General features: G+C 42.2%; 13 protein-coding genes across 21 annotated transcripts in view; 7 read left to right on the forward strand and 6 right to left on the reverse strand.

Annotated features, from left to right (window-relative positions):
* Window positions 1-1,527: 1,527 nt before the first annotated feature.
* On the forward strand, window positions 1,528-3,382 carry nat14 (N-acetyltransferase 14 (GCN5-related, putative)). Its single transcript, XM_048261199.1, has 3 exons — window positions 1,528-1,628; window positions 2,314-2,414; window positions 2,615-3,382. The coding sequence occupies exons 2-3, from the start codon at window positions 2,334-2,336 to the stop codon at window positions 3,380-3,382; spliced, it is 849 nt and encodes a 282-aa protein (XP_048117156.1). The 5' UTR covers window positions 1,528-1,628; window positions 2,314-2,333.
* A 3,929-nt stretch (window positions 3,383-7,311) lies between these two features.
* Window positions 7,312-9,790, forward strand: aicda (activation-induced cytidine deaminase). Its single transcript, XM_048261737.1, has 5 exons — window positions 7,312-7,331; window positions 8,141-8,306; window positions 8,485-8,764; window positions 8,908-9,023; window positions 9,740-9,790. Exons 1-5 carry the CDS (start codon window positions 7,312-7,314, stop codon window positions 9,788-9,790), a joined length of 633 nt encoding a protein of 210 aa, XP_048117694.1.
* Window positions 9,791-14,230: 4,440 nt separating this feature from the next.
* On the reverse strand, window positions 14,231-17,234 carry mfap5 (microfibril associated protein 5). Of its 2 annotated transcripts, none has more exons than XM_048260874.1 (7): window positions 17,169-17,234; window positions 16,138-16,213; window positions 16,005-16,037; window positions 15,820-15,852; window positions 15,527-15,614; window positions 15,348-15,421; window positions 14,231-15,197 (listed from the first exon to the last, which is right to left on the reverse strand). In XM_048260874.1, the coding sequence occupies exons 2-7, from the start codon at window positions 16,178-16,180 to the stop codon at window positions 15,094-15,096; spliced, it is 375 nt and encodes a 124-aa protein (XP_048116831.1). In that variant the 5' UTR covers window positions 16,181-16,213; window positions 17,169-17,234; the 3' UTR covers window positions 14,231-15,093. The 2 variants fall into 2 exon arrangements, with proteins under 2 accessions (XP_048116831.1, XP_048116832.1); XM_048260875.1 differs by having other exon boundaries at window positions 17,173-17,232.
* A 6,457-nt stretch (window positions 17,235-23,691) lies between these two features.
* sbk3 (SH3 domain binding kinase family, member 3) lies at window positions 23,692-33,491 on the reverse strand. 2 transcript variants are annotated; one of them, XM_048260878.1, is made up of 4 exons: window positions 33,451-33,491; window positions 25,589-25,733; window positions 25,233-25,435; window positions 23,692-24,545 (listed from the first exon to the last, which is right to left on the reverse strand). In XM_048260878.1, the coding sequence occupies exons 2-4, from the start codon at window positions 25,611-25,613 to the stop codon at window positions 23,808-23,810; spliced, it is 966 nt and encodes a 321-aa protein (XP_048116835.1). In that variant the 5' UTR covers window positions 25,614-25,733; window positions 33,451-33,491; the 3' UTR covers window positions 23,692-23,807. The 2 variants fall into 2 exon arrangements, with proteins under 2 accessions (XP_048116835.1, XP_048116834.1); XM_048260877.1 differs by lacking the exon at window positions 33,451-33,491 and adding an exon at window positions 28,058-28,314.
* Window positions 30,220-43,901, forward strand: epn1a (epsin 1a). Its single transcript, XM_048260876.1, is given in 14 exon segments — window positions 30,220-30,619; window positions 31,988-32,169; window positions 32,524-32,625; window positions 32,716-32,745; window positions 32,747-32,875; window positions 33,200-33,328; window positions 35,873-35,993; window positions 36,583-36,734; window positions 37,122-37,193; window positions 37,930-38,013; window positions 39,996-40,266; window positions 41,109-41,276; window positions 42,866-43,114; window positions 43,226-43,901. Coding segments are annotated over 12 exon segments (1,968 nt in total). The 5' UTR covers window positions 30,220-30,619; window positions 31,988-32,169; window positions 32,524-32,556; the 3' UTR covers window positions 43,720-43,901.
* Window positions 43,902-47,004: 3,103 nt separating this feature from the next.
* Window positions 47,005-52,615, reverse strand: foxj2 (forkhead box J2). Its single transcript, XM_048260879.1, has 10 exons — window positions 52,162-52,615; window positions 51,546-51,866; window positions 50,968-51,042; window positions 50,679-50,759; window positions 50,465-50,584; window positions 50,226-50,385; window positions 49,947-50,081; window positions 49,717-49,845; window positions 48,096-48,422; window positions 47,005-47,517 (listed from the first exon to the last, which is right to left on the reverse strand). Exons 2-10 carry the CDS (start codon window positions 51,846-51,848, stop codon window positions 47,423-47,425), a joined length of 1,425 nt encoding a protein of 474 aa, XP_048116836.1. The 5' UTR covers window positions 51,849-51,866; window positions 52,162-52,615; the 3' UTR covers window positions 47,005-47,422.
* A 96-nt stretch (window positions 52,616-52,711) lies between these two features.
* On the reverse strand, window positions 52,712-55,852 carry isoc2 (isochorismatase domain containing 2). The gene is made up of 6 exons (XM_048260882.1): window positions 55,395-55,852; window positions 55,111-55,235; window positions 54,764-54,976; window positions 53,749-53,819; window positions 53,538-53,655; window positions 52,712-53,042 (listed from the first exon to the last, which is right to left on the reverse strand). Coding segments are annotated over exons 1-6 (594 nt in total). The 5' UTR covers window positions 55,396-55,852; the 3' UTR covers window positions 52,712-52,976.
* A 26-nt stretch (window positions 55,853-55,878) lies between these two features.
* Window positions 55,879-59,203, forward strand: atg12 (ATG12 autophagy related 12 homolog (S. cerevisiae)). The gene is made up of 4 exons (XM_048260884.1): window positions 55,879-56,044; window positions 56,661-56,797; window positions 56,948-57,010; window positions 58,993-59,203. Exons 1-4 carry the CDS (start codon window positions 55,900-55,902, stop codon window positions 59,050-59,052), a joined length of 405 nt encoding a protein of 134 aa, XP_048116841.1. The 5' UTR covers window positions 55,879-55,899; the 3' UTR covers window positions 59,053-59,203.
* Window positions 59,204-59,348: 145 nt separating this feature from the next.
* On the forward strand, window positions 59,349-65,896 carry si:ch211-149k23.9 (germ cell-specific gene 1-like protein). The gene is made up of 7 exons (XM_048260881.1): window positions 59,349-59,872; window positions 60,286-61,587; window positions 63,201-63,392; window positions 63,555-63,602; window positions 63,700-63,852; window positions 64,024-64,135; window positions 64,558-65,896. The coding sequence occupies exons 2-7, from the start codon at window positions 61,392-61,394 to the stop codon at window positions 64,940-64,942; spliced, it is 1,086 nt and encodes a 361-aa protein (XP_048116838.1). The 5' UTR covers window positions 59,349-59,872; window positions 60,286-61,391; the 3' UTR covers window positions 64,943-65,896.
* Window positions 65,897-65,989: 93 nt separating this feature from the next.
* Window positions 65,990-71,680, reverse strand: rcvrn2 (recoverin 2). The gene is made up of 3 exons (XM_048260883.1): window positions 71,058-71,680; window positions 67,228-67,339; window positions 65,990-66,813 (listed from the first exon to the last, which is right to left on the reverse strand). Exons 1-3 carry the CDS (start codon window positions 71,436-71,438, stop codon window positions 66,728-66,730), a joined length of 579 nt encoding a protein of 192 aa, XP_048116840.1. The 5' UTR covers window positions 71,439-71,680; the 3' UTR covers window positions 65,990-66,727.
* A 4,805-nt stretch (window positions 71,681-76,485) lies between these two features.
* LOC125306222 (transmembrane protein 100-like) lies at window positions 76,486-78,235 on the forward strand. Its single transcript, XM_048261450.1, has 2 exons — window positions 76,486-76,596; window positions 76,850-78,235. The coding sequence occupies exon 2, from the start codon at window positions 77,203-77,205 to the stop codon at window positions 77,674-77,676; it is 474 nt and encodes a 157-aa protein (XP_048117407.1). The 5' UTR covers window positions 76,486-76,596; window positions 76,850-77,202; the 3' UTR covers window positions 77,677-78,235.
* Window positions 78,236-110,730: 32,495 nt separating this feature from the next.
* Window positions 110,731-124,013, forward strand: rxrbb (retinoid x receptor, beta b). 3 transcript variants are annotated; one of them, XM_048261479.1, is made up of 11 exons: window positions 110,731-111,014; window positions 112,460-112,672; window positions 112,853-113,006; window positions 113,716-113,895; window positions 115,901-116,055; window positions 116,304-116,433; window positions 116,704-116,836; window positions 117,125-117,166; window positions 117,445-117,536; window positions 117,779-117,884; window positions 118,336-118,735. In XM_048261479.1, the coding sequence occupies exons 2-11, from the start codon at window positions 112,526-112,528 to the stop codon at window positions 118,403-118,405; spliced, it is 1,209 nt and encodes a 402-aa protein (XP_048117436.1). In that variant the 5' UTR covers window positions 110,731-111,014; window positions 112,460-112,525; the 3' UTR covers window positions 118,406-118,735. The 3 variants fall into 3 exon arrangements, with proteins under 3 accessions (XP_048117436.1, XP_048117434.1, XP_048117435.1); XM_048261477.1 differs by lacking the exon at window positions 118,336-118,735 and adding an exon at window positions 120,977-124,013 and having other exon boundaries at window positions 110,733-111,014; XM_048261478.1 differs by lacking the exons at window positions 110,731-111,014; window positions 118,336-118,735 and adding exons at window positions 111,047-111,091; window positions 120,977-124,013.
* Window positions 124,014-128,407: 4,394 nt separating this feature from the next.
* fhod3b (formin homology 2 domain containing 3b) overlaps window positions 128,408-141,052 on the reverse strand; it is a 105,871-nt gene continuing 93,226 nt past the window's right edge. For 3 of the 5 annotated variants that reach the window (XM_048261485.1, XM_048261484.1, XM_048261481.1), the window contains 12 exons: window positions 140,092-141,008; window positions 138,385-138,543; window positions 137,132-137,314; window positions 136,650-136,769; window positions 135,455-135,616; window positions 134,929-135,119; window positions 134,602-134,794; window positions 134,308-134,361; window positions 133,564-133,587; window positions 132,126-132,300; window positions 131,789-131,962; window positions 128,408-130,627 (listed from right to left, as the gene is read on the reverse strand). In XM_048261485.1, the coding sequence (XP_048117442.1) occupies window positions 130,545-130,627; window positions 131,789-131,962; window positions 132,126-132,300; window positions 133,564-133,587; window positions 134,308-134,361; window positions 134,602-134,794; window positions 134,929-135,119; window positions 135,455-135,616; window positions 136,650-136,769; window positions 137,132-137,314; window positions 138,385-138,543; window positions 140,092-141,008 (2,435 nt within the window). In that variant the 3' untranslated portion in view covers window positions 128,408-130,544. The remainder of the gene's footprint in view (window positions 130,628-131,788; window positions 131,963-132,125; window positions 132,301-133,563; window positions 133,588-134,307; window positions 134,362-134,601; window positions 134,795-134,928; window positions 135,120-135,454; window positions 135,617-136,649; window positions 136,770-137,131; window positions 137,315-138,384; window positions 138,544-140,091; window positions 141,009-141,052) is intronic. The other 2 variants (XM_048261482.1, XM_048261483.1) reach the window with 2 other exon arrangements.

The following is a 141,052-nucleotide window of genomic DNA, read 5'->3' on the forward strand; positions in this document are numbered from 1 at the left end:
CATCTCAGTCAGAAGCCTGAAGCCATTTTTATCAACTTGAGTATTTTTCTCACCCCTTTTATCAGCGAGTGCTGTTTGCTTTGGTCTGACTCTGTGTAAATTGGTTGGGAATACCAACATGCTGCTGCTACAACTTGCCAGCACCTCGACAGCTGGTGGGCTCTCTTCTCTCCAGCCAAGATATCACATTTTGCTTCCCCTGTGGTAGCTTCCTTATTCAGGGTGGTCAGTAGGTAAACGAGACCAGTCATATAATGACAAGATGTGAAGTTCCGTGTACAGCCTTTTAGGGTGGCACATACAAAGGTCATATATCTCGACACCCCCATGCTTACCCCTACACCAGACAGATTGTAGGTAACCACCTTTATCTTACCATGCAATAAAAGCAACATTTTTAAGCTGTTAAAAATAGGCCTACATGTATTGATGGATGAGGAAAAATTATAAAAGATTCTGAAAATCATTTGGTATCTTTGATGTATGTCCTGTGAAGGTTTTTTGAATGAGATTCATACACTGATACTGAGTATCATACTGGACACAAATTGATTGTAAACCTCCCATGCTAACTTTGGAGTCATTTTCAGTTGCCCATCACTTGTGAATGTCTGCCCTGTTCAGAGTCTGAACAAGTACCTTTTCTTTTTTTGGTCGGTAATAATATACATTATTATTGGCTAGAGAGGGAATATACATTATTATTGGCTATAGAGGGAATAAACACACTCTTAAACAAATTTGTTTATCTGGACACAGAGATAAAAAAAAAAAAAACAGTTAAAAAACAAACACAAGTTCTGTTATTTTCAACACACATTGTGTAACAAATAAGCAATGTGTTGGAAACGACACAAACTGTGTTGTCCCTATCTGGACACAAGTTGTGTTGTTTTCAACACATTTGTTTTAAGACTGCAAGTAGAAAATGTTATGCATGAATCTTCAGTCATAATCAAAGACTGGGATTTCTTGTCATTGCAGTAACTTCTGATTTATTTTCACTTGGATGTTTTTAATTCTCTGACTCACAAACAGTCTGCCATTCTTGATGCTTCTGTCCAAGATCCTGTCTGTCAGAGTAGGATACTTGAGAAGTTAGTCCAAGTAGGCTTGCTAAATGAATTAGGCTCTTCATGCCAATAGTCTATACGTCGTTTGTTTAGGTAGCCCTAAGCTATATAATAAGCATGTTGCTTACCAATATAACATTGGGATTGTATTTAACTGATAATGTAGGTCTAATGAGCAAATGTTATAGGGTAAACAGTTATTCAACATATTTTTATTGTATAGGCCTAGTAGGCAATTGGGCATGTTGCTTTAATTTCTGACATAGCCTACGAGTTCATGGCAGCGAATTCACTCTAAATATGGACTAGAAGTATTCCCGTACATTATTACACATTTTGCGTGGTCTAGAAATTTGACCCACGTTTGCGCAGATTTCCCATTCTCATCTCGATTTACGTACGTTGACGGTGTAGTGTTTCCGTAGCCTATGAAATAGCCTACGTAAAGAACGTAGGTCATTCTATCTATTGCTTATTTCAGCCAGAGCAGCATCGCTGGACGTTTTATTATAGTCCGTGGATATCCCACCGATACACCACACCTCTTCTAAAAAGGTAAGATCATCGTAAAAAACAAACAAACAGCAGACTGTAGCTTATACTATGGTGTATAAAGCTCTTAATCATTGCCTTGTTATTTGGATGAAAGGCTAGCTATCGCCCCCGACCCATCGTTGTATTCGCATTTAATCATCGGCCGCACGGAATTAACATCTGGTCATAATATCGCGTGCAAAGCAGAGATATTTTGAGGATGGACTTATTCATAATTGCGTGACATGCTCGAGCTTTATGACAAAAATAAGTGCGGCGAGCCACATGAAATAGCCGCACGCCATGCGCAACCCCCATAATCCGCTAATTTCTATTGACTCCCCCTGTTTTATTTAGAAACCATCAGTATGATACATTACATACTTGATTTTATAAGCGTCACTTTGTTTTGTCTAGACGATCACGCTACAGACTTTCTCAACCAGTGGCTTCATTGGAAACAATGTAAAGTTTTTCATCAACATGCTTGATGGGGGTTATCCTGATAAGATTACTGTACCCTCTAGAGGTTGATGGAAAATACTGCAGCTGTAGTAAACCGTTACTTTATTGTTGATCAGGGGCCTGTGAGAGAGCTGTTTGCCCCCAATAGTTACTTCATTTGGTCAGTGATTTCATCTTATGTTTATTAACAGGCTCTTGCTGTAATGATGAACTTTATTTCCCTTTATATGCAATTTTACAGGGAGTCTGACAGCTGCAGTCATGGTGAGGCTAGACCTGGGAAGTGTAGTCCTCCGAAGGATGAGGCTAGAAGACATAGAGGCGGTCAAAGGTTTGATAAAGGTTGTACTATTATTTAGATCTATCTCATGCATAGAAGAACTGTCATTTTTATTGATCAAGTTTTTTGTTATGCACACAATTAATTTTGTGTGAGTGTACAAGAGTTTTGGTGGTATTTCTTAGGCAATGAATAGTATGTCCTCTAATTCACAGTTTGATTGTCATGCATACTTTCTGGCCTCTCTTGATTCCCATGTCAGGAGGGCTGCGAGGGCACAGAGAACCGGCTGATCCTGCATCTCCTCACTCGCCCTCTGGCGCTCTTCATGTTGGCCGTCCTCTCGTCCATCCTGCGCTGCGTTCTGCACTCCTTCATCCTGGCCTTGGTCATTCCCGTGTTCATCGTCATCATCTACCTCAAGCTCACGCTGCCCCGCTCCACTGGGATCCTGGGAGCACGCCGGCCGTACTGGGACTACGTGGGCAGCACCTACCTGGCGGAGAGAGACTCCGAACTCGAGAACCCCTACTCACGGATGGCCAGGCCCGTAGGGGTCAGAGGCAAAGCCCAGGAGAAGGCTAAGCGGAAGAAGAAGAAGGAGGAAAAAGGAAAAGAGGCCGAGAACCACGACATGGAAGATCTGCAGGACCGAGCGCGAGTGGCAGGGGAGGTGTGGGTGGTGGACTGCGACGGGGAAGTCATCGGCTGCGTGTCCAGGGAGCCGGTGAACCGCTCGGGGGCGACCCGCATCTGCAGGCTAGTGGTGCAGAGCTGGTACCGGAGGGAAGGCCTGGGCAGCCTGCTGGTGCAGTGTCTCACGAACCGGGAGAAGGAGCGGGGCTCCCGGAGGGTCTACGCCCACGTGCCCTTCCCCTCCCGCGTGGGGGAGCTCTTCTTCAGGAAGCTGGGATACCGGCTACAGGGCGAGGTGGCTGACGGGGAGGAAGTGCTGAATAAGGACTTCGAAGAGCCTCAGAAGGGCTGGCTGGGATTCCCTGTCACTAAAGTATTTGTGAAAGACCTATGAGGAGGGTTGGCCGAGGGGGGGCCTGGCTGAAGTTGGTCTTGTAAAGCGGCGGCTAGCTTGCCCGTAGTGCTGTTTTTACACTGAAGTCTTATGGAGAACAGCCCCTAAAGGCCAGTGCTGAGGCTCTCCCACCTCATGGGAAAAACAGCATAAGAAGAGAGAGACAAATAAGAGGGGATGAGAGAAAGCAATTAGAAGGAGGAAGGAAGGAGCCAAGCGCAGACAAGATAATCAACCCCAAAGGCTGCATTTGGAGGCCCACACACACACACATTTGAGCTTGGTACTTTGACCATATGTCTACTAATGGGCACCATGGACACTTATTCCAGTGGTGTGCATGTGTGGTTCTCCAGCCTTTTGCAATGCAAGAAGTCCCATTGGCTGAAGGCAGCAAGCTTGATTATTCTCACGTTGACAGTTAAACACTCTCAATGGGCTGGGATTATCATTTTTTAATGTATTTATTTGATTATTTATCATTTTCTATGGCTGTTGTTATTAAAGTGTGGTGTGTAGTTATTGTTTGCCTATATAATTGAACTTCATGTGTTACACTGGAAAATACATTATGTTACATTTGTTGTTTTTTTGCTAAATAAATATGTTGAAAAAATCTAATTTTTGAAAATTTGAAATGTAAATGAATGGTCATATTAATGAAGAATATTATAGTGTGTTTGTACATCCTGTGGGGTTTAAACAGGTGTGTTAAAATAGCTGTGGTTTCTGTGAGTCGACAGAACTTTCTCCCTCTCTCACTCTTCACAACTTCTGCCACAGTGCACCTGAGTGCATTTCCTGCTATGAGTCTGCAAAACATGAATGACTTCACCTGTTTCATTTGCAAAGACACTGCCATATACAGTAGGATCATGATGTGTGTATCACTGTGGAATTATGTTTATGCATTTGTGCTGGCTGTGATATGCAGTACAAACACACGGCATGCTGCACTAAAGCAGCTCTGCAGGTTACATGTGGGTGTAGACTGGGTTGTAGCTAAAGACATAATCTCTCAAGCTATGCATGTGTGGTTATGTGAGCTACAGCTAGTCGCTCTGACTACTGCGCTGTGGCTGACATGTGTCTTTGAAGTCATCGTGCCCCCAATACAGCGAGAACTGTAAACTAGTGTTTGTTTGTGGGGAAACACTTCGCAAAGATAGCACGCATTACCTGACATGACCGTTAAGTTATAAATGTTATAGGTTAACTTTTAAAAAAATGGAGATTTTTATATTCTGCTGAACAGTTCTTGCATCTATATCAAATACTTTTTGATTCCATTCCATAAAAGAGGGTTTAAAAGTTACTGACTCGACAAATGATTTTGGATGTCCAAAGTGTACAAAGTGTATTTGCATGTAAACACCCACCTCTCCTATATGTTAGCAGAAGTTGTGTCTGACTTTTTCTGCATGATCACCCTTTCTTGAACATCTGCACAAGGACACCCTATCAGCGATGAAGCTATTATTGCCTTCAGGAAACAGATGCAAGACTGAGGCTCTGGAAGAGTAGACATGATATTTGTGAATGTGTTCATGTGTGTCTGCACATGGTGTGCGTGTGTGTGTGTGTGTGTGTGTGTGTGTGTGTGTGTGTGTGTGTGTGTGTGTGTGTGTGTGTGTGTGTGTGTGTGTGTGTGTGTGTGTGTGTGTGTGTGTGTGTGTGTGTGTGTGTGTGTGCGCGCATATGCCACAGGAGGAGAGAGGGCGTCTGTGTGTGTGTGGGAGGGTGGGTTTCGGAAAACGTGACTCGACATTTCCTGTGCCTGCTCCTCCACTTGTTTCTGAAGAGTTAGTGCTCTTTGGTGGTGGGTCCTCAGCCCATCTAGACCCTATGATTGTGTGTGTCTGTGTCTGTGCCTTTGCAGTGAAAGTGATGTGAGACTCAGGTCATCTGTGGTGAAAACCACAGTCATGAGTAACTCTTCCACAATTCCCACAACACACACACACGGTCGTCCATCGCACGTTCAAGCACAACACACCCAGTGTCGGGCTGAGGATCAAAACAGCCAGGTGGCCAGAGTCCAGTTGGAAGGCCAGCGGAACAAGTGGCCAAACTTGTCCGCACTGACCTCTTTGGTCCCATCTCTTCTCCCCTTCTGTTACAGGCTCTGTGAGTCTCCGATCTAGAGCCGCTCAGACTGTGGGATTGCAGTGAGGGAACTGTGAAGCCTGCTTGCGGTTGGAAGGTAAATCAGAGGAGGAGACAGATCCCTTCCAGATGTGTTAAATCAGATTGAAGAGACGCACAGGCACATCACATGCCGCTGTGGTCTAAAGTGAAAAAGACAAAAAAAAGGCTCTGGGAAACGGTGATTTCCCCAACCACAGGGTGCATGAGAGGGTGAGGGAGAGTCATTGGAAGCAGACAGCTGAGTATGGAGGCTCTGTGCGTAAGGGAGTGTGTGAGTGTTTATGTCTGTGTGTCTCACAGTTTGTCTGTAGTGGTTGTGTGTGTGTGTGTCAGAGAGAGAGAGAGAGTGAGTGTGTATGCCAATGAGAAGGAAAAACATTGCAGTGCTCTGCAATAGAATCTCTTATAGCTGGCTGTGACTCAGTGATGCCGTAACACTGGATGCTGGTGGCGAGCTCATCTCTTAGCCGAAGGGGCCCCTCAAGGTCCTTGGTTGGTACACCTCACTCTGTGTTTTGGGGGAATTCCCTGGTCTCCATAATAGCCTGGGTATGGTAGGTGTCAGATCCTGAAGCTTATTTGGGACCCCCCATGGTTTCTCCCACATTTTAGGCCCCTGGTGGGAACTAAACGAGTGGAAAGGCTGAGGGTGGAGGAAAACAAAAGGAGAGGAATAAAACAGAGAGAGTGTGTATGTGGGAGGCTTTCTTCAGTGGGTGTCTTAATCATCAGGGAAAACCAATGTGGTAGGTTCCTTGACTGGGTGCAGGAGGTCTGGAAAATTGTGTCATTTCCATAGTTACGCTGCTGGCAGTTTGCTGACGTACATTTGTAAATAACAGGAATACCGCTCACGTCAAAACTCCCATGGGACTGATTTCTGGTCACTAAGGCCTATTGTCCAAACATGGAATTGTGCACACATTCACATTGTGCAATACTGTGTCTAAAAGCTTTGTAGTTTTTCTTCATTATTAAGAATATATAACAACTAATATATATTAATACAAAGTGGTTGTTATAAAGTAGCCTTATGGGCTACAGATCTGTTACGTATAGCTCAGTGAACATCAAGTGAGCATATGCCTATTGTTGTGGTCTCAACTCACAAACAACAAACACATGAGGGCATAAGAATGAACACCCCTGTTACAGCCGTTAATCAAGTGTTTGATGCGTCATAATTAGTAATGTTAACTCGGTGTGCCTTGCGGTTTTGTTTTGATCTTTGGTGCGTCTTAGCCCCAAAAAGGTTGAGAACTTCTGGTCTAGCATACACTGCAAAACTACTTTTCTATCCATGTGTGATTCTTATATTAAGCTCAAAATCTAGTTGGTATTGTTTAGTATAAAGAGACTTACCTGGCGCTCTCGTAAGATAATTTTGACTTAATTTAATAGGGGTTTGATACATCTTAACATTTTTATCTTAATATAAGAACATTGATCTAACCATTAATGACACTTGGTTAGATACACAGTTTTTGCAGTGTACAGCTAAATAGTAGTAGTCAAAACTAACCAAAATGGGTGAAACATGAAATGTTTCAGTTGAACAGTTGAACGTTACCTGTCAGTCGTGCGGAGAGATAGTCATTGATATTTTCAGATGCTTGTCTCCCCTCCCCCAATTATTTGAAAAACATTCTCTGCCCAACCAGCATTTCAGTTGCTGCACTACATGTCTGTGTTGCAGATAATCTATATGTTTGCTTTGTTCAGCCCACTGCACGCCATCAGTGACTTCTGCATGCTTGGATGCACGACTTTCATCTTTCAAAATGAAAACCAAGTTAGACAGGTGAGTTTTTTTTTAACGTGATGCAGTTATGAAATGCAATGAGAAGAGGCTTATTGTATTGTAACAAAGTTGCATGTCATTTTATGGCTTACCTTTAAGTAAGCCTTTACCTGTTAAGTTCACAATGCCTATTTAGTGAATAAAGCAATAAGATCTTGACTGCCCTATTTAGTGCTTTTGTGCAAATGTTACACAGATGACATCGGTAATGACTTTCTCTGGTTTCAATCAAGATTTCACAACTGAAACCGAGACTCAGACAGAGTATTTGGGTCTCTCTATGTATGCTTATGGTTACTCATTATAATCTGCCTACATGAGTAATGCTGGGGCAGGCTGAGTGATATGATGAAGTTAGACACTTCCAGCGATCACAGTGATGGAGTTTTAAACGGGTCTTTTGCCTTCAGCTGAATCATTTCTTGCGCTTATTCTTAAGACATTTATGGAACTGCACCTGTGTCGTACATCTCTATTTGATTAAAAACTAAAGTTTCGATTTGCTGATAAATGAATTGCGTGGGGTAGTAACAGGAACTACGATTTTTATGTTTTATGTGTATGTGTATAGTCTAGGTGACTAGGCAGACTAGTTTTCTTATTGTCTTGTGTTCCTCGTAATGCATACTTGTTGTCAACTTCTTGCAGTTGATGAAACCATAAACCTCTTTCACTGTACAAAAATACCAAATACAAAAAAACTATTCGAATACATCCTCTGATGATTTCCGACAAAAGTAAAATTGGGTCTTTGAGTGATCACCCAGCAGTCTAAACCTCTGGACTAATGCACTCATTCAATCCATCAGTGTGCTACTGGCCCAGAAGAAGTTCATCTACCAATACAAAAACATGCGGTGGGCTCGCGGTCGCTGTGAGACTTATCTGTGCTTTGTGGTGAAGAGAAGGATTGGACCCAACTCACTGTCCTTTGATTTCGGGCACATGCGCAATCGCACCGGCTGTCACGTGGAGGTAAGTGATGGAGCGCTCCATGCTGAGGAGACTGAACCAAGAACCAGGAAAATGCAGAAATGTTTTGTATAGCATTTAACTATTTGGCTTTTGTCATATTAGTGTAATAACTATTTGTCATTTACTCTATTTTTCTGAAATGTATCTTGATAAATCAAACAAAACCAACTGTATCCAGGTTCTGTTTCTGCGACACCTGGGTTGGCTGTGCCCAGGCCTATGGGATATTGGTCCGGGTGGAGTGAGGCTATGCTACTCCGTCACCTGGTTCTGTTCCTGGTCACCATGCTCGGACTGCGCCCGCCGCCTGTCCAACCTCCTGTCACAGATGCCAAACTTGCGGCTGCGGATCTTCATCTCACGCCTCTACTTCTGTGATCTGGAAGACAGCAGGGAGAGAGAAGGGCTCAGGGAGTTGAAGAGAGCAGGGGTGAAACTGTCCATTATGACTTTCAAAGGTATGACAACATAACTTAGAAATGAACCCAGAAATGAATGACACAGTCACACAATATGCTCTCTGCTGCAGTAGGTTTTTGACCAGAGTGCAAGTTTGTGTTTGCTGAGTTCATTACGGTTCTCAACTTTTCTCTCTCCTCAGACTATTTCTACTGTTGGCAAACATTTGTGGCTTGCAATGCAAGAGCCTTTAAGGCTTGGGATGGACTCCACCAGAACTCTGTGAGACTGTCCAGGAAACTGTACCGCATCCTCATGGTATTATTTGACACAATTTTGAGAAAGACAAAATATGTATATTTATAGCAAAAGACAAAATATGTATAATTGGTTACACTTTACTTGACAGTATCGACATAAGAGTGACATGACATTGTCATGATCGACAAGTCATAAACGTTTATGACATAACGCTTCTGTCATTAAGTGTCATTTGTTTTTTGTCATAACAAGTTAGGGTTAGGGTTGGGGTTAGGGTTCATGTGTCATGACAGTGTCATGTCACTCTTATGTCGTATATTTATGTACACATTAAAGGAACCGTAGATAAGATTGTGGCCAAAACTGGTACTGCAATCACTTTCAAATTACTGTAGAGCGGTGCATCCCCTCCCCCTCCCCCCTGCCTGGCAGAGCTGGCAATCAGGATGTCGAAACACTACTGACTTCGTGATTAGTAGATTGGTGGAGGGTGGCGCATCAGGCCAACACACAACATGACAACATCAACATCAGTTGAGGGCTGCAACTTCACTTTTTAAATGACAATATCCTGGCCGGACTACTGTTGTACAACTGTACAGTGATATAAGTATTTAAAATGAACATGATTTCTTAATGTCTAGTGACATATCAAGGCCTTTTTATGATTAATTGAAATGCAGTTCTTACATACGGTTCCTTTAAGTTGTATTAACTTGTATTCAACAGCAATGGCAACTCTCTGACCATTAACTTTGGTGTTCCTATTCCAGCCTACTGAGACTGAAGACCTGAGAGATGCGTTTACGCTGCTCGGACTGTGACACCCATCCTCTTCTGTGCTGAATATGAAGATGCATTCTGAAAATTGTTGCTATAGCAAAGTAGCCTACTGGTGCTAATCCTGAGACTTGAATTTTATCACATGCACATATGTATAGCATTTTGCCATTTATAGTTACCCGATAGGTAACTTTTTATATGAAAATCTGTGACTGTTTTTACTGAGAGCAAAATTAAATAAAATACACTGGTATGATGCACAGTGATCACCTATAACAATCAAACAATAACAATCATACAATCAGGGGGTGGGTGTGGGGGGAATTCAATTTAATGTTGTTCGTGATTTTGAGCATAACAATGTATTGTTTTGTTTGATAATAAAAACAGTGAATTAAACAAAAAAACAAAACAATCATGCAATCATTTAGGTGTAGCCTATACTGTGTGTACACAGACAGCCTTAGTAAGTAAACTAAACCCATAAATGTCAATATGACAATTGAGTGAAACTGAGAATGGTGATACAAATTACAAGTCGATATGTGTCAAAGCTGAATCCCAATGTGAGCATCAGGTCTGTTGGCAGAAACAGAGAGGCTGTGATCTGTTTTTAGAGTTTTTATGTTAAGTTTCCCAACCGAAAACGGTATAGTCTTGCCTCTGTGCTACAGGTATCTGTCTATTGTCCCTTGGAGATCAATAAAGCATCTATCTATCTATCTATCTACAGTGATGATACCTGACAGAGCTCTGAAACAACTGCCTGAATTCTCTCTCCTGGAATTTACGAGCAACACTTTCGTGTTGACCAAAAAACACTATTAGCTGCCAATTGAAAAGATTCATCAAATAATTTGTATGCTGTCACAGTATGGGCCTAATTTGAATGATGAACTTGAACTAACTTGAATGAAGTCTTAGGTCTAACCAAAGCTAATTTAACAACTAGGCAAAATCAGTTTGCTATTGTAACACCATGGGCAAGACTTTAGCTGTAAGCATTGCTATTGTAACACCATGGGCAAGACTTTAGCTGTAAACATTGCTAATGTACCATGGTCCATGGGACTTTAGCTGTAAACACTGATGAGTCAGCAATTCTACCACATGCCACACCATAGCTTGGTCATGTCTGATAATTTTGTTTGTTGATAGACTTTGCATTTCCATTTAAATTAGGGCCCCATGTTTAGGTTATACTGTAATGATCATGGGTTAAAGCAGCACTGTGCAAAGTTCAGGATAAAACTGGCAAGCTATAGCTAAAAGGCGTGATAAACCTTACAAACAGCACCCTGAGTCTTGAGGCTCTTACAGAAGCTTGCTAACATGGTGTCTTTAGGTGTCAGCAATGTGAAAGGTTTTCATTCATTTCTGCGATTTGTTCCAACCTGGAACATAGAATTATTTAGTGTATCCTGCTGATGGCTGGTGGGAATGACATGTTTATCTGTCCTTCACATGGCACTTTCAAAATGAATTTGAAGTTGAGCTGCCTAAAATCATACCTAATTGTTGCACAATCTTCATGAAAGATTAAGCTCACCCCTGTCTGACGCATGTTGCATTTTACATTGTGGTAGACGGTGGTGCAATCCTATCTGATGAAAGGACCTTGACGTTTACCCACATCTGCACCATTTATCGATCAACATCATCTTGATTCATGAGCATTTGTTTTTTTGTGTCAGTTTCTAAGAATATATGTCATTTCATTGTCTCAGCTCACGTGGTAGCCTAGCATTACTATTAGCTGTTCAGTGAAGATGGCTAATTGTGCAAAGAGACCTCAATTTGCTTTCTAGTGAGTATTGTTGGCTAGCAGTGCCAGGCTAGATGTGATGATTAATTAACCTAATGCAAAAACTTGCCCCCCAAAATAAACTTTTAATGTAAATTGACCATGATACACGCTCATTTTCTATTTGGTGACTGAGCCACTGGATTTCAACTGGATGTGAGAGGCAAATTAAATTAAAATGACATATAGATGAGTTTGTGAGGCTTGGCCTGAGGGTGTGAAGTTGTACAAATTTTGATTAAACTAACACAAAGTAACAAATTTCTCTTTTAAAGTGTTCATTCATGTTTGGCTTCATCAACAATTTCAATTGGCTGTGTCAGGCGAACAATTTCAGTCAAGAATCTGAGTGATAAGTTTTCTTTTGTTTTAAGTCTATTTTTTTGTTTTGTTTAGATAAGACAGTGAAAATCTACCAGAAGTAAGCGGGAAAGAGAGATGGGGTGGGATCGAGAAATTATCGCAGGTCAGAGTTGAGCCTATCCCTATGGGTAATTGGACCTGGTGGATGCAATGCCCCCCAATTGATAACTTTTCTGAGGGTTAGTCTAAAGATCATCTTAGATCACCAAATTTCATGAAGATAGGATATAGCAGATAGCAGAGGAAATAGAAGAATTTTCAGAAAAAGTACAGTACAGACACATACTAGAGAGCAGCTATTTAAAACTTGATGCTCCTGATCTGGCTGAGCACATGATGATTGCCCATGATGATTGGGTTAGGGGATGTACAATTGCAAGTGAAGTGCAAAATGTTGGCAGGGTAAGTGTAACATTCACAGAAGCAATAGTATATGTTGAGTTTCTGCTATATCTTCATAATGGATTCCCCCCTCAACTCCCTTTTTCTCATCTCTACAGTCCTCTTCATGGACTATTCTGTAATGCCCCCTTTTCACACATCTGTTTATCCACAGATTTTAAAATAGATCCAAATTTAGATTTATTTTATTTATGCAGTTTAATAATAATAAGTATGTGTAATTTAATACAATTACATTTTCATATGTTTTTCATTATCATGTGTGTAAAGTTATGACACAACAGTGTAAGTGTTTCTGGTGTAGCAGTCATTTTCATTTGGATTTTTTGCTCATTCCCAGGAGAGGCTGACTGACATCTTCAATTGGTTCCATGCATGTCTGGGAGGGGTTTCTTGGTTTTGCAAGAATGTCTCACTGAACCATGAACCTCATGGACTACTGAAATGACGTGTTTTGACCAAATAAATAGACAAAGGTTAAGGTATGCCAATTTTGTTTTTCAGTTGTACGCTAAGCATCTCAGACAGTTCCTCACCGCTGTTTAGATCTGGGGGAAACCACGGTTGTGCCTTTGCATCCCATGAGGTGTTGAGCGCCCTCTGTAGGCTACATTTGTTAGTGTTCCAGTCTGTGTTTTTACATATGCAGTCCGTAACTGTTAGAAGAGCTTCTAAAGACTTCAGAGTTTGATTCTGCAAGGCAATGTTGACTTTTACATTGATTACACTGATTACATACATAGAAGCACTGTTAAGTACTGAAGAGGTTAAAGATCTAACTGATCATATTAATTCTGAATGTTATAATAATAACTATAGCCTGAAGTGCTGTGTGTGTGTGTGTGTGTGTGTGTGTGTGTGTGTGTGTGTGTGTGTGTGTGTGTGTGTGTGCGCGCGTGCCTGTGTGCGTGCCTGTGTGTTTGTGTGTGGATGTTTGTGTGTGGATGTGTGTTTGTGTGTGGGCGAGTGTGGGTGGAGGCCAGTAGGTCTAATGTTGTTGTGAGTTTGGTGGTGGGAGAAGTGTGTACAGAGGTGGAGATCTCAAAATAGCGTTATTAGCCGAGGTGAAAGGTTCACAGCGGTTTCCCCAGAGCTTAATCATGGCTGAAGAACAGTGCGACATGATTAGAATTCTCCCCCAAAGCACAATAGCTGGTCTGTGTTCATCTGTTCAACAACACTCTTTACTCACTGTCCCTACCGTAAGTCGTGTTTCTCAGCAAACCCTGGGAGGACCCGTGCAGGGATGAGTGGTCTGGAGTGTCCTTGTTTGTGTATCACTCATATTCACATGAAGGAGCACACTGTATGTATCGTTCTGGTAAACATTTTAGTCGCTTCACTCTGCGTCATGACAGAAGCGTTCATTGTGCTTCGAGATGGGATATTCTCGCTCCTCCACATATTTAGAACACACTAATACACACACTGACCAGAGCAATATATAGTCTTCTCTTTCCATGCACTCTTTGACCTTTTGGTATGTCACACAGGCATGTCTTTATACACTGAACTGTTCCAGTCCTATCATAATACTATGGAATACTATTTGGGATTTTGGGAAACCTTGAACATCAGCCCAAATCCCCTTTTGACACACATGAGAGGATAAATGTTTGCGGTGTGATCGGAGATTATACATTCATTTTCAAAAGTTATAAATGTGCATATTGCTATTACTTGTGCTGAATGTGTTCAGGTTTTATAGTTACAGTAATTTCTTGTGGCTGTGAGCTGCTCTGAAAACCTCAGTCAGCCTCTAATGATCAGTGTTTACATCACCACACATAATATACACTGAGATATACACCTGAGCTCACCTGACATATACACCTGTGTGTGTGTGGGGTAAGACAAAGACATTCAAAGACATTTTGGACAAAGAACAAAGACAGTTGGAGGCATGTTTTTCTATTTTAATTTATTTTACTCACCTGTCTCATCTTAGTGATGCAGATTGGTGTGTGGAGATGCATAGATATAATGTAAAAAAAAAGAGTTTTTGCAAAAAACTCTACATATGTAGGTATATGCAATCAACAGTGAGACACTTCAACATTCAGTATCGTAACAAAGTGCACTGTTGTTGTCAGTGTAAACATGAGAACATCATCTAAATAATAAAGTGATCCCTCGCAAGTGGTTATTATTTAAAAACAGACAAATAAACCAACAAGCAAACAATAAAAGTGAGATAAAGGATTATAAAATTGTTTTGTGGGTCAGTTTAGATTTGTTGGAATGTTCTAAGGAAACAATAGCTGAGCTTTCATCCAACTTTTAGTGAATTTGAGATCATTTGAATAGAAAAACCTGACCGCAAATGCTTGTCGTGTGAGTCAAATAATAAATCAATTCATTAGAGGGATGTGGATAAACTCCCGATTCACATTTGGCACAATGTGCTAATGTTATGAAAATGGGTTTATTTGCTTAAAATTTTTCAGTGGTTGCTGTTAAAGTTGCCCGTACAATCTTACATATTGATGGTACAGCCTCTAGGAAGTCCCCTTTTTTGATTAGGTGAGTGTCCATTTTTACTTTTAACACAGTATATGGAAATACACACAGACTTACATTTTGTCTGGTGGAATTTTCATGAATGTGCTTAAAATATGTAAACCAGTTGGATGGAAACCCAGCTAGTAACAGTAACTAAGCTGGAGCTTTTGAGATTTGTTGTTCAGCCCTTCCTTTTCTTCATCTCTCTCACTCTTCTCTCTCTCTCTCTCTCTCTCTCTCTCTCTCTCTCTCCATGGTGTCACCTCCTCTTGATTAAGCCTTGTTTGCCCAGGTTTTTGGGTTTCCACGACGACAGCGTTTTTTAGTTGACCTCGTGAGTCTCTTGGGCCAGCCAGATTTCTCCCTGCAAAGCTCCGCTGTTAGAGAGAGAGAGAGAGAGAGAGTGAGAGAGAGAGAGACACACACAGAGGGAGTATAGGGAAAGGCAGTGAAATGGACAGGGGGGTTACTGGTTCAGCTCAGTCATCTGTTGCTTTATTATCAGAATATAACAGAGACTCACTCACCCTTGAGCAGTTCATCCTGTTGGCAGACCGTGCGCACACAGATCTCTTTGTTGATCACATAGACTCGAGGGAGGCTGACAGAAATGGATACGGGCACAATGAACTCATGGGACAAATACAGCTGAGGAGTGCAACTGAAAAACAGAATGTTGTCCACCATGTGCTTCTGTTGTAACTACCTGTAAAGGCACAGAGAGTGGATGCATCTCTTGATGGGCCGGTGGACTGAGTACATCCTGGTACAGGGGTACATCTCCTCCCTGCAGTCTAGCAGAGGGAAGCAGACAACAAAGACATTACATGTGCCAATGAACTCATCATGGTCACATGTTTGATTTTTATTGTGTGGTTTCGTTTCCTTGCTGTAGCTTGAGGTTTCCAATAAATATGACCACTAAATGCTATGCATTTCACTTCCTCACTCACACTCTCTGCCTTAGACACACAGCATCCGTGACACACACTCACTCACCAGATGGTAGGTCCGGGACATTTGTAGGGCCCACTGCCACAACACACAAATACAACATGTTGGAAACAACATTACGCCCTGACTCTGCTCAGTTAGACTGAGCGTCTGTATACACCAGACTATCAATCCCATGATTTAAAACTTGTAAACAAAACAGACGTGCTTATGCAGTGACGCAACTTTACCAGTTTGTTGGGCACGGACAACTGCAACTTGCGCTGTGGGAAAAAGACAATTAAAGGTTTATGTGATGAGGAAAGTAAAAACGTTGTCACAATACCGTAATTAACATAATGATTGTTTTAGTCTTTGGGTTACCATGGAGACAGCACAGCAACAAGATGATTGGGTAGCTGCCCATCTCTCAGATATGCAGCCAACCAAACTTTATGATCTGTACAACACAAGAGGTAACCAAGTCACTTTGAGGACTTAAAATATCTGTCCCTCTCACTCACACACACACACACACACACACACACACACACTGAAACAAATTAGGCAAGCATAGCCTAATCATTCTCTCTTTTCCATGACTTATAATTTGGCAGTGCTGAGATTTGACCCTAGCCAACTGTCTTTCTACAGTTGAAACTGGTAATTTGTGCACAAACCTTCTATTTCAGTAACTGTATACTGTACGTGCATGTATTTCCTCCTGCAGTCAAACCTCCTCCCCTACAGTATGCTGTTTCTTACGCCATTCTGTACTTTATTCTCCACTGACATATTCCTGAGCATGTTCTGTTATTCTGGAGTCCAAGACATGAGTTCATGCAAAAGAATGTGTTTTCATGAGAAGTGCGCACTCTGCCCCCCACCCCCCCACCCTTCTCAACTTTTCTCTGCTCCTCTTGTTCTCACAGTCAAACACACAGAAGGTTCTCTGGCTGGTCAATATTACAGTATTGTGTACAGTATTTCACTTCCTGCCCAGTCCAGACATTGAATTAAATTAAGTTACAAGACGTTAAACAGTTGCACACGCCCATGCCTGCACATGCATCTCATTCACTGCAGCACAAAAAAGCTTGGCAGCAATGGATGCAAATGGATACAAAAAAAGCAATGGATGCATGCTTTTCTCCCGCATCACAGTAACCAGTGCTCTTTAAATATGTAATTTTTATCCAATCTGAGTTAGACTCGTTGCTTTTTGTCCTCCAAATGCATCTTGTCTAGTAGGTACCAAGCACTGGCTAACTTTTCTTCCTGCTAGTATGCCTTTGAAAGGGTTCCTTCATTCCTTATTCATCTCCTTTGCATTTCATCATGCTTTTATGCATCAACACATGCACTAGTACAGATCTGACGTAAACAGTAGAATGCCATTAAAACTGTTCACATACTCACAACTGTTCTCTCTCCACTGGCCCTCTCTCCTTTTGTTTTCTGAATCTTTTGTCTTTTCTCTTCCCCCTCTTTCCTTCTCCTCCTTCCTCCTCTCCCTCCCTTCTCCTCTTCTGTTTCTCTTCTACACTCCCTCCCATTAAACTCCCCCTTCCTCCCCCTCTCCCCAGATCAGTCTGCTCCATGATTTAAGAGTAGGGACTCCAGACGTGCTCTAATTCTTCTGGGGAATATGTTTAAGAATGCGGCTCTCGCTCCAATCTGGGGATTCTTAGGAGCTGCGCTGCTGCTGTGGTTTCACTTTTCAAACTAACTGATATATTTCAAGTTTTTAGGGTTTGCCTGTTCATGTGTGGAATGTTCACATTTAAAAAGAAACAGTCATATTTAAAAACAGAATCCATAATCCTTCGCTGCAGTTATGACTACCCCAAACATTTGTTTAACATTTGTACAAATCCTCCATCAATCAGGCATGTTGCTTACATTCTTTCCCACAGCATTAGATTCCAACTCTCTGTCTAAGTGCCATTCAAGTAGTGTACACAAATGATGCCCAGCAGTTGTACAGCAATTGAACTGAAGCTTTTAAGCCCTTGTAAATCTGCAGTGTGGGGAGACGGGTGCAATGCCAAGCAGAGGAGAGACCGAAGGTCATTTCCAAGACCACCAGGGGGAGACTGTGTGTCAATGATGGGAGACTCTGAAGGGTAATTGTCTCACCCCGAGCAGGTGGTTCTGTGCTTAAATCTTCTCATGCGGTAGGTGACGATTGAGGAGAATGCGAGCTATATTACGCTTTCCCAGTTACCTTAAAAGGTGCGCTGAGCGCCTGTGTCATCTCCCTGTGCCAGGGCACACTGACTAAGCATGTCGCCCGCTGTCTCTGGCTCCCTCTCCTGTGGCACTCTCCTTTGTCCGACACGTGCAAAACGGCGAACCTTATTGATATAAATGACAGCGCAGACAGAGCCAACAGGGGAAGTGACTAACTTGATACCACGGAAAAAAAACAAAGCTTTGAATAGAGATCAAGTCCCACACTTCAAACTGAACAGTGAGAACAAAAGAGGGCGATCTTTTCTTAGCTGTCATCTGTGGCATGTGCATGTCACCCCTCTGTCTCTCTTTCATGTGGACCTCTCTTTGATCGAAAGAGGGGAATGGAGCGGAGGAGGGGGAACCCGAGTCCCTGATTCTCATAGTGAATTTGTCAAATATAAATATTGTCAGGCATGCCCATGGAGTCACAGACAAGAAGTGACATTTGGAGGGCAGGGCACTCAGGTGGCAGTTCAAAGGGGCCCTCACTCATCACGGACTTGACATAACGAGGTTAGAAAGCCCTGCTGCAGGGAGAGGAGCGGGTGGCCTAACAAGGTCGACAAGGTAAGCAGTGGGACGGAACTGATGACATCCTGAGTAATGGAGATCCGGAGAGAGAGTTGGCGTGAACTGAGCTCCCCAAAACCAGCGCGGATCACGAGCCAGAGGGTCCAGGCCAGAACATGTTGACCCAAGCCCATTGCTTTCGTCAGCAGAGAGAGGAGGAGAGAGAGTCGTGCAGGAGAGCTGACCTGTGCTGATGAGGATGAGAAACAGACTGGACAGACTCCCACACGTCCCCATTTGGCTGGAGAGTGAGGGATGGGGTGGCTGTTATGGAGAGGGAGAGATAAAGATTAATGTAAGAAGTCTGAGAGCTTGAGTCATGGGGGGGGGGGGATTGGGGGGGTGAATAAATGCCAACTCATAAACACTGGATAACTGCCAGACATGTTTATTAGTCAGGGCATAGTTTCCCTTACTGCCCAGCCCTCTGCTGTCCAGTGCTGGCCAGGAGGTTACCCCAGCATTCCCTAGAAGCTTCCAGAGATGCCTCCAGCTGTACTGCTCCAGTCAACTTACATATGGTACCTGGCTCCTGTACGTCAAAGCGTACGTGCATCAGAGGCTTGTGTTTCACGCCTTTGCTCCCAAACCTCTTTCATACACACACATGCACACACACGCACACACACACACACACACACACACACACACACACACACACACACACACACACACACACACACACACACACACGCGCACGCATCACACACACACACGCACACACACACACACACACACACACACATACACACACACACACACACACACACACACACACACACACACACACACACAGTTTGTACACTCTCATTGTTCATATTCATGTCACTGTGCATGAGTTCGTCTGAATCTAGATCAAACTATCAAGTTACAGATTGCTTGTCAGTCCTCCAGTTGTAAAAGAGTTAATTTGGGACTTTTAAAGATCTCACAGCTGCCTGCCATTCAGACTCTGATATGATTAAACTGTCCAGATCTTAATAAGGAGCAGATATCATGTGCCTGACTCAAGCCATCAGACTGGACCGTCCGGCGACCCATCATCTCAGTACCTTGCCTGCATGTGATTGGGGGTATCAGCTTTCTGCTGCTAGGAATGTTTTATATGCTCCAGCCGTTGTGTAGTGTACATTTATCTCTGCATCCACTGCAATTCTAATCAACCTGCAGAATTTCCCCTGTATGACTGATGTCCACATAATGTCCTCACCAGTCTATTGTGTTCTTGCTGTTTCTTTGAACGTGGCCATGCCACCACACATATGCAGAAGTTCCACCACATATTTGGGCCTGTTTATGTTTGTGTGTTACATGTGTTTTGGGTAATCTGATCACAAGTGGTCAGCCGGGACACATTGCTGTTTAAACATGTAATCAAGGTGTCCAGCCAGAGAAGCTGCTGACCTAGATTCTGCAATTGCCAACATCGCATTTGTGAGAAGCATTTCAAAAACACATGTAAGGATATTTCTCCAACTTCTTTTTTATCAGGAAGATTTATTTAATATGCTATATAATGCATTATATGAAAATGTATTTGCATGGTTTATTCCTCACTCCATCTAGAATGATGATATCTGTGATGTGATGGAAGAAATAAATTGTGGCGGAAAAGACTGTGTGGTGGAAATTACTGATTACTGATTAATTAGTTGGTTTAAATAAACAAATTTAAGATAAAAATGCTTACCTATGATATGTATGTTTTTTCTACTATATTTATAGTAGGGCAAGTAAATTGCTTTCTAGCGTAGGCAATGACAATTACACCACGACCTGTCTTTCTTATCACCATGTAGTCATGGTGGAAATGACTGTGGTGGGAAATAGCATTTTGCCTTTCTCTTCCCTCTAAAATCTCACCCTGCCAAATACACAATGTGAAATTGCATTTGTCCAGCTGCCTTTCCACTCACATGAAATATGACGCCAATAAACACAATTTCATTTGAACTTACCTTTACCTTGATCTTCTATTTTTTATCACCTATGGTCACTCTTTGTCTAGCCATGTAAGCCCATTTGGAGTGGCTATTGCTATGGTCACTAAACCATAAACAAACCTAAAACAATGAGGATTGTATTTTGCCAAAATGAACCCAAGGGACAGAGCTTCTATTTATGAAAAAGAACATGTGAATAAATATTGCAATATAATAATATATAAACATATAATTGAAATAGGCATAATTATATAATTTGTACATGAATTTTACATTATGTGAATATTAACTTTGAAATGAAGCCAGGTTAAAGATCCAATGTCTGGCTTAGGGACAAAGGCAATATTGTAACAACCATGAATAAAAAGCATCATATTATATGATAAAAAAAAAACAATGATTGAGCCATTGCAATTTTTTATAATTTCCCTGTAGTGTGAAGTAAGTGTGACAAAAAAATAAATAATGTTTTTTCTTTTTTCTTCCTGAGACAAGAAGTGATATATTTGGACTGTAAATGGTGTCTTTGTTCCAACCATTCAACAAACCTGAATCTAATTAGCACAACTCGTCAGCCAAGTAGATCAATCTAATTTGTGAAATCAGAACCAACACATTGTAGTCTTCCACCTCTGCACATGAAACCCCATAAAAATCCATAACGAAATCTAAATGTATTGCCTTAAATTGTTTCAATCCAATGAGTTCAGGTAATTTTAGCGTTTATGTGACTACTTTGGCGCACATGCTTTAATTCAGACTTGATAGCAGGTTTCAGTTCCGTTTGCATTGTATAAATGAGTGAAATTTTAATCTGATCTCAGGTTACAGCACAAATGAGTTTTATGACTGGCAGCAGTAGCAAGTGCAAGGCTCTGGACCGTATATTTGGCAAAGGCTGAATCTCATAAAAAAGGGTCCAGAGTCATGCCTTTCAATGCTCGTCGCCTGGCATCAGTGGCTGAATATGAGATACTATAATGTGGATTTGCATCCCAAGTGTAGACATGCCGCTCTGTAATTAAATTCTAGAGCAGTTGTAATGTTAGTAGCTAGTGATTCGGTTGATAGGATTGCTTGCTAAGTTCCCCATGTCCCTGGGCCTCACCCCACTGTCACTGAGTGTGTCTGTCTTTCATGCTGTCCATTCATCTCCGTCTGTGTCAGTTCGTTGTCCTGTCCGTCCCTCTGCCTATCTGCCAGAGCTTGCTCTGGATTTATGTCTGCTTCAGCATCTTAGCTTGGCACTCTCCTGTTTTTCCCCTGCATCTGTTTCCATTTGTCAGATGATTGTGCAGTTGTCCTGACAAGTGGACTAATACTCATGCTCCCTCCTGCAGTGGCCAATTGCACATGCAAACACAAACACATACAAACACACACATAGTTCACACACACACAGAGAGAGAAAGAGAGAGAGAGAGAGAGACCCACGCATACAACTGTGTCCACGCATACAGCGACTCTTGTTTCCTCGTTTCCTAGAAGCAGAGCACCAAACAACAATAACTGGATGGGATCAAAAGGGGGTGGGGTGCCTTGTGCCAGGGGAGGGGGATCAGTGAAAGTGTTACAGGCCATGCAAACATACCACATGCACAAGGCACACTCAGCACATGAACACACAGCTGCTTATATCAAAGGGACTGGAGATTAGAGAGAGAGAGAGAGAGAGAGTAGGGAGTGGAGAGAGAGAGAGAGAGAGAGAGAGAGAGAGAGAGAGATTGGAGGGAGGGAGTGGCAAGACAAAAAGGGGCCAGGGAGTGTGTGTGTGGGGGGGGTAGAGAGTGAGAAAGATGGAGAGACAAAGAGAGAGAATGAAAGGGAAAACAAGGTGGTGGGAGGGCAAAATATTATGACTGGGTTTGATGTTGATCAGATCTACTAATACAGGATTGCTTGGGTATTGCTGCTTAGTGTGGGCCAGAGAGAGAGAGAGAGAGAGAGAGAGAGAGAGAGAGGAGAGGCCATGGAGAGGACAGGAAGGTGTTGATGTGTGGGACAGAGCAAATAGATGAAGGGAGCTATTTATAAACCCACCCAGAGTGCTGGCCTAGCATGGGCCTCATAGTGAGAGGAGTTAGAGGGGAGGACAGTTTATACCAGCTTCAGAAATGACAGACTACTGAATGAGGTGCAGGTAGAGAAGTTGAGAAAAAAAGGTAGACTTATTTGCTTCAAAAAGTGTTGGCTATGCTATGGAGCAATTATTGCTAAAATCTATTCAAACTAAACTTGCACCTCAGAAGTAGCTTTTTGCGCAAGAGAAGTGCCACCCATATATCTATAATATAATGTAATATGATTGTTGTGATTGTAATATGATATAATGTAATATGATTATATGATTGTAATATGATGTACTGATAATTAATGCCAAATGTAAAGGGTGCTTGTGAACAATAAAGGAAAGAGTGGTCATGTCTAGTAAATAAATGAAAATATGTTTATTTCATTAAAGTATTAAAAAACAACAACCACATATACACAAGATTCTCCCATAAGCAAATTACCTATAGCCAAACAACTTCTCTCTGAGGTAGAGATAAAGAGCAGATAACCTGACAGTTTTTTACTATATACTGCATTTAGATCAGTATATAGTTTATAGCAGCACTGGTTGTCCAACCAAGTACTTTTAAAGTGTTTTCTGTTGAAGCACAGATATATTCACTTCTATGACATCAATTTATTTACAGGGTAAAAGAAAAGTACAGCAGTTTAATTTAGTTGTGATTAATTAATCACCATGAACTTATGAAGCGTCTATTTTACAAAGCTTTATACAATAATGCTGACCTATAGATGTACAGCGAAACACCCTAGGCTACATTTCTGAACAGATATTCATGCTAAAAATACATTCATTGTCCATTCCATATATTCATTTGTTTCGTCTATACAGATCCCAATTCAAATTTTAGATCACTCATCTTAGTAGACAGAAGATCACTCATCTCTATAGATAGATATATGTTCTGAGATATGTCACTATATCTCAACATATGAAGGGTTCAGATGCAAAAGCCTCTAAATGCCACCTATGTCAAAAATGAGATAAAGATGGTGAGGGGATGCTCTCCACACATAGTATACGCTAATCAAATAATTTAACTTCTAAACCCACTAAATACCACTCTCTTCCTGGTCTGAAATATCGATTTATAGGCAAAAACCTATAGGAGCCTGAATTTAAATGCTCATTTAAAAGAAAAGTAGTCAGACGGATTTAGAGGGTTTTGCATCTGAACTCTTCATATACAGTGCAAGGGCCAATGAATAACACTATAAGGGGTAAACCATTTATCTTTCTCCTCTTCCCTCCTTCTCTTTCTCCCGTGTGACTCCTCCGTCAGACACTTTCCTGGCCTCCCTCTCGGCCTCTTCTGCCTTCCTCCTCTCCTCCTGCTCAGTCTCTAGGAGCCAGGAGCCCCCCAGGTAGCCCGGGATCTCGTCGGCCCCGGACCTGAGCGAGGGCTCTGGGTTCAGCAGCTGCCTGAAGAGGGACAGAGCTAGCGGGCTGAAGATGGAAAAGTACGGAGCGATTTGGTCATAGCAGTTGGCGTCCTCCTCGCTGTCGGCCATGTGGTCGAACCACTTCTTGTACGCGCGGAAGGACGGGTCATCTGAGGTGCTCTCCTCCCAGGGGAAGCAGCTGGTCAGCAGGCAAAACACCAGAATTCCCAAGGCCCAGCTATCCAAACTGGGCTCTACGGACATCCAAATATCCTCCTCTTCCTCCTCCTCCTCCTCCTCCTCCCCATCCACTTCCTTCTTTGTCCTGCTTTGAAGTTTCTTCCTTTTGGCCACGGCTACCTCAGGCACGCAGAAGGGTGACTCATACCAGACGGCACGGACCTCCGTGCCCTGAGCCCTCACCAGGCCAAAGTCCCCCAGCTTGACCCAGCGGCACGCAGCATCACAGAGGAAGATGTTCTCAGGCTTAATGTCACGGTGCACAAAGCCAAGAGAGTGGAGGTGGGACACAGCCCCACTCAACTGAGATATCACTCTCTGAGAGCACTCCTCACTTATACCATCCTACAGAGAGAGAGAGAGAGAGAGAGAGAGAGAGAGAGAGAGAGAGAGAGAGAGAGAGTGTCACTGAGATGCCACAAGCAGCAGTCCTTTTTACCGTCCTTTTTCTTTTCTTGATTATTTCCTTTGTCTTTATGTCTAATAATTTTAATGTAAAGCTAATTCTTAACATGCTATACCTGTAGCTTTGGCAACAATGACTTTATTCATTCATGCCAATAAAGCACCATTTGATTTAAGAGAGAGAGAGTTCCTGAGATACCACATGCAGCGTCTCCTGCAGCTTAGTCTCCTCAAAGTGAAGTGCATTGCATTGGGTCGATGACAAGACAAATTATCTTGGCATTTTTTCAAGGCACTGGAGACGTAAGGCGATACATGCGAGCCTGCCTGTGTTTGAGTATGAGGATTATGAGCATCTGGAGATGTTATGAGCATCTGGAGATATCCTCACTCAAGCCTCGGAAATGTGACAAGAAAGTAGTGATGGATGGCACAGTATCTAAATAGGATGTGTTGTGAACACGAACATGATGAGACGTCACATTGTGAACATGGTGTGGCGCTTGCAACAGAGGAAATAGCAAAGAAGTGAACCAATGACATCAGTCTCAAAAATATGTTGCAAAATGGGAGTTTAAATGGGATTGGCAGTGAATAATGTTAGCACATACAGAATGAAATGCTGACCTTTGACACAATGACATCATACAGGTCACCATGGAGACCGGCCTGTTGCGCAAAGACGTAGTAGGAGGGAGTGGAGTAGAAGATCCCGAGGGCTCGGTTGAGAGAGGGATGAGTGCAGAAGGACAGCGAAAGGTTGTATTCGCGCAGGAACGCCTGGAGGGACGTGTCCGGGCGAGGGAAGAACTTCAGTGCCATGGGTGTCCCTGGAGGGCCAATCAAAAAGCAAACTGTGTAAACAAGCCATTCTTTACAATGATGTCTATTTTGTTTGGCGTTTAAAAGTGAGGGTAGCGCTGCACACTCTGGTTCCATATCGATATATGGTGTTAAAAGTACCATCTCAAAGTCCCACACACCTATTTTCTTGTGCACAGCCAGCATGACTTTTCCATATGACCCCTGTCCCAGCAGCTTGATAAGCTTAAAGTGCTCTGACGTCTTCAGTGTGGTCAGTGACTGAGCTGTGAGATAGCAGAGCTCGTCCAGTTGCTCTGTCGCAGCCTAGAATAAAAAAAACACATGTCAGCGTTATCAATGAGTTTCCCATGGCTTCAAAAGTTGTAGGTTGATGTACAGTATCAACATCTCCAATTCTGATGCATAATAAAGTACGCCAAAGTACACATTGTCTCTACACCAACTGTGTTTGAGTGTCATCAAGAACATATTTAAAGAAAATGTGAAGTAGTATAAGTTGGACATTTGATAATCATTTGATTAAATAGTAACTGTTTTAAACAACTGAACTGCTACAAAATTGAGACCTCAAGTGCCCTTCAGTCAGAGCTGTCACACTGCTAATGAGTCTGGAATACCCACTGTATACTCTGTGCTTACATTAGTGAAGAACTAAATGCCACCACAGCATACCAGTATTGTGTGCATGTCTTCTCATGTCTTCCAGTTCAAACAGAGACACAGCCAAACAATACATGGAGGTTTTAACACCTCTATCTTCACCAGCCCCCGGACACACCTCAAAATAGACCAAGTCCATAGCATACTCCCTTGTTACACAATCAAAATGACTGTATCAATATCAACTACAATGTGTATTTATATCAAAGACTTTTCCCTTGAGCATATCAATCAGCAAAGTTTCCACCTGTTCAATAAGAAACCCTTCCCATGCAATAGCAGACGGCATGAACCTATAGGACATTTTGTGACCACTGGAGTTCGCCTGGAATTTGCAATGACTCTGTACGCAAGAACAACGTCATGACTAGGATTTGAGCTGTGTGGTATTTGCAATTACAATGGAGTGCAGAGAAGTGTTCCACTGATATGAGTTGGGCCTGTTGTAGACACGTAGCCATTGTACTGTATTTTGAGTTGCTATGGAACACTTAAGTGGAAAAAAATGGGATTGTCCTTGTCCTATCGGCGGGCTATGAAGTGAGTTTGATGCCCTGCCAATATAAGTCGTCCAGGGTACACCACATGTACATCTAGAATAAGATGTTTCAAAATCACACCGTTGACATATACACTGCCATTCAAAAGTTTGGGGTCATGTAGAAATTTCCATTCCACTCTATTATAGACAGAATACCAGCTGTGATCAGTTGCATTGTTTGTTTTTTTAATCAGGGCAGTTTTAGATTACATTATGTGCTTAAATAATTGCAAAAAGGTTCTCAAGTGTTTTCTCAGTTAGCCTTTTGAAATGATATTAGTAAAAAGAATGTGCCATTGGATGAATGGTTGCTGATAATGGGCATCTATACTTATGTAGATATTGCATTAAAGATCAGCCATTTACAGCATCAATGATGAAAACAAGGACATTTCTAAGTGACTCCAAACTTTTGAACAATAAGAACACCTACATCAGGTTGAATGCACAAAATCACTAAATCTGTTTAATTGTGAATACTACAATTGATTAACTGTTTTACTGGACCCCCTCCCCTCCAATTTACAAGGAAAATAAGGGGATACACACCAATTCAAATCAGAAACGCAGTCAGCCACCAACAAAAAACTTCCCCAGGACAACTTTTTATAAATACATCCCTACTCCATACATCCCTACTTACACCTGCTAGAGCTCTAAAGCTTAAGGATGGCTCACCCACAGGGATCTCCCCATGTCATACGTTATGTAACCTATGCATTAATGGACTGTGCCTATGCTGTGCCATAACAAAGTGACATTCAAGTCCTTCTAATCCTGAGTGTTTATTAAGTAATCCTTAACATGTCATAGGACCCCCTTGCAATGTGGTTGGTATGAGAAGAGACAACTGGTCTAATATTTTTTATAACAAGCTGGAACAGGAGCTAACACTATTAACACTTTTCAATGGTTAGCAAAACTGACCAAGAAATACCGATCTAAAAGCTGAGACTCCTTCCAGCAATTTTGCTCTTCTCAAAGACAATATGTCTGCATCAAATGCAATTTTCAATGATTTGTAAAGGATTAATTATTCAATGAAATATACAGTATGAAAACATATTAAATTGTATTTTACGTAAACCCTTGTTACAGAGTTTATATGCAGTCTTACACATTTATAGCACAAAATAGCACATTGATATTTTTTGTGCAAGCCCTGACCGCAGTCCCACCATTACTTTCATGATAGTAAAGTTTTGACTTAGATTCATCAGGACATACCATGCTGCTATTACAGTGCACATAATAGATTATGCATATTTGGCAGGCTTATTTAAATAAAGTGTGATCCAATCATTCCATATTTCTCAATGAATAATATGTAGGGATATATGGGAGCTGATTATCAAGTATAAAAACCTTAATATCTATTTATAAACAGTTATAAATGCATTTTAAATGCTTTTAAGGGTTTACTTACTGTCATGTTGTTGACTCTTCTTCAAAGTGACTAATTTCTCTATTGTTCTCTCTCTATCTTAGATTGTCCTGTCCATATGCAGTCATGAACAAACTTTTCACTTTGGAGTCTTATACCCTCTCGTTGGGTTAGTGCTGGCTTGCTGTGCGCGATCTTTACTTGCTGTGGACAGCTTTTCTAAGTCAACTGCTGTGATTCTGCCCACGCACAAGTTGAACGCACTTGCATGTTGTGTTGTATCAGACCGATAGGACTGTCCTGACTGACTCCGACTCTTTAATACTCTGTCCCCTTTCACCACCCTCTCTATTCCTCCCACCCCTCCCTCTCCATGTCCCTCGCTCCCTCTCCAAATTCTCCCATTTGTTTTCCTTGCAAATATGTATGCACTGCAGCTGCCTGGCATGTCAGACCTCCCTCTCACCCCCATGTGTCCGTCCCTCACTCAGTGTTAATGTTCTAGAGTGTCCAATCTGTCAGTTAGTCCGTCTCCATCAGCCTGCTGAATTCCTCCTGAGACCGCCTTCTGTCCATCTATATCCCCTACCTGCTAATCCCAGCTCCCTCATAGAACCTCCTATCACACCCTTCTCCTATCCCCCAGTGCATCCCCCTCCATCAGTACATTCTTTCCGCAGCGTAGGATTCCACTGGTAATAAGGAGAGGTCCTGGATTTGCAAGGCCAAATTAGCTAACAAGATGTTTCCACAAATAATTACTTCTAATTTACGACCATTTCTCAAGATTGTATGAACTCTGGACATTGGGTTATATTTCATGGCAAAATTAACGTTATTTCAAAACTTTTCCAGTCTTTGCAAATGTCTTCTGCTGCATAATTCCTTTCATAAACTGATTGAGTTAACACACACTGCAGAAGTCATTAATTTTAAGAGCATATAGGCGAGCTTATTTAGCATCATGCCTCATTCCGACCTCATCCAGACTCTCCATTCTTTTCACAAAATCCTTCAGAGGAAATCATTTCTGGGTGACAAAACTCGCAGCTGAAGCTTTCACCTTGCAAAATGGCTTAATACGCTGATAATAGGCCTATGCTGTCTGACTGTTAGCTCTGTATCCTTTTTCACGCCCGTTCTGTCTCTCCTGACCTCCTCCTCTTTCTAACTCCTCATATACATAACCTTATAGATTTCATGCCACAGCCAGTGTTATGTAATGCAAACAGTCACTGTTGTCACTACCACCGACGCCACTCCAGGGCTACAGCTGCCAGCTTAGTCTCGTCTGCATCCATGGTGCCATGACAGTCAACTCTCTTGAGTCGACACTTCTTGCTTCATTCACTCATCACCAGTTGTCTAATGAACACCATGACAGCTGCATTTTCCGATACTCTCCATTCCATCATGTTCTTCTATGAGTCTTAATTCAGATTGAGACTCATTGTTCATGGGTCAATCAATAAGTATAGCCTTTAATAACGGCTCTGACTGGATTTAAGTTTCTCTTGAGTTGAGAAGATGACAGTCCAGATGTGACAAATTTCCATGTTTAGGCCTTTTTTAAGCTATGTGTTCATGAGCCTACATATAAAAAGTGTTTAATTTGGTTGATGGATATTTTAATGTCACTGTCAGTGGGAGGCTATATCTTAATCAACAAAAATGCCTGTGTCCAAGTCTAAATAGGGCTACATTTCACAACAAAAGTCATGAGGCCATATGAGCAGCTGGGTTACAGGTGTATATCGCCGCTGGGTGGTCACTTATGCTATAGCAACCTCTAACGTTACACAGACATAGAAAAAGAAAGAGGGTGTTTATGTGCTATTCATACCGCAGGTGCTTCAGCTGCGATCGTTTCATATAGTTCGCCAGTCGTTCACAGAATGTCAAACTTAATATTGCAGATGCAGCGATGATTTATGGTGATTTATAGCTCACCTGTCAGACATTTTTTCTGATGAAAGCCTAACTTACTCTGTTACACAACAGATGTATCATAGCCAAGACATTTTACCCGCCTTTGTAATTTACTGTAAAAACCACACGTAGTTTAGGCCTACTTTGTGTGGTTTCGCCCCTTCATAAATATTAAAAAATAAGAAAGTGCAAGGGGGTGCGGTCCATCCGGTAGCTAGAGCGGAAGCGGAAGTGCCGCCATCTCCTTGTACTATTTCAGCTACAACAGGGTCAGTATAGACACAAACTAGATACATATTATGGTATATTGCTTTGTAAACATGTATTAACTATTATGAATATTTTTTAAGTAAACTCCATATGACCATTGATTTGTACAACAGACAAGTTGTCACATGACGAGATTCTAAATACACCTGTTTTTGTAGCCACTTCAACCGCTAACTTAGCCTGCGAGAAAGGAAGCTGGCCATTGGCAGCCAGCTCGTTATCATCGGCTGCTGCTATCTACCTTCGCTAGCTAGCTTAATGGCTAGCATTGGTTCCATGTCGTGACAGTTATATAAATTGTTCATTCGTCACCTTTTATTCACACTTTCTTCCCCTTCCCCTTTACCCCCACGCGTTTACTTTCACTGCGTGTTTGTGGCTGACAAGGAGAAGGGAAATTGATTGGTAAGTAGTACCGATAACCTAACGTTACCCAGATGATGGTTGGGACCAGAGAGGTGCTAGCGTGTTAGCCAACAAGCTTTTCTGTTTGTTTAGCTAGCTAGCTAGCAACTTGTTCGAGTTCGTTATTGAATGTACCACCAGTGCTAGTTGGTGGTCCACTGTAAACAACCCAATACTTTCAAATGGGGTTTGCTTGTCTGGTCTTTATCGTTGTTCTCAGTTGTACAAAGTCAACTAGCGTTAACTTAATGCAGCTATCCATTTTGCTAACCAAGTTACCTATGTTAGCTGTCTAGCGAGCTAACTGGGTGGGGGTCTTGCATTGGAGGGTGTGTTCCTTGATAACAGGGCGAAGCAGTTAACGCTCGAGACCGTGCTGTCACTGTCATTGTCGTCATGTTTGGTTGGTGATATATTTAAGCGGTCTTACTGAAGTTTAGCTTATCACTTTACTTTTCACCTTCATAAGTTTGAGTCACAGTTAACTTTACCAAGCAAGCGTGCTGTCAGTACCTTAGATGGGTTTATAAACGTTAACCTTAGATCTCACTTGCACACTGTGGATCAAGGATTTTGGACTTTTTTTTGTTTTGTTTGAAAGTCATGTGGACATTTGCTGCTTCGTTGTGTTCTCGTCATTTATTTTAGCTTGTTTCATACGCTTTGTTAGCTTTGAATTAAAGTATAGTGCAACACATTACTTACATAAGAGGAGGCCTATTTAGGGGGAAAGTAGTTAGGCCAAACTTTCCTCATTGTCACTGAAGGTCTTTTGGTGACTAACTGAAACTTTTGGGACTTTGCTCCAGGAATCTTCAACTCGACTTTTGGAACGGTTATCAGGTTGCGATTATGCAATCAAGTCGCATAGTTGTGAGCACAATGTGCCATCTATTTGTCCCTTATCGTACACTGTATTCATAGAAGATGACGAATCCCCTTTACAACTCAATTTGAGAGGCAGCGACCAGCATAATGTCATTTTAAGTTTGGTTTGTGTTTGTGTGTCGGTGGGAGCTGTCAAACACAGAATAAAATTGAAAGAGAAACGTTGCAGACCTAGTCTATCTGCAGGTTTTAACTGGAACTGTGTAGTCTAGACACCCAGTCATCCAAAAACATTTCTGTTTGGTGAAGGTAATTTCCTACTCTGGTTGTCTTATGTGCTGTAGAATATCACTATTGATATTTCATAAAGTAAAATGCTCTGCAGATTTCCCTGGGCTTTAATTTGACTGACCTTAGGTTTGTCTGTGAAATTGAATTCCTTTTGATATTACTTACTGCTGACCATTATTGCCCTGTAAACCTCTTTTTTCAGACTGTATGTTTTTATACAGCCTCCTCCTTTATTTATCCCCTGTGCAGTTTCCCCCCCCAAATCTCCACTGTCGGGAGCCAATGTCGCCCTGTGGAGGCGCAGGGAAGTGGACAGGCTGAAAGAGTGAGCGTGCCCAAGTCAGCTCTGTGACTCCTAAGGCAAAAAAAAAAGAAAGAAGGCAAAAAGAGAGACAGACACGCCCACGTCCACGTTGGTCACTTTTTAGCAGGTAGGTGATTGCTCGTGCCTGTCCCTTTGTTATTCCTGACCTGTGGACTTGGAAGTCAATGTTTTGACCAGAGCGAGTGCTCTCACCCTGCCACTGGGCTGAAGTGATTTAAACACTTCATGCTGGCGCTGTCACTTCATGGAGCAGATAATTCAAGGCCACAGGAATTTATTGCTCCTCTTAGTCATTGGATTTTGTGTTCTGGTGTGATTTTGTCTTATCTTTGTGCTGGCGTTCTGGAACAATGGGAAGTTTTATTCGTCTTATTTCCAATATTCATTCAGTATTGGGAGGCAGCACCCTGTTGTACTGCAACTATTAATGTTTTATTGACCCTGTTTTACAATCTCTTAGATTTCAGACGAGTCAGATAGCCAAGCTGTTGCCATGTCGACGTCTTCGCTACGACGGCAAGTGAAGAACATTGTGCATAATTATTCTGAGGCAGAGATAAAGGTGAGTGTTGTACCAAATCCCTTGTTTTCTACGGTGCCTTTTATTTCTCACCATGCACCTGTGTAATCTGTCTCTTCTGCCGTCCCACAGGTCAGAGAAGCGACCTCAAATGACCCGTGGGGGGCCCTCCAGTTCCCTCATGTCTGAAATTGCAGACCTAACATACAATGTTGTGGCCTTCTCCGAGATTATGAGCATGGTGTGGAAGCGATTGAATGACCATGGCAAGAACTGGAGACATGTATATAAAGTAAGCATTACAGTGGCATTTGTTGAACCATCATTTCCAAAATACTAAAAGAAATGGGAAATAGGGGATTTCATTATATGAAGATAGGGCTGTGACAGACTTTTTTGATTGACACTTAACATACTTATTTGTGTTTTTGGTGTAGTTGTTACCATGGTGTTTTACCAGTATGTGCATACAGCCCCCCCCCCCCTTTTTTGTTTCTTGTTTTTCTTTTCTTATTGGGTGTTTTAGAGACCTAGATCATATATTTTTTTCATTCAGTTCCTTCCATTACTGTGCAGGTTTGGACATTGATTTTAAACTTTTATTGTATCTTTGTAGGCTATGACACTGATGGAGTACTTGATAAAGACAGGCTCTGAGCGGGTGGCCCAACAGTGCAGAGAGAACATCTATGCGGTCCAGACCCTCAAAGACTTTCAGTACATAGACAGAGATGGCAAAGACCAGGTACACAACCACTCCCTCTTTATCCTTGTCTTTGGCACTACAAACAACTAGTTAAAACACCTGTTGTTCAAGTTAAATTATAATGGATAGATAATTTAAATTAAGCATAAACACATGCTCACCTTAAGTTATGCTGTTGATACAAGCGCTTGCTGAGACGTGTATGTGCACAGGCTGAGTTCTGTTAAAGCTATACCAATTCTCAGAAACTCTTGAAGTTGCAGCCTGGAAGAAATTGATGCAAAAGCCTACACTTCCTTCTACAAACAATCCATCTGTGCACTTACTCCTGCACCTACTAAACACACACTGTTTACACACCCACACTGGTATGTGCACACACAAACAAAAGCACGCGCGCACACACACACACACACACACACACACACACACACACACACACACACACACACACACACACACACACACACTGCTACACAAGAACAAACTGAAAGCTCAAGGACTTTTGGCTTGCATGGTGAAACCCAGGTACCACTTTATAACACTTGAAGTAGACACACATACACACACACATTTCCCAAGGACGTTTTACACTGTGTGCCTGCGTTTGAATGGTCAGGTTCTTGTCAACAGTAATCTTTAGGAATGTGGTGGAGAAGGAAACGGTCAGATGGATGTAGATTTTCCCTCCTAACATGTCTACCGGTAATTTAAATCTCAAAACTAAATTACCGAAAGAACCAAAACATTTAGTTATCTTATTCATTTTGATAAATATGCAGTATGTTACCTGCAGCATTGGAAGGGCAGGCAACAGTTGTATAATCACACAAGACTACATACATTGTAGGGTTGGGCGATGTCCCCTTAATTGGCATTTGACGATGTGTACAGTAAAACATTGTGATGGACGATGATATCGTCAGTGGGTGGAGGGGGGGGGGGTGCTATATATGGTCTGATGAAAGTGGACAGCTAAGAGACATACTGACTAGGCTACCGAAGTTGTGTGGAAGAGCTGCTCCAAGAAAATCCTCGTAAAAGACGGATAGACAGCCAATCTGAACACTTGCTTGTGCACCAACCAGCGGAATATTCCACATTGCCAGCCTTCGTTGGGCCTAGCAAAAAAGCTACTTAAGACAATATATCGCGGTCACTCATTTAAAATCTTAAGTAGCCCTGTCTGTAACCTCATACGGCATCATCCCACGTTATTAGGCTACCAGCATGCTGACTACGAGGGCAGCGGAAAGTGAAAGTAAGAGGCTGCGATCGCAAACGTTCATCAAAAACTCAAGACAAAAAGAAAACTGTTCGCCAACGTCAATTTTTGCGAATTTGAACGCACCTCTGATTTGACCACATTATGCTACAAGGGAGCTAAGAGAAGTTATAATTGGAGTTACTTCATGACATGGTTTATCATTGACTTATCATTAATACTCAGTGGCATAAATATTGATTCTTTTTTTCACTTTGTGTCATTCTCAAGATCCAAAAGCTGCATACATAACACCATCCTCATTTACAGTTACATTCCCAGTACACAATGTATTAATGTCAAATTTGAGCACACTTCATGCTTTATGCACAACATAACACTCAACACTAGTCTCTCTTAGTAGTGTTTAACCAGCTTTTACAAGAACATTATCGATTAGGGCTGGTTTAGCCACGGACCTTCAGCTATCTTCAGTAGGCTACCTACTGTATGTGTATGGAACGGTCTAGTGACGTGTCAGTTAGCCTACTCATTTGCACCACTGGTTAGATGTAAAACTGTATTTCGTTACTTGTGCAATGACAAAGTTTGATATACTCTAATCTAAAAACTCAGAAATATGAACTGAACATGAATAAAATCTTAGTAGAATAAAATCTTCAGCACATCATCTGCTTATTCAAGAATAAACAAGCTGACTTCCAATGCATATGTATAAAATCCATGGCATGACCTCTTTGTTTGAAAAGGCAAACTGCATGGAACTGATGGGGATTGTTTTTTTTGTTTTTGTACCAGGGTATTTTATCAATCCAGTTGCAGTGGGCCTAGATCCCACAATTGATGAACTGTGATGAACTGCTCTATTTGTGATTGTTTTTAGAGATTTTAAACGTTTTTTATACCGATGCTACTGGTTTTGTGCCTGGTGCTACAAATCTTTTAACCTCTAGCACCAGTGCTATGTGTAAAAAAAAGTTAACGTCCAGCCCTGACAAATGATTACCGGTTGTAGCTTCTACAATATTAGTGCTGCCAATGTTTGTACTAGTGAGGTAAAGGTTCATCAGTGCTTATCTTCACTGGGCATTATTTTTCCACCCCTTAAATTACTGGCTACATGTGGTCATATACTAACTGTTTATGGTGTTTAACCAGTGGTGCAAGCTGTTTGCTTTGGCCAAGCCTAATAAAAGATGTATATCTGAATTGGAGATTAGGTTTTAGGATTGAAACCTTTTTTGTTGTTACAGTACAAACACTGGAACACACATAATATAAATGGAAAAGACTGCATGTACAGATGGTGTGGATGTGGAATTTTTAATTATCGCTGCAATGTTGTTTGTGCATAATAGGGAGTGAATGTAAGAGAAAAAGCCAAACAGCTGGTGACGCTACTGAAGGACGAGGAGAGACTTCGGGAGGAGAGGATCCATGCACTCAAGACCAAAGAAAAGATGGCACAGACCAGCAGTGGTGAGTACCACAGACCCCGCCTCATTACGCACCTGCTCAGGAGCGGAAACATCACTCGCTCAGGTCTCATTGGCTGTTGAATTACTGCTGTATAAAAATACCTCAATTATGTATTATATCTGGGCTGGTTTATTTTTATTTTTCAAATGGAAATTGAAAGCTAATCAGACCAGAAGAATGATGACTGCAGTCTGCGACCACTTCCCCCTTTCTTTGGCTAAAAAACAAAAACACATTTATACACATAAGTATGCACAACCACCAACATGTGCACGCTCTCCTGCATAACACATACATACACACACACACACACACACACACACACACACACACACACACACACACACACACACACACCATCATAAATGCCCGCTTCCCTGTGAACACGCTTTGGTTTCAGGCTTCACTGCTTTTGGGGTTAAAAGTCCAGCTAAACGCGCCGTGCTGCTTGTGTGTACACCGAGTGCACACTTGTGGAGCATGCTGGGGCCAAACCCCGGCGATTGGGGGCACTCATGTCTCGGTTCAGATCAGTGTTTGAGTGACCGGATCAGCGAGTGACGTCTGACGACTGTGATGTATGTCCCAGCCTCCTCTGCTCCCTCAGCTCCAGGCCTCGGGGGAGGCGGCCTGGCCGTGCAGCAGGGGCCGGACGGCGAGCAGGCGTGGCCACAGAGCTCCGGCGAGGAGGACCTCCAGCTGCAGCTGGCGCTGGCCATGAGCAAAGAGGAGGCGGAGCAGGTAAAGCCAGAGCAGCCTATCCGGACGCAGGTAACTCGGCCAAGGTCGCGAGAGACTGCGCCGAAGGCCTCGGCCTTGCAGATGGTCACGAGTCCAAAGTCCAGAGGCATAACCACTACCTGGTCACAAAACTGTCTGTTCTGTTCCATGTACACTTAAGCGCATCTTTTTTTTTTATTGTTTCCAGTTTTGATCATTAATTCCTGTGAAAGTTGAAGTCCAGTGTTACCAGTGAACTAAACTTTTCAGAGAAGCAATACCCATATGGGTCATTGGGCATTGGAGAGACGCTCACATGATTGCAAAGTGGTTGTGGCCTAGTTCAGAGCACAGAGGGTAAATATCTGCCCCTACTCACCTGTTGACCCCAATCCCCCCCCCCTCCAGCCCAACTCTGACCCTCTGGAGGATGCGGAGCTCACCTATGCAATCGCTCTCAGCCAGAAGTTACAAGAAAAGGTCAGAGGTCAAAGCTCACCCACGGCGACCAAAGTCATCGTGGGCCGTCTGCTTTCGCTCTCTGTTCCACTCCCAAAATTCTGAACGCAATCTCAAATGTACAGCCAACTCAAGTCTGAGTTCTGATTCAAAGTAATCCTGATGGTCACTGGCAAACATTAATGTTTTTCTGCACCTCTGTTTCTTACATTAGACAGTTGTAATCATTAATTCATCTTGGAGGTGAATAAAAAGGTTCATACATGGTATAGCGGACAGAGGTGTTTAGAAGTCTTCATGCTTTGCAAGAAATCATGGTGCCACATTTATTTTGGTGAAAACCTAAGCCATCAGAAAACTGTTGATAACTTGCAGTTGTCACTTCTCAATGAATAACTAAACACATGCATGATAAAAAAAAAAATCTATTTGTAATTATGCAAAACACTTAACATGGAAATGTTGAATCTGCCTTACTGAAAATACAACTGGCCGCCTGTGTCAGTAATCACCACATATCCTTCCCTTCGCTGTTCTCACTAAATGCATGCTTTCAAACACCAAACCTATCTCCATGTGCTACACCTTCAGGGAAGTAAATGTTTTACGAACACAAACACGTCTCAAGGGCTGATGGGGTATGGGGTCGACATTAAACTCCATCTCCCATCAGCCCCCCATGTTTGATCTGCTGAGGCTGTGGTTGGGTTGGTTCACATCCCTGTCTGATGATGTGGCGGTGGTGTATGATTGGCAGGAGGAGCGCCTGCGCAGGGGAGACGACCTGAGACTGCAGATGGCCATCGAGGAGAGTAAGAGGGAGAAGGCCAAGCCTGAGGAGGTGGTGTGTGTGTGTGTGTGTGTGTGTGTGTGTGTGTGGGAGTGAGAGAGAGGGGGAGAGAGAGGGGCATATCCAAATGTGGTGGGTATGTGTGTGAGTGTGTGCAGGGGCGTTGTGCAAACCATATTTTTGGGTGGGCACGGGGCTGAGCTGCATTTTTTTAAAACCCCTTTTCAAGATCAAAACAAAAATTAGGCATGTCATGTCCGATGGGATTGCTTTTAATTTTGCCTGTTTCATTCTGGCACATGAAATGTTAAAATCATATACCAGTAGTCACTTAGCCTACACAATGTTGGTCATTTGTTCAAAAATAGCCTACTGTAGCCTATAGCCTAAAATTATTTTTGCAGTGTAGGCTAAAACCCATCAGCCAAACGTTGTGTTTTTTTTTTTTTTTTCTTTTCTGTTTACCGCCCTATGTCAAGCTAATTCCACATGGAGACTGCAAGTAGCCTAGCCTAATTTCAAAGTATTTACATTGGATGGCTGCTAGGCTACTTGCAGTGTTAACAGACAACTTAAACGATCTTGGATAATATTCAATTTCCAGTTGTTGTCCTTAGGGCTACTGAAGACACTACACCACAGACAGCTTTCCATTGTTATTCCTGACAAACCTATGAGCTTAATGCACACAATTGTGATTAGGCTACCCTGTGCTAATTTAATATAGGCTAACTAACTAATTCATGTTTGTCCATTTTTTTATCCATAATTTCGATTTAAGGGGGCAAAAGCACTGTTGCTACCTGTCTGCCTCCCTGTCTGCTTTGCCAAAGTCACCGTCTTGTTAAGTCCCGCCTATTGAACAGAGATCAGCCAATAGCTAGTTCAGAACCAGCACCAGCTGTCAAACAGCTGAATGCAGCTACCCAGGGAGACCCGAAAGAGAAATGCGTGGATGACGCGTTAACTGCGGCCTGATTAGCTAGTAACAATGCATTGAAATGAATCGCCCCTTTGGAAAAATGTCAATCTTGTGATTTTTGGCGGGCACGTGCCCACCCTAATTGTATGGGCACAGCGCCACTGAGTGTGTGGAAGTGTGTGGAAGATGAAGGCCGAAAACCCGCTGAACTGTGTGTACCTGCCTCTCACTCTCCAAGAGTTACCTGCTCTGTCTGTGTCTCTCACCCTGCGTGCGTTCAAAACAACACTCTGTCAAAACAACAGTCTGTCTGAAAGTGTGTGTGGGAGTGAGTGTGATGGTATCTGCCTGCTCTTCTGTCCGTCTGTCTTAATTCAGGGCTGTGGTGCTGCTGTGGATGGAGTTCTCACTCTCTTGACCACACCCCCACCCCACCCCTTCCGCCTATGTAGTACAGAGTTCAGTGTTGTCAGGGCAGCTGGTAGACTTTACCTCATGTACCACAGAATACCACATACCCAGTTGTCACTACCTCTGTGCCTCATATATTTCTGACTGAATCTGTCTGGTCGTGTTCACATGTGGCATATTTGGCTTATGTACAGTAAATCATGGTCTTGGTTTAGTTTTTGGGGTTCCTTTGAACAAGTTACCCTTTACTTGCTAATATGCCGGTGCGATGTTTTTAAGTGAGCATGCCCGAGGACCCATCACAGGATGTGGTCACTAACACAGCCATTCTAATGGACCATTACAGAATGTGGTCACTAACACAGGCATTCTAATGGAGCACCAAAGTGTACTTTGTTTCACTGGTTTAGTTTTTTGAGATGGCGTTACCGTGGCTGAGACCATCAAAAGGAAACAGACAGAACAGATAAGCCAGAGTACAGAATGATTCTAAAAAAACTGCAAATGAAGTTGTTGATGAGCAACATGTAAGTCAGCCCTGCATGCCCCAGAACTCAAATGCCACCGTTTTTTTTTATTTTTTTTGTCTGCGCTAGAGGAAGGAGAGCATAGTAACTACGGTCTGTGTGCACGCCACTCTCATAGAGGCACGTGTGTGTGTCTGTCTGTGTGTGTGTGTTAACTGCTGTCTCTGTCTCAGAGCTCCCTGATGGAGTTGGGTGCTGTTGACCCATGGGGCGCTCCTGCTGCCCCGACGACATTGGGTTCTGCTGGGCCCTCCCCTCCCCCCACAGCAGCACCGGCCCCTGCCCCTGTCGCTGGGCCCTGGGGTGCGGCAGACCCATGGGGGGCTGCCTCGCCCTCTTCCCCCCCTGTCGATCCCTGGGGCGGGGGCCCGCCTAAGATAGAGCCCCCTCCAGACCCGTGGGGAGACTCCGCCAGAGCCAACTCCGACCCTTGGGGCTCAACAAGTGAGTGCAGCCATCCTGTAGCCTCTTACCTCTGGACATGTTAAGTGTGTGGACTGACTCGTGCACTTAATAGTAACAGGTAACAGTCAAGGACATCGGTAAGAACTTAATGAGGCCCATGGAAACAATTTCTACTTAATAAAAACAACAGATTTACCTGGTGAACATTTAATTGGAGAATTAACTTTGGTTATGTATAATGTTTACAGTACAGAAATGGTTCATGTAAAGTTGCACTTGCTCTGTGAATGTGAGCTGTGTGTTTGAGTATGCAGAGTTTGAGGTGAACCAGTGTCCTGTGAGATTACTCTGCTCTGCTGTCCCATTTTGTTCTCGAAACAAATCAGATGTTTATTAACTGCTTTTTCTCAAATGATATTCCTCAAATTGATTTTTTTATTTTATTTTAAGCATTTCCTCAAGTAGATATTGACAGATATTGACATCATAGAGCATTAAATTAAATATCAATGAAGTCATACTGATAATTAAGCTCTGATATTTACCATACGCAATGTGGTTTACTGGATATTTCATAATACTAATTAATACTCATTTAGTTTAAAATTATTAGAATCTGAAACAATTCTTTAATTGGAAACAGACCCATTATACTGTTGAATGTGGCATAGCAGTACCAGTCTGCCAGAATATCAAATCATGTAGTAGAAAGAGGCATGTATGTGGAAATATCTTCAGGTTGTCGTTCCTGTCCGTGATAAGGTCCACTATGAAGAACATGGATGTCTGTGCAGCCCCCCCATCTCTCCTCCCCGTCTCATCCCAACTGTTGTTGCCCTGCCTGTGTGTTAACCCTCAGCCCCTCCACCTCTCCCCCCTAGCTGTGACCCCTCCCAGTGCGGACCCCTGGGGGACCTCAGTGGCCCCAGCCCCGGCCCCTGTAGCTTCCGGGTCAGGTGACCCCTGGGCTGTGGACGGGCTTGTCCCTGTCACTGACTCCCTCACCTCTGATCCCTGGAGCGCCCCCACCAAACATACCAATGGCACAGGTACACATACTGCACACTTGCACGCGTGCACACACACACACACACACACACACACACACACACATATATAAATATACTCACATAGTCACTGCAACAGTAAAAATAAGCCAGTGTGCATACATTTAAGGAATAGTTTTCATTTGTCATAAAGGGCCCTATTTTGGCGGTTCCCTTTAGCAGCAAGCCGCGCAACTTCAAATATCAATATTTTGCAGTGTTTCCGCTAGATTTCTTTTTAACAGTGGCGGCAGGTCTGACTACTTATTGTTAAGTTGCAATGTGAGCGGCAGCCAGCAGGGGAGGATACGTCGGCAGGATTATTTAAAAAGCAACTGCAACTACATTGTGCGTCTGCCCTGATTCTGATACCGTGACGGTATTAATTAAACCGTGGGGGGCCGCCATGCTGAAATAAACGTAGAGGAAACACTGTTTTGATAGTCAGTGGCGCATTTGAAGGAATCTGCGAGACCATTTGGAACAGGGATTCCACTAAACCTTGCTTTACTAAAACCTGACTAGCAGAGTATAAGCTACATGCATTTGCACTCGCCTATTATTTGAACTCATAGGCAAACTAAAACTAACTTCACCGTGGTCTCATAATCAACGACAATTTTTGATTAATTATTAATTACTTTCACTACTACGACACAGGGTTACCATCGAAAACATAGCCTGAAAAAAGCAACACTTACCCCAGTAATGTTCGAATGACAGAATAAAAATCCTAAGGGTATTTATCCTGCAGAGGAGTTGCTGCTTACATCTTGTGACAGTGCGTCTTCAGTGGTGCTTTATATGCGCTTTTCGCTATAGACCAGGTTTTTCTCGGTCAGTGGCGTAATGATTTTTAGAGGGTGTAGGATGGCGACTTTTGGATCAAACGCCAGACCACACCTTATGTTGTTAATTGCCACACCCCTGGGCGCAAGGTTTGGGCGCGTGGCGAAAAATTCCTTACTTTGAGTGTAAGATAAGAATAAGCCTTGCGTCGCGCTTTGCGCCACCTTGCGCCAGGTGCATGATAGGGCCCTAAGTGTTTGAGAATCAGCCACACTCACACACATGCACACACACCAGGGATGGAAATTGGCAACAGCGAATGCTAGTAAAATAGGACAGTTGATTGTACATTTCATGCACAAAATAATGATTTACTACTGAATGGCTGGTGACCATTTGACCATTTATCTCTCAATGGCTGGTAGATGTTCACATCTTAAAAAGTTAATTTCCAACCCTGATACACACGCACACACGCACAGTTTCTCACCGTCAGCTCTTTGCCAGCCAGCAGTCCGAGGCGCTGAACTGAATGAAGCTATTGCCATTCTGTTTGGAGGAGCTGTGTTGTGTGCTGTCTGGAATGGGCCAGTCTCTGTCTGTCTGTCTGTCTGTCTGTCTGTCTGTATGTCTCTATGTCTCTCCTCTCCAGCATTCCTTTCCTCCACACATCAGTGGTCATTGTGAGACACCATCATGTCATAATGAGACTCTAACACTCCATTTTTGTTCCGTGTTCTCTTTGGCTCTTGCCTCTCGCTACTTGCGCTCCTATTTCTCCGTTTGTGTGTGTGTTTCTTCAGGAGACCCGGAGAGAAGAGGCTCATCAGGCGGCGACGGGAGCAAAGGTAGCACAGGCTCTCCCGTGCCCTTTGACCTCTCCTCGCTGGGCTCCAGCCTGCCCGTGAGGAAGACGCCTGAGTCCTTCCTGGGGCCCAACGCAGCGCTGGTGGACCTGGATTCTCTGATATCATCCAAGCCCAAACCCAAACAGCAGCCTCCTCCCTCTCTCTCCAACTCCTCCACGAACAACCCCTTCCTACAGACACAAGGTGAGGACCACTGCTATGGAAAACAAATGTCCTGTTTTAAGTATCTCATATGAAGTTATTTTTCTCCTTTCTAATCTCTCTCTCGCTCTTGCCCTCCCTCCTTTCCCTCAGGCTCATCCCCGGTGCCTGGTATGGCCGTCACCCCGGGCAGTACCATCTCCAGCAGGGGGGTTTCTCCCACCCCTCCTCCAACCTCCAACCCCTTTGGCTCGACCTCTATGGCTTCAATCTCCCCACAGCCTTCTTCGCTTGGTCTGAACCAGCTACGCACCAGCCCAGTCCCACCGAACCCCATGCTGGGTCACATGCCCCCCCCAACCCTGGGAATGGTTCCGCCCGTGATGGGCATGCCTGGGATGGGAGTCCCCATGGTGCCCCCCGGTATGGGGATGGGAATGGTGCAGTCAAGCCCGATGGGGATGCCCTTCAGTGGGATGTCCCCCATGGCCCCGCCAGGGAATGCCCACTTCATGGGCGCCGGGGTGCCCGGTCAGCCCCCATTGATTTTGGGCGGGTCGACGGGGGTGGGAGGGGTGATGGGTGCTGGGGGTGCAGTGGGGGGAGGTGGGGCCACTGGAGCGAGCACCAATCCCTTCCTTCTCTGAGGGCGTCTGACACTCCCACACTACCCTCCACAGCTCCAGCCCCTCATCACAAACAGTTTATGTGTCTGGAAATAACATCAACAACAACAACAACAACAACAAAAAAAATACAGAATTACATGTACATCTCTATATTTAAAAAAAAAAAATATGAAAAGAAAAAAAAAGAAATTTATTTTCTTTCACAGAAAGCATTTCAATTTTATGTTTTTTTGATTTTTTTTCCCTTGGGTGGAATGCAGAAGATTAAGAAGTGTTTATTTATTTAATTTCAAAATTGGTTTAAATTATTTTTCTTTTTTTCCCCCAGCCTGTTTGGGCAGTATAAAGGGTGGATGATGAGGGGCTTTAATCAGTGTAGGACATCACTGTAGTATGCCATCACCAGTACTGCGCAGACATGATGAAGTGATTGAGAGACTAATGAGTGATTGGGTGGGTGGGGGAAGAAGAGAGGGTCGAGCATAGCCACTAAAACAAAACTGATTGTGATCACACACAGCCTCTCCGTTCGTCTCTCTGCGGGAGGATCAGAAGGAGGGAGAAACTTGAGATTAAACGAGTGCATGAAGGATGGATGGGACAACACTCACAGCGACATTTCAGGCAAAACTGGTCGAAATCATTCAATGGCTGTATTATTTTAAAAATCTTATTTAATGTTTAATGTAATTTATTTTAATTTTTTGTACTCTAGGGAACAAGGAAAATCACACTGAACTATGCCATTAAATGAGCGGCCTGTCTTTCTCTTCCCTTCAAACATTTCTGTGTAACAATCAAAAAAAAAATGTGATTTTAAACATTTCATGAATCGAGGGGAAAATGGGAAATTGTGTGTGCGTGTGTGTGAAGGTATGGCTGTACATTGAGTGAGAGCAAATGTGTTTTAGCATGTGTGGGTGTGTGTTTGTGTATATACGTCTGCACTTGTGTTTATATGTGCATTTCCAATCTCCCAACCTCCTGGCTCACTACAGTCACTTGAAAGGCGAAATACAACATGAATTGTATTTTTTTTAAAGTCACTTTTTCAATGCTTTGTAAATGTGGGGATTAAAAGAAGGTATTATAAAAGGTCCTATTTTATTTTCAATTATTATTTCATCTTCTCTCGCCCCTCTGGATTTGTTTTGAAGCCTACATTTTTCACACTGTCATGTGTACAGGTCACCTGTACCCCAGTCTCTAGGCATGTGACCTCCACACGCTTCTTTCTCCTGCTGGTGTGACAAGAGGAGGAGAACTAAAATGCTTGTATAAAAACAGATGATCATCTGAATTAAAGGTAAAAAAAAAATAAATTTAATATGGGGGACTGGATGAATGATCCGTGCTGTCATTTTTAATTAAATTTGAATGGTCATATTTTAAAAATAAACTTGCAGGCGTAAGTCCAAATTTGTGCCATTTGTCACATGCACATTTGGGAATTTTTTGGACAAAAAAAAAGTAAACTTCGCAAGGTGTCAAACTCCCTTAATCTAGTTTTAAACGGTTTAATACAGTTAGCAGAGGTTTGGTTGATCTGGCACCCGCAGGTTCAGAGGGGAAGGACAAGACATTGCAGTGCTGAAAGTGGACGGCTCCCTTTCAGCAGGACACATCCTGCACAAGTTAATGTTGTCAGCTGCTCACTTGCCAGTGGTGACTCAAAAGACAGACGCCTGATTTAGGAACCACATCCTGTGATATATCCTGTTCCTTGCTTCCAGAGCACCAGATCAGTATACGTTTTCAGGCAATACAGGACAGTGCTTGTCTGAGAATCCAAACTTTGAAATCGCAACCAATAGAATAAGCCTGGGTTAAAGTCAACTGTGACTAATACCTTGTCCTTTTCCATAATGCCTTTCACAAGTCCTCTTCTGATTAGTCATTCATTTGATTTGGGCAGTTCAGTTTGCACTGTTCTGATTTTTCACTGTCACACTAATATGTTTGTGTCGTGATACGTATTTTCCAGCCTGATCTAATTTCAGATACAGGAGAGGTGTTAAATTTCCTTGTGCTGAAGGTAGGGGATTTCCCACAGCGGCCGAACAGCAACCAAACCTATTAACCTTGCACAGCATGACTCAGGATACAACAACAATGCACAGTTTGCAAACATGCTGTATATTCTACCCAGGATCCATAATAGCCCTCCTCCCTCACAGTATCAAATGTACTTACAGGGGCTTGAATGCCTAACCAAAGAAACAAATCAACAAAGCAACCTATGTGCATAAATAGCCTGCATCACCAATAGAGCAACATTTGTGAGCATTTCAACGGGTTATCAAGCAGACATTGGTGTTTCTTGAATTAGGCCCACAAGACCTCAAGAAGACTCAACCGTAGTGTCGTTCCAGACCCACCCCCCTCCACACTCATCTTTTTACCAACAAATTCTTCAGTCATTTCTCTTTGTTGCTGCTGTGGTCATTTATGGTCTTATCAGCACCATCAATTATACCCTGTAATCCTCTACTATTCATCTATATCTAACTTCCTGCCACATCTATGATAAAAACATGTAGTGTGGAAATTCACATTTGATCAGCATTTTGCTGGGCTGGCTTTAATGTCTAGAATGGTCTTGAATATATATGATTAATATTTCATTTGTAAATGAGAAAAAAAGTGTTGCACAGTCTGGTAACATATGCATATCTCTTCAATTTAGGTGACCTTCAAGATATATCATTGTTTATCTTGAAGGCCGCAACTTCATCTTAATTAAACAGACGGAGTCACAGTGACTACACTTTTTCAACATCCAGAAAATCAGCAACTCACAACAATCCTTGGTGTGCTTTATTAATATTTCATCAATAGTCATAGAAGAGACTGTGATCACTGGCACAAGATGGCTATACATGAAGGCCTTTTTCTCTCACTGTACATGATAATTGTTCTGTTATTTCAACAACGACATGATTTCACATCTTCCAGTTAAATTCACTGTTGTTTCCTTCATGCTCTTTCAGTTATGATCTTTTTTCATATGCCTCATATGATGTTTTTTTTCATTACTTCAATTTTGAGAAGATTATTATTTAAAATATATGGCCCTAGTTTACAGAGTAAACTTTATGCATGTTTAAGATTCAAGTGGCAGTAGTATTCAATGTGTGATGCAGCTGATGTGAAGAACACTGGAGTAATGAGAGCTTTCAGCCTCTGGGTTCAGGCCATGTGAACATGCTGCATAACAGACTCTACAGTGGCGTCCTCTGAGTCATGGCAGTAATGATGCTTTCATCTTACCCCTCACTGCAGTGATTTGCAATCAGACCATGCTCAAGCATCAGAAGATGGTATGTTTTATTGCATTAACAAACTAACAAACTAATAAGTGTCAGGGTAGTCACAAAACCATTCACAACAATCACTTACAATACAGTTAAAGTACAGTTATGCCATTTTATGGTAATATAAAGTTTGCATTTCTGAAAAAAGACAGCTGAAATGGGTAAAGATATCATGCATTTTTTCAGCATACAGTATTTCAGACTCAACTGAATTCCACCAGGCTCTGCCAACCTGTCATGTCATGTCAGTTGGTGTCACAAACTCTGCCATTTACTGCACATGCACTTACTGTAGTTTAACCAGGGCAGTTAGGCCATCCTCTCACTCTACTCTGAAGGATGTTCAACACTATTAGTGTAACGTGTTGGTCTGTGCTGCAGTCTTTTTGTCATATAGGCAAGGATCCTTACACAATCAACGAATCCCAATCAAAGTCATCTTGAATCTCCTCGCTGTTGGTATGCTTCATTGGTGGTCGTATCATTGTTGGGGAATGGACACCTGTGGGACACAAATGTATAATCCAAAAATGGATAGGATTAATCCAAAAATCCAAGACATTCATTTTTGGATTAAACCTACATTGTATATGCTAATTATGTATGTTTATATTTATGGTTCTAAGCAGATGGGTTTGTCCAAAGTGACTAACAATGACATCAGTAAATACTGCATTGCATTACAATTAACAGTTTATAGTAAAGTCATATTACCCAAATAAAAAAATATCTATATATGTTAATGGACTAAAGAGAATGAATAACAAAATAATAACAATGATAACCATAAACATTACACTGCTGTACACAACTGTAATTTATCCAACCTATGATGTGGATAATAATTGGATTATGCTCATACTGGTACTTCTCTATTAACTTTTCCCTACATGTAACTGAATTGTAAAAAGGCACAAATAATCATATTAACACATGTGTAAAGCTTGGACAGAAATATGATCTTTCAAATTATTGACTGTATTTGTCCCTTATTAACTTGCTATTTCATACATTCCTGCTCTATAATCCACCTCTATAAACAGACTACAGGAGCAGTGTTTGACACAGAAGACGTCCTACCCTTTGGTGACATGTGCTGGTTGGTGACCGGCTGGTTCTGGGTCTGGGGGGTCAGGCTCCTCCTGATGCCCTGGGCGCCTGGCCCACTGACAGAGGGGTAGGCCAGTGGCGAGGGGTTAGTCAGACTCGCCAGCGTGGGTGCCGTGCAAGGCAAGAGAGTCATAGGAAGAGTGGCTGGAGGACCCAGAGTGGAGGGGCTGCCAGAGGGGGATGCGATCAAGCCCTTCTGAGTGAAGAAGCGGTTCAGGGAGTCGCAGAGCGAGGTGAAGAGGGCCGGGTCCAGGGCCCAGTCACAGAGCTCAGCCTGTCTCATGCTCTCCACAAGGTCTGGAAAAGAAGATCAGGTGAAGTGTATGAAACCTACAGTGCATCCAGAAAGTTTTCAGACCCTTTCAAGATTTCCACATTTTGTTATGTTTCAGACTCATCTTTAAATGCATTCAATTATTTTTTTCCCCTCATCAATCTACACAAAATACTCCAATACTCCAGGAGATTCTCCTGAGATCCAGAGTTCCTTTGTGAAGATGAGAGAAGCGTACAGAAGGACAACCATCAGTGCAGCACTCCACTAATCAGGCCTTTATGCTAGAGTGGCCAGATGAGACCTGAACGACTCTCAGACCATGAGAAGTAATTTCCTCTGGTCTGATGAAATGAAGATTTAACTATTTGGCCATGATTCCCAAAGGCATGTGTGGAAGAAACCAAGCACTGAGCTGCACTGATGGTTGTCCTTCTGTACGCTTCTATCTTCACAAAGGAGCTCTGGATCTCATTCATAGTGACCATTGAGTCCTTGGTTACCTGTCTGACCAAGGCCCTTTGTCCCCAATTACTCAGTTTGGCTGGGCGTCCAGATCTAGGAAGACTGTTGGTTGTTCCAAATCTTTTCCATTTGAGAATGATGGAGACTACCGTGCTCTTGGGCACTTTCAATGCTGCAGACATTTTCTTGTACCCTTCCCCAGATCGGTGTGTTGACACAATCCTGACTCGCAGATCTACGCACAGTTCTCTCGACCTCGTGGCTTGGTTTTCACTCTGACATACACCATCAACTGTCATGAGACCTTATATAGACAGACGTGTGCCTCTCCTAATAATGTCCAACGAATTAATTTAGGAACAGGTGGACTCCAGTCAAGTTCTAGAAACATCTCAAGGACCATTGACAGAAGTAGGATGCACCAGAGCTCAACTGTAAGCGTCATAACAAAGGGTCTGAATACTTATGTAAATTGAATATTTTTTGTCTTTTATTTTTTTATAAATTTACACTCCAGACACCTTCTATTTTTTGGAGTATTGGAGTATTTTGTGTAGATTGATGAGGGGGAAAAAATCCATTTTAAGATGAGTCTGAAACATTACAAAATGTGGAAAACTTGAAAGGGTCTGAAAACTTCCTGGTTGCACTGTACATCTCCCACTTAACTTGAATGACCTTCACTAAAATGATGACTACAACATGATTAATGTAACACTATTTAAACTGACCACACTCACACCAACCCCAGAAAGACCTACAGTATGTATATCAGTCATATTTCATTACATGCAAGAAAGAGAACTTTTGTAAAGCATATAGGCATTTCAAACTGAAAAAACTTCAACTAACCAGGGTGACTGGAGAGGTCTATGTTCGACCAGTCCAGGCTGTTGGCGATCCTGAAACTCTCTTTTAAAGAATCAGCGTTGCTTAACCAGTCTGGAGGCACAACTGCAGGGGGGTATACTAAAGACAAGCCTTTGGGAGAATTGATGGAGGAAGAGAGAATAAAATGTACAGAAAGACATTGGCTGGCAAACCATGTTAAGCATAACTTTCCTAAAATAGTGTTTGCTCACCAGTATTTTGTATTGGTCGTTCTGGCTCAGGGTTTGGGTTTGGGTTCTGACAAGGTTGTGGAGACAGTGGAGAGAGGATTGGAGTGTGCAGCGGGGCACTGTCATTATTCATCCCATACAAAGGCACAGCATCCGCTACAAACAAGGAACATTCCAGAAAGACCATGGTGTGATGAGCATGAGGACAAAAAGATGTACCACGCACTGGAATAGCTAGCTTTGTCCAAATACAAAGTACATGGACATTCTGGCCTTTGCGTGTCTTTCCATCAAACTTACATTGTGAGGCAACTCGCTCTCTCATGTTCCGGCAGAGGGACTGGAAAGAGGCGTACAGGTCCGGCATGTTGAGATCCGTGAAGGGGAAGCGCGAAGGGGGGTCGTTCATGGAATGTGCCGGAAGAAGAACCGATGGGGATGCCAGAGGGGGTGCACGTTGCTGTGGTAACACAAATAAACACTCTGTAAGTAAAGCGTGACACATGTGGGATACATGTGGCTTTAAAGACGTCATATACCTTGAAGGGTGGAGGTGACATCACATTCTTCTGGGTAGGCTGTGGGGGGACATATTCAGGCTGAACCTGAAGGGGTTGGGGCCTCACTTCCTGTACAGCTGGTCTCTGAGTGACCTGGGCCTGTAGGATTAGAGCCAGTCGTTACAACAAATCCTCAATGAAGTTACATTACTGAAATGATGTTTGAAATGTGGATGAATGGTGAGAAAATCACCTCAGATTCTGTGGGATATGGACGTTTAATTCCTCTTGGCTCTTGGGGTTCAGGGGGTCCATCCATTGTCCAGTAAGAACCCTTTAAAGGTATTAAGATATTTAAAGGAGAAACTTGAAGAGGTATCTTTGGTATTTTTGTTGTTTAACTATTCAAAGACTTGCTAAGACCAAAAAAACTCTTGAATTAGCCTTTCCAAATGGCTTGAAGTGCATTAGCTGAAATGAATAAAATAACATTTCAAGATCGAGTTTACAGATTTGATTGTTTACCAAGTATGTTTCATTACCTTTCCTGGATCATTCTGGGGCCGTGGGACCTTTCGGAAACACTTATTCAGGGACAAGTTATGTCGAATTGAATTCTGTGAATTTAAGTATCACAACACTAATGTCACTGTTGGCATAAAAGCGTGTGTCAATACATTAATGCATATGGTAAATATGGTACATCAGGACCAGTTACATCAGGTAATTTATTATGCAACTGAAATGAAGTAAGCCATCAAGTCAAATTTACACTTCTGTCTGTAGTGTTAACATCTGTGCCTGATACATGTTTATGCTAGGATATTTAACCCAAAATACAAACACGTGACTATGAAGGCATTGTTTTCCAAAGACAACACTGTGCACTCTGGGAGAGTTTCCTGGTAACAGTTAAATCCACTCGGCAAGGCATGTTAGTGGCTCTTCCCCATGGATGCATTCTTCAGAGAGGAGGTAACAGAAGGGATAACTGGAGAGGTCTGTGTTTTCCCCAGACATGCATCTCCAATCAGACCCTCTCCATATCCATGTCTCCAACAACACTTAATGCAGCTATGCTGTTTGTATGGATCTGGAGCTGTATGTTTGCATATCCTACCTTCCATCCTCGTCCGACCCTGCTGTAGTAAGGGAATGTGTCGCTGATCCAAGTGTAAATGTCATTCAAACTGAGTTTGCCATCAGGGGCTGCACGGATCGCCATTGCAATGAGCGTGGCATAGCTGTGAGGAGGCTTCCCTTTGGAGTTGGAGGGAGATGGGGCCGTGGGAATGCAGGGAGGAATGTCTCTCTCTCTCCTCTTCTCCTTCTCCACACGCTGTTTGCCTGAGCGTAGAGTGCTTAGGCCCAGCTGTGGGAGCCAGTCTATGCTGGTTAAACTGGAGTCCAGTTCTGAGGTCATTATTATATGCCGGTCACTCTGTTGGACATAAAGCAGACTTCACTGTCGATCTACTCAGTTCTGCACAAAATGGTACACATTGTAAAAGCATCCCTTTGACGCTAACCCTTTTCAAACCATGATTAAACCCAAAGTTGGTACAGATTTATTTATTAAGAAAACAAGTTCCTTTTTCTTGATCAGTTCCTCTTGTCATAAAAGCAGAAGTGCAGTAGAGTATCAAAACATTGTACAGCACTGAAGTAATGGACAAGTTTCCACACATTCCTTCCAAATAGCCTCAGTGGTAATTAGCAGAGAGAGGTTAACTTACCTCTCCCCTGTCAACAGGCCCCAGGCTTCACAGTGTCAATTTTTAATGCTGTCATCAGTCGTGCAAGGCTCCGAGTCGAGCTCTGTCCTTATATTTCTTCCGTTTGTTTTCCTCAGCTGCTCAGCCAGTGAGAGGCACTTTCATCATTTTCAATGATTGGACTCGACGCGTTTGGTTGTTTTGTTTTAATTTAGACGGTCAAAAAGTATTAAGGAGGGAAAAAAAACTTCCTTTTTCGTGCGCTGGCTTTCTCCTCCCCTTCTTTTTCAGTCCTGTGAGAGTCATATGCTCCTCCTACTGTGTGACATCAGTATGTATCCACTTCTTCTCTTTCTCTTTTGCTCCCTCCCTCTCTCTCCACCTCTCTGGAATGGTAACACACCCTTGCACTCAGTGCAACCGAAACACTTCCTGGTCCAATGTGAGTTTTTGCTACAGATATGGAGTCAGACACCCTATAGGGAGTTGACACCAGGGGGAGTAAAAATTATATTTGAACTTTCCTAGCGTCAGTGTACATTTTACAGAAGTAATGACATTAATACTTAAGTGCAACATGAAACAATCTTTAATTCTTTTTTCCCCTTTTAAAACTTCTTTTATTAGATAAATATTAGACTGCATATATCTCTTAAAATTTACAAGATTACAATGGAGATATTTCTGAACTTAAAGTAGACTGTCCGCTTAGAACAATCACAATTTGTTTGACCCAGCTCTCTACCAAACAGGTTTTATTGTTGTCACATTTCAGAGTGCATACATTAAAACGATGTGGAAAGCACTTGTTGTGGCGACAGCCCTGTCCCTGCTCCTCACAGCGAGCTGAAGAAGGACACCAGGCCGGTGTCAGGTGAGGGGTGGGCCAGCAGCTTCTGGATCTGTGGACAGAGGTAGAGGACAGATAACATCATCACCGCTGCCAGATGAGGCCTCTGGCTGATCTGCCTGTCCATACACTGACCCTTCCCCCAGAAGCCATAGACCGCTGCCCTTTACCCCGCAAGCCAAATGTTAGTGTTGCCACTTTATATACTTTACAACAGCATACAATTATGCTATTTATGCTGTGAAGCATATATTTTCATATTTAGCAGCTTGTCTTTTTTGACATTCCATTAGACAATTGTGTCATTTTAAACATCATTACTCATTAAATAATTACAAAGCATTTACTTTTTTTATTTTTAAAAGTATTACAAGTAAATGGTAAGTTGTTAAAGAGGATACATTCTGCTGTATTTTGTTTTAGTTTTGTCAGCTTTTCTTGGAAGAACACCTGCTCTGCAATGCAGTACTCTGACTGGAGAACATATGCCTTATGTTGTTCTGGTTATCCATCTGAGAAGCGCTTGGGACATACAGCATTTCCATACCTCTTTGAAGTTGGGATGCTTGGCATCCTGCACCAGCTGCAGCAGCAATCCCTCAGTTGTGGTTAGAAAAGCTCCACTCTGCTTCAGACGAGACAGTGCAAACAACCGGTCCGTCTGACTGGAAGAGATAAGCAAATGTACACCCGTAGTCCATTTTTAAGCGATTACAATACTAATAGTCATGTGAGTCTGTGTGTAATGTGTCAGGTACCTCCGTGAGGACACAGCATCTGCCACAATATGCACCTCTATGCCTCTGTCCAGGAGGTCAAAGGTTGTGCACTAAAAGAAAAATAGGCAGGTAAAAATTATTACAATTTTACTAGTGTCATTAGTAAGCGATCTTCCCTGTTGTTGTGTTCGATTAGGGATGCAAACAGATAAGGGGTCTAAAAGGTAAGAACGGAGGAGCTGTATCACAGTGGTAGCAAAGATTGTAGTAGGCGCCTATATACAATCTTTGGCGTCAGCGTCTCTACCACAAACGGGCTCAGTGTCCAGGGGGACCCAGGGTCGAGTCCGGTCTTGGGTCATTTCCCAAACCAACTCACCATCTCTCTCCCTCACTCATTTCTGTCATCCTACCTATCCTGTCAAATGAATCCTAAAAATGGGGCAAGCTTTATACGTTAACACACAAAAATCTTGTTTTAGAAGATGGGTTTCCGTAAGAGCTTAATGTATAACGTATTAATGTATAAGTTTAATTTTACCACTGGTTACATCCCTTGAGAATTGTAAGTAAACTGAGTGTGTCTTCTACTTCTATGGAGAATTGTAAGTAAACTGAGGGTGTCTTCTACTTCTATGGAGGAGAGGTGTAACGCACACCAAGACGAGGTGCTTGCTGCCGGTGTGTAAATCCAATGTAAGAGAAAGAAGGCATGAGCGAATTATAAACTTTTGGGCCCCTGGGCCCAGATGTATTAAGAGCCCCCCACTAATTGTCGCATATGTGTGGGAGGGGGGTTTGAACATTTTTAATTTGTTTGATGTGTGATTCCTGTATTCTGGTGCATTTTGGGGATGGCCAGTACTTTAATTCAATCAGATTCATTAAATAACTTCTTAAATAATTTCTCCTCGGATCTGCACAAATCTTGTGGGTGACCTATTTTGAAAAAGACAAGTCTCACCAGAAAAAATATGAGACTTCAGCTTGATATACTGCACTCAAAGCGATGCTCTGCAACTGTTTACGGCTAAGAATCAAGGCAACAGCATACCGCAATGCAAGCTTGAGCCTCAATTCCACACAGGATGGCCTTCTTGGGGTCCCCAAGTGACTTTAGCTCACTCTGCACCTCCTCAGTCAGCATGGAGAACTTGGTCTTAGCGTGAGGCTTCAAGTCTGAGGCCCCCAGCTCTGGCACAGTGGGACCCAGCCCTTTGGGATACTGCTCTGTTAAAATGGGAGGGATGCTAAGAGCCCGGCAAGCCTGTGAGAGAAGAGAAACTGAGGTAAATGAAGTGAATTGATGGCTTCTTTTGAATGTGAGGACGTTGTAATACTCTATTCGCTTGAAGAAAACAAGCCACATCTGCACTAGATAATACTTGGACTGATCCTCACCTGCAGCACTCTAGCTGCGTTGCCCACAATGTTGGTGAACTGGAAAATAGTCGGACGGAATTTTTCCTGCATGTCACAAAGCAACAGTACAGTTCCTTTGGTCGAAAGTCTTCCAATGCTCCCCACTGCAAGTGAGATTTGATAATATGTCTGAATACAACAACACATTAATTTCAAACAGTGTCAGTCCTTGCATACAAGATTAAAGAATTAGCTACATTGCCCGAATTCAGTGTTTGATTTCATGAGTAAATCCATAAAAGCCACAAGCCCCATAAACTTACTGCTGACGACAAGGTGACCACAAGGAACGTTTGGACGAAGACAGGTCAGGTCACTGTTGTAGAGATTGATTAACTGGTATTTTCAGTATCAAAGTTTCCGCCCCCTTTTCTTATTGGAAAGTTCTAAAATGACATTCAGTTATTTAGTAAGGACTTCCTCAAGACGACACTGCTTCCAGACAGGCGATTCCCAACACGACGACAGAATATAGGTTGAAAACAAAACCTGCCTTCGAGGGGCATTACAATGGTGTAAACGTGGACCTTTTAGTTTGTTTGGATATCTTGACTTATGTAAAACTGACATGAAAGCCCACCAGACAGTGTTCGAAATACCATGCAGTTTTCTGACGCATGTTGAGGTGCGCGAACAAAACAGCAGTACTGATGGGCAGGACTTAATATCTCTCAACCAGTTAGAAAACACGCATTTGCATGGGTTGTTTGGATTGACAGATTTTTCAACCATCTGAAAGCAACAACCGAAGACTCTTGCTGTGACGTCATGTCAAATTTGCACTCCTCCAACGCAGATACCTTTGCGAAGATGTCAGATAATGCTGACTCTCCAACAGAAACACAAAAAGAAGAGCCACCTACACAACAGCCTCCGAATGAGGACTCCGGAACTGCAGATGAAAAGAAAAAGAGTAATTATTTTCACATTAGCGTTTACAAATGTAATTTCTTTCGCTAAATTTAGCCACCATCATCAGGCCAGCTATGTTGCAAACTAGCTAGCTGGACTGCGTTCTACTTCCGTATTTCATTTTGACGAACATTTCTTCCAACGTATGAACGGATAGATAGCTACGAATTGTCCAATGGTTGTGGCAGAAATCGTTTGGGGTGGAACTTATATGTCATATTGCCTTGTTTTTGTCATGTGAATATACAAAGTTATCATGGTTTCAAAAATGCAACACTTAAAGGTGCGCAGAAGTAGGCTACACTTCTCATTCCTGGGGAAGCTTTTGTTATTTGTTGTGTTTCTGTTTTGCTTACGAGAGTTATCTCTTTTAGATGAATTAGAATATAATGCTTTTCTGCGTCATACTCATATTGCGTTCATGTGACCAGAGCATATATTCTGTTTTAGATCTGTCTTTTTTTTTTATCATCATTATAGTGTTGCCATGTAGTCTACAGCTATCTTTGGCCCATCTTAGGGCTTGTATTGATGTCACGGCAGTTGTCTGAAAGGGTGCACCTCTTAATGTTGTCTGCAGTATCCATACATAACATGAGAATGCCTTTTCTTTACAGTTGATGTGTTGCTGAAGGCTGTTGGGGACGCTCCCATTATGAAGACCAAGAAGTGGTCTGTGGAACGTGGAAGAACAGTGCAGTCCCTGTCACAGTTTATCTCACGATTTCTAAAGCTTGAGCCTAGTGAACAACTGGTAAGACACTTTTCTATTTCTCTATCAGTTCCTACAGGATGCTCCGTATATTTCATTGCTTTGTATTTTAGTGAATATGTGAATTGTTTTCCAAAATAGCATAAAGTTGACCGGAATAATGGAAGATGTCTTTAAATGTCTCTTCCACAGTTTATATATGTCAATCAGTCCTTTGCGCCATCACCTGACCAAGAAGTAGGAATTCTTTTTGAGGTAAGTGGTTGACTACTAAATTGTACTAATAATCAAGAAGACATTGTTAGAATATCTGCATATACTGTATGTTTTCAAATGCAATTTAAAAACCTGCCCACATGCAGGTTCCCAGCCACATGTGAGCTAGAAATATTGACCATAGTAATTACATGGTGTCATTTTTAGTCAGTGAAGTTAATTTCAGGTAAGAGAGGTATTAAATTATTTGTGTTGTGGACAACCAAGCCTATTTAACATTACACAATATGACACAGGATACAACCACTATGCACAGTTGACTGGGGGCAGTTACAACCATGCCACATGTTGTACCCAGAATCCATAAAGGCCCTTCTTCATGATACAACATACTCTGCTAGTAGCCTGAATGTCCAAAGAAGAACCAAAGTCATACAAAATCACTATCAAGGCAACCTTTGTGCACTTAAAACATCACCAATAGAGCAGCCTCCATACAAATTTCACTGGGGTTATCAAGCAGGCACCTTCCTTGAGAGGTGTTTCGTTGAATTAGGCCCAGAAGACCTCCAGAAGGCTCAACAGTGGTGTCTGGCGTCCTGGACCCACCCCTTATTGTTGGTAGAGAAGCTACACTCATAATGGGTTCTCTACCAACAAATTCTTTGGTCATTCTTCTTTGTTGCTGTGGCTGGTTATGATCCGATCAGCAGCTTAACCAAAATACAAGCCCTTGATGCGGGCACCAACAAAAGTCAACAAAATCTTCGGTCATTCCTCTTCGTTGCCGTGGCCATTTATGATCTGACCAGTAAGATAGCCAGACACAATGCAATTCCTTGATGCGGGCATCAACAAGTATTCCTCCAGAAACACAGCAACAAGATTTCATATCTGAGTCCGTTCATGCTACAACATGACCCCAAGTAGTCTGTGAGCGCCTCAGCTATAGCCAATGGCTTGCTTGTTCAGCAACCTGAGATATCTCTTTTGCAGCTCCTTTCAGTGAACGTCCTTAAAAAAACAAAATCCAGCAGAAGTGTTGTGCCAGTCTATGTCTCCAAGTGTAGCGACATTGGGTCATGCTAGTTTACAGAGATATAACAGAGGACATATTGGTACTGGCTCGTAATAGGTGCTGTGACTTTATCTCTCTGCCTTTGTGGTCACTCGTTAGAGGTTTACTCTGTAGGACTAAGAAATATAGAGGAGGGGAGAGTGCAGAACTTGGCTAATATCTGGCCATTTTGTCAGCAGTTTTAATAAGAATATTAACCTCTCTGGTGTCAAGGCAGTGTAGACATGGTCTTATATGCACTACAGAGGCTATGCATCAGTAGACCAGTCTCAAGAGCACATGCTAATGTGGTCTTATATGCACTACAGAGGCTATATGCATCAGTAGTGCATCAGTCTCAAGAGCACATGCTAATGTGGTCTTATATGCACTGCAGAGGCTTATATGCATCAGTAGTGCATCAGTCTCAAGAGCACATGCTAATGTGCATCCAGGATTCTGCAGTTATACCAGTAAATCTCAAGAGGGGGCTACAAGTGAACAAGTCCGATTTTTTTGTAATTCATATTTATTCATTTAGCAGATGATTTTATTGAAAGGGATCTACAAAATGACGATTAACATTCAAGCTATATTACAAAGGAGACCTCAGCAATACTACTACTAGTGGATGAGAATGCAGAAGTATTAGTCAAAGTGTAGTCAAAGGAGATGGTGGTAGAAGAAAGGAAGAAAGAAAGTGCATGGGAAATGCATGCTGGGTGTGTTAGATTGTTAGGTGTGTTAGGAGAGGAAGCACTCTAATATCAGGAAAGGAAGCACTCTAAAATATCATATGAGAAAATGACCAAAGTTGGGTATTTTGATTTAGACCATTAGATATCATTTAAGAAAATTAGTTTTTTTTTTGTAAGTGACATTGCAAAACTGCCAATTAAGGTTAATTCAATCAGGCCATATATAGACTGAATTAACAAGTAAATTGTTGTTTTTGTTTTTCTAGTGTTTCAGCAGTGATGGGAAGTTGGTTCTCCACTACTGTAAATCCCAAGCCTGGGGCTGATCCATCATGACTTAGTTTTATGTGATCTCATTCACACTTACTCACACAAAACCAAACACATTTTTATCCTGTGTTAATTGTTTATGTTGTCAATATGTTGTTTTTATGTAAATAACAAAGTGTAAAGTGTAAATAAATTCCATGTTTCTCATCCTTTGGTTATAACACTGGTGAATTTGGTGGGACATGGTTTTAATGCAAAAAAAAAACTCATTTGTGGGACATAATCTGAAAAGCTCACATAATTGTTGTGTTGAAGCATTGCGTTTAGCACGGTTATCATGTTCGGATTCATCTTCAGATTGCTTAAGCTCTTTTGGAAATGATTGGATGTGAAAGAGCAATATGCAGCCTCAGTATAATATTCTGTGTACAAAGCTCCATAAAGCTACAAAGGCATGTGTTAAATGTTAAGTGAGAATGGAACATCAAAGGGAAGATCGAGAGAATTTAAGATGTGGATGTTGAAAAAGAAAGTGCAGCAACAGATGGACTTGGAGGGATTACATGAAATCTGGGTGGGTCTCGAACACCAATTCCCAAGGAGGACCGGGATGGGGTGAAGGGGGAGGATTGCTAAAAATAAAAAAAACGAGGGAAGACCTGAATCAAGGCGAGTGAGTGAGCGGGTGGAGGAATGTCGCAGTCAGTGCGAAAGGTGAAGGTCATCTCTATTCTTTTTGTCGGAGAAGCACCGCAGCAATACAGGAGGATGAATTTGACAGAATTTGTTTAAAGTGTCGCAGCAGTGATTTTGCAGTCTAAGGATGTAACATCTAATGAAAGCAAGTTGTTTGCGGTTGAGCAAAGCATGCTAAAGGTAGGTATTTCAGATTTTAAATGTTACTTTTGATCTTGTGAATTTATTTCCAAATTTGACTAATGATGGTTTGATGACTATTGAAAACTGCATGTATTAAAGAAAAAACATAAAGTACATTACATGCAAAGAAACTTTATCCACAATGACTGATTTAATTTGACAATAAGTGTGTAAAAAATTAAAGAATTGAGTGTAAAAAAAGTTAAGAAATGCATTATTAAACATTTTAATCCTCGTAGATCATAGTCTGAAATGTTGAATCCAATTTTGCGTTGTCCTGCCATCTTGAACATTTTCTTGTACATTACGTCATGACTGTGAACGATATAGCACTGAGACAACATTTTGGTTTCCCTCCATTTAAAATTACAAATTATCATCAATGCTCATCAATTTTTATTACCATACAGAATTCCCTGAAGATATTGAAGGGGAAAGCAGCCTATGCCCTTCCATTGCTATTCCCTTACTTCCCTTCCCACCCAGACACACACACACACACACACACCTACTACAAACAGATTAAAGCAGATTAATATGGATTACATGTAAAGTTAGATTTAAATCAGGAGATTGACCAATCATGTCATCAAAAATCTAATCCTTTGATATTTTTCCCACTCTCTCACCCCCCTCCAGTCTTACAGCATCTTTAATTCCATCATAATCTTAAGTGAGGGAAATAATGTTTTCTAAAGCAGGAGAAGTCATTAAGGTGGATAGACTCCTATAATTTACTCATCTCTGTACGACAGATAAACACATAAACAAACCAGGGCTTTGGAAATAGCCTGACAGACTGACTTTGCCTAACAGTGGCTCCAATCCTATACTTTGTGATGCAATGATGAAGGAAATAAAGCATCTTATCTGTAGCAGAGGTTAAAGAGGAAGCAGGATATCCTTAGGCACCATATGACGGAGAATAATGCATCAACTAACCAGCCACAACCACGTGTTAAATTTGCGTAGCAAATTGCTAACTAATGTGCACTATACCATGAATGGTAACGGTGGTAGCTCAGACTACTTGGTCTCATTGTTTTTTGAGGGTGGGCATTCTTGGTAGAGAACTAGTTCATGGCTCAGCTGAACTGTCTGTTACAGATATACGTAATAGGATAACATAGATAGAAGTCCCATGAGGCATATGTCCGGGTTGCCGAGGTCTCTCCTGGGTTGACCCTCGGCAAAGATAAATCCCCCTTGTTCATTTGTGCTACCCATCTGCTGTTTTTCCCCAGTCGCCGGACTTTGCATTGTCTTGTACATACATGATTCCCCCTCCCCCCAACTCTCTGCCTCACTATACAACTGTACCACATGTTAATCACTTCCATTTCCTAATCCATCTGCACTGTTCCTCACCATACCTTCTTTAATCTTTTCTCTCATTCTCTTGCTTTTAGTATTTACTCCATAGTTTTGACTTCCCCCTTTCACTGTGTGTGTGTACCTTCTCTCTATTCTCTCCCTTGGTCACTTCTGGTACCCCTGTCCCTTGTTCACTTCCACCATGTTAGAACACATGTCCCGCCGCTCTCGGTCCCTTCTCTCCCTGTCGCTGACCTCTCTGGCACTGGCTCTGTCTGTGCTGGCCTTCTGCACATCCTACTGGTGCGAGGGAACACACAAGGTGGTCAAGCCTCTCTGCCTGTCGCCTGTCAAGATGAAGAACTGTGGGCAGAACAACAGTGAACCCTACACTACGGGTAAAGGGCCACCATAGCTTATTGTTTGGTGTCAGACTGCAGTTTTGTAATCAGATCATTCAAGGCCACCTGTAATATTCAGTGACAATCTAAGGGTAACATTTACTGAAAGAATGACAATTCCTCACTCTACCGAACATAAAGGCTTGTCTACCTCTGTCTACTGGCGTATTCAAAATAATGTATGTGGTTGGATAAGGCAGTCCTTGTCCTCAGAAGTCGCCACACTAAAGGTCATCTGTAAGGTCATGATGCGGTTCACCCTCCTCCGGGTGAAAAAATAAGTCAGGTAGCAGCTGACCCTTGGGAGGATCTGGCCTGGGTGTGGTGCAGATGTGGCCAGATGTGTTCCAGAGCCAATCACCACATGGGCAAAGAGCACAGGGGCATTAATAAGTCATGCATGATGTCCAAGCTGGAGGTCAGATAGGGTTGAACACATCAGTTAGAGTTGATTAATTTCCCCATGTCCGGGATAAAATGTACTTGTGGACTAATGGAGTGAGGATGTAGCTTCCAGTAGCTCAATAGGACTAATGAATTATTAAAAGTCTTCAGTATATTACAGTATAGGACAGGGGTTTAAGGTTTTACTCTGGTCTTTATTTCCTCAGCAGATGTCCTTAAGCCTTGAAGAGATTGACAGAGCTCATAGCTCTCACATGCTTTAATCCCTTCACGCTGCAGGATTTGTCAGGTTTAGGATTCCCCCCCCCCCCTGCAAAACACAGACACAGCTGGAGCACACCTGGCAGTCTTGTATAAGAGTGAAGGTAGTGTCTGTGGACTAGCCTTTGGCAGTCTTGTATAAGAGTGAAGGTAGTGTCTGTGGAGCTTTTGGCAGTCTTGTATAAGAGTGAAGGTAGTGTCTGTGGACTAGCCTTTGGCAGTGTTGTATAAGAGTGAAGGTAGTGTCTGTGGACTAGCCTTTGGCAGTCTTGTATAAGAGTCAAGGTGTCTGTGGACTAGCTTTTGGCAGTCTTGTATAAGAGTGAAGGTAGTGTCTGTGGACTAGCTTTTGGCAGGACTTTTTAAGGAAGTGATTGTAGATTTGATGACCCTTATTATATTCACTTTACTGCCAAGATCTATGCAGATTGAAATGCAAGTATATTTTGATGTCACCCTCAGAAATCCCTCAGAAATCAGTGTAGATTTGACTGGACAGTATCATATGTTAGCAAAATCAGTGTAGACTTGACTGGATTGTACCCCATGTTACTGTAGCATCATTTTTTGCAAAATTTGCAAAACCTAAAGACTGGAGCCTAACTAGCTGTGCTTTGAATTTTATGAATTGACTGTACTAAGATGACGTAATAAACATAATTGTAATGTAGTAATACATTTTACCCATTCCTTGTCTGGCACTTACAGTTCTAAAAAATCAGTTGCAAGCTCTTTCTGAGTGCCGGCTATGGCTGTGTTCTGTGAAATGACAACAGATATGGCAAATAGTTTAACAGAATTAGCTGTAGGCATGGCAGCTATTTGAAAGAGCATTGCATTAATGATGCGTCATATGAGCTTTTAATTGTATTTGCTCACCTCTATTTTGGTAATGTTTCCTAGCAAAGCTTGGGGTTGCTTCATGTTAAACTTGTGTACTGCAGAGTCTCCCACGCCTGACCCTAGGGGCCCATCCAATCGGACATTGTCACCAAAGCGGAGGGAGGAGCTGGCCAAAATACGCCAGAGGCAATTAGCCAATGCCGTCCACTACATCTGGGAGACCGGGGAGGACAAATACATGTTCCGCTACTTCCACACAGGATTCTGGGAGTCCTGTGAAAAACATGCGGATGGTGAGTTTATATGAGTTCATTGGCACACTTATTAATAAGGGAAATGTTGCCCTGACAAATGCAAATTGAGAAAATCAGTTGCAGATCTTCTGTAATTGGCGTAAGAAACAAATGTTTGTTTTGTTTTTTATTATGTGACATGCCTGGAATGATCTTTTGTAGGTGAGAGGTGCCGCAGTTTCTTCGGACTAACACCAGGGGAAACCCATGGTAAGGAAATGTGGTCCGTGTGTGTCATGTGTGTTGTTCTCAGAATAGCTTAAACAGTATATAGTTTACTATTTACATTCCCTTGCCTCCTGTGCAGGAGTTCTGTGGTTGTCCATGATATCGGAGTTCATGTACATCACTCTGCTGGGTATGGGTTTCCTACTGATGTGGTTGGAGGTGCTGTGTTCCCATAAGGAGATGCATGCACTCAAAATTAACGCTTTCGCCGCTGTCTGCACTGTGCTGTCTGGTGAGTGGGACTAAACTTAGTGACTGTCTCTCTGAGAGAATGCAACTCTGCAACTCTGTTCCATCTTCAGTCATATTTTGGAACCATGAACCTAAGTTTGGACTGTGACTTTGGACGCATACACTTAAGTTTGTTGTAAAACAACGTAATGCAATCTTACAAACTTTTTAGGCCTGATGGGGATGATGGCTCATATGATGTACACCACCGTGTTCCAGATGACTGTGATTGTAGGGCCTAAAGACTGGAGGCCTCAGGAATGGGACTATGGCTGGTCATTTGCGTGAGTTTTCATGCTTACATATTCACCATTATATTATAACTCATTCTCTCTCACAATGGTTATGGTGCACAGTATGATGCACAGTAGGCCTACTTTACACCAACATCAGTTGGGTCAGTACCAGTCACAGAATACTTTTGGCTTCAGAATTGCCTAAAGTGGCTCTATGAGTGTGTAACAGAGGTCAGTCGGTTCGCTGCTCTTGGCCCTCGAACCCGCCACCTCAACACACCGGCATGGGAGTCGAATGCTTTAACCACAGAGCCCAAATGCCCAGGCTCCCAACTCAGCGGTTAGAAGCGTTCTTAAGGTTAGGGGTGTGAGAATTTACCACACGCAACTAGCATGCTAGCTCAATTCGCCTCTGCTACAAGTGGACCTCTTCCTCACTTGCTCACAGTCTTCCTCTCCGCCCTCCTCAGGTTGGCCTGGGTGTCCTTCAGCTGCTGCATGGGCGCTGCTGTCTTCACGCTCAACTCCTACACCAAGACCATCATCGAGCTGAAGCACAGGCAGAGGCTCCGCCTGGAGGAGGCGCGCGCCGCCACCCACGCGCCCTCCTATGACGAGGTGGTGCCCGGGGGCACCCTCTACTCCATCAGCAGCCTCCTGCAGTGCCCCGAAGGCATCATGGACACCATGTGGTCGCCGGACGGGACCATGGGAGTGGTGGAGGAGGAGGACGGGGAGGTGCCCACCCTGGTCCTGGTGGGCGGATGTGGCCCGGACGGATGTGAGGATTGCGAGAGAGAAATGGATGAAATGGAGGAGGCCATGGAGAGAGAGAGAACAGACTCACCTTGTTAGAAAAACAAGAGAAATTTGGAACATTTGAAGGGGCTGATGATTTAGCCACGTGCTTGGAGCTTGGAACAGATGCTAACCTGAAATAACAATATACTCTAGTGGCTGTGGGATCCTAGATGCCGTGGATTGTTCACTGTTGGACATGTTGTAACATTTGTGTTACTACTGTAAGAAGTGTAATAGGCTAGCCTAATATAAGAAAAATAAAATCACAGGTTTACATGCATTGACTGTTATGCAGTGATTGTTTGTAAAATGAAGGAGTTTGTGTTTACTTGCAGATATGCCTACATTGTTTTTATGTCAAAAGAGGTGCCTGCATGAGGCCTGATGCATACTTTGAAATAATTTAATTTGCATGTCAGGCATTTGACTGTAGCTGCGCTGGGCTTTGATATTTTGTGTGTTTTGCTTGTGTGCTAGGGGAGTAACAGGACATGTTTCTCTCTCTGTGGAGCCATTTCCATTGCCCTCTCCTTCATTTTTGCCTCTTTGTCCAGTGGTTGGCCTGTGGGATTTTACCGGCTCCTTGTGTACTGAGTGGACAATAGTGAGAGTGGATGTACAACCTGACAGGAAGAATAACACATGCACTGACAGAGATTAGTGGAAAGAGGGGGGGGGGGCTGAAAACAGGAGATTTTTTGTAAGTCTGTTCTCAGATGTTGAACACAAGATTATGTCTGTAATCCTGAGTTGGATGTAGAATCAAGAGAAGAGAGGAGATGGAGACACCATAAACACGAGGTTACGAAATGCCTGAGGTGACCTAGTCCCCACCAGCACACACACACACACGCAAAGCAGACTTCTACTGTAGATAATTGTAAGCACATTACTTACATATACACACACCAAACCCAATAGATAATTTAACTTTAGCATTGGCATGCACTGATAATCCTGGATTAACTGTAAATATTGCTACAGGCATTCATTACCTCTGTCCATTCTGTAAACAAAAATGTATTAAACTGTCTGTAGGTCAATCTGTCAACTATTTATTTACTCTCTCTGAGCACTCAAGCAGAAAAAAGTGAGATGAACTGACAGTTTATCGGAAAACTTTATTATCGGTTTTAATGCCTATCGTTTTAAAAACAAAGATTCTGGAAAAATAAAAATACTATAGCCTTAGCTAACATTTCAACATTCTAATGGCTGATCTTAGGACATCTGTAATGATTTTTTTGTCTTTTAGTATAATAGCCTGACCCTTTATAATCAGTTGCAGAAAAGGCTTGTATGAGTTTGCATTGGTATCACAAGAGGACCTAATCAGCCGAATCAAGATTTGTTACTTAACTTTAATTATAATGAAACTGTTCTGTGGCTTAACATTAACATGTTACTTAACATTATCTTAACATTTCATTTGTCATTATAATTTACACACCTGGTATTACTGACCCACAAATGACATAGTTTCCAACTGTATATGACAATATCTTGAAGTGTAAGCTCGGTCTGGCAGCCCTGTCCCTGAACAGTGAATGTAAAGCAAGCACCGAGCACGACTGCATTTTATTTGGTTCATACCTATATGCTCTGTGAATATGTTGCCTATGACACCAGCAGTAAGCCGTTAAAAGCATTGACTGTCTATGGTTTGGCTCATGTGCATAACCATGATAAATCTGTCACAGCGAAACAAAGGGACACAATGAAAAGAGTTTGGAGAGAGGGAGAGAACACATGCATGCAAAATGAAGATGATGGAAGTGATGGCATGCCTGAACCACAGAGGGAAGAACGATACAGAGCAAGAGGACGAAAAGGTGGTGTTCATTTCATGGGTTCGTACTGAATGAGACGTAATGCATTTTCATTTTCCAGCACCCCTTGGATGAATTCACCCTCCGCAAGGCGTTCTAGGGAAAAGACAAATAGAAAGAATGCTATTAACATTTGATTCAATTAACAAACACTACCTCCTCATACAATTAATAGATAAAATAGAAATGTGGACAATTCAAAGATATTTTCTTAAATTCTGAAAAGATACATTTAGATTGGCTTTGCAGATTGCAGTGCAGTAAAAATCAGCATCAAACTTAACTTTCATACTGTAACTCTCAACTTAGCTCTCATATAAATTGTATAATATACACTGTCTACTGTATGTATTATTAACCATCCACATGGTGATCTGCTGCTTGCAAGTCCTTAGTGACTATAGAACAGGCAGGCATTTAGAAATACCATATTTCTAAACCTTTGACACATAACGGCCATGGCCCTAAAAAAACTCCCATAGTGCTTTAGTGAAAGAGGAGTGACTTTACCATTGTCCTTCTTGTTGAAATATGACCACAGCTTTTCTGCTCTCTTCTCTGGGGTGTTCTCATCTGCTGGGAGTTTTTCCTGGTCTTCTTTGGGGATCAGCTTGAAGATGGCCTAAGAAAGTCATAACATATTTTTGAATTATTTAAATTATTTTAGTTCAGATCATTTAAATTGGAGTCCTCCTCAAGCCCTATAAGGAACACATCTGGTACTGCCAGTTTACTCACAGGCATACACACAGCATCCTGATGCTGATATGACCCTTGTAGTAACAAATGTGACCACAGGGGGGAGGCCAGGAGGTCATTGTCTATAAGCAATAGTGCAGTGTGCCTGTGTATCTTTGTAACACTAACTGTTGGGTAGCCTACTGTACACTAAAGCAGTGCAAACTGAAAAATGTCCCACCCCTAAAACAATGGTGGGTCATCACACTTCTATCAGATTAATGTAATTATGGGTCATCTCATATCACCATATTGCTGCAAAACTGTACCAAAGCTCTCACTATAAGGATACACACAATTGCACATGGTATGATGTTTGTCAGAAAAGGGTAACCCCAAAATATTGGAGCGATCTTTGCACATAGAAGCATTAAGAGGTGGAAGCTCACTTTTGTATGCAAGTTTTGTGCCTCACACACTGGTTGACTAGCCTAGAAATCTAGTTGACTCTCCGTTGGTTTGTGAGCTCGAAAAATTAAACTTCTATCAGGCTAATCAAATCGTGTATAGAGTCGTTAGGTGGGCTTTACATAATGATTGATGGCAGAGTTTCAACGGTTTGGCTTGAATTCCCTGCTACTTGAAAACAAATAAGATGGATGTTGCTGTTGGTGAAAAGTGTGACACGAGTTAAGCTTTTTACCAAGTTGTCAAACGTTTGAACTAACCAATTAGCTCCGCTGGTGGGAAACGCATGGGACTCATAGCGCTGCCGCTGTCCTTTTGCGTGCAGAGGGAATTTGAAAGACAACCGATTATCCCGCCCCTCGGACTGAGCACTGCGAACGGTGAGTGCCCAGACCCTACATTTTAATGTGGGTTTGGCTCGTCAGGCTACTGGTTGACCACAGGAAATCTGTATTTGTTCAACAACCAAGGCATGGACCTTTTGAGAATATACTACTTGCAAATGACTAACGGGTAAACTGCTGGGATGCTGTTAGTCCCTAACTCTGCCACATGCCAGTAGCTTTGCTGCCCCAACATGTTTCAGTACTATCAGTTAGACATTGTTTTTCTGTAAGCACAGTGATTTTTTAAAACAATGAAACCCTGTGAGTCCTAATCATATACTGAGGATGGAGCAGGGGTTTCTCCTTTACAAAGTATCCAACAGAAAACATCACTCTGTGTAAGTAATAAACTCCCAGAGCAATTGATGGTTCTTTATGGAACAAACTAGGTCTATATAATAAATTCCACTCTATGTGAAAATAAGCAATATTTGTTGGTTAAATGTTTGAAACATTTAAAATAAACATCTTGTTCTAGGTAATTCTGCCCATTGAAGAATATCACATCTACTCTTAGATTGGATATTTGTTAAGCATACAGAAATTGTTTGTGGAGCATGTGGTGAAAGGCCACAGTTACCATTACAGCGCCATGTGTTTAAAACTGGAGACTGCTGTAAAGTTCAATCTTGATTTCAGTCACTCTCACATCTGAGAATATTTAAGGACATTTTCGAGTAGGCTAAGCGTGAGAGATTCCTTTCTGAAGCAGTATAACAAAGTAACAAATGGTGTGGCTGGCTGAATGTAATTACGGAGTAAGGAATCAGATAAGGAACCAGGCCGGCACTCTTAAAGTGAGCAGCAGATAGGAAAAGAGCACTTGACTCAGGCGCTTAAAGACAGATTAGGGTAGATTAGGGCCATGGCCAAGCCACAGGCGGAGAAACAAGCTGCTCTCTGGTGCTGCTAAGCTCTGATATTTGGCAGGGTATATCACTATCTCTCTCCTCCTATCTCACAATTCTTATGGAAGGTGCTGGAGTTGTGATATATGAGCCTCTACACATGGCCAGGAAGAGGAATATCTCTGGTGAAAAGGATGTGTAGCCTACATCACAACTGACCAAACATACACGTATCCTATCCTTCTTAAAAATGTTAACATTCATGCTTAGAAACTCAATGTCCATGGCCCTTACTATGACCCTTTTCCTGATTTTGATCATACACGTTGTTTACAACAACAAACAACAAACAACAAGCAACAAACCAAACACTGAAGCCCAATTCTTATGATAGTAATAGCTCAGTAATGGACTTGGAATGTTTTTGCACATCACATTTGTAATTCACTGCCCAAAAGCAACCTAGTTTTTGGCTGAAATCCTGTTCAATTTTAAAGAGATTTCAGATGTAATGGTACTATCTCAATGGGTTACTGATGTGTGATGTTTTCAAGATTCTTAATAATAGGATATGAATAACTCATAATGAGTCATAAAAATACTAGACCAGGGCCTGACACAAAGCAATATCATTGGGGAAAGTAAGGATCAACAAAGAACAAAAAGTACCAAGCTTCCACTTCCTATTTTCCACTTTTCTTGTCTAATATACCTCTACAAATAAATGACTTGGCCCAAAACAAAACCCAGTGTTCAACATTACTATTAATGATCACATGGTTTAAGTAAACATTGCTTCAGACTCAGTAGCTTTGACTCAGTAGATTACTGCCTACTAGGCGTGCTCAAAATAGTAAACAAGTTTTCTTTAAAACAAAACAAAAACAGGTTGTGTCTTATTTTGATTGAAAATAGAAAGGAACACCTGAGGCCTTGAATACAGTTTTTTGCCATAGGATTCCTCAGAGTGAGAAACGAATGTAAATCCATAGCAAAGATGCTGACCTACATTAAGATCTGCTCAAAATGATCTTAGCCCCATAATTCTCTGAATTACTCTAAGTGGCTATGCACAACCAAGGGCGCGGGAAGGGGGGGTGCTGCAGCATATAGATTTTCAAAAAAATATTATATATATTTTTAAATAATTACTAATTCGCTGTCTGACATTATTTATATTTTTGTATGTGAAATGATGAGTCAAATAGCAAAAAAGGGTCAACGTGAACGTGACTGTAAGAACCGTAGTGTGGTTTCATCTATGTGATAGCGATCAAGTGTGTAGGCCTACGGTTGATATAGGCCTACATATTCTATGCGATTTACACGTTCAAAAAACCATGGATAAGCTGAAAGAAACTTTTACAGTTTTGCAAAAATAATAAATGCATAGCTAGTGAAATCATTTCACTATCCTAGTCGCTAAGATAGAAATTATTAGGAGACATAGGCTACTTGCTGTGGAGACGACACACTTTAGGCTATTCAGAAATTATTTGCGAGATCATTGCAGCCTGATTATTAGCCTATATTTAAAGCCTAACATCTCTGGTGTGGTTTTGACGATCAGAAAAGTAATTTTCCTTAGCTATAGTGAGGCTAACGATGTCAAGTGCGCTTATGTGGGGGTTAGGGTGGGCGCAGTGGACTCGGAGTGCTGTCGCGGAACATTGGAATTTGTGGCTGCCCAGGACTTTTCTAAAACTTCTCGCTATCACCCGCACACCGCACTAAAATGACGTATTTAGCATTCAAAATCCTAAATATGTCCTGGGGGGGGCGGATCGTGGAATTGTCGGATATCCATTATTTTTGTTATTCAGCACCCTTGGTCAAAAATAGGTTCCCGCGCGCCTGTGCACAACCTGGAACATCTTTTAAGTATTTAAGTTACGTCTACTACAATACATGCAATTGAAATTTCAAAGCATCCCACCAGAGTAACCCTGATGAAACTCACTTGGCAGATCTCTCCCACTTCTGACTTGGTGATATAGCCATTCTTGTCCACATCGAACAGTGAGAAAGCCCACTCTAGTTTCCGCTGTGTCTTTCCACCTGAGGTCATGTGTAGGGCAATGATATACTCCTTGAAGTCCAGTGTTCCATCATCGTTGGTGTCAAAGGAACGGAAGACATGCTGAGCGTATATCTTTGCATCACTATCAGGGAAAAAGCGTGCGTAGATGGCCTCAAACTCTTCTGGGTTGATGCGTCCACTGGGGCACGTCTTCTGGAAGTTCTCGTACCATTGGGACAACTCGTTCTCTGAGAATTTGGTGTGCAGCTTCAGATCCTCCAGGATCTCCTTAGACATGGCGCTGCTTTTTGAGTTTCCCATCTTGTGCTGTGGATGTGGAGTTGGCGCACCCTTTGGTGAAGCCTGCTATCAGAGGGGGGAAAAAAGTCCACTCAGGTCTACCCAAGTTGAATCTTCTTCACTGTCTCAGAAATCAGACCTCTAGTCCAGACAAGTTGCAGTGCACAAGGCTTTCCGGATCGACTGACCGTTCACTTGCTGGACCTACCAGTGATAACTACTGAGGGAATCATAAGTTCCCAAGACAAGAACTGGATATTTAAGGGATGACGAAAGCCTGGGGTGGCAGACAGTAAGAGAAGATGAAGAGATAAAGGTTGAGGCAGACTTAGGCTGCTACCTTTGACAGCTGCATTAAACCTATTACAAGAGGATTACACTGGCTGAGCCCTGGGGCCTAAGTTTACTTGTTGCCTTGTTGCCCCATATACATCTTGATGATGAGTTGCCACATATTGTGTGGATGGAGCCAATGTGGAGCCAATGTTTTGGTTTGGCAGCCCTGAGATCAGACCAGACCAGCTTCCACCAGGCCAATGGGATCTGTAAACAGCATCTTTCCAATGAAAAACAAATCTAGATAATAAATTCAATAGCAATTGTTATGTGTCTGATGTTTTCCTGTGTCCAATAAATTCAACTAAAGGTAGACACCATAATCTATTGAGACAAACAACCTAAATTCACCTCATGAGTCCTTTGATGGTTTTACTAGGCCTCTTAATTGATCATTAGTACAATAGGCTCAGTTATTTAAGACTTTGGCCTCAGATGCTACAATTACTTTTTTGTTTTTTCCCTACATTGGATCTCTCGATTTTAGACAATTATAGGCCTATATCCAATAGATATAGGCCAGATATAGGCAAGATAAGTCATATAGTCATTTTTATAGTAAATTATAGTATTTTTTTATGATTTAATGGCAAAATAGTTTTTAATCAACCAGCTGCCTTGCCTTTCATGTCACATATCAGTGCTAATGTTACAAACAGAATTAAAGCCATTTTCTTTTTACTGATTTGGGCCTCAAGAATTACATATCCTTACATATCCAGTTGAAAACACATTGCATCAAAAATATCTGTATGCTTTGATTCTGTTTGTCATCATCAAATACGCAACAGTCTGGGAGAAGTCCATGGCCATTCCTAGAGTGACAAAAATAACACAAGCGCTCAGATGCCTGGTAGGCCTATAGATAGATAACACCCATTCACTATCTGGGCATTGTTCAGTACCTGACTTGTACCAAACAACAACCAGTGCAATTAGGCTTAATGGAGTGTGGAGCTTCTCAGTCTTAACAGGCCATCTGGCATGGCCTTTCTAAGGTCCATTCTAGTACTCCCATAGTCCCCACCCCCACACGCCCACAAGATTCTGCTCTAATGGGTCCATTCTAGTTCTTGAGTTTAGGCAAGAAGTCCCTGTTTCTATGGGAGTCCCCACCCCTACTGTTAAACTCCCGTTTTGTAGCTGTTCAGGCATGCCCACAAGATTCTGCTAGGGTCCAATAGGGTTCATTTTTGGTCATTTGTAAAACCTGCCCAGGCTGGCACAGTGTGACCAGTCGTAGAGCACAACAGGGCCTTATGGGCTTTCCCAAAGGAAAATTTGTTGTCTTGAATTGTTTTTTCTTTTTCCCACAAAAAAATTATCAGCTCCTATTGATATTTATTATTTGAGACTTATTTGCGATTTCTTCTGAAAAGTAATATATAAATTGAGAGGTGAAACAGCTCAGGTCTCATTTAGAATTTTGCTTTCTATGGGACCCCATAAAATGTATTTATTGATTGCATTTGTAATCTATGATTTTACTATCTTAGGATACATCATCTTAGGATACACCAGCATTGTGCTTGCCAAAACTCTTAAAGACATTTGTTAGTTGTTGTTTTGTAAAATGTATGATTACAAAACAATGTGGCCTAGACCTAGGATGTCATTAAAGTGCCTTTCTCCCCCACAAAATCAGGTTATTACACTTGCAAAAGTTTTCCTGGGGAGATCAACAGCATTGCATTTTTATGTATTATCCATTTGATTATAAAGGCAGTCAAAATATTACAATTACAACAATCAAAACACCAGAGAAATAAAAAGCTAACTTGAGATGAATGAGTGAGAGAAAGAGAAGGCATGACATGGAGATGGGTAGACAAAGTGAGTGAGCTGAGGAGGAGGGGATCCCTAAGCTCATAGGAGATGAGAGGCAGAGGATCAGAGGAGATAAAGAGCAGAAGACTGTAAAAGAGAGAATGTTATTAAATGGCTGTTTTTTTTATCTGTTTTTCATATAATCAATTTCCAATGCTTTTTAGTGCAAAGACAATACCAAGTTAGTCCAAAACCAGATCCTATCTGATCAACAACATTACATAATACATTCTGTAAGCGTTCTAGACGTGCATTGACAATATCAGAGACTCCCTTCTCCATGTCAGTGTAGCATCAGAATGAATTTGGGGGTGGGGTTTGGGGGGGTGTCAGCAGGGTAAATTACACAATGCCACAAACATCCTGAGATCTTCCCTCCACCTAAGACAGCACAATTGGCAGTTGGAAACTGAAAGGGTGAAAGGAATGTGGTTTTAACAGGTGATGGTGTAACTGATCGCACCAGCTGTGGACATTGCAGTTATGGTAAACAATTAAGTGTCTATCAGAAAGAGGTCCTTTAATATGTTTGCTTTATGACCCTCTGGCCAAAGAGCAAGAAATCCGCATGTCCATTGACGAGATTCACAGTGCTTCCTGCCCCAACAACCGTCCATCCTCATTCCTATTTGTAGAGTTTTTGGCCAGCACTTCGGTCCTTCTCTTTTGATGCTCCTGTGGGGACTAGTGCCCACCCAGTAGACTCGGAGTGATTCTCTCTGCTCTATTAATGGCAGCAGGGAGCCTAGCTCTATTGGATTAGCCGTGTGAGCCAATAATGCTGCCCCCATCAGACCACAGCCCTCTGCTCTCAGCCTCTTACCACTTGCACTGCCAGGTCCTTTTCCATCGTGATCCTGAAGCCACAAAAGCTTAATGAAGTGAGGTTTCTAAAACATCACTTGTGTCTAGAAATATCTAACACTTCAATCTATCACTCTAGCACTATAACTATAGTCTAGATTCTGATATGTGTGTAAAGTAAATTGTATGGGGCAGGTTCCATAACATTCAGTGGAGATCTTCATTGAAGTTCTTTTTTAGACTAAATGTTAATCTATGTCTGGGAAACTGGTCCTACGCATGTAAATCATTTTGGACAAAAAGGGTCAGCAAAAGAAATAAAGATTAAGTTATGATAAACTGTGCATCACATTTGAGAACTTTATTTATTGCTTAGATTAAACATTATTATTCTTGTGTTTCCATATTCTGGCCATTCACCTGATCTGAACTCCCTGTCTATTTTTACATTTCACACAGTTGCAAAGTCTCTGCACACCTGTGTGCCAGATCAGTGAACTCCACAATAGTATTACTTGGATTACACTTAGGAACACCCCCTTATGCAAGTCCTATCCTTAGACTGCCTTGTGATGTTTTGCTTCCTACTACATCAGACTGAGAAATGTGCCACACTTCATCCTTGTTTAGGCATGTTAACCCTTGTAAGGTGTTCACATTTTTGTTACTCAGCCAATGTTTCCAGGTCTGGTGGACCCACCACATTATTAGGCTTTTAAATCAATACAGCCATAACAATTTATGTAAAAATACTTATCAGATATTTACTACTAGCTCAATTACCAATGATGTAGACATCATATATGTTCATATTTGCCTTTTGCCCTGTGAGATCACATTTATGATGAATGATTTTAGTTTTTGAGGAAATTCAATAATAAACAAGGTATGGGCTGGAAAAAAATAGAAACAAGATTTTTGATCATTATTGATGCTTATCAGAACAGGTACACACACACACACACACACACACACACACACACACACACACACACACACACAGCAGGCCCAGTTATGAGGAGGACACAGTTAAGGTACATAGCACCTACAATTATTATACTTTATACTCAGGTCCAGTAGACCCGAACACCACATATGTAATAGTTATGAGTATGTTCTTCACAGAAAATGAGCCAAGGCCAATGAGTCTGAGTTTGAAGAAATAATAAATAGGCTACAGAAAGTTTGAATAAAATAATAAATATTTCTTTTAGCAAACATTGAAAACGTGTCCCACAGACCAAAACACCTTACAAGGGTTGAAGTAGTGCTAAATCTGTACTGACCGCTCCACTGTTTGTGTGTCTGCACAATCTGGACATTTGTGGATTAAGTGATTGTTTAGATCAAACAGGGAAGGAAAAACAAGCTGGCTAGAACAAAAGGCAAACACCTTATAGCAAGACATTTCTGTAAAATAATACCTTGCATTTCTTTTCTTAAACTGATTTACCCATTTCTTGATGATTTATACCCACATTTCAGACATTAAGTTTGACAATGCAATATTTCCATTAAGAATATCCAATGGGATATTTAAACAATTCATATTCCTTTAACACTCCCAATATTCTGCCAAAGTAACATGTATCTGTGTGAAGAAATACAAAGGGAATAAAAAATGGATATTGTGGTGTGAAAACTTAATATACTGGGGATATTCACTGCGTGAAATCTGTTACTTTCTCCTTCCTTGAGAAACCTCTCAAAATGGTGCAGATAGAAGCATTGATTTAATTGTAAAAAGAGCAGGCAAAGGAGGAAGCCAAAGGGAAAAAAGTGGGAAAAAACAAAGGAGAACAGCTCTCTGCACACAACAATACCCACGCCAGAAAGAGCCCAGATCTTCCTCGGCTAAGAGAGAAGCCCGGACAGAGGAGGAAGGGAGTGGGGTCTAGATAAATAAGAGGTAATGGACCGTAATGACGTTTAATGACAGACATGGCTTTCCTTTAGCATACAAAGGGTGATGGAAACCAACAAATGATAACAACAATAACACTAACAACAACGCCCACCATGCTGGTAGGCCTCAGGTTGTGACGCACTAGATAAATGCGCACCCCTCAAGGGGCCTGGTTCCCACAGAGGAGGACGACTTGTGGCAAACGGTCGTCTATTAAGAGGACTCTCTGTGGAACATTAAGGTAGCTATTACATCTGCATAACTTCATGTAAGGGTGTGGATGCAGAGGAGGTTCAAGGCCTTATGGTAAGCACAACTGTATTTTATTGTTTCGGATATAATACTTTAAATACAATATGTTAAGGCTTGACCATCCAACATAGCCAAATGCTATTTTTTGCATGTTTAATGGATGTGTGATGGATGATAGAGCAATTTGCAGCTTTGACATGCCTTTCTGTAATTGGTTTGTAATTGGTCTGTAAGTGGTTTGGTTGATATCAGACCATCCGAAATCCATTGAGTCTCCTCAACTTGTTCTTCCATTTTCTGTTGGCAGACTCCAGTGGTAGCTTGTGTTTTCACACTCCAGTGCTACAGTAGCTCTGTGTTCCACCACAGGCATCTGTTGGAAAGCGGAAGGAGCAGAGATAGACAAGACACACAAGAGGAAACACAAAGCAAACTTCAGGGGAGCCTTTCCAACGGCCTGTCTGAGTCTGACACAGAGCAGGTGGGGAGAGAACTTGGATGTGTGCCAGAGAGGAAAACAGCTGGGAAATGTCCCCAAGCTAGCATCAGTGTCCACTGAGCTGTGACTCCTCACTGCCTTCACCTCTTCACTCACAGGGGAAACCTTCCAAGTCAAAAATCACACTTCAGTTCAACAAAACCAAACACTTCAGCGCCTAAATGTCACAGGTGTCTTTGTGTCCGTCTTTGGATGTAGAGAATAACAGCACGATGGCCACACCTGACGTGCCCGAAATGACCGCTCCCTTCTCTGCTGTGACCTACGAGTCTAAATCGGAGACAGTCACCCTGCCCGGCGGCATAGTCTCGGTGGCCGGCATCACCGTGGTGACAGGTGGCGCCGAGCTGACCTGCGGCTCCTGCACGCTTGCCATTGGCATCTGGGGGATCCTGATTGGCGTCAGCGTGGTGGCGGTGGGGCTGTGGGACCACTCGCAGCACCAGAGGACCAGCGCCTCCCTCCTGCTGACCCTGGGCTTGGTGGTCCTGTCGGTCAGCTTCGCCATGGTGGCCAGCGTGGTGGGCTTTCGCCTGTGGAGCTGCAGGACGGGTCGAGCAAAGGAGAGGGATGAAGGGAAGGTGGTTCTGGTGGGCGAGAGAGGGAGGAGTGTTCTAAAAACAGTGACCGTGTAAAGCTCGCACGCTTGGCCCCAGACGCAGAGAGTGTGAATAAACATTTACATGCCTGTAAAGTTCATTCTGTACACTGTCGAACAATGCACTGAAAATATTGACACTGATTTTAGTCTAAACATTTGAACAAACGATTTTCCTCCATTTGAATTGATAAACTTTAGCTTTGTGTGTGCAGTTGTGTTGCCATCTATCAATCATGATCGTGTAAATGTTACATGCTTAAGTGGTACTGTCCACTAAATCATGGGCTTGTCTCAGGCCTGCGGCATCCTCTGAGGGGCTGTGTGAGGTTGTGGTGTGACTGGGCTTCACTCTTAATCCATCTGCTGGATCACAGAAGAATGTGACAGGAAATACAGACAGCTTCCTGTTAAGGGATGTGCCCACTAGAGAAAACAGGACTTGCCTTCCTGTGTAATCTGTGAAAAACAGCATTCTACAAGGTCTGATATTCTAACATTTATTTCTTTATTATCTAAATTATATCTAAATTAACAGTTATATATTACACTTGTCAAATTTGAATATCCCAATCCAATGTAGATCCAATTTAACTTAAGAAACTCTCAATAAAATGCTACTCTCTAGAGATTGTGTTTAGTGCAAATCCATTTGTGTCAGAAATTATGCTATTTTATACTCTCCGCCTCTGATCCTTCACCACAGGAAAGTCATTTCAGAGGAGACGAGGATCAAAACATGTGGATTGTAAGATTTTAAATGAATGGCTCCACAACAAAGCCATGTCAACTAGGGCTTGTGACCAGTCCTTTCCCATTATTTGTTCTCATCTAAGTGGCATTCAGGGCAGTAAGCAATAGGCAGGTGGGGAGTCAGAGCTTTGCTCCCTCCACAGTGTTCCATCAGGACAGGACTGCATAAAGACACATACGCTTCACTCTCATCTGATTGAAATGTGGTGCCTCCGGTGGATAGACACACCCCAAATACTCCCAGAGAGAGTGATGGAATGTGATAAGGATCTGATCATGGTCAAGTAAATAAACAGAGATATTTATATTGAAGAGCAGACATTTGTGTCATGGAGCATGCATAAGAGATACACTGAGAACAGAGGCTCAAGTGCAGAGTCATGCTATATCTGTCTGAATGGGAATTAAGAAAATATTGCATTTGTGTTTTTTTAATTAGCATGGATAACTCCCATTAGCCGTGAAGAGTGCTGACACTCTCGTCTCTCAGTCACATTAGTGACCCCAAGATGGACGTCCACGGTGGCCCCACTGAGGACAACAAAGGCAGGGTCAGGCTGCTGCTCCTGCTACGTAGAGGCCATCTCTCCCAAAGATCGTGCCACTGGTTCTTAACACAATATATGAGATTCTTATTTGTCATTGGCACGTTTACATTTAAATGACTATGTTAGTCATTATTATATTAGTTATTAATTATTATTATTATTAATACTAGTACAGAAATACAGGGAAAAAATAGACAAAAAAGTTCACATTATAGAAAGCTAACTGTTCTAAAATGACTGTTGCATGTTAACTTTTTGCCACCAAAGAAGCCTTGACCCTCAGAATGAACCCTCAACACTTACTGTGGGTCTTGAATGCACTGCATGAGTAGGGGTCCTGAGGTTTTTCTGAGAGCACTGAACTCTACTCCTTCTTCAGGAAAGAAACCTAACTTAAAATGTCTACAAACTGAGGCAGTTTGCATCAGTCTGTGTTGGTCTATTAGTTGGTCTAAAACTTTTCCAAGACTTGAGTAAAAAAAAGTTCTCCAGGTGTAGCTTTTGATCCATTTTGGCTCCTATGTTTTCCTCATTTCTTCAGCAACACTACATCAGAGTGATTAAACTGAAGCAAAACCAGTTCAGAGCATTACATAACATGGGTGCTCAGTATACAACATATTAGCATTAAAAAGGCAGAAGAGACATATCACATATCTTGATATTTTTAATACTTGCATGAGATAACATCACAGACTATTGTTCAGAAAAGAGTAGACCTGTAGCTATCTAAAGTAGCTAAGTAAAAAAATTATACATTTCAGTCACGCTGTGGCAGGTCATCCATAAACATGAGTATATTTTCAAATCTTTCTTTTTCTCTCTCCGTCTAGCCTTCCCTCTGTATTAATATATGTGTCCAGCAGCTGGGATTAGAGTCACTGGCTTCACTGACCCCGGTCATTTGCATTTTTAACAACAATCCCTTCTTGATCCTCTTGTGCAGCTCCTCCACCCACTGACCCATCTCCTTGCTGCCTTCTCAGGCCTGGACTGGTCATTGCCCTGTTTACCACCTCAGGTTCCGCAGTAAAATCCATCTTTTTCTGTCTTTCTTTGCAGTAATTTCTAATTAGATGGTTTACTGCTAAGAAAACCATTAAAACAGTGATGTTGATATCAATGCTTCCAGTATTCCTACAGTTACAAAGAAAGTGCAATCTCTAATTTAAACCCCTAAACCCTTAGAACCATCTTCTTTTCAAACCCACCTCTCTTTATGATCACCCAATGGCATATCTTTAGTATTCTCCTCCTTTTCTCTTCAGCTGAAGTTAAGGGAAGGTCAAAGGTGTGATGTCCATCCACAACTCCTGCAGGGAGAACTGGCAAACACAAGAATTGCGTTTGGACAATCAACCTTTGACCCTCATCGGCCAGAAGCTCAGTAGCCATTCCTTTGGTTCGTCCCTGGGAGATGGAAAAAGGGGGATTAAGCAGCATGTCACTCAGCCCTCAACAGTTTTTACCCCATTATGTGTTTGTTAGACAAAGCATCAACACATGAGTAAGCAATCCGTAAAAGCCACCATTCTGTGGATAAATTCATTGTAATCATTTTAGAAGGTGAAATAATTGACCTAATGGTGCATTCAATCAAACAAAATGTTATTATTGTCTAAATACGTATCCCTATATAACAAGACCCTATATTTAGTTCTTAAATTATTCTGTTTCAGTCCAGTCAAGTCAAGTCTATCATGAGATTATTTCCAAAAATCACATTTATTTAGGCTATAGTTGTATATAATTAGCCATGCAAAACACTAGCATATTTCTTTGACGCAAAACCAAATCTGGTTCAAGAAACAGAATTCTGAAGGTTGAGGCATCTCACTCTAGGCCTATCTCCAAATGAAAAGATCTTTGTAGATGAAATCTCAATGCTGTATCCCAATATTACCTCTGTAATCATCCATAGCATTGAGCTTCATCCAGCATCCAGTGGCAACGCGTACTCCTGTGATGAAGTCCTCTCCCCTCCGCTCAATGTCCAGTGTCCTTCCTCATGGCCCTGTCTCTCCAAAGTGTGTGTGTCCAGCTCGTGCTCCTCTGCTTTCTGTGAGCTCGTGGCCAGCCCTCTCCTCCTCTGCCCATCTCATTACATGCAGCGCTGGGGTTACCAAAGAAACTGGGCCTCAATGGAGAAAATCTCCCTTTGCTACAATAAATGACGAAAGTGACGGGGGTGGAGAGGGAGGGGAAAGAAAGGGAGTAGTAGAGATGGAGGGGAGAAGTTGTTGGGGGGGCATGGCAGGTGGATGGATGGAAAGTGAGGGAGAGAAGAGAGTAAGTGGTTGAACTTTTATGACTTTGGTTTGGTAAGCAGTTGAAGTGCAAGGCTGAATCACTTGAGATGAGTTGATATAATGCAGTTGTGGAGTGGTGGTTGGACATTGCTTTAACATTCAGATTTATCACTGTATATTGTGCCCATAATGGTGGACTCAAGTGCCCTTGGATTTATCTTGGAATGACCACTGATCATTTTTACAAGAGCTGTATTCACCACTAACTTGCATGAAATGATGTCCCCCTTTTACAACTGTTCACTGAGAACTTTCGAGGCCTGCTAGTGAAATGTTCAGAACTTTATGATAATTACACCATTACTAACATTGCTACCAGACTAAAAAAGACTGTGGTAGACTTCCAAGAATGTGATGTTTCTGAAGTAGTGTTTAGATCAACAGGTTCAGTATTAGTAAAACCATTGCTGTTATAGAATTAATTAAGGTGTAGTTTTTCGGGAGGGAAAGTAGCACTAGTAGTTCTATGTAATATAGGTCATATCATTAGATAGTCAATCAGATCACCATGCACTTGCCTTTATCTCACTTTTTGAGGCCCGGCCATCCATTACCGCGGCAGCAGTGACCAGTGCATTGCCATGGTGCGAGGCTGACAAAGGGCGTGCCGTGGGAACGACTCCTGGGGTCAGGAGTGAGGGTCAGGAGGTCAGGGGGCACGGGCAGCTGGGCAGCAGACAACAGGAGCCGAGGGTGAGAAAAGAAGGAGGGGTCTCCCGCGCTGGCCCTGATGAACAGGGGCCTACAGGACATTAACATTGAACTGGGATAAAGGCCATTGATCGGTCCCTCCCGCAGCCCGCTGACCAGGCCTCCTACAGGGTGACACTCGCTGCTAGAGCTGCCGAGCCACTGGGGGCTGATTGACAAGCAGACGGTGGTCCAGAAACACCCGGGCCTGGGCTGCATGCCTGGACCAAGTGTGCCTGATATCATCAATGTCACAATCACTTTATGTCTGTTCTGAGCTCTCTTAATCACACATTTACTGACAAAGCAAAACTTCATACAAAAGCAGGGTTGCTCAATTAACACAATTACTCATTGGCATTAGAAACGTCCTGTTTTTATAAAACAACAACAACAAAAACTTGTCTTACCAACAGTTGATTTTCCAAATGCTGTGGAAAAGCATAATAGCAACATAATTATGTTTTCTCGATTATCTTTATTATCTTTTATTGATTATCGTTTTTGTTATCGTTGGATGCAAAACTTGAGTATTTGCATTACCCTACACCAAAGTCACGGTACCCCAATTTAGTCAAAGGTATTTTTTACTTTTGAGTATGTTAAACTTTAAATGTAAAGAGCTGTTTATAGTCACATTTTCATACAAAGCCTATTTTTTCATGATGGATATATTTTCCTCATTCAATCTGGATGGTCACACTTCGGTGGTACTTAATCCTGTTGCATCCATCCTCTCCAGTGCCAGGCATGTTTGTAGTGAGGTGTGAATGAAGTATAGTATAGTATTATATAGTACTAAGTGTAATATGCATGGCTGTGAAAATATGTGTTTTGTGAGGGGTATTTAATGCAAGGGACGTTTATGAGATATCCAATAGTAGGATAAAGCTGGTTGTCTGAGCCTGTGCTGTCTGCTGTGGTTAGATGGTGAAGCTGAGGCGTGAAGGCTGTGTGTAAGGGGTGTTTCCTGTAAGGTTGGAAGAGATGGTGGAGCTGAGATAAGTATGAGGTATGTGTAAAGCAAGGCAAGCGGTATATTCATACAGTATGGTAGGATGGGATTTGTGAGGCCCGTTTACACGAAGAGATGGTTGTTTTGGGGTTTAGGTGTATAATTTTGAGGCATAAAATCTTTCGTGGGAAGATACAGATGAAATCATAGAGTCAAACTTCACCACAGTTCCCAAAGATGCAATCTACTCAGCATGCTCACATGGTGTTTCATGTGGTCAAAGCTTGTCTGTAGAATGTAAGGAACATTTTGTATAAAAGTTAGCTGTTTCATAGATCTATGATCATTTTTAAACAGCCTGAAACCCAGTCAAACGTACTCACTCAACTGAAAGCCCTTACATTGGTTAATGTAGTCTCTGATTCTGATGGTCATATTAAGCTCTCATTATACCTTGACCATATTTATTTGCATGTTTCTCAGAGCAAATCAATGCACCATCTTCTGTACTGCCATTCACAGGTTTTATTTCAACCATGACAATGGAAATTCAAACATGTTACCCAAAACATAAGCAGAGGTAATTGATTATGATAACATTAAAGAAAGAATATGTCAATGTATATACCGTAATTTCCCAACTATTAGTCAAGGTTTATACATTGATCTTACTTTCTTCAGCAATGAGGTTAATACACGGGGGCAGTTAATATGGTATTAATATGGTTTCGTTTTTTTAACTTGCATAAAACACTGTCCTGCGGTTTATACACAATGCGGCTAATATACAGGAAACTAGAATACTTTTTTACATCAAACACAACATACTCCTCAACATTCCCTTTGACGTCTAATTCTGGGATCACAGAGCATTGAGAGGCCTTCGCCATCATCCATAGAAAATGATAAAAAGCTCTCTCACTTTCACATGCTTTTAGGAAAGCAGAAACAAAAGCTACACCCTTGAAACCCATTCCCACTGCTGGGCTCCCAGGAAGCAATGGATGAGCCATGGGAAACATGGCAAGTGGCGAATGCGAATCCATCAGTTCCGATCAGGGAGGGATATCGTCTGGGAGACAAAGGCGGGCTGGCCTCCCTCAGCACGGAGTGAAGGTGAGGTCAGGAGGGCCGGCTGTGCGTCTGTGGTCTGCGGGGGCGAGGGGTGCTCGAAGGGTCAAGGGTCAGGCAGCGACTCTGGGTGCGGGGGGACGGAGTCAGAATGTGACTCTTGGAGACGGATGGGACACTTGGCTGCTGATTTATTTGTCCATATGTCCTCAACATCCTGCCTAGTACCAACGAAAATATAGAATTTTGGAAGTATATACTTCCACTCCAACTAAATTTCATCATTATATTGCAACAATAAATGTAGTAACATGCTTTACTGAGTGCAATACTTGCAACCACTAACAAAATACATTTGCACAACTAAGCCTGAAAAAAAGACATTATACAGCATTTGTATGGCACAACTGACATTTTATTCTCTGTCTTGTCTTCTTTTCAAGTCCTGTGTTGTTTACACATGCTTAACTGTAGGTCATTACTCTGCCTTCATTTCCCACGTGTGTGACAAATGAATTGAAGCTCCTGAGTCCCGGGCAGGCTGACCCACTGGTTCCCCCTGCTGGACTCTACTGCCCCTGAGAGGCCACACTCCCTCTGACCCCCTGGGCCATGTCCCGGAGCCCAGTTCTGGTAGCACACACTGTCAGAGCCCGTCCAAAACCAGAAGGAGAACTTGCAGGTGTAGCGCAGACCCAGCCAGACATGGGGGGTGGACGCATTGACCACCCAGCCAGACATGGGGGGTGGACGCATTGACCACTTTCTCTGCCACCGCCTGCTGTGTGTGCTCATCAGTGACTGAGACCAGGCCAAGATGATGTGTCTTGCAGTAAGTCATGGCCTCGATCCAGCTCATATTCTCCCGTATGAGAATCAGCGTATCTGAGGAAAAAGTAATTACTCTGAGTCTGAGAAAAGTGTAAGCTATAAATCCAAGACTAAACATTTCAACATAAATTTTGACTTAATCAATGAATCACTCATTTCATCTGCTGGGTGTCTGGTTGGTCTGTTCAAGAAGACTTTTCAGTGCACTGTCATCTCCAAGGGCTCTCATGCTTTTGCACCCCATTTCAGGCGTATTTGTTTTGCAACGTGTGCATAAAAAAAAAACGGCGAGGTATGTACAAACAGGCTAACCTGACTCTCGCCAGATGAATTTCGTTCAGCCTAGCTCCACTCATCCATCTGGGATCAATCCATTGAAGTGTTGCTTCAGAAGGCTAGGCCTAATCAAAAAATGCTTGCATATGATTGGATAAGCCACTTGTCCGTCATCTATTGACGTTCTACTTCAACCACTCACATCGAAGCCAACCCGTGATGCTGATAACAGTCTCACAGTCGCTTCTACGCTATGTCACATCTATGAAACTCCCGCCCTGCGTCCTGATTGGCTCTACCATAAAATCTGGTGCAGAAATCACTCTCAACGGAAGAGGTCCCAGATGGATGTGAGTGAAGCTAGGCGGAGCTAAGCGGAACGAAATTCATCTGGCGATAGTCAGGTTACAAACAGGCCGCGCTGAGGTAAAAGCGCAGACTGCCTGTCGCGAGAGCTGTGAATGTCAAATTGCGCTTTTCCATCTCATGCATATGCTTTCATAGGAGGGTCAGGGGAAAGTGGGAGTTCCGTGTAAAATGATGGGAGAAGTGTAAAACGCGCCTAGTATTCTTCTGTATGTAAGAAAACTGCCCATGAAAGCGCACATCTATTTTGCACCTAAACATGGGCGGATTATGAACTTTTGGGCCCCTGGGCCCAGATGTATTAAGGGCCCCCCACTTATTGTCGTATATGTGGGAGGGGGGGTTTGGGGGTCCTCCCCCAGAATTTTTTTAATTTGTTTGATGTGATTTCCTGTATTCTGGTGCATTTTGGGGATGGCCAATACTAAATTCAATCAGATTCATAGCCTACATCCTGATTTGTTGATATTGAGGCAATGATTCCATGCAAAGGCTTAGGCTTCAGGGCCCCCTGACCCGGTAGGCCCGTGCAGTAATCCATCCCTGCACCTAAATATTTTGTAAAAGCAGGTGTTAAATGCGGTTTGCGGTTAAATGCGTCAATAAGAGAACCTTTCAAAGACAACAGAATCGCTATTTAGAGCACCAGTTTTGCGTCTTATTATATCAAAAGCAACCTTAACTTTTGTTGGCCTTTCGAATGTCTTACTTTCACTTTCATGTCATCCACTTAAACTTTCCTACTTGCTCGATTTGACCAATCTTTCATAGACTACGTGCACAAGTACCCTAGTTTGAGTTGAACTCTTCATTGTCTTCCTGCTTGTTGACATCATGCATTGTATTATATCATGATCGCTAAACGTTTGATTCCTTTCAATGCTGTCATCAGTTAACTTCATTCAACTGTGCTTGTGCTTGAAGTATTTAGTAGTTGTTCAGTTGTTAACGTTCATAAATTGCGGTAGGGGGCTATGGTCTATGGCGCGGGAATCGTGCCTAAAACCTTCCGACCGTCCATCTGATCAACCAACCGATCGACCAACCGAACGTCATACCACCCGCCTTACTTACATGTATCAGAATAATTGCCTTTTTATAAGCAGCCTACATATACCTACATGAACCTACACGTATCCAACATGTGCCCAGAATTGGTGCAACATGTACTTATTCTGTTGGAACATGATGGATACATGTAGGCTTCTGTTGGAACATGAATACATGTAGGAAAACTGTAGGAAACTTCATTAAATGAATATTCATTAGTCTATTTGTGTCGTTATTAGTGACAAGCTATTGCTACTGTTGCTTAAACTATTATGCGTAGGCCTAATAACCATCTGCAAAACAGGACTAGGCTACATTTTCTCTGTCTTACATCAATACGTTATGGAAGCATATGAGCCCACTTCAAATCATCTCCAAATATGTGATTATGTATGTAGCCTATTCTAGCCTGTAGGCTAAGTTTAACAACGTTTTATGGACAATATCCCTCGGACTGCAATTTGAATAGATTTTGCTGTGCTGTAGGCCTACGGCTATTTCTTAGAGTGGCGAGATTAACATAGCCTAAATACTGTAATGTTGACACTAATAAAGATACGTTTATTAAGTAGGCTAACACATGAAAAGTGTTTTCAGCTGAAATGGCATGAAGACTATATGTGGACCGCCTGGACCTTTGAGCAAAACATCAGCAGACAGAGAAGCCCTCAGTGTAGCAATGCAGACTGCTCGGGGGAACCTGCTTATCCAACTGTGGGTCGCCAGTCGAACTGACAGGCTTAGGCTATCATAAATTCGCATTTATTTCAATTTGGCTATAGGCTACGATTAAAGTTCCTATGGTTCACAACTACTCGCAATATACTACCAACACTAGTTAACCACAATTTGTAGCCCTATTGGTCATGTTAAGTGTTACTTGCAATGTGAAACTAAAATCTAAGACAGTAGAAAATTATGTTTTTTCTTTAAACATAATTTTCTACTGTCTTAGATTTTAGACAAACAGACAAAATGCACCAAAAACAAAACGTCCGGAGAAGTAGCTACACATTTGTTGTTGCATGATAAAGCAATGAACGTGCTGGTAGGCGTTTGACATGACGTTTGATGGATCCACCGGTTGGTAGGAAGGGAGGTTTTTGGCATCATTCCCGCGCTATAGGGGGCGGAGAAAGGCGCTGTGCCAATGAACTGCAGGTTTGATACGTAAATACGACGTTAGCATAAGTGTCATAGCGTGCGGTTTCTGCGGGTTGGCCATGGCGCTGACAACACTACGTTTGCAAATGTACGTGCATCTGGCCCCAAGAGTCACCATCATGTCCAGACATCCTGACTTGTCACTGCCAACCTTGGCTATTAGTCTGTTGGAGTTTACTATTTTTGATATGTGATTACTACTGCTATTTAGTAAAGTGTACCAAGTGAGACCAAGGTGATTTTGCGCTATAAATCAATGTATTGATTGTATTGATTGAATTGATTGATTGATGAATTTTGCTTTACTCAATGCATTCTGTGCTGGGACAGAAAATAATTATGCAATAATTATCACTTTAGATTTTACCATCAGTGATTTCAGTGACGGTTCCACAGCCCAGTGCATACTACTCTATACGCTAGTATCCATGATTATGCCTGCTTAAATACCTCATGTGAAAGTCTGAATCAAGCAATCATCAACACATTAAAATCAGTGTCAAAACTGAATACCTTCAAACAAAGAGGAAATAAGTGTTTGTCCACTGCTGGTCTGTTCAGTTAGTTGGTGAGCTGTTGTTTGTTCTGTAACTTTCTCTTCAGAAGTCGTTGTTTGAATGGTATTGGAAGTGGCAGTTATAGTCTGGGGAAGTATATGCTCTGTATTGTCAGTCTGAGTAAACTCAGGGTGGGAGATAGCTGTAGTGGAATCTGCATTGTGTGTAGTGTTTGTGGCAGCCCCACTTGTGGATTGAGTGTGTGTGTAGTCTGTAGTTGTGGAGTCTGTTGAGTGTGTGATACCTGTAAATGTGACTGGTTCTGCGTTGTGTGTAGTGTTTGTGACAGCCCCACTTGTGTATTGAGTGTGTGTAGAGTCTGTTGAGCGTGTGATACCTGTAGATGTGACTGGTTCTGCGTTGTGTGAAGTGTTTGTGACTGCCCCACTTGTGTATTGAGTGTGTGTGGACTCTGTAGTTGTGGAGTCTGTTGAGTGTGTAACTGTAGATATGACTGGTTCTCCGTTGTGTGTAGTGTTTGTGACAGCCCCACTTGTGTATTGAGTGTGTGTGTAGTCTGTAGTTGTGGAGTCTGTTGAGTGTGTGATACCTGTAGATGTGACTGGTTCTGCGTTGTGTGTAGTGTTTGTGACAGCCCCACTTGTGGATTGAGTGTGTGTAGAGTCTGTTGAGTGTGTGATACCTGTAGATGTGACTGGTTCTGCGTTGTGTGTAGTGTTTGTGACAGCCCCACTTGTGTATTGAGTGTGTGTGGAGTCTGTAGTTGTGGAGTCTGTTGAGTGTGTAACTGTAGATATGACTGGTTCGGTGTTGTGTGTAGTGTCTGTATTACTAAGAGTACTGGTTAGTTCTGTAGCTGTAGTTGTTATTGTGCTTGTGGAGGATGTGCTGCCTGAGATTGTGGCTACATGTGTGTGGGAGATAGCTGTAGTGGAATCTGCGTTGTGTGTAGTGTTTGTGACAGCCCCACTTGTGGATTGAGTGTGTGTGTAGTCTGTAGTTGTGGAGTCTGTTGAGTGTGTGATACTTGTAGATGTGACTGGTTCTGCGTTGTGTGTAGTGTTTGTGACAGCCCCACTTGTGTATTGAGTGTGTGTAGAGTCTGTTGAGCGTGTGATACCTGTAGATGTGACTGGTTCTGTGTTGTGTGTAGTGTTTGTGACAGCCCCACTTGTGTATTGAGTGTGTGTGGACTCTGTAGTTGTGGAGTCTGTTGAGTGTGTAACTGTAGATATGACTGGTTCTGCGTTGTGTGTAGTGTTTGTGACAGCCCCACTTGTGTATTGAGTGTGTGTGGAGTCTGTAGTTGTGGAGTCTGTTGAGTGTGTGATACCTGTAGATGTGACTGGTTCTGCGTTGTGTGTAGTGTTTGTGACAGCCCCACTTGTGTATTGAGTGTGTGTGGAGTCTGTTGAGTGTGTAACTGTAGATATGACTGGTTCGGTGTTGTGTGTAGTGTCTGTATTACTAAGAGTACTGGTTAGTTCTGTAACTGTAGTTGTTATTGTGCTTGTGGAGGATGTGCCGCCTGAGATTGTGGCTACATGTGTGTGGGAGATAGCTGTAGTGGAATCTGCGTTGTGTGTAGTGTTTGTGACAGCCCCACTTGTGTATTGAGTGTGTGTGGAGTCTGTAGTTGTGGAGTCTGTTGAGTGTGTAACTGTAGATATGACTGGTTCGGTGTTGTGTGTAGTGTCTGTATTACTAAGAGTACTGGTTAGTTCTGTAGCTGTAGTTGTTATTGTGCTTGTGGAGGATGTGCTGCCTGAGATTGTGGCTACATGTGTGTGGGAGATAGCTGTAGTGGAATCTGCGTTGTGTGTAGTGTTTGTGACAGCCCCACTTGTGGATTGAGTGTGTGTGTAGTCTGTAGTGGTGGAGTCTGTTGAGTGTGTGATACCTGTTAGATGTGACTGGTTCTGCGTTGTGTGAAGTGTTTGTGACAGCCCCACTTGTGTATTGAGTGTGTGTAGAGTCTGTTGAGCGTGTGATACCTGTAGATGTGACTGGTTCTGTGTTGTGTGTAGTGTTTGTGACAGCCCCACTTGTGTATTGAGTGTGTGTGGAGTCTGTAGTTGTGGAGTCTGTTGAGTATGTAACTGTAGATATGACTGGTTCTGCGTTGTGTGTAGTGTCTGTATTACTCAGAGTACTGGTTAGTTCTGTAGCTGTAGTTGTTATTGTGCTTGTGGAGGATGTGCTGCCTGAGATTGTGGCTACATGTGTGTGTGTGTTAGCTGTAGCTGCATTGTGGATAGTGTGGTCAGGTGTGGACTCTGTAGTTGTGGAGTCTGTTGAGTGTGTAACTGTAGATATGACTGGTTCTGCGTTGTGTGTAGTGTTTGTGACAGCCCCACTTGTGTATTGAGTGTGTGTGGAGTCTGTAGTTGTGGAGTCTGTTGAGTGTGTGATACCTGTAGATGTGACTGGTTCTGCGTTGTGTGTAGTGTTTGTGACAGCCCCACTTGTGTATTGAGTGTGTGTGGAGTCTGTTGAGTGTGTAACTGTAGATATGACTGGTTCGGTGTTGTGTGTAGTGTCTGTATTACTAAGAGTACTGGTTAGTTCTGTAACTGTAGTTGTTATTGTGCTTGTGGAGGATGTGCCGCCTGAGATTGTGGCTACATGTGTGTGGGAGATAGCTGTAGTGGAATCTGCGTTGTGTGTAGTGTTTGTGACAGCCCCACTTGTGTATTGAGTGTGTGTGAGTCTGTAGTTGTGGAGTCTGTTGAGTGTGTAACTGTAGATATGACTGGTTCGGTGTTGTGTGTAGTGTCTGTATTACTAAGAGTACTGGTTAGTTCTGTAGCTGTAGTTGTTATTGTGCTTGTGGAGGATGTGCTGCCTGAGATTGTGGCTACATGTGTGTGGGAGATAGCTGTAGTGGAATCTGCGTTGTGTGTAGTGTTTGTGACAGCCCCACTTGTGTATTGAGTGTGTGTGGAGTCTGTAGTTGTGGAGTCTGTTGAGTGTGTAACTGTAGATATGACTGGTTCGGTGTTGTGTGTAGTGTCTGTATTACTAAGAGTACTGGTTAGTTCTGTAGCTGTAGTTGTTATTGTGCTTGTGGAGGATGTGCTGCCTGAGATTGTCATGTGCTGGAATCTGCGTTGTGTGTAGTGTTTGTGTGGTAGAGTGTGTGGAGTCTGTAAGTCTGCTGTAGATATGACTGGTTGCGTTGTGTGTAGTGTCTGTATTACTGAGTACTGGTTAGTTCTGTAGCTGTAGTTGTTACTTGTGGAGGATGTGCTGCCTGAGATTGTGGCTACATGTGTGTGGGAGATAGCTGTAGTGGAATCTGCGTTGTGTGTAGTGTTTGTGACAGCCCCACTTGTGTGGAGTGTGTGTGGAGTCTGTAGTTGTGGAGTCTGTTGAGTGTGTAACTGTAGATATGACTGGTTCGGTGTTGTGTGTAGTGTCTGTATTACTAAGAGTACTGGTTAGTTCTGTAGCTGTAGTTGTTGTGTGGGAGATAGCTGTAGTGGAATCTGCGTTGTGTGTAGTGTTTGTGACAGCCCCACTTGTGGATTGAGTGTGTGTGTAGTCTGTAGTGGTGGAGTCTGTTGAGTGTGTGATACCTGTTAGATGTGACTGGTTCTGCGTTGTGTGAAGTGTTTGTGACAGCCCCACTTGTGTATTGAGTGTGTGTAGAGTCTGTTGAGCGTGTGATACCTGTAGATGTGACTGGTTCTGTGTTGTGTGTAGTGTTTGTGACAGCCCCACTTGTGTATTGAGTGTGTGTGGAGTCTGTAGTTGTGGAGTCTGTTGAGTGTGTAACTGTAGATATGACTGGTTCTGCGTTGTGTGTAGTGTCTGTATTACTCAGAGTACTGGTTAGTTCTGTAGCTGTAGTTGTTATTGTGCTTGTGGAGGATGTGCTGCCTGAGATTGTGGCTACATGTGTGTGTGTGTTAGCTGTAGCTGCATTGTGGATAGTGTGGTGTGTATGAGCAGGAGTTGTGCTTTGGTCAGCACTGCCAGTGGAGTAAGTGGCACCTATCAGGGGATCTGAAGTAACCGTCGGCGTAATTTCCTCATCCACATCTGCAGATAAGTTTGAAATGTATGAAGGAAAATGATCAATGCTAATTATTATATGTACACGGATTCCAAAATTGTGGTAAAGAGATAACTGGCAAACTCACCACCGTAGCAAAAAAAAGCCTGATTGACATCACATCTAATGTCATTCCACTGGTATATCTGTGTGTGATTATTAAATCTGGTAACAACACATTCCTTTATGTTTCCGAAATAGTTGGGTTGGTTTGGTTCCCAGAAGCGGAAGGAGTTGTTGGCTTGGTCCGACTACACCCAGGGGTCGCTGAAAAGGCCGATCCACACCTGACCGTTTGCCTCTGTTCTTATGGCCTCATTCTCTATTGCAGTCCTCACACTGACCAGGTCAGTGTGTTCCTCTCTGCAAATCCTCTGTGCATCTCGCCAAGTCTTTTTCTCCTTGATCAAAACATACTTCATATTTCCCACTGCACTCTCTACAAAATATAGAAAGATTATGTGGTGAAATCACAATGTGTTCCAGAAATTAAGAGCAACCTTTTTAAGATAACTAGAAAATGTAATTCCGAGGAATTACCAGTGCATGAAAATGCAAAACATATATTAACACAAAATGCAAAACAAAGTTTTATTTTGAAACAGTTGTGGGCAGAGGAAACAGTTGGCGGTCGTCATAGTTGATGTTGAAAAGTTAATGTAGATATAGTGTAATGGATGATAGACAGAAAGTTGAATGGATGTTGATAGGCAGATTGTTTAATGGATCATGTTGATAGATAGTTTAATGGGTGGATGAGTGAAGTGGTTTGAAGAAGATGGATAGAAAGTTGGATGGAATGTGCCTTATATCCTTGTAGAATGGAGGGAGACAGAGAGAGTTGGCCTAGTTGAGCAGAAAACATTTGATAGAGGTGCAATCAGTTTAATTGGCACTTTGAGGGGGCCTAGTTGAGCAGCTGGCAGTTGATACAGGTGCAAATCAGTTTAATTAGCCCTTTATGATGTCATGGTGCCAATGCAAAGTCTATGGGGAAAAATAAACTTGTTTTTTGTTAATATCTCAAAAAGTGTAAAGTTGAAAAATATTTAAAATGAAAAATATTTAACGGTTTAAGCTGAATTAGACACAGAAATTTTGGTGAGGAGAAGAAGAAGAAGAAGAACAAGAACAAGACTTCGGATAACAGAACAGTGCATTTGCATGCACTGTAACAAAATTTCTATTTCTATAAAATTACAGAAATAGCAAAAGTTGGAAACACATGGGGCCCAGTTTTAGCGGTCTAATCGCATAGTCTGAAGCACGATGTTAATAAACGTGTAGGGCATGTCTGAATTGCTTTACCTATTTTGAGAGAAAGTGAAATTTGTCAGGTACATGGTTTAGTTGCTTGTTCTTATGTTTCTTATTTAATCATGGGTTTGTTTTGGGCGTAACATCCATTCCATTAATCCATCCATATTCATGCCCCCAGAGTGTAGCACTATAGCCTGGCTACGTTAGCTGTTGGCTGCAGCAACTTGAGCTAGGTAAAACCAATTGTTTTCGGCTTTTTTTTCTTACCATAGTACTCTGTGACCTTGAGAAACGGAGATCTATGTGAAAAATCCCCAGATTTCTCCTTTAAGCTTGCTTTGCTAAAGCAATATGACAAGCACTCGCCTTGTATTTGAATTCGTAGGCTAGGACAAAACAAAGTCTTACACTTAGTTATTTACTTTCACTACTGACTGACAAGGGGTTACAATCGAAAATGTAACCTGAAAAAAGCAGCACTTAGCTCAATAATATTCGAATGACTAAATAGAAAGGACATTCATCCAGGAACACCAGTGGTGTTGCCTGGAACTCGCCAATTGTTACATTTCATGGCAGTGTGCTTTCAGTGTAGAACATGTGCCTTTCACTTTAGTCCAGGCTTTTCTTGGTCAGTGGTGTTATCATTTTTAGTGCCATTAAAACAGAAATTTGTGATCATGTGCCTGACTACACTTTTTTTTTTCATTTACACGCCTGAATGAGGGGCCATGCACACGACGCCGGTTTTTGTGAAACCGGTGAGGTTTTGTTAACGGTTACGCCTTGCATGTACACAACGCCGGCAGTTTAGGAGACTGAAACCGATAGCTTTTGAAACCGGCTTCCGAAGTGGCAACTTTATGACGACATAGCCCCACCTCTCAACTCAGCCACGGCAGTCGACCTGACATGTTGCTTGTCAAAACAAACCAAACCATTTATTTATCATATTAAAATGTTTTTCTTTCCCCTGTCATGATTTATGTGCACAATGTAGCCTATCAGCCTTTAGTGGCTAAGTTAGAAGCACACGTTAGCTTACCTTAGTTAAACATTAGCTTACTGCATGTTAGTGTTTTCTCCAGTGGTGCTCAGACCTAATGCAATGCGTAGGCTAAGTATTTGAAATTTCACATAGCAGTCACATACCTTGAAAATGAAGTTTATTAGTTTAACAGTTGAATTGAAAACCGAATTGTCTGTAGTCTCCTTTTTTCATATGACGGCTTAACCAGAGCACTTATTAGACATTCTCTGGCTTAACATGGACTGTGTCTCAAATCGCGTACTTCTGCACTTACAATACCTAATTTGAGTGCATGAGGGTGTTCACACTGAAAATTCCAACGAGTTGCAAGTTCCCGGATGGTGCACTCATAACGGTCAAAAAGCTGAGTGTGCAACGCTGGACACTTTTAAGCCCCTAACGGGGCATCTTGGCCAAATAGCGGAAGGGGAGGGAGCGTTTCAAACTTCGTGGTAATCAGCGGTTGAAAAGCTGAAGCAGCAGCAGTGGAAAACAGACTTTACGGAGGTACAAGCAAGTTATAACATAAACGGTTCATGTTTTGACACAGTATGACCATGTCACTGTCGAATTGAGGACGCCAATAAAGTTCTATTAAAATGTTTGCGATCGTCATTTCCGTGAAGTGCACGGAGTTAGTGTTTGATATGAGACAATACTATTTTGTTAAAATTTGCGCACTCCGCCAGTAAGCACACAGTGCACATAGTGTACTACACAAAAGTGTACTCACGTAAGTACACCAATTGAGACAGACTCAAACTGTTTCAACAATGTTTTCTTCTACGCGATTCATGCGAAATTGTCGTGAAGCTTCTGCACAGCGGCGCCATCGACTGGTCTGGCATATGCACTACAGCACATTTAGCCGGTTACACCTATGTGTGTGCACGCGAGGTTTTTTCTTGCCGGAGTCGTTAAAGGTGTGAAAGCGGTAAGAGAAAATCCACCCGGCGGTGTCGTGTAAACGGCCTCTGAGACTTGTATCCCACCTGGCGCCATGATGTCCTAGGCGTAAGATAGGGCCCATTATCTCCAAAAAGTGTCATATGTAGTCGTCAAATAAGAATATTCATCAGAGTTTGTTTAAATTAACCCCGTCCTGTCAAGCGTTTGGAGCAGTATGAAATTTCAAACCCTTTTACCTAAAATCAGGTTTCATGTTTCTGTTGGTGTCATGGCGGGCCAAGTATTTTTTGTGAAACTTTGCAGATCTGCAGTAGCACTCAACTAGATTGACCATGTGAAGTCTATACAAAGGTTTCCATGCAACATCATAGTTTATAGTGCAAATGATGCCAAATCTGGGTTACAGCAGCCAACTATTAAATTAAGTTGAGTTGAGTTTAGTTAAGTTGAGTTAAGCACATCTAGTAATGTTGGTGAATAGGAAACCCATCGTCAACCAGGATATACTGTAGGTTGGATAGTCAGTTCCTGAATGCAGATTTGTTTGGCATGGCCATATAGTAAAATGGCCCTAAATGTAAGAAACCATATCCAGCTGCCAGAATACTTATCCTATCATGACATTCTAAAGTGCATCGTCACTCGTCAAAAGTCTATTCAAATTTAGTAGGATACAGTTCACATTGGGAGGGGTTTCGTTATCAAAAGTGGAGCGCATGGCGCAACAAGGTGTTCCTAGGTTTTTTAATCAGTCATATGGGTGTGTTTTGGGCGTAACATCATTTTAAACCAATGAGAATGACATCTGTCATTCCCTTTAACGGCGCAAAGTGCAATATGTCGAATAAATGCATCGATATTTTTTTTTTTTTTTTTTCGTCATCTACTTCCTGAATTTTTGGTCAACGATACCCGGGACACCGAACCGTATGTAGCCCCACTAGACTTTTACAGAAAAAATTTGTTTCGTCCCCAGGGGCCACTCCCCTGTGCCCCCCCCCTCCAACCGCAAAAAAAGCCGTTTTTCCTAAATAACTACCTGAACCGTGGGACTGAGGATGAAGAATCTTTAATCTTTTATGGTATGTTGGTCTCAAGGGCCCACATCAATCTGGCCCATAATCACTCATTTGTGATTTGCACCCGCCCCCCCCGGTAAAAAATGAAAATGCAATATTATTCTGCTTTAATCGCCCCTATCTTCAGTTAAGATGTTCAGAACTGCACCAAATTTTATGTGTATGATTGATCTGGCATTCTCTGGGGGTATGCCAAGTTTCGTAGAATTTCATCCATGGGGGGAGTCTAAAAAAATCGTCAAGGTTATGTGTACATTTAGTGACTGTACACTCATTGGCCTGTAGATGGCGGTGCACACATATACACATGCACACACACACAGGCACCCACAGACTATCGGAATTAGAACGGCCGATACATAATTACAAATTAATTACGTCTAATAAGGATAGGATGATGTTCACATGAAATGTAATTTCCATTTCTTCTTCAAGCCAAAATAAATCTGAGGATGTTTATCGGACATGCTTGGTTTTTACTGCAGGTACGTTAATCTTATAATGTCAATAAGGACCTAGGTAATGTTACCGTTAGCGTTGGTTGAGTGATGGAGGCCAATTTTTATTGATTGCATTTGTAGAAAACTATAAATGCGGTTATACCAAGCAAATTGATAGCAGCACTGTAATTGTATAGCCTGGGTGTTCCCATGCTGCCTTGCGCGCAAATTTGATTCACGCTGCTAAGGCAGCCTGGAGACCATGGAGCAAATTTTCGCCTGAGATAGGGAACCAATCACAGAACAGGGGGGAAAGCAAGACGATGATGAGCTATGCACAGACGCATTTGATAGACATCCGTAGCACCCAATAAACGGATCTGGGCATTTTTTTCAAATACGAGAAAATGAACGTTTGGTTCTCAGACCACGTCTCATTGAGAAGTGGTGGTGCTAGCCAGGCTAGTAATTGTATCTTTCGACTGTCATTTGTTGCACGCGCTACAAAAATCATTCTGTGCAATGGAAGATTTACCAACGTTACACAGGTCTGATACAGTTTTGCCTATACATGCGTGAGACTGAGGCGCCTGTTTACTTTGTTTTAAGTTAAGTGCAGGGTGTGAGAGGGAATCGATGTGCTTTGATTCCAGCTTGGTAGTTGTAGTCTGTGAAATTAAAAAGCACGTGTGTGTGAAGTATCCAATGACACCTTCATTTCATTATGGCTGCTTTATCAACACACCTTAAGCTACTGTGTAGTGGGTCCCATTTAGAAGTGGCTACTTCATTCGCTTTCCTTGACTCATGGAGCTCGTGAATTTTATTACAACTTTTAAGCCACGATATGGCAGTTTAAGTCCGCTTGATACTGTAAGGCGTAGCCATTGGTTTCAAAGGAGATTTTATTTGTGTCAAAGCATAGCCTATTGACAATTTATGTTGTAAATAGGCCTACCTTCCTACCTGTAGCTTAGGAAGCTAACAGCTTTCTATTAGGATCTAGTTTGTTAGTTACAGTTTTGTCATAACTTCCTGATGCATTTTGCATTTAGAATAGCCAGAGCGTGGATATCTCAATCGGAAAATTAAACAATATCGGGTGCCTATGGACTAGGCTGGGTGAACCCAGCCTGATCTGCCCGCTATTTATTTTTTGATTTTTTAAAAGATTGAGCTTGGTCTGGTGAAAACCAGACTAGCCATGGACCTCAGTTACACAACACAAGGGTACATGAATCAGCCTAAATTTGCACGAACAATAACGGACAACAGCTCTTCAACTTTGGCCCGTTAAAATGTGTACACTCTTAAAAGTGCTGGGTTATTATTTTAACTAAAGCACTGGGTTAATGACATTTTTACTTTTTATTGGGTTATCATAACCCATGCTGGGTTATTGTTAAGACCCAGGTGCTGGGTTAGTGGCTGAGAGCACAAAAAATCATGTAATGCACCCAGTGCCTGGGTAATTTTAACCCAGTCATTGGTCATTATAATATAGTCTACCAGTTGGATTGACAATCGCAAAGACATGAAGACAACAGTCTTGTACCCCTGGAACAGTGTTCTAGAATATTTGATTGCAACCGTTGGTCCTCCACATCAAGCGACAAGCCAGCAGTGAAAGCTCGAAGGTATGTTGAATTTGTGTAAAATCCGTATGCCACAATTTATATGATGATATATGATATGATATTTGGTAGAATGCATAGACTAATCCGGTGTAGGCTAACTTTTTGAAGATAGTAACGTTATATTAAGGTTAACATTAACGGTGACGTTAACGTTGCTACACAAGCTATTTTTCAAGCTATTTGGTTATGTTAGCTGCTAACGTTAGCTGCTAACTTGCATACTGTAGGCCAACTGGCTAACTTAGGATAACACATAAGTAAACTCATTGTAGAAGTGTTTTTAATCAGATACTGTATTCTATGACGTCTGTTGTGGTTAGAAAGTGCTTTAACGGGATGTGTTTTCAGCAAACGTTAGGTAGGTAGAAGCTAGCTAGTTAGCGTTAACGTTAGCTTGCCACTTCGCTGGCCATTGCAGGGAGTCATAGCAGAGGTGAAGTTCGGCACTTCTTTTGAATCTGAGGGACTAGAGGTGACTACATATTTGGCATTTACGTTCAATTTAAACAGAACAGAAACAGTAAAGCGGAACTTCAAAGCCGTAACTCTGCCAAAATGCAGCCTAGGGTGTTTTGGGAATGTACCTGAATCAAACTTTAGTTTAAAACCATAATTACGTCCATTTTTAAGCTTCTATGAGTTGTCGCTTTCGGGTGGGGTGGCCTTTTTGAATGCACTACTATTTTGATACATGATCGTGTCAAAATCTGTATTTTTTAAAACACTAAGAAGGCTCAACACAACTTGAAACTTTGATCAAGTATTATCAGTGTCTATACACATGAACTCGAGCATTGAGAACATTGTTAGGTGTACACATAGTTTACTAAAATGAAAGGGTTTGTTTTTAAAATAGCGCTGTAGCGATTTGATCATTGATCATGTATAAAAAGTAGTAGTGCTCCTATCATCAAAAGGCCATTTCACCTGAAAACGACAATGCAAGCTTAGAAGTGGCGCTTCGGACGTAATTTTGCTTTTATGACATCCTCTACATTCACATTGCACAGTAGCCTAGATCATAATCTACATATTTGTCATATAATGTATTGATAACAAGGTCCTCAAATTGTCTATAAACTAATGCTCCGTACATGATTATCTGTTCCACAGGCAATGTTCAGCCCCACTCATATTCCAGTTCCTGCCCAGTTTACAGCTGCAACACAGGTACACAGTAAAACCTTGACCATCATCACCCTAGCATCTATAATTTGGTTCTTAGCTGAAGTTCACTTTGGTTTCAGTCATGTGAAGTTTGTCATCAGGAACACAATGAGCAGATAGATCTAACTAGCCTACTATTCAAACATTTCCTTACATACTGAAATCCACTGCTTCATCAATCCCTTATTTAATCAAATATATCCCTGTTTGTTTCCTACATTTACTATCTGTGTCTGTTTCATAGCCATGTACAGTTACTCCCAACAGCAGCAATTGTTTTTTACTGGATGTATTGTACATCTCAGCTGTGCTGTTGCCGTTTTCGTTGCTGTGCTGCTCAATAATGGAATAATAACCATAATTTAGGTCAAAATTGAAATCACAATTATTTAGCCTAAACCAGGAGTTCTCAACATTTTCCATCCCATGGCCCACCTATACATACTTGTAACAAAACAGGGCCTGGTAAATAGCCTATTGTTAACATACTGTATGTGAATGTTAGCCTCTTATATTGACCTGGGTTAAGATGAGTTGCATGTGTGGCAATTACTCAGCCCACTGACTTTAGTTTATCTAATTGTGATAAACTTGACGCATTGTTCACTCCAATAATTTAGTTTTTCTTTATTTTCTAATGACACCGGATAATGACGAAGGACTGTTACAGCGACCTCCACACCACCCTCTTCCAGAGCTCCTTCAGAAGACTAACGATAGTAAGATATTTTACATGTAATGTATGTTATCATTTCATAGTGACAACTGTTAATTGGCAGAAGGAAGCCAAATATGAAGGGCTGGGCTCTCCTGAACGTAAGCTATTTAGCATGCAGATGGAGAACACACTGACACAGGCACACACACACAAAATACACAGCACAGTCCTATTCAAAATGGAGAATGACAAAATTACAGAAAAAGTTTGAGAACCACAGGTGTGGGGTCACTCGTTTAGCTCTGTTAGTTGGACCTGGGTGATGCTGTTATTTGTGTAACGGGCCCTTTTTCTGTATTTCCTAGTGGCACAAGATGATTGGCAACAAGAGACACCCAGTGATCGGCTAGGCTGTGCAGAGTCCAAAAAGGCTGCCCTCATTCATACGTCATTCTGACTGAATCCGATATGATCTGACACTGATTACCTAAAAGAATCATTCATCTTTGTTTTAACCTTTTTAATCTTTGTGTTTCAAGTGTCCCATCTGTCCCGTCCAGACCTTCCACACAGGATCCCTCAAAGTAAGACATATTTTAGTGTATGATGTGTTTCATGTGTCTATACTTTTTACTCTGTGTTACGGTAGGCTAGAGGCTGAGAGAGGGTAGTCACTAGAGTAGCTGGCTGCCTGTTTCGGACAAGACACATTTCATCCATTGTATTTTTGTTAACACCTATATTTTTTCTGTTTTCCACAGGTCAAAGATTTCCCAGATCAGCTCCTGCAGGATGCACAGGTATTTTGGACAAGTTCTCTCTACTGTTGTCACTACACTACTGTATTATGAGCATTGCTAGTTAATTGTTTTTTTTTTTTTAGTTTTTTGTAAAATGTTTTTTAGATTTTAGTAAAATTGTTGTTCAAAATGAAATGAAACAGTGTTTGAATTAAATGAAACAGTGTTTTTTACTTTTGTACTGTAGCCCATTTGTGGCAATCAATAAAAACTATAAAAATTAATATAATGTATTCTCCTATGTCTATTTCAGCTGATTTTTTCAGCCCTATTTCACCTTGATGTACATAAGTAAAATAAAGTAAAGAAATATGTTTTTGGAAATCCATAAGCAAAAAACAGAACACCCAATAGTGGGTCAAATATACTAACCCAACAGAGAGGTAAATATGAACCAGTAATGGGCTGGTAGGTCATATCCATTTTTCTGGGTTATTTTGACCCATCATGTTAGTAAGAATGACCCATAGTTGGTTTGATAAAAGTAACCCAATTTAGAGTTAAAGTCACCAACCCAATGGATTATGTTATTTTAACCCAACATGAGGTCGGTCCAATAGTGACCCAGGTACCTGGGCTAGGAATAACCCAATTTGGGTTGTTTCCAACCCAGCATTTTTAAGAGTGTATGAACAGTCTAGCGACGCATTTCATCAAGGCCCATTTGGACATGTCAGTTATTTGCACCACTGGTTAGATGTAAAACAGCATTTCGTTTCAGACTACTGTTACTTAATTTGTGCATTAACAATAACGTTTCAGACTACTACGTAATTTCTGTCAACTATGACGATCTCCATGCATGTTCAGTAGCCTATATTTTTCATTTAGTCAAACAGTGACATGTGGTTTAATCAGTGTTGGGCAAGTTACTTCAAAATCGTAATATATTATGTATTACTTATTACTTTCATTTCAAAGTAATTCATTACATTATAATATTACTGTCTCTGAATTGTAAGGCATTACACTATTGTATTACTTTTAAGTTACTTTTACCAAAATATGTAGAAATATGGATTTGGAATTCTAAATGCAGTTTATTATGCTCAATGGAGCTCATTGCACTTCTAATGGAGGGTGATGTGGTACAACATAATGACTGAGCTAGGCTTAAGGCTACAGTAGAATGAAATAGGTGCAGTGATGGCTCATGATGCAATACAAGGAACAATCATAGCCAGAATTTTGTTTAAAGAAGACACAAGGTCAAAGTCTGGTCAATTGTGATAGAAATGCTGTAACTTTAGGCTTAGGCCTACTCATTAAAATCAACAGAGAGCCCACTACCTGTATATTGTACTGTAACCCAAAACTTAAAGACATGTCAAGATAGGCTACACAGTGCAGCTACTGGCCATTTTGGTGCCCTAACTGGTGAAATACAGTATTAACCTAAGTATGTCATCATATGGCCAACTATAAAGATGTAATCTGCCTGTTCCCAGGGATGGGTAGTATTTCTGAAACATGTAATATGTGTTTCAAATGCAAAATAGTATTTTGTCATTTGTATTTTATTGGGTTGAAGGAAATGGCTCTGTATTTTGTATCAAAATACTTTATTGGTGTGTATTTTTGTATTTTTTTTTTTTTTTTTTTTTTTTTTTGGAAAGTTTTTTTTTTTTTATTTGCAAACATCATTGACATTACAGAAAATGCAACACTACGACATGCACATGAATACTACATACGACAAACAGACGTACATTACATAAACACATACTGTAACTTAACAAGACATCACATTGACTTGGCTTCCACAAACATAACACAACATAACATTAATAACAGAAAGGCTAAGGATGATTTGCGTCCAGGATGATTACAGATATGATTATCAGGGATGAAATTGATGACCGGAATGAAAAGAAGGGGGGATGGGGGGGGGGGTGCGGATGGTAGCTCTAAGAGTGTGAATGAGGTGGTGTTGGGATGGGGGGGGGGGTGGGGGGGGAGGGGTAGTGAGTATGTGAGGATGTATGTGTGTGTGTGTGTGTGTGTGTGTGTGTGTGCGCATATGTATAAGGCTGGTTTGCTGTTGGGCCAGGAGGAGAGAAGCTGGAACATAGAGAGGGAGGGTTTCAGGAGAGGAGTTGTAATTATTCTATTAATGATAAGTATAATAATAGGAATAACTGATTGCCTGGTTGATTGCCTGACTGATTGCCAACCTGGGCACCCATTAATGGCCACAGTTCCACCCAGCCCCTGCAGTTATACTGCGACGAGCTGACAGAGGGGAGGACCTGCGTGCCACCCATCGCCTCAGGCCCCCAGCATATGCACACATCCCCCACTACCACGACCAACCACACCTCGCCCCCAGACCTTCACCCAACACGCCACTCTTGACCTAAATATGTACAGTATGTGAATGGCTAGGTTGAGGGGTCTATCTAGAATGTAGCATTAAAGAAGTGGGCATGCATGGTGAATATCTGTCAGGATTTCCCCATGCACACCACACTTACCCTGTGTAAGATGTATGCCTCAACAATGTGTGCATTAAAATAAGTGAGGCATGCAGATAGACACCTGATGAGGCATCTACCTGCACTCCACTCTTACCCTAGCCTGTTTTGTAGTTTTTGTTTATGTATGTCACCTAACATGTAGTGCGATTAAAAGAGAGTAAAGCGTGCTGTGTGCTTCCAGGACAAGGCGCGTGTGCATGAGCCGCATGAGGAGGGTGCACACCGGGGCCCAGGGCCAATAGGTAACCCACAGGACCCAACCAATGCCAAAACCACACAGCGACCACGCCAGGGACCGAAGTCTCCCAAGCCATCCAATGGGGCCCCGGCAGAATAACGATGGGAGAGGCAGAGAGAAAGAGTGAAATTAGTAAAGTTATCAGAGAATGTAAATAAAAGGGGGAGGGAAAGAAGGGGATGCTATTTATATTACTACTAATAATAATAATAATAATAATAATAGTTCCAGCTACCCTCCCCGCCTAGTGTTCGATGATATGTGTATCTGTTGATGAAGTGTGTTATGATCGTGTGGAGATGGAACTCAGGCAAAGAGGGTCAGGACTGTAAGTAGGTGATAAAGGGGTACCAAGGAGAGGTTGTATCCTGAGTATTGATTAAGTTTGTAGTTGATAGGTTTTCTAATGATATATAGTCTGTTAACAAGTTTTTCCAATGAGTGATGTGAGCTTTTTTCCTAGATTTCCAGTTCATGAGGATTGTTTTCTTGGCGATAGTCAGCTTACCAGTAGTGTTTTATTGCCGGAGTTGCTTAAATTGACTGTGGATGTATCACCAAGTATGCATAAGGAAGGGATGCTGGGATGTGACAGCCAAAGATGGAAGAGAGAGATTTTGTGACACTCACCCAGAAGTGGTTGATTGGAGTGCAATGCCAAACCGCATGAATGTATGTATCTGGGTTATTTTGTGTGCAGTGAGTGCAAAGATCCGAGCCAAACCCCATTTTTGCCAATTTATGTGCAGTGTAGTGGAATCTGTGAAGAACCTTGTATTGTATTAGTTGTAGATTACTATTCTTTGTCATGAGGTAGATGTTTTTGCACATTTTGGTCCAGAAGTCGGCACCGGGAGTAATTGATAAGTCTGATTCCCATTTGTGATATGGCAGGCCAATTGTTTTTTTCTGAACAAGATATAATTTTGTAAATTTGGGAGAGTATTTTTTTGGGAGAGGGAATATTAAGCAGCTCTGAGATTGGTGGGGGAATGTCAAGGTTAGCTGTCTGGATGTTAATTTTTCCTAGGATAGATGATTTAATTTGCAGGTATTGTAAGAAGTGTTTACTCGATGCCGTGCTTCTGGACCAAACAGGAAAATGAGGCCAGATTATTGTCTTGAAGAATGTGTTGAAGGTGAGTGATGCCCTTTCCCATCCATGTGTGAAAGTTAAGTGTTTTTTTATTGACGGTGAAATCTGGGTTATTCCAAATCGGGGTGCGAATTGATGGTGCTATAGGTGAATCAGTGATGTGGTAGAATCTCCACCAGGCTGTCAGAGTAGCTGAAATTGTTGGGGCTTTGAAGGATGGATGTTTTTTGACCGACTGACTGCAGAAAGGGAGATCTGAGATTTTAATTTCTTTACAGATTATTTGTTCTAGGTCTAACCAGGTGTTGTCTGAGGGGGTGGGGTGTAGCCATTTGTGGATGAAGTGGAGCTGGTTGGCCAGGGCATAGTGCTGGAAGTGTGGGGCCTCTAGTCCTCCCATTGCTTTTGGTTTTTGGAGAGTGGCGAGTTTGATCCTTGGGGTCTTATCTTTCCAGTAGAATTTAGTGATTAATGAATCGAGAGACTTAAACCAGAAGGTGGTGGGCTGGGTTGGAATCATAGAGAATGTATTTTTGTATTTTAAAAATACTGCAAAATACTAAATGTGAAAAACACAAAAAAAGTAGATACTACACACAGGTGTAATGAATAATTGGTAATTAGGCAACAATGGTTTATGTTTATCGCAATCAGCTAATGTGAGAACAGCTGTGTTCAACAACACTTACAGCTTTTCAGTGATGGCTATTGCTGAAGCATCAGCCCTGGTCTGAAGCACTGGTGTGAAGTGGTACGCTGGTCTGAAGCACTGGTGTGAAGTGGTACACAAGTAAAGATGAGCAAGTTGACCTGTGCAAGTTCACATAAGGACACTGACAAAGGCAACCATGTCCCATTGTCTCCATGCCAATCACCGATACCAAAATTCCCCCCCAACCTGGAATCAGGGGGGGAATTTTGGTATCGGTGGGCTTGTGTGTGTGTGTGTGTGTGTGGGGGGGGGGACTTGTTCTCAAACTGATAACAAATTGTCAATGGTTATTTATGCAAGCTTGTGTAGCCTAAACCAGACATACCTAGGCCTAGCCAAATGTATCCTGGCTGTAGATAAAGCAGGGTATGAATTTCCCAATATTTTGCCAGATTTATAGTGGTTTACTGCGGTTTAATATTAATTGAAATACCATTGAAATCGCATTGATCTTTAGTTTGGTTGTAATTTCAACATTGTTTCAATATTTATTTTAATTGAAATACAATTGAAATTCCGCTGGTCTATAGTAAATAAATCAACATTGTTTCAATATTAACTGAGGGTGCAAACTGATGTTAAATCAACATCGAAATCCGACATTGATTCAATGATTTATGGTTGACAATGTAATGTTGATTCTACATAGTTTCAATGCCCGTCTGCTATGCATGCCAAACAAGCATACACAAAAGTTTCAAGAGTGGGTGATGGAGTAAAATATGGAGACAAATTGTAGTGTGATTTATTTTCGCGGAACGGATGTACAGGACTGAGCGGCGGTCATATTTTGTACTGCTATGTGGTACATCTAGTTTTAATTATGTTTCCCATTGTAATCGTGCAATTTGTAATGCTTTGCATGGACGTGCGCTGGTGTGCGTTCATGAATGATAGAAGGATGGTGCGTGCACCTGCCAATATGACTGTTGATATGCACTCTTAAAATAGCATATGAACAACTCGCCATTGACTTTTAGCCAGGTTGACCAGGTTTAGGTGGTGTATGATAGTGATTTTTAGACAACGCGCCAGCCCCCTCTCTAGGTTGTTAATTGCTACACCCCTGGGCGCAATGTTTAAAAAATAAACATGCAAAATACGAATTAAACTTTGCACGGGTGGAAAACGAGCTTTACGCCATGCGCTGGTGTCCAAAATACAGCCCTTGACCCCTTAGCTCAGATCTGCATGGAGGTTTCTTCATTTTTGTTTCCCATATGCCACATGCATACAATAAAGACTTAGAATCAGAAATCTTCATGGGACCTCTTTGCGGAATTGGGTTTTAGGTCCAAATGTCTTGGTTGAATATAATGCACAAGCTAAATCTAGGGAGTTCTACGGCATCTGCATCAAGTTCTCAATGAGACGTGGTCTGGGAACCAAACGTTCATTTTTTTCGTATTAGAAAAAAATGCCCAGATCCGTTTATTGGGTGCCACGGATGTCTATCAAATGCGTCTGTGCATAGCTCATCATCGTCTTGCTTTCCCCCCTGTTCTGTGATTGGTTCCCTATCTCAGGCGAAAAGAGCCTTAGCAGCGTGAATCAAATCGCGCGCAAGGCAGCATGGGAACACCCAGGCTAAAAGGACATAGTAATAGACATGTAATGGACTTACCATTAAAACACACAAAGCGTCTCTGAGTGCTGCAGCTGTCATCAAACCATTGACCATCAGGCTCAAAAACAGCACACCTGTCCTCCATTGAAGTTGTTGGTTGCCTACTCCTCCAGTTGCGGAAGTTTAAGTCATCACCGGTATAAAAATCCTTGTCTGCAAAGGACCACTGCCATCTCTGCACTTCCCCCTTCTCTAATCCTATCCAGGCAGCTCCTATAAAATTTTGTGGGATATTTGCCGTCATTCTGTCTACATCGCTCTCACTACAAACAGTGGCCAGGTCAGTGTATGTGCCTCTGCAGTGACTCTGTGCTTCGGTCCAGTTCATTCTACTGCTCACAAAGTGATACTGGTATTGGGTGCAGCCAACATAAAGGACGCCTGTAAAATGAACATGAGAGAACTGCTCAGGTTTTTACACATTGTGCCAGGGCCAAGTCTCTTTTGAATCAGTTAATTTAAAAACAGAAACAAACAGACAGAAATGCCCATTCTAAACACAGTCCAGACTACTTCTAAATAAGTAAATCACTAATGACAATAAAGATTTCTTGTTTAATTATTAGGATATATCTAAGGCATCCAAATATATTATGGGCCTTTCCATTAATAGCAAACACAAAAGCAGTGGTCATTAATAATATATTAGTCAATGTCAAAATCATACAGACCTGTGATGAATAGTATAAGCATCATTGTTGAAGGTGTGTGGGCATGTAAGAATAATACTGCTTTGTGAACCCTATGAGAGCATTCCTCTTGTTTGTCATTTGGAGGGGGAAATGGCTGTGGGTGAAAACACATCATGAAAAACTGTCAGCTGAAAAAAATAATTGTTTTGAATGAACAATTGAATCAAGTCAGAGGGAAATTGTTCTGTCTTTTCCTTGTCTCACAGAAATAGATCTTATTGGAGATCACTGAATTCTGACTTTTTTCACCTAACTCCTAGGGAAAATGAAAAGCAAAAATAATTTGTAAAAATATTTCAAGATTTTAGGGCTGCATTGGACTGGAATGAGACAAGAGGAAGGCTATTTCTTGGGAGTAGAGTTGAAATTAAGAAATACAAGAAAATGGTCAAAACGTGGCCTGAGCTACATTAGGCTATCTACGAAATGTAGGCCAGACAAAAAGGAGATATAGGCCTATTATTTATAATTTCCCTTCCCCCTGGAATCATGTAGACTATGCTATAGCCTGCATGTTGTGATCTTAAAGTGTAACATCAGATACACACTTATACTATTTTTGTCTTCGCTTTAAACACATAGAGCAATAATAGACTTCCAGTGACATGGCTTCTGTATGTAATAATCTCGCCTCTGTAAATGGTGAACGACAGACTTAACAACTAACAGAACTCCGCTGAATGCCACAATTTGTAGATGCTGATATATCACCAGTCCTATAGGACTCTCTCTCCATAAGGCAATCAATTTCTACACAAGCAATGGGTTATATTACTCCAGTCTTACAAAGGCTCTATATATATTGAAATACACTTACAGTAAAAGTCTCCATTTCTTAAGAAAAGGCCATTCGTTTCTGAACTTGGAAAACAAGCGTCAACTAGGTCTAATGAAAATGCTGTTTGCTTTCAAAAAAAAACTGTCAGTCAATAGAAAGGAATGAAGATGAACAGGTCCGCACACATAGGCTTTTCACCCTGGTGGACCATATAGACCCTAAGCCTCGTTTCACAGGACTGTAGCCTATAGCAAAATTAATAATTGTATCAGATATATTCTACAATCTATGATTTTAACATAGCCTACATGACCTTGGCTATAGGTGATAGATCATAGAACATTAGTAGGCCTGTTACACCTGAAAGATCATAATTTAAAAAAATAAATAAATTGGGTGCACCTTACAGGATTAGGTCTTGCTCTCTCTATAAAACAGAATGACCATTGTTCAAGCAACTATAATAGTAGTATATGCATGCAGCCCCTTCAAATCACTTGATGCAGTTTACCACAGTTCACTACATTTTATAACTGGGGATGGATTTAAAACTCAGCATTGTAAACTTTACCAAAATGTATGATGGTCTTCCCTCAGTGGGGCAGCCGTGGCCTACTGGTTAGCGCTTCGGACTTGTAACCGGAGGGTTGCCGGTTTGAACCCCGACCGGTAGGCCACGGCTGAAGTGCCCTTGAGCAAGGCACCTAACCCCTCACTGCTCCCCGAGTGCCGCTGTTGTTGCAGTCAGCTCACTGCGCCGGGATTAGTGAGTGCTTCACCTCACTGTTCACTGTGTGCTGAGTGTGTTTCACTAATTCACGGATTGGGATAAATGCAGAGACCAAATTTCCCTCACGGGATCAAAAGAGTACTTATACTTATATGATAGGAGGGAAAGACACTGCCTCCTTTTTGTTTATATAAGGCATTACTGGGAAAGTTACTTTTTTTCCCTAATTTCTCTTCTGAAAATTGAATCAATCTGTCACAATACACGTCCACATGGATTTATATCTCTTGAAACTCCTCAAATTAAATCTGAATTTGGTAAATTACATTTTTTGCATCTAATAAATGGAACAAATTGCAAGAATGATTAAAATTGGTTTGTGACCAATTCAAGGGTATGATTGATGATATGACTGTTGTACAATGTTCTTGTTTTGACTATATTATTATTATTATTTAGATGTTATTTTATAGCCTATATGTTTATATATGTTTTATTTCTGTTAGCCTAATAGCAGGTTTGATTTGCATTGAGAGATGATCTTATGGGAAGTATTAATTCCAAAAGCCAAGGGAACTTTATCAGGATCCTGGATCCATGAAATAACTGCCTACCTCTATAGGAATTTAACATAGGGATGTATATTCTATGAACCCCTGTATTTTAAGGAGGAACGTTTATTTATTCACGAAACATTATTTATTCAGAAAATTGGTGTCCTTAAAGGTTGGATTTTTCCTCATTTTTTAAATTATGACATTAAGATCAATGTTCAAAAATCCTCTTTTTAGTCAACTTTAACATGTGTAGCCTATGTAAACTTCTGGTTTTAACTATGCCTATATGGCCACACACACACACACACACACAGACCCCTCTTCTTTTCCCACTTTTTTTTATTTTATTTATATTTTATTTGGGTTTTGTATCTTTTTATTGTTCTTGTTTTGTTATTTTGATTATTGTTGTTGTATGTTTTGTAAACTCAGGGCATTGCTGTAGGCTATAAGAGTTTTGATGCTCAGTCAATTTCTCCCTGAATAAAAAGCGGTTGATGATGAAGCGTGTCAGATTCTTTGATGTCAAAAAACAATCAGCATTTCAGTGCTAGGCTATAGCAGCTACAGTCTATGGTGTTAGGGCTGCATACATTTTTACTATAAATAATAATTTTGACTTTTTTCCCTAGTCATGAATAAACTAATTATAGTCCAAAAATATACCAATGACACTGTCCAAACAGTTTTAAGTGATAAAGGCAAAAAATGCAGAAGAATGAGCAAACCAGGCAACTCTATCGTTAACGTTAACATAAAGCAGATGGGTAACTTAACGTTAACGTGAAGGACTCTGTCCATGCCACTTGTTATGTTACTTCTTACGGTAGCATGTCCCTGGTTTATTTTTTATATAGTCGACTTTACTTTGGAGTACAGTGTCCCAAGTGGGCTAACAAGGTAAGTCTTTAGCTAATGAATTAATTTATTTATTTTCACTCCCAAAGAGCTCTGGCCGCTAGGAGGCTAGCAAGAAGGTTAGTGGTTGGATGCATAATGTTAAATTTCCTTTAAACATTCCGATTTTATAACGTTTCTTCGTATATTTTAGTCTCGTAAGTGTTAGAGTATGCGTTGTAGTGCAAGTATATACGTTTGGCAAATAGCAAAACACAGATGTAATGTAAACCTTCCCTGCTAACGTCAGCTAACTAGCGAAAGCTAATGTGAACATGGCTAGCAAGCTAAACCAATGTTTGTTTTCGTTATCTTTGCTAACATTAACGTTGACTCCAACACAACGTTTGATAAGATTAGTCTGTATCATATGATTGATTTGTTGTTAACTTAACATTAGTGTTAAGTCATACATGTCTGTGAGTGTACACTGAATTGACATTGAGTATTTCGTTTCAAGTTTCTTGACAATGCTAAAGTTAGCTGTGAAAGTTAAGAATATTGAATTAACGTTATAGCTAGCTAGCTGTAATCAAACTAGCTATTCCAACTAGCCAGAGTTAAATGCAATTAGTTTGCTTATACTGAGTAAATGATTAAATGTTTGAAACAAGATATCGTCACACAGCTATGTGCATGTGCTACTTGTGCTTTTGGCCTTGAATGTAGTTTGAACAGTTGGAGAAATTAGCGGCGCAACCAGCGTTTATCTGACATCTTTGATGTCTCCTAGTTTAGCCAGCTAAATTTATCTGTCTAGACCTAACGTTAGCCACTGTCCCTCTTTTTAAAAAGCTAACTTGGCTAACGATAGCCCATTCGCCCTGTGTAACTACTGGCTATTTGTATAGATATTAATATTCTCCAGTAACCGTTTAGGGGAAAATGTTGCAGCTTTGAATTAAAATTATTTTGGTCATAATCCCTCCTGCAACGATTTTAACTATCCAACCATCTATTTGAGTCTTACATAACGTTAAGTTGCTAATTGGCATTTCGTGGCAGTTAGTTAACTTAAGCCGTCAAATCCTAATTTGGCTATCTAGCAAACAATTTCGTACCATTTCATTCTTTTGTTTCTTGCTTACCCTGTGTTTTATTACTCATTGTTTCACAGCCTAATACTATTGTTAACATATGCATTCATGGGTCCAAACCAACACCCGAACGACTGCACAACCACTTTCTTTTTCTTTTTTTTAATGGACGCAGGCAATCTATTTTCTGGAATATTACATCACTAACGTTAGCCGATATGAGGCGGTTAGCATAGGTAGCAAGCTAACTTTTTTGACACGTAAGGCCACACTCTTTAATTAGCCTGGTCCCAAGATAGTAACGTAGTTGGCCTATATAGTGATAGCTTCAGCATAGGTCGAGTGGGTAACTTGCAGTTAAGGTCTGATTAACTAATCATCTGCTTTCTCTCCGTTTTTCTATTGCTGCAGATCTGTGAGGCCCAAATATCTCCTTAATGTCCTCTCCCCCTCTCACTGGCCAGTTTGGCTGCATCTATGAGCTCCCACCCGCATACCACTGCGGCAGACAGCAGCCCTGTCAGCTCCCTGGATTCTCCCCTCTCTGTTACAAGTTCATCACTTGGCTCACCTGGTGGCCCAGCAACACCTTCAGCAAGCTGTGGACCCTTAAGTAACCCTGAGGTGGCGTCCCGCTATTCCAATTTCGATATTGATTGGTGTTGTGAATGAGATGTAGCAAACTTTCAAGACCTTGCATAGCTATAACAATATTCCACCCTGTTCTTTCCTATGTCATACTCATGGTTCTTTCATGTCCTAATCACGTCTGTATGCTGCCTACCCAACAATGTCTTTTTGCAGATAAACTCTTCAGTGTCCATCTCAGGGCTGCATGCAGTAAGCAGCTCTGATGATGTTAAGCCTCCATTTGGCCTAAAGTCTCTGTCAGGCCACAGCCCTGGGCCTATGCTATCCCAGAAACGGATGTGTGTCATCTGTGGGGACCGATCTTCAGGTTTGAGACATCTCTGCACTTTGATAAATCAGATTGTTTAGAATCTCTATTAAGTATAAGTATATATACTCTTTTGATCCCGTGAGGGAAATTTGGTCTCTGCATTTATCCCAATCCGTGAATTAGTGAAACACACTCGGCACACAGTGAACACACAGTGAGGTGAAGCACACACTAATCCCGGCGCAGTGAGCTGCCTGCTACAACAGCGGCGCTCGGGGAGCAGTGAGGGGTTAGGTGCCTTGCTCAACTGGTCGGGGTTTGAACCGGCAACCCTCCGGTTGCAAGTCCAAAGCGCTAACCAGTAGGCCACGGCTGCCCCAAGATGGATTACGAATGTGCTTTCTAAGTGTAGTTCTGTGGTAGATCAAGTAGGTGAACAGTTGACTCCGTCAGCATTGGCGTTGAATGATTTTAAAGTAAATGGTTTGTTGAACCATTTTCTACTCATTAAAGGAAGATTTCTGATTTATTCATATAATTTAAGAGTGTAATACCCAATAACCATAAATCATAACCTCAGTTGTCATATTTTGTATAGATTTGGTGGCATCTGTACTGTGTAAGTTTAATTTATGATATGGCAATTAGGGAAAATTGCATATTAGTGCTCAAAACGAGTAAATAAAATATTAGGTCTGTTATGTTCCTGTCCCATCATATGCACAGGCTCCCTCTTTCTTATTCTCTCTCTCTGTCTCTGTAAAAGGCAAACACTATGGGGTGCACAGCTGTGAGGGATGTAAGGGCTTTTTCAAGCGCACTGTTCGAAAGGACCTGAGCTACACCTGCCGGGACAACAAGGATTGTGTGGTGGACAAGCGTCAGCGCAACCGCTGCCAGTACTGCCGCTACCAGAAGTGCCTGGCCACGGGCATGAAGAGAGAAGGTATGTTGCCCTCTGGCCATGAACAGATTTGTACATTTTTGTGATCTGTTAATTAGGGATTTTTTTTTTAATTGAAAAAGATGAGAGGATTTTATAATTTGTTATTAAATATGGTTTGGTCAAACTACATTGGGAAATGCATATTGCACATTAATAAACTGCTACAGAAGTGCATGAAGGAAAGCCAAAGATTGTAAGATTTGATAATCATAACATGCATCCGTTTTAAAGCATATAAAAGCTATGCAGGCTTATACAAGAAGCAGCATGTGGCCGTGTGATTTTTATTTGAACTTGAAATCTAGTATGTGGTTAGCCTGGCGGGCCATCCTATATCATTGAAATGTATAGTCTGGAATCGAGCCATTCACCTCGCTTAATCCAAGGGGCGGGCAGAGAATTGTCTTTCAAACTGTCTAGGCATGCAATAGGCCAGCGCTACGACCATATCCGTATCCGGTCGGCTATGGACCGGATACGGCAAATACATCCTTCTTCGAAAGGAATGACTTAAGTGCATTGTGTTGCTCAACTTTCAAAGAAAAGCACAAGTCCAACTCCTCCAAAGTTGACGGCAATGCCGATTCAAACAACCGCTCTTCGTTCGCCATAGCCACCTTCCTTGTTCACCGTCGCAGGACTGTCGTTATCCTGTTAAGCCCGCCTTAAGACTCTCTAACAAAATAGAGCGCTGTGATTGGATAACATCCACGGTGTTAGCCAATAGAAATTCCTATGGTTTGCTACTAGACGTACAGGCTGAGCAAATTAATGTGCCGCCGCTAGGCTGCGTCTAGATTTCTAGGCTAGTATGTGGTCACATCTCCGTACAAAACACATGTAATTCCACATGTAATGGGCTCAAGTACAAGAACAACACTGGGTGATCTCACAATAGTTGCTTCTTGCTGAAACATTTCCTTGGCAAAGATGTTGCTGTTTCCATTGGACAAGACGCCGTCATCTTGTCTGAAAGTGTTTCCTCCATTATGTAAAATGTGCTGTGTGTGACTAAACTTCATGGATCTCATGGTTTAGTGAAATTCAGTGACTGAAGTTCTTGTTCTTTTGTTGTATAGTATCTGAACCATGGGAGTTCCCACCACATACCTGCCTCAGCAAATGGTTCTTCTCTGATGAGGGTGTGGTGGCAGGGTGTGGGCAATTAGTTTTCTATGCTGACGGCTATGCAACATGCTCTTTTGTTTCGGCAAGCATTACTTCCTAATTCTCTGCATGTTTGGCCCAATACCAGTCAATAACACCATTAAGATGTCTCATCCTCTAAGCGTTGCACTTCCAGTGTAGTTTTGGACTTCTTGTGCAAGGACCATACCATTCAACCAAACCATTGAAATGGCAGCAACAGACATGTGCCTGATTTTAGTTCTTTAGACAATGCAGATGTGCTAAAATCACTGATGTCTCACAACTTGCAAAGCATGCAGCTATATGTTTCCTGTGCCTACATAACCCAGTTAACTATTACTTGGTATTAGTCCCAGTGTGTTTGGCACAAAACAGTCCCTGACCATATTAACTATGTTAACCATGTTGTGTAATTGTGAAGTCTTACTGTATTGTCTTGCACTCTAAATTGTGAGCAATATTGAGGACTGTTAGCTGGATACTGTCCACACTCATGTTTATTCACCATGACAAACGCTAGACATGAACAAAGCTAGCTATTGTTACCATGGTGAATTCATGCCTCCAGACAGATGTTAGTTGGACACAAGAGACGGTACAATCCTTCTGCTTGTCAGCCAGCCTGTTCTGCATTCTGTTCTGCTTGCAAGCAATCCTCCATGATTTAATGTTTTGTCCTGCGAGTGCGAAGTTCATTGAACCACTTTTCGATTTGTCAGAATTTAATTAGGGTTCATCCAACATGTCCTCATATAGCCTGAAATCTCAGGTGACTATTAATCGTTTTCAGAGAAGAGAAGAGAAGTAGCCTTTATTTATTTCCCTAACACCCTCGCTGGCTGTTCTCCCACCCCAGCTGTCCAGGAGGAGAGGCAGCGCAGTAGGGAGCGGGAGGGGGAGCTGGAGTACAGCCGCGCCGTCAACGAGGAGATGCCGGTAGAACAGATTTTAGAGGCTGAGATGGCAGCCGAACGCAAGACGGCTCACACCGACGGCTCAGGTACCGGCTCGGTGGGTATGGCTTGGACCCGGCCCTCATGCATCACTTCCTGTCGTCCCTGGCAGGAGGATGCGGCCTTTTTGTGGTGACGCTCATTTTTTTTATCCTCCTCTATTAATCACTGAACTGCTATTTTCTTTGCCACTTTGTGCCCTTGCCTTTGTTTGTCCTGTGCCTCGGCCTCTAACTCTTATTCTGCTGTCTTCCCATCCTGCTGTCTCTTCTTTCTGTCTCTGTCTCACTGTCCTCTTCTGTCCAGGCCAGCGATCCGGTCACCAACATCTGCCACGCTGCAGACAAGCAGCTCTACGCTCTTGTGGAGTGGGCCAAGAGGATCCCCCACTTCTCCGAGCTCCCTCTGGATGACCAGGTCATCCTGCTGCGTGCAGGTGATTAGTCATAAAGGCAACTGTGCTGTTTTAGAACAATGGAGTTTATTCTTACAACTGGGCATGAATAGGCGTTATGCCTTTTCACTCAAGTTTCCTTCTTGCCATTCTACTGACATTTGAGAATGCCACTGGAACATGTTGCTTCATCATGTCTGTCCCATTGTCTTTTGTTCTTTTTTTCTTTCCTCGTCTCATTCTTTTTCTCCTTTTGACCCTGTCATCATCCCCCCCTCCCCCTCTTTCTCACCACCCTTCCACCTCCACCAGGATGGAATGAGCTTCTGATAGCTTCCTTCTCTCATCGCTCTGTTGGGGTGAAGGATGGTATTCTCTTGGCTACTGATCTGCATGTATCCAGAGAAACAGCTCACACTGCGGGGGTGGAGACCATCTTTGACAGGTACACGTTCACACAAGCACACGCACCCCTGAAGGGCCATTGTAAACTCTTCTTGCCACACTCAAATGAATACAGTATGGAAAGAAAAATGGGGCTTAACCATTTTATTTTAGGAATACTATGGTGTTGTTATAACCAAGCATTAAAGTTGGAGTAGAGGTGTGTGCGTGTGATTGTGCATATGTGTGTGTGTGTGCGTGTGTAACTGTGTGATAAATGTAGGAGTTGAGTAATTGTTATTAAAGCATTGCACTCTGACTCTTCCATGGCTTGTTTCTGAATAATCAGGGAGAGTGCCCACAGTGCAGAAGTGGGAGCCATACTTGACCGGTAAAGACTTTTCTCCCTCCCTTCCCTCATTTCCTATTCATTTGACAGCAATTGCATTTCTTAGTTAAGATTTTGGATTGTTATTTTAAATCCTTACAATGTTCTTAAATTGACACTCCATTGAGTAATCGCCTTAAACAATAACTTCTTTGTTTCAACACATTTGAAGAGTTTCCGTGTCGTTTTACCATTACAGTACACGTCATTTATTCTTGTTTTTTTTTTTAGCATGCTGGTGGTGATGGATAGAAGTTGATTTGGTTTGTTCTGTGCTGCAGTGTGCTGACAGAGTTAGTCAGTAAGATGCGAGATATGCAAATGGACAAAACTGAGCTTGGCTGTCTCCGGGCAATCGTCCTCTTTAACCCAGGTACGTAGACGCGCACACACACACACACACACACGCACACACACAGATGCTTGCCTACTAGGCACAAGGGCATGAAGTGCATGGCAAGATCAGACTCATAAATGTTAGGATTGTTTTGATTGCGTCTGAAAGCCTCATTCCTGCTCTCCAGGTGCCCGTAACATAGAGCATCTACAGCCTGTGTGCGCTGCTGGCTGTGTGCATTGTCAGTGAGCGAGTTGTTCCCCTCTGATGTTTTGCAGATGCTAAAGGCCTGACCAGCACGAGTGAGGTTGAGCTCCTCAGGGAGAGGGTGTATGCATCACTAGAGGCCTACTGCAAGCAGAAGTACCCTGAGCAACAGGGCAGGTACGCTGTAGTCTCACTGGAACACATGACTGGTTATCTCATCTTGTCTGTCTTATATGAAGTTTTAGTATTATTTATGGTTTTAAATATCGTTGCTTCTAGCCTTCCCACGAGTGGTTCAGTTTGTCAGTCACTTACGCAGACGCGCATACACATTGAATGAGCACTCATAGCCTACTACTACCACCTAATGTGCTATATTTTATGAACTATTTATTGATCAGGGAAACATTTAGTTTCTTTTTCTTTCGGTCTGCGGTTCCATAACACCATTCAGTTGTGCCCCAAATTAACAGACAGAAGCACTGGGCATAATCTAGCCTGAATTCGTGGCTCAGTGCACCAGCAATCTACTCGTCGAGGAGGCTCATAATTTGAATATCATAGATCATAGACAGAGAAAGCCTATGCAGTTGCTTCGTATAGCACGTTTGCTTGTTTTTTTCCGCAGACCGGCTAAGTCCAGCCCACAGCCCGGCACCGGTTCGCGGACCGGGTGTTGGAGACCCCTGGTCTATTAGACAGTCAGTGACTCCAGGGTGTGGTGTTTTGGTGACAGTGACTCCAGGGTGTGGTGTTTTGGTGACCATGAGCTTTGTTTTTGTTGCCAGCTGCATTTCTCAAGGTATTAAATATGGGATCCCATTAATATTGGGGTGGTGGTGGTCTAGTGGTTAGGAGCAGGGTTCATGGTTGGGAACTAAATTATTACAATATAGTAGAATATATAAGAGAATTGGAACCAGGACCGATGACACTGGTGAATTTATTTATTTTAAAATATTCTGAAATTATTTAAAATACTTAGAATTTGGTGGCGCCTACCAGTTTCTAAACACAAAACACAATAGCTCCTTGAATATCTATAACGTAAAGACGTTTGTTACCTATTTTGAAACTTGAGCAGTTATTTTAATTAGTAGCTCTAGATTGATTTTTAAGTATTATTAAGGTCTTAGTCTTTTGATACATATATCTGTGGATCCATGCTTGTAAATTAATGTTTACTTTTTGAGTATTTAGTTAACTGCTGGAATAAAGATTAAGGACAACTTTATATTTTATCTAAACAATGTTCTTTCACCATTTGGAATTGACAAACAGAATCTGAATCTGAATCGATACAATTTGAGCAATACCCAACCCTAGTCGCCATCTATCAAGGAATCGGTCCCAGGGGCTACGACCATTGTGCCGGTGAAGAGCAATACGGTGCAGTTTTGTTTAGTTTGGTTTCTTTTTTGCTGCTGAGCTCCCCCTGCAGTTGCAGAGTATTTGTACTTTACATAACTGTGGTAAACACCACTTCTGGCTTGCACCCTTCCCCCTGGACATGGTACATGTGGATTTGTTTACAAACCGGCAAAGATAATCTGTGCAGAGCCATGTCGACTGTAGGGTTGGGCACCGAAACACGGTTCTAATATGGCACCGGTGCCGATGCAAATGGTAGTAACTGCATCGAATAACAACGTGGATTTTGGTGCTTAAATAGCGTTTTTTTTATTATTATTTTTTTATAGGCATCACTGCATGTCATGCGCCATCTCTTAACGTCTTGCTCTGATAGCAACACATCCAGATACAGTTACCCAACATAAACACTGGATGTATAAACCAGAGGGGTGCACCACATAGGCGAGTGGACAGTGTTTGACAGCTTCCGTGAGCCTGAAACCATCTCCGTACGATATCACTAATTAAACTCAGCTGACTGGTGTTAGCTCATAGCCATAATTGCTGTTAAAATGCTAGGCTAGCGTTGGGAATCTAAACACTGACACACCGACATGTAGCCTAACATGTTCAACTATTGCGTGTTGTGGGCTAAGACATGAAACTTCTTGAAGCATTTGGGAACACACTGAATTAACTGGAAAGTAGAGTCCCTGTTAGATTAGCTTGCTTGCAAATGCCATTGCCATGACCTGGTAGTTCTATGGCAAGCGGTTTTAACATACCTTACGGAAAACCGCCTACACTGGGTAAACTTGAAAGCAGAGCTTACCATTGTGTGTGCATGCATGGCAAGCTGTTTTAACATTTAAATGTATTATTCGTAGGAGCAATGAGATATTGATAGTAAATTGAATATAACAATTCAATTTCATGTTCAAATTTGTCATCAATTAAAAAAAAAAAAGCAATTCATGCTTTAGACCATTTTAATTTAAAACATTTTAAAAACAAAGTACTGGTTCAGGCACCGTTTCGGCACGGCACTGTTTTAAAAGTATCGATTTAGCACCAGGTATCGGATAAAACCCAAATGATACCCAACCCTAGTCGACTGACAAGGTAATATTACACAATTTCATACAAATAGTCGGCGATTGCACAATTGCGTTAAGTAGTTTGTCATTCTACGGCTCATAGGAGAGCGAAATGACAAAGCTGGTTTTCCATAGATGGGTAGCCTACAGCTGGGAAGGCGTGCCATTCTCTGTATTACAAATTAGTTTACCATCAAAAAATTACATAAAGGTAAATGACCATAAAGGTAAAGGTTGCCTTTAACCCCAAGTCACTCCAAGGGTTATTCAGAATAAGAGTGTCTACTAAAAAACAAGGGCAAAAATAATAATGTTTTATTATTAAAGGTGCAGTCAGCGATTGTACATGACGCTGTGTTTTTTTTTTGTTTATGTTATTTAATTTTATTAGCTAATGTTTTTGGCTAAAACAACGTACATGATATTTTAGGAACAAACAAAACACACCAAAGAGGTAGCTCACCCCTCCCTTCAGTATTCCTAGAGTTTTTGTTTGGGGGGTAGGCTGCCCCCAATTTGTTTGTTTCCAGTTTTCGGAGCCTGGGCTGCCTACAGAGACCGGGTTTTTTACATAGTGTATTCACAGGATGGGCAGCTAGCGTATCGTGAGGAAATGTTCAAAAGGTGCTATGGGCTTGAAATCGCGTACAATCGCTGACTGCACTGGCTAATCTCACTGCCCAGTATTCCTGTTCCAGAAATGCAGTATGGGTGTGTAGGTCAGAGGGATCTTCCAGTTGCCTTATCACCCACCATCAGCCTCAGATGTGTCCGTGCAGGCCAGCGCCCTCCTTGACCCTCGTCTCCTCTGGCCCCCAGGTTTGCCAAGCTGCTGCTGCGACTGCCTGCCCTGCGCTCAATCGGCCTGAAGTGTCTGGAGCACCTGTTCTTCTTTAAGCTCATCGGGGACACCCCTATTGAAACTTTCCTCATGGAGATGCTGGAGGCCCCTCATCGGCTCCCGTAAGAGGGAGGCTGGACGGCCGGGGCTGCTCTGGGCCTGGACCTGTCCAAGCCTCTGGAATTCACTGTGACTATTTTCCCGGGGGAATTCATCGATTTTGTAAGACTCTTGGCTGGGGTTTGCTTCCCTCCCTCCCTCTTCTCTTTCTTGCCATCCCTTGCTCTCATTTTTTCCTCCTCTCTTCTATTTCTTTTCTTTTGCCTCCCTAAGCACACCCCAGTTCAGAGCCCCGGATCTTGATCCCAGGAAGTGCTGGTGCTATAGTTTAATTGTGAGTTGTTGAGTTGAAATGCATTTTTAAGCTGGGGGAATCTGAAGGGTTCCCTCCTACCCACTAATATAAGCTCAAATTTGGGTTTACATTTTTATAGAACCATGTTGAAGATGATGCTTTAATCTTCTGTGAGTAAGCTCCTCTGTGTTCAGAGAGAGCAACACACTCATGCATGTGTCTCAGCAGAGGCTGGTGCTCCACTCCTGTTGAGCCACACACACACACACAATCAAAGAGCTACATGCACAGCCGCACACATGCTCATAGGAAAAGGAAACACACACACACACACTACCCCATGCCTAACTGGCCTCTTTTTGCCAATGAAACTTGGCCAACCTTTGTGCAACAAATTGAAAAATAATAATGCCTAACTAATGTCATACACGAACCACAAAGCAAAATAGTTAACCAATGTTGGAAAAATTGATCATCTGAAAAGTTTTGATCGTGTGCAATTTAAATAGGAACATTTGAAAAATGTCGAGCACATGAGAGAAACCCCTAAGGGGACTTATGGTGCTGGTCCTTACTGAGCACTTGCAATGCAGACCGGGACTGCAGTGGCAAACAGCTCTGTGTGATCTTGTGTGAGTCTGTGTCTTGCCTTTGTGTGATTTTAAAAATGAAAAGAAAAAAAGAGATCCCAGCCTAAAGGCAAGGGACAGAAATAAGGGTATCCGCAGCGGCCAAAGTGAGACGCGAGTTTTCACGTGTGGAGAGCGAAGGGCGCCTGGTGGCAGCTGGAGAGAACAGATGCGTGTGTAAACGCTTTGACTTAAGTGTTGCAGGTGTGATTGTACCTAACGACGCTTCTGCCTTTGCCTGCCACACAGCATTTAACCTGTTATATTTTATAATGTGCACTCTCTCATCAGATGACATATCACCTAACGCTGTAAGATCGAAGAGAGACAATGATTCCTAAACTATAATGCACTTATACATTTTCATCAAGTGACCAAAAATGGTCAGATTTTTTTTTTTGTCTTTTTTTTTATGTACTTTGGTGCTTTATAATAGACACTTAATGTTACATAGGCCTGCCCTGGGAAAACAAAAATGAACTAAAACTTGACTTCAAAACAACTAAGACGACACATTTTGATGAAACTGAAGAATAGCAATATGTGTTGTTCTCTCACCATGCTCTCTCCTTTGTCTTTGTAAAAGGGCGTGCAATGTTGCATCTTTGTATGTTTGAATGGGATGTAGGCCTACTCCTGATGTGTAAAATTAACACAGGTAATTTTCTAAAAGTACTGTACAAATATTATTGTTCAGGGACAATAAAAATAATGATAAAAGACAGAAAAAGTATAGCCAACACAAAGAGATTAGGAGTCACTATTCTCAAAAACATTTACATTTGCTTTTAGTTAGTGTAGTCATGTAAGAGAAATGAGACGTAGGCTGCCTTGCTATGGTTCTCACCTTCAGGTGCCCTCACGTGTTGGATCGAGTTGAAAATTTGAGCGTCATACTAGGAAATTGCACATGAACACCAGTCAGTGTTGGATAATCGGCTCAGAAGGTCAGGATTTTTAAAAACCTGTTGAGTGAATTATTCTTCTGGTTCCTTCTAGAATTCTACACAAAAAATCTATAGTTTCAGTGTTCTCAATACAGTCTATGGAAGAAATCTCTGAGGGTAATTGAACTCCTCAACAGGTTAAAGAATGCGGCAAAAGTCGTTGAGTTGTGATGCACTATGACCCTGAATGATTGCTAATTGTCGAAAGTGTTGCAACAGCAGGAAAAACATCAAAAGTCCTTCTAAGAATGTCTTGTCTGTAAATGTATACACAACACCAAAAAGGCCACTGTGGGATTGTTATGTTATACTGACCTTTTTTCCTTGCAGTAGTTTTAACTATTTCCTCAAATGCTTTACATTCTTTCACAACAATGGATGTTGCAATCTGTCACAGTACTTTTGCATCCCCCTGCAGTACTGAGATGTAGACCGCATGTGTGGGATTGCAGGGAAATGCAAAAATTAGAGTGAGGGAATGTAAAAGTATTTCAGGATGAAGAAAAAAAATCTCATGGTGGGCTTCCACGTGTACTGTAAATGTAGAGCAACCTATTGTGCGTAAATCTTTACTGCCTAGAAAGCCGAAACTATGTACACAATTGAGAAATACAAAAACAGTGGACATTCACATTATCATTTGTCCTCCATGTTCAACTCCTCCGTGAAACAGAGCTTAAATACAGTGCAATTACTGGGTCGACATGGAAACCACCAACTTGAACATGACAGCACGTGAGCGCATCTTTTGCTTCCCCTCCCCTCTTGATTCCTGCCTCAGACCCAATCTTCCTTTGACTCTTCCTGTTTTTTTTTTTTTTTTACCATGCTGGATCTTTACATCATGTTTTGAAAAGATATTTTAGCCTGTCCTTGTGTTGGCTTCAGTTAGACTTACTCACTTTGCTGTTGCATCCTGCTCTGTCTTTTGCTTTCAGCTCATGGGATGACGATTACAACTACATAACAATTATATTACATTGCAAATATAAGTTTCTGTTTTTGGCAAACAAGTATTAAACATACCGGATTTTGTCTGAACTGGATTTTGTCTGGTCCTGTCCAATAAAACAGAACAAAAGCATTTCTTGCTTTAGGCATTCATACATTGTCACAGCATGCATCATTTGTAAAGTAACCACAGGGTTCCCACGGGTCATAGAATTTCTGGAATATCATGGAAATTTGTAGTCTATTCCAAACATGGAAAGTCATGGCATTTTATCATTTGTGGTGCAAAATCATGGAATATCAGCAAATTTTGTTGTAGCAGTTTAAAATGTACTTGCCAAAATACATTAAAGGAGAATTCCGGTGTGATAATTCCGTGGAAATGCATGGATTCCAGTTTCTTCCAGTAGCAGCAACTGGAATCCATGCATTTCCACAGAATTATTTTTGGAATCTGATCCCTTATCATACCTGTTCATTCTTACTCATCGCTTGACTTATCGTGACTAAATTCAAGATGGCTGCAAACGCTAAACTTCGTGACGATACTGTCTGGATAAATCGGCTTGTAAGTAAACTACCAGTGCTTTTTCAAAGTTCTCAATGTCTCGATTTAAATGTCAGGGCCCTCGGAAGTCTACCAATGAAGTGTGGAGATACATTGAGCCTCGTAAATGGTGTAAAACAGTGATTTATTTGCATGGCTAGCCCGATGCCGAAGCACCACCATTGAAAAAGCTGTTGGTAGCATCGGCTAACTAGCGCCAGATTTTGGAGTGCAGGGGACAAGCCGAGATGGGCCATGAGACATACGTTCACACTCGGTATCATGTTTCAACACACTTTAGGTCAATATCACACCGGAATTCTCCTTTAATGCAAATATATGTCCACACAGAATTGGTGTATATTTGGTAGTTTTACTGCTTGCTTGAGTGGTTGTGATTAGCCCAACTTTGCTTATTCAATGCTCATATATTCATATTATTCATCTCCCACTTTAAAAAAAAAAAATCTTGAATTCTATGCGGCTACTCTGAAATCTGGTCGGTATATTGTATGATTCATTCTATAGTAGGTCATGGAAATTCAGATTTTTTGGCAGGGAAAAGTCATGGAATTTTACATCTGACTTAAAGCGGGAACCCTGTAACCAGTAATTCCACATTCTTTAATTACATTACATGATCATTACTTTAAACAGCTTTATTAGATATAAGAAAGATCCACATGTTCAAGTCCACCTGAAGCTTTGGATATTATGTCTGAGTTATGGCTGTTGTAATGGTGTGTAGAACAGCTCTGACAAACTCCTCAGTCTTTCCTTTTCAAATGAAAAGATGGTTTTCTATATGGTCAGAAACCGTTTTATCCAGAGACCTTTTCTTTACGTTTACTTTTATGACTTCTGGCCACAAGAGGGAAACCTACTCAAAGATTTAGATGTTCATACATCTACTGATTAACCAAAACATAGTTTTAAGTGTTCTCCTGAATTCAAACATCCAAGGCACAAATGAATGGCATAACCTAATCAAAGTCACTCTCAAGAGCTTGCATACTGCCTGATTAATTAGACAAAGTTGAAAGAATACTTAGCTGGGCATAGTTTTTTGAAGGTTAAGAAAATAAATATCTGACTAACTGCTATGATTTGAAACAAAAGAAAGTTCAGAAGGCTCTCATATCTGCCATTACTTTAAGGAGGTGGCAGCCCAGAGCATTTTGATCAAATAAGGGAGGCACCATCATTTGAACACAGTAGCATTCATGCAGTAACCTATATGCAGATATATATTTCTGCAGCCCCATGCTGCATGTGCCCCAAAATGCATTTGATACAATATTTGTGGGGAGTGGGGACTTAACATTTTGTTGTTGATTAAACCGTGGTTGATTACAACATGAATTCTCCTGAACATATATAACTAATGGGTCATTCCGTGTCAAATCAGACAAAATCCAGGGAAATGGTTGCTGCACCATCTCAGATTTTGCTCAACATTTGTCTACCTAATATTTGTCTACCTAACATCTGTAAAATATTTTTGTTAAATTCCAATGTTTTCATATATTTTTTCACCCCCTATTTTGTATATTTTTTTACTCTCAGAAATGCCTTGGAGGCCGTGTTCCAGATATTAATAGCCTATCTTGAAAAGTATTATTCTCAGCCTGCTCAAACTTTGTAGGGTGGAAGATAGACATGTTCTCAGTATGACTGGACCGTTAAAAGTCTGTATGGCATGTCCATATTTATATAAGGCCTTAGTTATGGAACAAAATGCAAAACTGTTGACATTGAGGGTCTTCTAAACTCATTTTATGTATCCACGACACCAATCATTATTTTGTTTGCAAATACTTTTATTGTTGAGCCAATATTAGAGGTCCCTGTAACAAATGCACATGAAGATATTAAGGATAAAACAAGGTGTGATTGCATTTTTTGGTAATGTTCATGGGACTGAAATGGTATGTGGTGTAGCTAGTAGGAACAAGAAAATCAACGTGGGAATACTGTAGCTTACGGGAATAGTCATTTTGTGTATAAAGTGTCAATGATGTACCATGTTTCATTCATACATAAATACACTTACTTGGTTACATTGTATAACAGTGCATTTTCATTCTTGTCCCTCGGGCAAAACAATGATTTTGACTCTATTTATTTATCTATGGTACTACATTGGCACTTTGTACACTAAATGTCCATACACTGAGCTACTTTCACATACATTTTCAAGTGCTACCAACACAACCTCCGCTTGTTTAATCCTAAAAATGTTCAAGCCCCATTATATGTGGAGAGCTCAAATATTGGTACAACATTAATAAAATATAGTATAAAAAGAAAGAAATAATGATTGATACCAAATGCGTACAAAAACAAGTTTATACTACCCTTATTAATGTCACTTTTTTCAAAATCTAGTGCCTTGTAGAAAATCAATAAGAATGCCGTACAAACTTTTAATGGTTCAGTCATTATGAGAATATGTTTGTCTTCCACCCTACAAAGCTTGGGCTGCCTATGAATAATACTTTTCATTATATTAATGGCCAAACTGTGCTTACCAGACAATGTGATTTTTAGGCTGTAAAACTGATGTAATTTCAAGGGCTGAAGGTAACATGAAGCTATAGGATTTGAACAGAAGTATTTTACAGGCCGGTATTTTTGAGACGGTGCTGCAACTACCTTATCTGATTTGACACGGAATGACCCTAATAGAAAAATATTCCCCGATGGAGTTTTCACTATATAGATGGATAACGTATGTTATGTACAGAATGGTTTGGTATATTTTACGTGACTAATTGTGTGCTTTCAAGCTCAAGTTAGGCTGACCCAGTTCAGCTTTCAGACTTGGGTAATGCAGCTTTTACAAACTATCAAAACACTATTAGATCACAGATCACAGTAGTGTCAGCAGAATCGTCACTCATTTTCAAATGCAAAAGAAGGCTTTGCATATGGCCAGAAATAGGCCCTACATTGCTTACTTTTGACCACAAGAGGGAAACCTTCTTAATGGCATAAGGGGGTTTGATCACTGGGAAGTGTTGCTGTGTCTTAAACAAACAGCCAAACATGTAAAAATGTTCAACGTGGCCAAAGTGAACTTGAGTTGGAGAAGTCTAATGGAGATAATGCTAGCTTTCTGTCTTGGACCACAAAACCCATAGCTTGACAAGAGTTCTTAACATCCTTGGACACTCCTATTGGAGTTAATTGGCACTCTGAACTCAGCTTTGGGTTGATACAGTTATTTCAAACTATCTAATCAACTTGTTGATTTAAGCCCAACTTCCCATTGGTTGCTATGATGGAGTGCTGTCGTCACTATGGTTGAGTATGTGCTCTGAATGCCATACCAATGAGCTAGGCTCTTTGGTGTTGCAGTCAAGCTGGATGTTTGGTACGCCGAAGACCTGGGTTTGAGGCTGGTTGGGGTGACTACTCTCCCCCTTTGCTACAGTTGCCATGAGATTTATGACCTGTGTATAAAAGTGTACAGTATATAGCACATGATGTAGGCCTACAACATTCATTAAGTAGCATATTGCCTGCGTTACTGGTGAGTGTGTACACTTCTCATTCTGGTCATAGATATAACACCACAAAAATTACACAAAAAGCAGTAACTGAAGGTTGTGTTAGTCAAATGTTTTAGATGTTCTCAAGTCTATAATGGTTAGTAAATGTTTAAAAGATATTTTTTGAACTGAAACATCTATGGCAAAATTGAATGGCATAACATCATGTAACCAAAGTCATTTTTCAGAATTGGCAACATACAATCTGTCCAACCTGATCCAACCATTCAAACCATAACAAACTTCAGAGGTCTGCCATTCTTATCATTAGTAATACATTTATTAGATGAATAAATTACTGTTTATCATCACTAAACGACCTCTGTTTACACTCGGTAATAACAATTATCAAAACCATAACCATTTGAATAGTGCCGTGCTGTAACAGGTGGTCTCCAGATGTAGAATATGACATGAGTCATGACATGCTTCATAAAAGCTCTTTATTGCAAGATTTGTATGCATATTTTTTGTTGTGGGCATAGACATAGCAATAGTTTAATGAACACTTTCAAAACCCACTCGTATGGCACTTTTAGCAACAGATGAAAACTGCTGGCATGTGGAGTGGGACAAGACTGCAAGACTGCATGAGTGCAATGAAGTGGAAGGCATTGGAGCGTTATATTAGACAGGAGTGCAGGGGTGGCTGGACTGATTTCATCGTCCAAGCAAGTTTCAAGTTTGTGCAGAAAAAATAAAACACCACAACAAAAACACAAAAATCCACTGAGTGTTAAAAAAAAGTCAAAGAAACCTCCCTTTAACTCCAGCTAGAATGACATGTCTGCTGCTGTTTTTTTTTATTCACCATGCATGGCTTGTTTTCTCTTAAATTACAGAATAACACTGTGCCTCACCTATGGTACACTATACTATACAAAATACAAATTTAACAGGAACACAAAAATAAAACACTGACATTTACATAATTTTACAGTATCTTTTTTCCCCACGTTGCTTCTACATTTTATTCTGGTTTTACTTTACAAGTAATTTCTAGTTTTTACTTTCATAGTACAATACTCAGAGAAACATTTGTTGAGAAAAAGCTTCAATAATAATACTCAAATGTTCCTCCAAAATCTCTACAAATAATAAGGTGCTGGATGCTACCACATTTCATAACCTAGGAAAAGATCAAAACCAGTCATCGTGGTAGTCATATGGTGTGGACAGTCCATTTTGAGTCTATAGCTTCAACAGCACGCTGTTGAAGGATTGTGGTTGGAAAGGAAGGTTCAAGGTACTGTTCATGTGTGTCATTCCAAGCGTAAGTGCATGCAAACGGTGAAAATGCAGCCAGTGTGAATGGAGGACAGGGGCTGTGTACCAGAAGGAGTGGGGAAGGGACACAAGAGGCTGAAAGTTTCCTCTCAGTGAGTGACGGCTTAGTGCTGAATGTCCCTGTCTGTCACTGAATGAGCAGACCATATCTTAAAAGGCACTCAAATCACGTGAAACTCAGTATTTGTTGATATTGAACTAATAAAAAAAGAAAGAAAAAAAACATTGTTCAGCAGTGGTTTGATTTCTGCAAGGAATAATTGGGGGCACATACAATCACAGGGTTGTCAAGAAATTGTCATGAACATTAACTGTGTCGGCTAGACAAGACAATGTGAATTGTAACACAGGGTCATATAGACATCCAGCTATAGAATCACAATGTGTTGCTCAGTCAGGAGAAATTAACTCATCCTTCATTTGAACAGTGATTTTTGTGCCGTGTCTGTGCATATGTCTTAACGTATTTCGTTTTGAAAGAATTCACACAATTAAAATCAGTCCTCTCCTTCCTGAGTGCAGTTCACTGCCTTAGAGCGCCACTTAAGCATGGGACGTGAACCATTTTCACAAGGTCTACTGCAGCAGAGCAGATACACTGCTTCCGAAATATACAGCCTCAGGAGAGCAAATCTACAACCCTACTCAACAGTTACGAAGCTGTGTTCATATTCCCCAAAAAAATCTACTGCAGGAGAGTGTACTATAAACTACAGTAACTCCACCGATGTGCTATCCACTGGTGTGGCTGATAAAGGATGGACTTCTGTGGGCCGGACAGTGTCCTGTGTCCATGTTACAGAAAGGCCACAGTGGTTTTTGAAACACCTCAGTCGGTCACTCACTCACTCGAGTCCAGTCGGAGCTGTGTGTGGAAGCTGTGTTGGGGTTGTGAGCCCTGAGTGAGAGAGGGCTGGAGGAGGCTGACGGCACGCTCTTCCAGCAACGAGGAGGGGAGAACATTCTGCTTCACGTACAAGCTGCTGAGCTGTGTGTGTGTGTGTGTGTGTGTGTGTACATGCGTGTCACTGTGAAATACTGCACCGCTTCCTTAAACCACAGAGTGCGCAACAGGTGTGAAGCGCTGGCCAGATCCCCCAGGAACAGGCAAAAGTCCGATCAGGCTAGGAGAAGCCTGGACCACGGCGTCACGGTGTGGACAGGTCGGGAGATCAGGGCTGGGTGAAAGGAGGCTTTGTTTCCCTGGACAAATGTGTGTGTGTGTGTAAGAGAGGGAGAGTGTGTGCTGGAGTCAGAGCTGCTGAATCTCGCCATGTCACACCTGCATCTCGGAACCACTGGACAGCCCCAGAGCCTGGGCCTCCTCTGGGGTCAGGCCGCTCTTCAACGTCCTCCTCACTGGACAGACAGGGGGAAGGAGAGAGAGAGAGAAATGAGATGAACTATAGTGCAATTTTTGGTGATATCCTGTTAACGCTAGTGCTTTCTGCTCCTGTGTGACACTATAGACTACATGCACGAAAGGCTCTCTGTGTGCTGGTTTGTTTCCGGTTGGCCAGGTGTGTTTGAACCTGCCGCTATTGTTAATATAATTAGTGTACTAGGGAACTGTTAGGGAACTAGGGAATCAGCATGTTATGATAAAGAATGATTTATGTGTGTGTTAAAATTGTTATTATTGGGCAAACAGGATATTCAGTGTTGGAGTGAAGATGTAAGGAGCAGAATATGACTGAATATGTTGTTACAACACAGTTAACGCTCCACCAGAAATACATGAGTATACAGGAAAAGCCTTTCGTGCACGTAGTCTATATGTGAAAACGGTGCATTTAGCTGCTAGAATTAAGGAAACCATTCTCGGGGGAGGATGCTGCTGGACCCATCAGGTCTGGGCCAAGCCCCAAATGTTTCCAAATCCTCCTAACACCACCCCTGGTGCAACTAGAGTAGACATATATACCTTCCTGTAGGGTAAAACTACGTCAGAACAAACTAGGAAATAAAACATGCATGGCTGAACTTTAGAGCCCTGTTTACGTGACTCCTCAGCTGGACAACATTTAAGGGCAGCGCACGGTGTCTGAGCACTCCCAGCCATAAAGATGCCTGACACTGCGCTGTAAAAGTGTGGTGGTGGCCGTGCCATGGGCAGGGCTATAAAAACTATTTTGAAGGAGGGAAAACCCATGAGATCCAACATGTCTGCCCTGCTCTTTTTCTGTCTAGCATGTGAGCATTTTTCTGCGGTCTGTGCTTGTTAAGCAGGTGTGAGCTTTGTTTGTTTGGACAGATGGCTATAGCTTTCACTTCACTGACAAAACCTGGAGCTGATGCACCTTTTATCTCAACATGCAAACCACCTACCCACATGGGGGCCCGAGAGATAGTTGCCATGGTTTTGCCATTATTATGACTTTTGTGAAAGGCAGAGCAAATTAAGATCAAAGGATATATGATGTTATGAACACTCATCATCAACACCTACCAATGCCAAAATCAACACACGCACACGCACGCACACGCACACACACACACATAGAGAGGAAGAGAACTCACAGGATTTACGGTTGGCCCTGGATCTCCTCCTCTCCCTTGGCTGTGCCCTCTGACTCGGCCCCTGAGTGGCGGACTTCACAATGCGCTCCATGATCTCGTCTGCCGTGTCGTCTGTGCAAATCGTTGGGTCGTCATTCGCCGATGACCATAAGTTGTTCCGGCCAACAAGTGATCCTAGCGAAAAGTCAAAAGAAAACATTTCAGGAACAGTTATGATTGCTTTACTGTCTATCTACACCTGGCCTTGTGCGCTCACAGTTGATGTGGATCAGCCCTGTGTGCCTTGGGTCACTGTTGGGTCACTGCTGTGTGGGGTGTTCAGCAGATACTCTCTTACCTCTGTTGGCTCTGGTCCTTGTGCGGAGACCAGGAACCACTGAGGTGCTGCTGTCGCTGCCCTGCAGACTGCTCTTCAAAACGGCCTTCATGCTCTCATGCTCGGCAGCGCTCTCAGCGTATCCCAGACCCTGCACCTCCGGAGCCTCGGGGCCTGAGCCGCCAAACTTCCCTCCCTGAGGACACACAAAGGACCCGGGAGAAGGAGAAACATTGTCAGATGCATTTATCAAAGTCAACATCCCAGTTATCACCTTTTACCAACATCCATCTTGGCTGAGTCTGAAACGTAATTTGACACCAAGCACTTTGGAAAAACAAATGCAGGTTAGAAATAGTTGTCAGGAATCACACTGAAGACTAATGTAGGATATTAAATTTCATTCAAAATTGTCCACTATGTCCACTATTTATCATAGTTTCTTAATTCACTAAATCATCACTTCACTCATTAACTGTGAATTTTAAAACCATGCATTGAACATGTTGAGTTCTCAGTATCTCAGTTAGGATGCACAAATACACACAATAAACAAAGGTTAGCATGTTTTACTCCAGAGTGATAGATAAACAAAAACACACACATTACATACTATAAATTAGTTCAACCAACAAAATATACAACCCATGGAAGCCAATGATCTTCCTGAGCGCTCATAAAACAGGCTCAGCAGGTAACCATCTTCTGAGAGTAACCGTATCTGGTCTGCTGCACGAGTCCTGTCAATTTAGTCCTCACAGAATGTTTGTGTCCATCTACAACCATATTAGGTTATGGATGGAATTGCATGCGAGGCAACTGACAAGGAAGCTTCTGAGGAACCATTTGTCCTAATCATTCTGCACTTGCTTGTCCAATTTTGGATGTGTGTGTGTGTGTGTGTGTGTGGTGCAAGACAATAGACTCAATAATAACATCCAGGACCAATGATGTTCTGTGCTGCAGAGCTGCATTGTAGGAACTGAAGTGGCCATTGCTAAAGCATTTCTGTTTAAAGCAGGGCTGTTTAGATTAATGGTGACTGAGTAAAAAGCACTGATTGAATGCACACGCCATCAATGACGAGAGGGAGCTTTAATGTGGAGCTTCTGAAGCCAGCGGTCGGCTTTGCTGTCTCTCTGCATCAAAGATCTCTGACAGAGATGTTGAAAGGCGGAACATTCAAATGCCTGAGACTAGCAGTTCAACTGAGGCCATATGGAGAATGTGAGTGTGTGTGTGTGAGAGAGAGAGAGAGATATAGAGAGAGAAGGAAAATCTAACACTACAGTAAAACACACTGTCAGCAAAGGGTGACCAGAAAACAGACATAACATGCACACTGTAGCTTCCATCATGCAACACACACACACACACACACACACACACACACACACACACACACACACACACACACACACACACACACACACATGCACGCACACACACAGTACTGTACCTCTCCATCCTCTTCATCATCACTCTAAGGATAAAAGAATTATGAAATGATGATGCAAACAAGGACAGAGATTTGATATGCCCCAACAGTATTTAGAAAATAGTCAGAAAAAAGGAACAAGAATGATATGAAGAAAAGTGCATTGACCAACACAAGTGATATGAAGAAAAGTGCACAAGTGATATGAAGATTTGATTTATGTGTGTGGACTGGGAAGTAGAAGGTTCCACTCAAGGAGGTTATACTTACTGTAGCAGTAAAGTTAAGCAACTTATTAGATTTATGTGAAATATTAGTTTACAAAGGCTGAATATAACATCTAAAGAGTCAATGGATGATGTGATTGTTATAAGGGCACAGCTACAGTAATTATGCTGATAAATATGCTATTTTCCTCTGATCAAATAAGTATAAGGCTTATGCTGAATTTCATAGTGATCAACCAGTGGTCATTTTTTCAATTTCCTTGCAGATGAATTGTATTTCCTGATTGTCTTTCTCCTGCTGGGTGAGGGTAAAATGTATGTGCTGCATTCGTTCTTTCGTTCATGGTTTAGACTCACACCCATGTGTCTATTGCAAATACACATTTGGAGTGCTTGAGCATTGCCATCAGGCCTCACTGATGTATTGTACTGTAAACCATGATGTGTTTCAAGCATCTGTTAGGCAGTGAGCAGCACGTGCGCAAAGCCAGCTCTGCAGTGGGATGAGCAGCTGGAGGGGCTCTAAGTCGTGCCATACCTTTCCTGGAGGAGCCCCACTGAAGCTCCCCATCAAGGAGGAGGGCTGGAGATGCTAACATGGGAGAACCCACATGGCCAGCTTGGTCAAATCAAGCAGTCATGTCATTAAGTTGCCAAGTAGGTCAACAGTTTGAATCTAACTGGTGGTGTTTTTTCCCCCTATAGTATACACCATGTCAAATATAATGTGTGTGTGTCAAAGCCGAGATGACACATGTAATGACACGGGTAAACAGTGTGGAGGTGATGAAATGGCTGTGCACATGGTATCACAGGGCAGATGAGCACTTACATCTGTGATCATTTTGCCCCGGGTCTTGTTCCTCTCTCTGTGGTTGGCCCGCTTCTGTTTCTGCTGAAGGACGCGCTCGCGCGTGGTGCGGTACTCCAACGCAAACTCGCTCAGGATCTTACTGAAGCGGTGCACGCTCACGTCACGCACCGTGTACGCCGGGTGGCCCAGGAACAGCAGGAAGGCATGGAACCTGGCAGGGCAGCAGGACAGACATATGAGCTGACCACTACAAGAGATGCACCCCTGTCATAAACCCTTTTGAGTGTATTATATGGCTTTAATCCCAGTGTAAGGCCAGTGCGTGGAGCCTCCCCGTGGCTTTACCTGTTGATGATCCTGCGGTGGACGATCTTCAGGATGATGATCCGCTCGGCACAGTCCTTCAGAAAGTCGGACATCCTCTGCTTGAGCGACGGCTTCATCTCGTGCTTGGAGATGACCTTGAGGTGGTCCCACGATGCTTTGCACCTCCGCTCCATCTGGCTGAGGTTCTCCTGGAGCTGGTCAAAGTCCACCTGGACAGAGCGCAGTGGAAACACAACCACATCTGTTAGCAGCGCTTCCCGCATGGGGTCGCCAGGGTCGTCCAGAGAGGGTGTTTATTACCGGCGCTACGATAAGGGCAAAAACCCGCGGACATCAAAATGCCAAGCAACTCGCTGCGGACAGAGTGAAAAATGTAAAGTCACAGAATGTGCTGCCACACAGCTGCAGATGGTTATGTCTGGTCAGATAAGTGCTTCCTTTTGTTCGGCTGCTCTCGAGTTACAAAACCCTCGACTGCCCTGAGTAAAGTCTGGCTCTCTGCTCCAATGTGAATTCCTATTCATAACGATAGCTTTCTTCATACCTTGGCAGAGCGTGTGATGGCCCCGATCTCAGAGTAGAGGTCCGAACTGTCTGGAAACCTCTCCACCACGATGGAGCATGCGTGGTGAAGGAGAGACTGTTTGTGCACCGTGTCCTTCACTTCTGGAACTTTCTCCAGATAGCTCAGTTCAAAACCCTTCGCCTGAAAACACACACACACAAACACACACACACACACACACACACACACACACACACACACACACACACACACACACACACACACACAAAAGATGCAGAATATAAATTGACTTTCTCTGGGTTAAGGGACGTCAAATGACACATCATATGGTGTAAACAACAGCTGATGAACCTATCTAAACTTCTAACGTTCCATCTCAAACAGACCACACACTCTTGCATAACATTAAAGCACGCTGAGCAGAGCAGTTTGCCGCCCTCGCTGTTAAAATGTAGACTATTCCGGTTCCCCGCATCCTGCAAAGGGGCTCAGGGAAAAAGAGTAATTAGTTTATGATGAACAGATCCTCAATCAGCTACAGGAACATACGGTAACTCCCTGGCAAGAGACCAGCCCGTTCCAAGCTCCACCACAACAGAGCTGAAAAGGGAAATGTCCTACAAGACATCGTTTGCACTGAATCATAATTTGGGCTTGCTTTGATCGTGTGCCTGTTTCTAATGGTTTTACTGTAAATGACAAAACCCAAGATCTTAAAAGCCTCAACCAACAGTGTGTTTACTCGTATTGACTCCTTTTCTGACAGCGTGAGTCTCTTTCAGATCAAACAATGGGACCTCAATTTATTCATAGTGCACACACACACACACACACACACACACACACACACTCACACATACACATCTGCACACACAGCTGAACACACACATCCTTTTATTTGTTCTTTCTTTCAGCAACCACTGCTAGACATATGATCCCACTCTTGGATAAAAAAAAAAAACTAAAATAAAAATAAAAGCCCTAAAAAGGCAGCTTTGGGTGCTGTGAGCTCAGTCATTCATAAAAAATGGTTGTCTGCCAGAAGACAAATGGCACTCAGAGAGGCCCTCACAGCTGCTAACAGAGAGACTGTGTTAGCCTGGCCAAGAGAGTATGGCAGTGCACTGGGTCCCAGAGAATGGGGAGGGGGTGATTCAGGGCCAGGCCAGACAGACAGACAGAGAGAGAGACAGGTGGACAGATGCCCACTCACGTTTGAGCCGTTGAGGAAGTTGCCGATGGCGAGTAGCGTGGACAGGATGTAGCGCAGTGTCTTGTTCTTCTCCAGCTGCTCCATGCCTTCTTTCAGGTCCTGCATGGGCTCAGCCACTTCCTGAGAGAGAGAGAGAGAGAGAGAGAGAGAGAGTCAGCGCATTAGGACTTGTTGCACGCTGTTGTTGTCGAACGGTCAAGGAGTAAACAATATGCCTCTCATTTTGTTAATTTCACCCTGAAACAAGCTGCATTCAGAGAGAACAAGAGCCCTTCTCTTCATCCGCATCTCTGAGTAATAAAGCAACAACAAAACAAAGCAGAAACAAAACAAACCCATTCGTGACAAATAAAATCCTTTTGATCTTAAAATCCCTAATGGGCTTCCTTCACGACAAGTCTCTTTGGAAGGAACACAATGACCACAGGGGGCCAAGATACTGTCTGGCTACAGCTAGTGCATTGCTGCTGGACGTCACTGACCTTCTCGATGGTGTCGTAGTCCATCTTGAAGGCCCAGAGCTGCAGGCGGGCGGACAGCTCGGTGATGGAGGAGAGCGTGAGCAGGAACTGCTCGGCGCTGCCCAGCGGGACCTCCGGGGTCAGCAGCTGGGCCTCCTGGATCTTCTGCTTCTCCTCCTCTGTGGGGATCATGGTGAGAATTTTCTACGTGGAGCAGAAGAAGAAGAAGAGGAGATGAGAGAGTTGGCGACGGCGAGCGAGAGAGCCGCTTTCACGAGGGGGCTTGGGGTTGGGGGCCAGTGCGTCACACGTTATCTGCTGACACACTGGCCCCAGGGGAGAATGCTTATCTGATGAAGACGGGTGACCTTGATGAAGGTCAAGTGATTCATCATGCCGGGGAGTGTCTGTATGGAAAGAGATCTTTGCTCATTGTCCTCAGAATGACGTTGTAAATACACACACACACACACACACACACACATACACACACACACTGACGAAAAGACATGGAGCCAATCCAGCTCTGCGTTTTCCCTGGTGAGCGCCTGTGTGGAAAGTCGAACTCCCTGTGGTCGTCTGTAGGCCAAACGCCATCTTCCCCCCACAGACATTCAAGGTAGGTCAGAGTATCACTGTGCAACGTTCCCATGGCACAGAACACACACAACATACCGAACAAGTGAGAGCACAGAGGATGTGGCACCCACTGCACTGGCCATGGAAGGTGTAGATTATGGTCTGAGACAACCTTACGCCATGCCCACTTCGCTAACCTTTCATCATCGCGGTGATTAATTACGAGACCACTGGCAGAAAACACACCATTCCAACAGGGAAACCACATGACTTGTCGGCGTGGTGGCAAAACCCCTTTGCTTTGGAGTGAACAGAAACAGCATTCAGTGGTGCAGACGCACAGAAAATGTTTGTGTTCTTGCAGAGCAGGTTCTGAGAGTTTATTTTGGACAAGGCACTTAACATAATGGCTTTGTTTACCAGCACCGTCACAGCTAGTGACCTCTTTGCTGCTCATAACCCAGCTAAGGGACATGTATATTCGGTCAAAAAATGCTTTCATGTTGAAATCTGGAAATGTTTATAAATGATATATGTATGCCGTCTGAAGTGAGGGAACATAAAGTCTTTAAAGGAACATAGCACAACTGTTGTCAGCAGACGCCAAGCACTCATTTTGTTTGCTGTGGCCACTGTATCCACCTTCAGTCAAACAGGAACATAAAACGCCAAAACATATAAAGCTTAACGATTACCTCGATGCCCTCCTTGTTCAGCGCATACTCATCAAAGTTGAGGATGGCTGTCTTAATAGTGCGGGGAGGCGGTAAGACTGTCAGGCCGATGTTGATGGCATTACTTCTTTTGGAGTCCAGGACAATAATCTCTTGACGTTTGCCATCTGCAGCTGTTTTCTGTGCACACACAAAAACACACACACACACACACACACACACACACACACACATGCATGCATACAGAGAGAGAGAGAGAAGGAATGATGAGAGAACACCATGGTAAACAAAACACGCTTCTGCTGTCTGCTGAGAGTTTGTCCTCCTGCTTGGATAGAATGTTGGCAATGCCACTGCAGAGAGGTATATTTCACATAAGGGAGACAGCTCCCTGGCTTAGCGCGGCCCCCTTCATTGTCTTACTCTTTCATAGTTCTCTGGCGGTTAGTGTAGCTTTGTGCAAGCTTTCATCCTAACCCTACTTTAGTTCAGCTACAAGAGGACTGATAGATCAGACTAACTGATTTTCTCTCTCAGACAACCATATGAAGAAACCCCACAATATATGGCACCCTCGGCATTTAATAATATCCTAGTCTTTTATTCTCATGTTAAACTGTGCAAGTCCTTTTATTTCAGAGGTTTCAATTGAGGTTGAGATGTTTATGATAGGGATCTACACACACCCAAGATAAAAAAAAACAATTCAGCCTGGACTTTCGGTTTCTATTGGCTGCTGAAATGAATGGGAAAGGAATGTCTTTCATGTGGGCAATTACTATAAACGTGCCTTCATATGATATAAATACGGATCTGATGTTATCCTAAGTGCAGAACTGTTAAACATGCGAGCACCTGAGGGCTATTTTTGGGACTTTGATGGAAAGTTTGGAGAGGGCTGGGGACGACGGTTGGGGCTTTTTTACTGGCCATGACAGGCGGAAGGGGCAGGGAGCTGATGGGAAGAGTGAAATTGACTTCAGCTGCTGGAAAGCATTTCCAAGGGTTCGGCTCTGGAGCGCTTCTATCCCATGCTTCCAAGACAGCGCTCATAAATTTTACCGAAGCTATCATTAGCGATTAATCAAATTCCGGAATAAAATCAGATTAATGGTGGAGCAGTGAAAATACGTGCGATGGAGTTGTCAAAGCCCAGAGTAGGGCGGCATTACATTTACTCATAATGAGCACCTTTCTCCTTACTGGCTCCCACGTAGACAGGGTATATTTTCTGATAACGACGATAGCTAACCACAGGATGTGGTCATAAACTTAGGCCAGATCCACTAAATATTTACAGCATTGCATTCGTCTCTGCCAGGGTTCAAGATAGGAAATGACAGATAAATGAGGAGAATTTGTCAGTGCCGTCTGACTCGAAGCCGAAGTGTCTCTCATCTCCTCGTATCTCAAGTCCTTACATCTCACCCTAACAGCTCCAGCCGTGCGGGCGGAGGCCTACGATGCATTCAGAGGAACATGCACTTGCATTGTGAACAATTCCCTCCACTGCAAACAATACAGCTTACACGTATTCCTGAATGGAGATGATTTGTTGCATGTGATTTATGGACTTTTTCACAACATCTTTTTCTCCTAATTTCTTCTCCCCAGCTCAGTTGATCTGGACTTAGATATCTATTCCTGGAGGCTGACCACATTAAATCTGTACTGGCATGTTTAAGGCAATGTATGGCGACAATAAACATAACACATCCGCAGACTCACCTTTGTGACGGGTAGCTCCTTGGACTTGGTCTCAAACAGGTTCTCCAACTTGGACGTGTCCACTTTGACGGGCTCCAGCTTGGACCACAGGGATTCCCTGTTGTTCTTCAGGCCGGGGTACTGCCTGTCTGCCGGCCGGATCTCGTTCCAGAAAAGCCGGATGGTCTTCCTCTTCTTCTGGAAGTGTGGCGCTTCTCCCCTGTTGGGCATCGGCGAGCCCGGCGGTGGGTATGGCTCGATGAAGGGCGGAGGGGGTGGCATCCGCATGCCGGGCATGGGTGGGGGAGGGGGGCAGCCCATGAGGGGCGGCGGGGGAGGCAGCGCAGACAAACAGTGGGGCGGAGGCAGCGGCGGAGGCGTGAGGTCTGAGGAGCCGAACGCGCTGACCGTGTCCAGGATGTCCACGTCGTCGGCCTCCGTCAGGTCAGTGAAGTTCATCTCCTTGATGCGCAGCTCGCGGGGGCAGGCCATCAGCTGGTCCCAGATCTGGTCCGACTCCTTCTTTGGAAGCGGGGGCGGAGCGATCGGCGAGGACGGGGACGGGCTCTTGTCCGACAGCTGCTTCTCCTGCGCTTGCTTCTCGAGGGCCTCCACCTCCGCCGGCGACACCAGGCCCTTGACCAGATCTCCGAACTTCTCGGCCACCGCCCGCACGTTGCCCTGGTTGTCCAGGTGACCCTTGTCCATCTTCTTGAGGTTCTCCTCGCCGGCCTGCTGCCGTGCCTCCAGCGTGGAGATGCGGATGGCCAGGTCCTGACCCACGCTCTGCTTCTCGTCCCTCTCGCTCTCCTTCTCCTTCTCCTCCTCATCTAGTGGCCTCTGGTTCTGGCCGCCGTACAGTTTATCCAGCTTGAAACGGGAGCCATTGAGCACCTTTCTACACTGATCATTGGCATCCACATCTTCGGACCACTGGCCTGAAATGAGAGTAGTCCATAACATGCTCAGACATGACAACAAC

The sequence above is a fragment of the Alosa alosa genome, chromosome 13 (assembly GCF_017589495.1).
Source record: "Alosa alosa isolate M-15738 ecotype Scorff River chromosome 13, AALO_Geno_1.1, whole genome shotgun sequence".
NCBI lineage: Eukaryota > Metazoa > Chordata > Actinopteri > Clupeiformes > Clupeidae > Alosa > Alosa alosa.

Bases quoted from the DNA above. Each gene is read 5' to 3' on its own strand.
- rxrbb (XM_048261477.1), top strand. From the start codon at position 112,526: ATGAGCTCCCACCCGCATACCACTGCGGCAGACAGCAGCCCTGTCAGC. The intron at 113,007-113,715 runs GTTTGAGACATC...TCTCTGTAAAAG, and splicing joins CTGTGGGGACCGATCTTCAG to GCAAACACTATGGGGTGCAC. The intron at 117,167-117,444 runs GTAAAGACTTTT...TCTGTGCTGCAG, and splicing joins GTGGGAGCCATACTTGACCG to TGTGCTGACAGAGTTAGTCA.
- sbk3 (XM_048260877.1), bottom strand. The intron at 25,436-25,588 runs GTGTGTGGGACT...TTGGCCCTCCAG, and splicing joins GGCTGTGCACAAGAAAATAG to GGACACCCATGGCACTGAAG. The intron at 24,546-25,232 runs GTCAGCATTTCA...CTCTCTCTGTAG, and splicing joins ATGATGTCATTGTGTCAAAG to GATGGTATAAGTGAGGAGTG.
- aicda (XM_048261737.1), top strand. From the start codon at position 7,312: ATGAAAACCAAGTTAGACAG. The intron at 7,332-8,140 runs GTGAGTTTTTTT...TCAATCCATCAG, and splicing joins ATGAAAACCAAGTTAGACAG to TGTGCTACTGGCCCAGAAGA. The intron at 8,765-8,907 runs GTATGACAACAT...CTCTCTCCTCAG, and splicing joins GTCCATTATGACTTTCAAAG to ACTATTTCTACTGTTGGCAA.
- si:ch211-149k23.9 (XM_048260881.1), top strand. From the start codon at position 61,392: ATGTTAGAACACATGTCCCGCCGCTCTCGGTCCCTTCTCTCCCTGTCG. The intron at 61,588-63,200 runs GTAAAGGGCCAC...TGTGTACTGCAG, and splicing joins CAGTGAACCCTACACTACGG to AGTCTCCCACGCCTGACCCT. The intron at 64,136-64,557 runs GTGAGTTTTCAT...CGCCCTCCTCAG, and splicing joins GACTATGGCTGGTCATTTGC to GTTGGCCTGGGTGTCCTTCA.
- LOC125306222 (XM_048261450.1), top strand. From the start codon at position 77,203: ATGTCACAGGTGTCTTTGTGTCCGTCTTTGGATGTAGAGAATAACAGC.
- mfap5 (XM_048260874.1), bottom strand. From the start codon at position 16,180: ATGGGCAGCTACCCAATCATCTTGTTGCTGTGCTGTCTCCATG. The intron at 15,853-16,004 runs GTAAAGTTGCGT...GTGTTGTGGCAG, and splicing joins TGTCCGTGCCCAACAAACTG to TGGGCCCTACAAATGTCCCG. The intron at 15,422-15,526 runs GTAGTTACAACA...CATTTCTGTCAG, and splicing joins CACTCTCTGTGCCTTTACAG to CCTCCCTCGAGTCTATGTGA.
- foxj2 (XM_048260879.1), bottom strand. From the start codon at position 51,848: ATGACCTCAGAACTGGACTCCAGTTTAACCAGCATAGACTGGCTCCCA. The intron at 50,760-50,967 runs GTAATGAAACAT...ATACCTTTAAAG, and splicing joins CCCAGAATGATCCAGGAAAG to GGTTCTTACTGGACAATGGA. The intron at 49,846-49,946 runs GTGAGCAAACAC...ATTCTCCCAAAG, and splicing joins ACGACCAATACAAAATACTG to GCTTGTCTTTAGTATACCCC.
- rcvrn2 (XM_048260883.1), bottom strand. From the start codon at position 71,438: ATGGGAAACTCAAAAAGCAGCGCCATGTCTAAGGAGATCCTGGAGGAT. The intron at 67,340-71,057 runs GTGAGTTTCATC...TGACTTTCTTAG, and splicing joins AAGTGGGAGAGATCTGCCAA to GCCATCTTCAAGCTGATCCC. The intron at 66,814-67,227 runs GTAAAGTCACTC...TCTTTTCCCTAG, and splicing joins TTTCAACAAGAAGGACAATG to AACGCCTTGCGGAGGGTGAA.
- isoc2 (XM_048260882.1), bottom strand. The intron at 53,820-54,763 runs GTATGCTGTTGC...TTTTTCTTTTAG, and splicing joins AGGCTCAAGCTTGCATTGCG to TGCACAACCTTTGACCTCCT. The intron at 53,043-53,537 runs GTATGGAAATGC...CTCTGTCCACAG, and splicing joins AGCATCCCAACTTCAAAGAG to ATCCAGAAGCTGCTGGCCCA.
- atg12 (XM_048260884.1), top strand. From the start codon at position 55,900: ATGTCAAATTTGCACTCCTCCAACGCAGATACCTTTGCGAAGATGTCA. The intron at 56,045-56,660 runs GTAATTATTTTC...TTTTCTTTACAG, and splicing joins TGCAGATGAAAAGAAAAAGA to TTGATGTGTTGCTGAAGGCT. The intron at 56,798-56,947 runs GTAAGACACTTT...TCTCTTCCACAG, and splicing joins TTGAGCCTAGTGAACAACTG to TTTATATATGTCAATCAGTC.
- nat14 (XM_048261199.1), top strand. From the start codon at position 2,334: ATGGTGAGGCTAGACCTGGGAAGTGTAGTCCTCCGAAGGATGAGGCTA. The intron at 2,415-2,614 runs GTTGTACTATTA...TTCCCATGTCAG, and splicing joins CGGTCAAAGGTTTGATAAAG to GAGGGCTGCGAGGGCACAGA.